This window comes from Dermacentor silvarum, chromosome 3 (assembly GCF_013339745.2).
Source record: "Dermacentor silvarum isolate Dsil-2018 chromosome 3, BIME_Dsil_1.4, whole genome shotgun sequence".
NCBI classification, from domain to species: Eukaryota; Metazoa; Arthropoda; class Arachnida; order Ixodida; family Ixodidae; genus Dermacentor; species Dermacentor silvarum.
Window position 1 is genome coordinate 156,092,962 of NC_051156.1, and position 144,179 is coordinate 156,237,140.

General features: G+C 47.4%; 2 protein-coding genes and 1 pseudogene across 2 annotated transcripts; 2 read left to right on the forward strand and 1 right to left on the reverse strand.

Annotated features, from left to right (window-relative positions):
- Positions 1–6,867: 6,867 nt before the first annotated feature.
- LOC125944023 (neprilysin-1-like) lies at positions 6,868–78,832 on the forward strand. The gene is made up of 6 exons (XM_049663749.1): positions 6,868–7,267; positions 36,191–36,475; positions 48,554–48,751; positions 60,907–61,139; positions 61,914–62,057; positions 78,266–78,832. The coding sequence occupies exons 1-6, from the start codon at positions 7,183–7,185 to the stop codon at positions 78,623–78,625; spliced, it is 1,305 nt and encodes a 434-aa protein (XP_049519706.1). The 5' UTR covers positions 6,868–7,182; the 3' UTR covers positions 78,626–78,832.
- Positions 75,254–75,326, forward strand: LOC119446954 (U4 spliceosomal RNA; annotated as a pseudogene).
- A 13,839-nt stretch (positions 78,833–92,671) lies between the features above and the next one.
- Positions 92,672–113,205, reverse strand: LOC125944024 (evasin P546-like). Its single transcript, XM_049663750.1, has 5 exons — positions 113,025–113,205; positions 106,896–106,931; positions 104,588–104,631; positions 100,597–100,668; positions 92,672–92,873 (listed from the first exon to the last, which is right to left on the reverse strand). The coding sequence occupies exons 1-5, from the start codon at positions 113,068–113,070 to the stop codon at positions 92,727–92,729; spliced, it is 345 nt and encodes a 114-aa protein (XP_049519707.1). The 5' UTR covers positions 113,071–113,205; the 3' UTR covers positions 92,672–92,726.
- Positions 113,206–144,179: the final 30,974 nt, after the last annotated feature.

The following is a 144,179-nucleotide window of genomic DNA, read 5'->3' on the forward strand; positions in this document are numbered from 1 at the left end:
TTAAGTGGCACTAGCAAGCTCGTGTGGATGGCAGTTTTATGCCCCCACAGTTTTTAAGTTCACAAAAGTGTAAACGGAAACCATTGTGAACAATGTAATGACCTAAAATTAAGCATTATATTCTTCATAGCTTGCACAAGAGTGTATGCCACAACAATTAATTTGTTCTGCGTACGTGCTTTGTGTCATGTTGGTCGCTCATGCACCTGTTACAGCGCGTGATATTTTGCAGCCACAGCCAGCAGAAGACGCACCTGAAAAGGTCTTTCTGAGGCATGAATTATGGCGTTACACAATTACAAACTGCGACCAAGAAGAAGATGAAGACTCTACGGCAATCCTATCAACAGCTTTTTCAAAAGGTTGCTCATCTCGAAAATGTCACAGAAGATTTATCTGACAATCGCATTCTAGGAAATGAGGATGTCGCCATATTGCAGAGTCTTGGTGGGGCAAAAAAAGACTTGCTCATGCGTCAACTGCCACATAAGTCTGGTGCCAGCAATGTCACCCGCTTACTCGCCAGAGCACAGGCCATTTGCACTGACTTTGCATTTTTATTCCCCTAGAGCATACAGATATGTACGAGCTGTTTTCAACACATGCCTCCCGCATCCAAAGACGCTGTGTAAATTATATCAATCCATTGATAGGGCTGCTGACTTTTCAAAAGAGGCAATGACTGCATTGGCTATCAAGGTAAAGCACGGCTCTCCACATTATGCAATCTGGTTGTGGATGAGATGGCCATTCAAAGAAGCAGTGTGGGATGGGAAAAGCTTCCATGGATATGTTGACATGGGCATTGATGTCAATGATGACAGCTTTCCAGTTGCCTAAGATGCATTTGTTTTAATGCTTGTTGCAATCAATGGCAGATGGAAGCTGCCGATTGGCTACTTTCTAGTGCATGGCCTTGGTGGTGAGCAAAGGTGCAATTTGGTGCTGCAAGCTGCTAGCTTCACTCACAAAAAAGGTGCCCACATTGTGAGTTTGACCTGCGATGGCGCTGCAGCGAATTTGTCATTGCTGCACAGCCTTGGCTGCAAGATGGACCTGACTGAGCTGGATGCTGCTTTTCCACATCCAGTGACAAAAAAAGCTTTTCTTTGCCATGTTGTATCCCTGTCACATGTTGAAGCTACTGCGGCACACCCTGTTTGATAAAAAGGCTATTGTGATATGAACAAACAGTTCATATTGTTGAAACACATTGATGAGCTGCATGAAATCCAGTACACAGAGGGCCTACATTTGGCAAACAAACTTAGACAAGCACATATTACCTGGAAAAGCCAGCCCATGAAAGTCTCATTGTTGGCTCAAACGTTTAGTCAATCGGTAGCCGATGCTCTTGGTGACTGCAGAGCTCAAAAAAATTCAAAATTTTCAAATTCCTTGCCAACAGAAGAGTTTATCAGACATGTCAACAGTGCATTTGACATTTTAAATTCAAGACATCCAAGGCAAGAAGAATAGAAAGGACCGCTGTGTCCTGAAAATGTGGCTCCTATTACTGCGTTTTTTAAAGAACTTATGGCCTACTTTTGCTCGCTTAGGGAGTCTGCAGCTGGTAAACTAATGACAGGAACCAACCAAAAGACAGGCTTCATTTGCTTTGTGGTGTGCTTAGACAACCGTCCATACAACCACTTGGTTACATAAATGGCCTATTGGCATATCTTCCGACTTCCAAGCTCAGTCAGGACCACCTTGAGTTACTTTTTTGCTGCAATAAAATCATTTGGGGGCTCCAATGACAACCCAACAGCAAAGCAGTTTGCAGCAGCATTGAAGCGTCTGATAGTTCGTAATGAGGTCAAGGACATTGATGGCGGAAATTTCTTTCTATTGGAACACATAGAAATTCTCTTTGTACGCTCCTCTGAAAAAACCATACTCCATCGATGTAATTAACCTCACTGCCCCTCAGAGAAGCCCTGCAGCCAGTGAACCACTCACAGAAGCAATTTTACAGGATCATGGTTACTCTGCTGACCCAGGCAGTGTGTCTGAGCTTGGGTGCCTGCGGCTCGCAGTACTGGAAGAATTGCTACACAAGTTTTCTCGTGGGTGAATTATGTTCATGATGGCCCACACAATTAATTCCTTTATCCATCAACTTCAGCTGTCCCACCAGGTTTTATGTTAAGGCATTTATTTGTTTTTTGAGTGACTTTGTAAAGTGCATATATTGTTCAAGAGCGTTGTATGCAGATGTCAAACTTTTATAGAGGGAAAATGTGATACCTTATTGTAAATTCTGCAAGTACATGTTTGTTGTCTTGCTGAATGCTGTAGCTTGAATCGCCTGCATGCAAATTATGCTTAAACAATTGTTCTGTTCAGCCCAAGCTAAACAGTGTGGACAGTGACGGTTACGTTAGCTGGCCTACCTTTCACTAAAGCAAACTGTGTGATGACATGGACATGCTGTGAATGCTCTCAATGTATTATGTGTGAGCTAGGTATACGCTTGAGGATGACAATGTTTTTTTTTAATGTTTATCCTGTATGTCTTTTACCTGACTTTTGTGGAAATTTGCCACTGCCACCTGGAATACCGTTGGTGTTACTATTTAAATAATTTAATGTGCTCACTCTGTTCACTTGCTTTACAATAGCCTTTTATGATGCCACATTCACTGTAACCACAAACATTTGGTGTATACCACTCAATGAGTGTTTTAAATACTTTGAAATATTCATTCATTTGAGGTTCACAACGTAATAGAGCCATCGCGTCCTAATTGCGGTGTGTTGGCTCAGCTTCGACGGTGCTAATTTTTTTGCAGGTGATACAACATAAGCTTTGTTGTACATTTTACTTGCAGCAAAATGCATTGTATTTTAATGTTGACATACTTACTTTGTGGGTCTGACCTCACATCAATTGTTTCAACTTTGACTTTTTGAACTACCACTCTTTTTTCAATTTCTGCATATGTATTGCTTACTTTTCTGACAACCACAATCACCGAAGCCTTTCGATATTTGTGAGGACAGCGCAGATATAAATATTATACAATTATAGCCCTGTATTGAAGGCGTTGCATACAAGGCATTGTAAGCAAAACTGCAGCTACATTCGACAGCTGATCCCATTGACCAGTTTTATTAAAGGTATCAATACTACGTGTGATATAGTTTACTTTGTATAACATTATTATACAAATGCCCTGTGGCATAATATTGATACCGAAGAGCAGTGGCACAATAAGTTTTCCTACTTGCTGTTTATAATTTTCCTTTGTGTATTATCTTTGCAATGTACTTCATTTAAATTATAAATGTGGCTTCCTTCTGTATTTGTATGAAATCTTCTGGCTTCTATAGGTGCAATAAACACTGAATAAAGAATGAAACAATTACTGTTGTCATAAAAATGTGCTTTCCATAGTACAAGTACACCAGCAACACAATGAATCGACAAGTGCAAATGAATGCTGCCATTTTTCCCTTGCCGCTATGTATTCAGTTTTCATGCCGTTTCACACTAGCAGAGGAAGAAGGGTCCCCCTGGCAGTGTTTGATTCTAGGACATAATTATGCTGTGGGGCTATACTCGCATTCGGAAACAGCTGAATAAACTCTAGATAATGCACAAATCCCGTCCATTTGCTTTATTATATAACGAAATTTGATCCCCGAGACGCGTCTCAACAGCGTCGTCGCACCACAGGATCTTGCAAAATAGTAGACGTACATCTGAATAAACGGCGATTACTTCGGCGTTTAGAATGCAGGCTAATGCTATTTATTTCTCTCAAAATGAAACACGCCCACCAGAGCCTTTTATTAAGCGAAAATGCGACAAAAAAGTGTCCTTCAAAACATCTCGTTTCTTCCTAGGTGCAAGACAGCGTGACAAAAATCATTTCTCTCAAAATAAAACACACACACCAGCCTTTTATTAAGCGAAAATGCGAAAAAAAAAGTGTCCCTCAAGACATCTCGTTTCTTTCTAGGTGCAAGACAGCGGGACGAAAAATTAGCAAGATAATACGCACCACAGCTTAAGGTGCACAACGGCTGATTTGACGAAACTTGAGTACGTAGGAAAAATAGACCACACTCGGGCGTCTGGACGGGTTTCGAGCCGCGAGCGCTGGCAACTCCACTAACCGCGGTGGTAAGCGCAAGTGACGCTTTGAAAATTTTCTGTCTTCATGAGTCAGACGCCCCTGTCTTGCTCCACGTTTCAAGGCATCGCATTTGAAGCGAAGAACGACGCGCGCAGTAGCAGAAAACCACCACCCGCATACGGGCCTCCAAGCCAGTGACGACAGGCGCCACTAAATGTTACCACGTACCAAACAATCACGAATGTTCCGGCAACAACCTTGTGGGCCTTTTCCGCCCCATAAGGCACCGCGCACGGGGCCCCTGAGAGAGGGAGGGGTGGCTTCAGAGGAGGTTGGCTTGCCGAGGCTAGCGGAATCACGTGACGCTCCCTCCTAGTATTTTTTACCTCCATGCATAGGCCCATGCGGCCGATTATGGTTCGCAGCGCACCTCGCGGGTGTGTGGAATCTACGAAGACTCAGAGATTGGGACCGCAGGAAAACTAATCTCGAAGGCTATTTTCTGGCGATTAGACAATGTACACGGCCTCCAAGATTGCTCCAGTGCGAGTGCTCGTCCCGGAGGCTATATTATGGCTATATTTTGATTTTTTTTACGCGTTGCTTGCATGCATCGAGAAGCTTCGTGTAAGCTGTACCGCCTGAGAAGCAAGCACACGATGCCACTGTGTGTTTATGCAGGCACTTTAAATAAACATGACAAGTGTTGGGAGAGACGAAACTTTATTTTTCAGTCATTCTCAGTAAGCACATGTACACTTTCTTTTCTTTTCGCAACGTTCGATGAACGCAAGCAGAAAAAGATGCGTACACTGAACAGTGAGAGACATGCCAATACAGCTGCCACATGTTGAGAATAAATTTCAAAAAAGGAATAAACAGGCGATATTATGAAAAACCCAACAGAAAAGTAAAACTGCAGAAGATGGCATTAGCATTAAAGAGGAAAACAACGCTCGTGCTTTGAAGCCTAACCTTTCTTATTAAGTGGTAGTTTCGGGCTGCATAGCAAACAAGCAATGAAGGCTGCTCACTGCAGTTGGCAGCCAACCACGCTCTCTCCCTGTCCTGCCGTTGTTACTGCACCTCGCAACAGAGCAGTAATTCCCGTAGTACTTGACTATGGTCGGCATGACCTGAAAAAAAAAAGTATTGGTTATGTCTTCTCTCCCGCTTTCGCACAAATTTTCACCTACGCACTTCAGATCACCCTTTCGCGAAAAGCGTCACGTGCAATTGTCGCAGCTAAAAAAAAAAAGCAACCTTCGGTGCCATGCATGCGCTACTGAGGCAGGAGTGTTTATTCAGAATACGTCGTAGCCACAGCTTACAAACATTCTTCTCAATTCGCAAGTTCTCTCTAATTCCGCTCGTAACAAAGGCTTCAAGCAATCTGCGCACGCCACGAATAACGATCCTAAGCATAACTGCATTCTTTCACAGAAGTGCAACACAAGTGCATTAAATTCAGACTACGTATACCGGCGTGTGCCGACTCACTTTCTCGCGCCCAGAAACGATTTTCTCGCAAACGTGCTGCGCAGCATTCCAAATTGCTGTTTCTTACATAATGTGAAGCAATCCACAAACATCATGCGCGAAGTGAAGAACACAAAAAGCTCTGTGCGCCGAACAGCACAATGCGACAAATGTTAACTTACGGCTGAAGTGACAAATACATAAGCAATTTGCAAAGTAATGAAGGGAAAAAAGAACGTACTGAAGGCCTTCTTACCAAGCAGCAGCCAAGCAGACAGACAGACGTTCTGGCCGGCGAACCCAGCAAAGACCACGCAGACGTTATCGCGCATCTTTTGTAGCGTCGCCTTGCCTGATCACACCATGGCCGATATTTTGTAGCGATGCGTTATTCTTTATACTAGTCTTATCATCCACCGCTCACGGCCGGCTGATCCCGTTGATAACGTCTACGTCTACAGCCACATAGACAAGTAGACGTATAGTGCACTATAGAAAAGTCACTACAATAGATAAGTAGTACGCGCGTTCCCTTGGAGACAGGGAGTGTTGTATTGCCCTCTAGCGGGCGCCATGAAGCTGCGTAGCTCGGCCGCTTTTAGGCTCGAGTGGCCACTCTTGTAATCCGTATGTTACTCTATGCCACGGGTCCGGAGCAACGGCGGCTCGGCGCGGCAGTTCACAGAAAAAGGCCCTCGCCGGAGCCGGCGCTTTGAATACTCCCCTATATTCTAGGTCACTAGCGCGTACTGCGCACGCGCGTCCTTTTTTATTTTTTTTATTTACCTGCCAGCCTGTTCGTTCGGTCGCTTCAACCGGACACGCATCAGAACGCGGGCGAGAGCGCAAGGTGCCACTTCTAAGGTCCCTGCCACTTCTGCAGTCGCCGTGGAATCGCGCGACTGATGATATCGTCATATAGTGACAAAAACACTTCATTTGTATACTGACAGCACTGGGAGCGCGCCACCCTCTGCGCCTTGCTTCTATAAGTTCCGTGGCGTGGAACACATGCTTTGCGTCACTTTTTCTGAAATCGAATTATGTGGTGAGGTCAGGAAGCAGCGATGTCTTTTGCGTTCTACGATTTCACGGCCACTGCAGAAGTGGCACCTTGCGCTCTCTCCCACGTCCCAGTGCGCGCGCGGTTGAAGCAACCGAACGAGCAGGCTGGCAGATAAAAAAGGACGCGCATGCGCAGTACGAGCTCTCGAACTCAGGCGCGCAGCCGTCAGAAGGCACAGCGATGCAGTTTAGTTGCCGCTTCCGCAGTCTCTAAAATTTTGCACTCGACTGTACATACAAAGCCGTGCGGCACAATCGTGTATGTGCGCATTCCACCAACAGTGCACGTTCCAAGTGTTCGCTGCGTGCGACTTATGGACTTGCGGCACGTCCGGCTCGATTGAGTTATCAACCTATCATTTGTTCGATTGATTGACCGTTGTGACGTCTTAATTTTCATTTGGATGCAACGCACGAAAATGCGCTGTTTAACGAACGCAAGCCAAGTTCCACGTCCCGTGCTTTGCTGTATTCTTAAAAACAATATAACGGAGCAGCTTTCGCCATGGTTGTGTAACGAACTCTTTTTACAGTTCTTTCAATAGGGGAATCCATGCAAAGTATTCCAGCAGTAGCGACTATAGTGACTGGACCCATTCAAGATTTAGGCAAAGTGACACAACCAACCATCACTGGAGGTACGTATTTCTGTTTTTCCACTTTCGTTGTAATGAGGTCCGCTGCAAGGGTCTGTGCGTAATTAAGACAATATGAGCCCCCCAGAAAAAATGGCGCATCCGCACAGTTCTAGTGTCAAGATTGTCAGGGAGTGGACACGTGAAGTTTTAGGTAAAATACGAACCTCGGTGGTTCAACCGTTCAACTGTTCATCTGTTGAGCGTCAAGTCGCGAGTTTGATTTACGGCTATGGCTTTGGAATAGTTTCGACCCCCTGTGGTTCGTTAATTTGCACCAATTAAGGTCTAAATTACGCGAGCGCTTTCGCATTCCGATGGGATCAGAATGCGAAACCGCTCGCGTAACTTGAATTGAGGTGCACGTCGCGCATAGAAATTATTCCGCAGCCCCCACCGTCATCATTATGGTGTCCCCTCACAGCTCGCATGCTTCTACAGAATGTTTCCTTTCATAATTATATATTGTAAGACGACGACCTCTGCGATGCCTTTCAGAGCAGCTGCCCGAGAAAGAGCCGAAGCATCACACCTCAATGCAGGATGTAGAGGACTAGTCCGGTTCTTATATGCGCGTTGCCAGCTTCGTTTCGTGACTTCAGAGCCAGTACCACAGCGAAGAGCTGGTGTCTCAGTTTAGTGCGTCAGATGGCCCACTGCGGTAACGATCCAGCGGTGACCAGTGAGCGTGAGTGGGAGGGTTCCGTATAAGTCTATGCCCAGAAATTCGAAGGGGGTGGAAGGGCATGGTAGATGCCGCAGAGGACTGACTGGAAGGAATGTCGAGCGTTTTCTGTGTTGGCATGACGCGAAGGAGCCAACGTACTTGGCGACAGAGGTGGAAAGGCCCGGCCAGAAACAGCGCATTTTGATGTGGTCGTAGCTCTTCTGAAAGCCCAAGTGGTCAGCCATTGTGTCGTCGTCAAATGCTTCTATAACTTGGAGTCGAAGTGAGTGAGGTATGACTGAGACCCATCGGTTACCGGAAGGATGGTACATTAATCGAAACGACGTTCCACCTTGAAGTACAAAACATGACACTTGTCGTCTTAAGCGTGCGATTGTTGGGGGTGGTGCTAAGCCAGTGAGTCTATCGATCAGCGTACGGCAGTGTGGATCAGTACGTTGGAAGCGAGACGAGGTCAGAAGACGGAAGAAATCCAAATGAGGCAACCGACTGTACCGCGATACTGGGCGTGTGCTTGGACATTTCGCTAGATGGTCACGTACAAAGCGAAGGCGAAGCATGTGCTTTGGCGACAGCGAGCAGCGCGACGAAGCATTATCATCTTTATGTTGTTTGCCGGACCTATACGTGACAGTGAAGTCATATTCCTGCAAGCGCAGTACCCAACGGTCGAGGCGTTCAGATACGTTTTTCCGTAGAAGCATGGTGGTCGGGCACAATGGTGAAATGGCGGCCATAGAGGTATGGTAGAAATTTTTCTACTGACCACGCGATGGCCAGGCATCCCTATTGCAAAAACCAGCGACTTCCAGTGCCTTCCAGTGTGAAACCAGCACGTTCTTGACACTGCATCGCACTGGGGACGCTGGCGCTCGCTGGGAGTCACTGGGACACCGGTGACATTAAAGTCCCTATATAAGAAAAGTACCGCCATCTACTCTTTCCTACGCCGCCTCCTCTCCTAAAACGCTTGATTTTTTCTTTACTTTTTGCTTGCGAAAGCCAAGTCGACGGTGGCGCACCTAGAAAGTCCACGTTGAAGCTTTCAGGCCGGGTGCGCGCCGCCGCCGCCGCCGGCGACTGCGGCTGCGCAGAGGACTTTCAACATGGCTCTGAGGCGGAAAAAAAGAAAATATAAAGAAGTGAAACGCGCGTGCTATCATCGTCCAATATGAGATACAGGATAACACAGGAGAGATTGAAGCGGCATTTGTTAAAGGATGGCGGTACTTTTCTTATATAGGGACTTTAGGGGACATTGCTGGATAACAGTTCGGTCACACTGTACTAGGCGCTGGTTTCACTGCTATAACACAGCGGCGCACTGGTGGGTGCTGTACACGCGCTGGTTGTCACTGGAGTTCGGTGGCTCATAGTGGAAACTGCACTTGTTGCGTTTGTGCCGTACTGTTTCCAGTACGCAAGGAGTATAGGCGCTGTTGAAAAATTACCTGACTGATATAATTTTATCGGCAGATACTAATCCCCTGTCCTAAATAATGCCATATTTTGGGGTCATAAATGTTTCGTGCAGCAGCTTGTAACAAAGATGCGTGCGGTGCCATGCATATGCGACACCAAAGATCACTGTCGTTTCTTGCATTTTACTTTTGTCTGTGCGGATAGCTATATCCTTGATCGAGATTACGCAGGCGCAGATAACGCCTCAATTTCTAGTAGTTTCTACACAGCCGATTTCAGCTATCCCAGCGCTGTTTTTATTTAGACCATATTTTCGTGTCTAAAGTGTAAGCACTACACGCGTTCAAGCATCGATGTGACGTGTTATAAACATACGTACTGTCGTCCTTTATGAAAGGGAACACGGAAGCGCGTGGCTTGCGCTCTACGGCGGCTGCCTACAGCGCCATCAACCGACAGCTAAGGAAAACACTTCCGCTTTTGGCGTCATCTATTGACAAACAAAATAACGAGTCATCGCCGCTCATGATGGCCGGTGGACAAGTGCTGCTAGATTACGCTCCCTTTCCGCTCGCGCAACGAGCGATGCTTGCAGCGCGTCGTCTGCTGCCAATAAATGAGCGTGGTGCACGAGCACGGTCGAAACGTAGCTCTGTCTCTTGCTTACGCAATTTCTTTCTCTATGCTTACGCAATGATAGCGCTTGTCCACCGGCCATGAATCGTTATTTTCTTTGCCAGTAGATGACGCCAAAAACAGACGTGCTGTCATGTGATGGCACGGTAGGCAGCCGCAGCAGAGCGCAGGCCACGCGCTCGCGTGTCCCCTGTCATAACGGACGACGGTGTGCATGCGCTGTCGCCGAAGGATGCCAGTCGCACTAGGCGACGCTTGTCTGACGTGTGTATATATATATATATATATATATATATATATATATATATATATATATATATATATATATACACCGGCTAGTGGAATGGCGACTGCGGTCCTGCTGCGGAGCTGTCGGGGTGGCTTGGACGCCGTCCGTGGACGGCGTGGCGGCAAGTCCGATAGTGTACGCCCACTTCGGATTCGCATGGACACGGGGACGTCGGGGTCTTCGACGGGGTCGCGGTTTGACCACTGCGCCATTGTAAGAGACGAGAGCAGACACACCACCCGTTCCTTAACCACGCTGTTCTATTCTGCTTCGTCCTACACTTCTACCATCCCGCCTCTGAGCCACGGACCCACTCTCCATTACAATATGTATAATCACATAATATATATATGTCCGTCACTACTACGTGACAATATATATATAGTCACGTAGTAGTGCGGGTGCAGAGGACAGTCGCAAAACTGTGAATGACGAAACGGATTTTTATTGGGCGATCCTGTGCGCACAAAAGCAAGTTGCACTCGTGGCACAACGATAGCGGCGAACACAGTGGGCGATCGTCGTAACATAAAGAAATTCAACAAGAGGGGACACTTCCATAGAGCCCAGCGGCCGAATTGACAGCAGCGCGCCAAGCGGTCAGCATAGATCACTTCCGGTTTCGGTTTTGGGCGCGCGCATTTTGAACGCTAGCTAGCACGTCAGCTGCGCTTTCTTTTTTTTTTCTTGCCCGACCGCGCACGGTCTTCGTACGGAATCGGTTTATTATTTGGTAAAAATGATTGCGAACGATCTTGTCAAGTCCCATCAAATCTGCGCCACGTGCGATATCATAAAGTAGGCGCAAGACTCCTTGTGAAATGAGGAAATATTTATTTTGCTCTGTATAAAAGCTCGTTTCGCGCTTTTTGTGCGTACATTCATCGTTGTGACCCCAGCTAAGCAGTAGTTGCTATATGAAGTTCCACCGGACTTCATCAGCTGAAAAAAATTAAATTACAAGCATGAAACCGCATGTTACAAGCATGTGTCATTTGGTATTTAGATATAGGAATACTGCGTGTAGAGGCGAAACTTACGAACGCGGTCAATGGGCAGCATTACAAACAAAAGCAATTCGCTTTTACATACATGGCGTAGAAAATACACGACTCATCCCAAACAATACCATAAAATAAGAAAACATCTGATTTCCAAGCATTCCTTCATTTCCGGGCATTTTTTCCTGCACTTTAGCAGCACAAGAACACGGGCGAATTCGCGTTTCCAAAACTTGGCCTCGGGCGACGCGACGGTACGCTACAGACACAGAGACGGACGCAACAGGCATTCAAGACAAATGCGTAGTGCAAAGCCTGTTTTCAGTCCTTTAGAAGACGGAATTTTCGAATTACAAGTTCCTGATATGTTCCTCGGCGTTATCTTTCGTGCGTTCTGCCGGCGCCAGCAACACACTCCCATGTTATCACTCTTGGCAATCGCCCATCGCGTTTTCGACAGGCGTGAGTACCGAAAGAAGGTGTATGCTGTTGCGGGCCCACAAAAAACGTCACAAACTTGTCCCTCTAGGATTCATGACACGCCAAACTAGCTTTGTCACCACGGCCGTGCTGCTTATCGCTAACTGCGTCACCGTGCGGCCAGCATGTCTCAAAAGCTAGTACTCCAAAAGTAACGAAATTACTTTTCAGTAATGTCTGGCGTCAGAGAAAGCGGCACGAATTTCTCCTAGCAAGATGCACTAGACTACGCACCATGGCCGAGCTGGTTCTCGCTAACTGCGTCACAGCGTCCTGTGCGGCCACTATGACCCAACAGAACCGAAATAAGTTACAATAATCCTCTAGGAAGCGTCGGAAACATGTCCCAGCACGATTAATTAACTCAAATTAACTGCGCCTGGAGGGGCGAGCTGTTTTTCGCTAACTGCGTCTTAAGTCTTGGTCCCGTGCTGTAAGCCTCATTGCGTTGTAGACTGTGAAGCAAAATTTCTCGCCTTGCCGTAGTCCAATAGTGCAGTGGTGCCTTGTCCCAGTGCAGAAGGAACGCAAGAATACGCCCAGAGTCCAATAAACCAGGTTACATAAAAAAAAAAAAAAAAAAAAAAAAAACAGACAGGCGGGTCGCCGCGCACGAGCGCTCAAACGCGCGCGCAGCCGTCCTCGCTGGCTTCGGGGGAGTGTCTGGCGGATGCCGCATGCATCTGGCGCGTCATTGACCTGACGCTAGGTAAGGCAAGAAAAATGAGTCGCAAAGTTTCTGTTCATTTATACGCAAAACTTTTTAGTTTTCGCGGCAAAGAGTTTTATAAATAAATCAATGTCTGTTAACTTAATTTCACTTTCTTTTTTTTTTCGATGCTCGCGGCAGCAAACGTTCGGCATAAATACTATAGCGTGACGTATGGTGCCGTGTCCCCTCTTGTTGAATTTTTCTCTATGGTTGTAATCTGATCAGTGGCGAAACGCGTCGGCTTTTATACATGTGTCATCGAAGTTTCCAGATTATTCCGTGGTGCGCGCGTGTCTTCCAGAAAGTTCTCGACAATTAGCGTCGGTCATACAATCAGATTACGTAAGCGTCAGTGACAACAGACAATGGATAGAAGCATCGATAGCGTTTGAGAAACTTCCGATACATGCAGGTGCGTCCTGTGCCTAGCGATAACGTTTAACATTTGTTAGCCGGTGAAAAGCGGTCACCGGTCAAAGATAAACATGTGCTCGTTTCAAAACCCTCCCCTTAAAAAAAAAAAACATCGTCCCAATGCCTCAAACAAACATGTGAGCAACAAAACCACGCGTAATAAAGAAGAAAGAAAGAAAAACAATAACAAAGCAACAAAGCATCTAAGTACGTCAGCGGATGAAAAAAGGCTTAAGATGCACCACATGGATAAATTCAGGTCGCGCGCGGCGCCGCTGTGATTGCGAAATTCCGTCTGGCACGACCTCACAGTACAGTGCGCCAACACGTCGGATGATCTTATAGGATCCGAAATAGCGACGTAACAGTTTCCCACTAAGTCCTCGTCGGCGTATCGGTGTCCAGACCCAAACACGGTCGCCGGGCTGGCACTTGACGTAGCGTCGTCGAAAATTGTAGTTTCGGCTATCGGTCCTCTGCTGGTTCTTGATACGGAGGCGGGCAAGCTGTCGACCTTCTTCGGCGCGCTGCAAGTAGGTGGCAACGTCGAGACTGTCGTCGTCGGGGACGTCCGGTAGCATGACGTCAAGCGTCGTGGCCGGGTTCCTTCCGTAGACCAGGTTGAGCGGCGCCATGTGCGTCGTTTCTTGTACGGCCGTGTTGTATGCAAAGGTCACGTACGGAAGGATGGCATCCTACGTCTTGTGTTCGACGTCGACGTACATTGCCAGCATATCGGCGATGGTCTTATTTAGGCGCTCAGTGAGACCATTCATCTGCTGGTGGTAGGTGGTGGTCCGGCGATGGCTTGTCTGGCTGTATCGCAAGAACGCTTGAGTTAATCTGCTGTAAAGGCCATACCTCTGTCGGTGATGAGGACTTCTGGGGCACCCTGACGCATCAGGAGGTTTTCAACGAAGAATCCGGCTACCTCAGCGGCACTGCCTTTTGGCAAGGCTTTTGTTTCGGCGTAGCGGGTGAGGAAGTCCGTAGCTACGATGATCCATTTATTCCCGGATGTCGACGTCGGTAAAGGCCCCAGTAAGTTTATCCCGATCGGCTGGAACGGTCGACGAGGTGGTTAGATCGGCTGTAGAAGTCCGGCTGCCCTTGTCGGCGGTGTTTTGCGTCGCTGACAGTCTCGGCATGTCTTTACGTAATGGGCAACGTCGGCAGTGAGGCGAGGTCAGAAGTATTTTTCTTGTATCCTCACGAGCGTGCGGCAAATACCTAGGCGTTCGGACGTTGGATCAGCGCAGAGAGCTTGCAGAACCTCTGGACGCAATACTGAGGGTACCACGAGGAGGTAGTTGGCTCGGAGTGGCGAGAAATTCCTGTTTAGTAGAATGTTGGTTTGCAAGCAAACTGACGCCAGTCCTCGCCTGAACACCTTCTGCACAACGACGGTCTTGCCTTCCAGGTAGTCTACAAGGCTCCTTAGTTCTGGGTCGGCTCGTTGTTATTCGGTGAATTCGTGGGCAATGATGGGTCCTAAGAAAGTGTCGTCATCCTGGTCGTCCTCTGGCGGGGGTTCGACAAGGACGCGAGACAAGCAGTCGGAGTCAGAGTGCTTCGCCGGACTTGTAAACGACGGTGATGTCGAATGCCTGAAGTCTCATACTCCATCGTCCGAGGAGACCTGAAGGATCCTTCAAGTTAGCTAGCCAACACAAGGCATGGTGGTCGCTCACAACTTCGAAGGGCCTGCCATAGGCGTAGGTGGGAAATTTGACGTAGCCCAGAGGATGGCGAGGCACTTCTTTTTTGTTGTGGAATAATTTGCTTCCGCGTTGGACAGCAACCGGCTAGCGTAAAGTACAACTCTTTCTGGTCCGTCAGTCCTCTGCACAAGCACGGCGCCGAGTCCTACGCGGCTTGCGTCGGTGCGGACTTCAGTATCGGCGTTTTCGTCGAAATGCGCAAGTATTGGCGGCGATTGCAGACGTCGCTTCAGTTCTTCAAATGCTTCGACTTGCGGCTTCTCCCACTCTAATTCGACGTCGGCCTTCGTGAAGAATGTCAGTGGCTCCGCGATCCGTGAAAAGTCCCTGCCGAAGCGTCCTGTAATAGGCGCGCAGTCCAAGAAATCTACGCACTACCTTTCTTTCGGCAGGCGGAGCAAAGTCGGCGACGGCCGCAGTTTTCTGTGTTTCAGGCCGCATTTGTTCATTACGTGGCCCCAAAACAAAAGCTCCTCATATGCGAAACGGCACTTTTCTGGCTTTAACGTTAGTCCGGACTCCTTGATTGCTTGAAGAACTGTTTCAAGGCGCCGGAGGTGTTCTTCGAACCTTGAGGCAAACACAACGACGTCGTCCAAGTAGTCGAGGCAATTCTGCCACTTCAAGACTGCCAGAATGGTGTCCTTGACGCTTTGGAAAGTCGCAGGTGCCGAGCAAAGACCAAACGGCATGACCTTGAACTCGAACAGTCTGTCTTGTGTTATAAAGGCAGTCTTCTCCCGGTCCCTCTCGTCAACTTCAATTTGCCAGTAGCCGGTTTTGAGGTCCATAGACGAAAAGTAATTTGCCTTGTAGAGTCGATCCAAGGCATCGCCTATCTGTAGGAAAGAGTATACGTCCTTCTTCGTGATTTTGTTGAGGCGACGATAATCGACGCAGAAACGTAGGGTTCCATCGCGGACATATTCGTCAGTTATGATGCGTTCTTTGGCGACAGGGTTGTGTCGAATGTTTGACGACGACGAGAAGCAGTCCTTGTATTGCAGGAGCAGAGCTTTTAGCTGTTCTTTCTTATACCTGGAAAGGTTCTGATTGACGTCGAAAGCTGGTTCAGGTACTACTAGTCGTCGTTGCAGCTGCTCTAGAATCCGTCAAGGCGAAAGCACTGCTGGCTTGTACTATTTCGTCAATGTAGGTGACCGTAGTGCCTTTGTTAATATGCTTGTATTTGTAGCTGAAGTTCGTGAGCATCATTCTTGCTTTCCCTTCATTTAGCTCAGCTATGCCTCTAGCGACGCAAATTTCACGGCCGAGCAATAAGTGATGATCGCCGTCGACGACACCCTCCATGCCAGCAGGCACTTGGGTAACGACGGAAATCATTACACTGGAGCAAGGCGCAACGGTGACTTGTTCTTCAAGCACATTTAAGACATGGTAACTGATGTTTGTATCCGGTGGTATCGCTTTGTGCGTTGAAAGCGTTATCGATTTAGACCTTAAGTCGATGACTGTACCGTGTTACTGTACCGTGTTGGTTTTAAAAGTCCATGCCTAGGATGACATCCCTGGAGCAGTGCTGCAGGACTACGAAGGCTCGCCTAGTAAGTGCGGTTGTTAACCGTGACTCGTGCTGTGCAGTTCTCAGCCGGCGTTATTAGGTGGCCTCCCGATGTCCAGGTATCGGGTCCTTGCCAGGCCGTCTTTACCTTCTTCAGCTTGGCAGGCGGACGCGTCACTGAAGACGGAATAGTCGGCTCCAGCGTCGAATAGAGCGGTGACGTTATGGCCATCGATTAGCACGTCTAGGTCGGTAGACCGTCGTTTGGCGTTGCGGTTAAATCGTGGCGTCGGATCACGGCTGCATCGGCTTACTCTGTTGCTGTTACGTCCCGTCGGAAGGTCTTCTTTCAGTGGCGAAGTGTTGTCAAGGCCGTTGCCAGGCGGCGTGCTGATATGTCGTCGTGATGATTCGCGAACCTTCTTCGTCGGCGGGGGAGAATCTTCGGCATTGCGTCGTACAGCAACCGCACCTCCATCAGCAACCGCACCTTCATGCTTTTAGTCTTCCGGATATGGGCTCACGGACCGGCCCCGGGCTTGGCCAGTGTATGGTCGGCGCTGCGGCGACAGGTAGCGTCCTGGTGATGGTGAACGCGAAGGACGTCGGGGTCTCCACTGCCTTCCGGTGATGTAGTCGGCGATATCACGTAGCCGCTCGCCAAGCTGTGGACGTGGCGCGTTGACGGCGAACCCTCGTAGGCCCATCTCGCAGGTATGGGCATCGGCGGTAGACCTGGCCGGCTTCACAGCAGTGATAGCAGAGCGGGCGGTGGTCGAGCGCGCCAAATATGTCTTCTCGGGTAGCTTCGCTGGGCGGCGGGCGGGCGTGCTGGTGGCGTCGGTGGCGGTGGACGACGAAACTGCGGCATTACAGGGCCCTGGCAGGAGCGTGGAGGGGGACCTTGACAGCGAGCGACGGTGGCATAGGTCATTGCTTCCAGCTGTGATTGCGAGGCTTCTTCACGCATGGCCGACGTTACGGTGCGGGCTCAAAGTTCAGGTTGAAAGCTTTGAGGGCGCAGCACGCTCCACCAATAGTAAAGGGCTTATTAGAACTCAGAGCAGCGCAGCGGCGACAGTCGAACGATGACACAGCTTTCAATTGAAAGCACGAGCACCGTTGTCGAGCAAAAGCACTGTACCCACTCGCTTCTGGGCCCGCTATAGAGGCGGCCCTACTAGCGGCTCTCTTCGCTACAACATATATATATATATATATATATATATATATTGTAGTGGGGATGAAGCAACGGACTCACCAGTGGGACTCTGTCTTGGCTGTAGGTGCGAGCGTAGATCGCGAGCTGCTGACGCCAGCCGAGACTGTCTTTGTGCCCGTCGTGCAATACTTCCGCCTGCCGTCCGGTGTTAATAAACCCGCTTCCAATATATATATATATATATATATATATATATATATATATAGATGAGTAGAACTTGTTGCCGGGTGAGTTGGTTGATATCTGAGGAAAGCATGGTTGCGCGAACAAATATATATATATATATATATATATATATATATATATATATATCAGTGAAGTAAAGAATAACAGGAGCCGGCACAGAAGTAGTTCAAAAAATAGAAGTACGTAGCAAAAACACAACAGGACTTTCCTGACGTTTCGGCCGGGGTCCGGCCTTTGTCAAGAGTACGTTTGCAAGGATACACAGCTCAATTTATACATTTTTGCCTTAAGGGTGAAAAGACAGAAGAAAAAAGTACAAAGTAAAAAAAGAATACAACGAACACGTGAATGGAAACATGCGCGTGCACACAGTGGATTTACTGAAAAAAGAAACTGTGAATTCAACAAGGCTGTGGAAAATAGCTCGTAAATCGTGAGTAGCCTATGAGTATTTTTCTTCTTGTCTCTTGTCACCCTTATGGCAACAATGTATGAATTGAGCTCTGTCTCCTTGCAAACACACGCTTGATGAAGGCCGGACCCCGGCCGAAACGTCAGTAAAGTCCTGCTATGTTTTTCCTACGTGTTTCTATTTTTTGAACTATATATATATATATATATATATATATATATATATATATATATATATTCTAATATGAATACAGGACAAGAGAACAGCAGGCAGCATGTCTCAACCAGAGCAGCTCAGGCAATCACGAGCTCGCGCCTCCCGGACGACTGGCGATGTGGCTGCAGCGCCGGTCATTCCTCTTCACTACAATCGCCCCCTATCGGAAAAGGAGCCATCCTGGCAACTCATGGTGAACATAGAATCATTGGGTCGTAGTACGGCTTCAGGCGTTGTACGTGGACGGTTTCACGCCCACGACAGCGTTGGTCCGTAGGTGGCGTGACAGGCTCGACAATATAGTTCACAGGAGATGCCTGCGCTACAACACGGTAGGGTCCTTGATATTTAGAAACAAGCTTGGATGAGAGTCCAGCAGGAACGGCAGGAACCAAAAGCCACACAAGGAGTCCGGAAGGAAGTGACAATGCGGGTGATCATCGTCACGTCGAGATTTTTGTTGCCACTGGTCGACGGCTGTAAAGGAACGGGCGAGCTGACGGCATTCCTCGGCACGGCGGGCAGCTTCAGAGATGGGCGTACATTTGGATGAGTCGGGTCTGTACGGAAGAATGCTGTCGAGGGTAGTCGAAGGTTCGCGGCCATACAAGAGGAAGAATGGGGAGAAGTTCGTGGTCGCCTGAGGTGCAGTGTTGTAGGCGAACGTGATGAATGGCAAAATGAGATCCCAATCAGTGTGATCAGAGGCGACGTATTTGGAGAGCATGTCGCCAAGTGTGCGGTTACATGTTTCCGTCAGACCATTAGTTTGAGGATTGTAGGCGGTGGTGGTGCGATGAGTGATGCGACATTCAGCAAGGAGCGCGTTTACGACTTCTGAGAGGAAGACACGTGCTCTATCACTCAAAAGTTCGCGAGGTGCACCGTGACGGAGAATAAAGGTTTTCAGGAGGAAAGATGCTATATCACAAGCGGTGGTAGCAGGCAGAGCGGCTGTTTCTGCGTATCGCCTCAAATGGTCGATGGCGACGACTATCCAGCGGTTTCCGGAAGCCGTGCTCGGCAGGGGTCCATACAAGTCAATGCCAATGCGATCGAAGGGCCTGGCGGACACGGAATTGGCTGGAGTGCACCAGATACATGCTGAGCAGGAATCTTGCGGCGTTGGCACTGAGGGCACGACCGAATGTACTTGCACACAAAGGTGTACATGCCACGCCAATAAAACCTGGAGCGAAGCCGGGTGTACGTCTTGAAGACACCCGCATGTGCACACTGCGGGTCAGTATGGAAGGCAGAACATATTTCTCCACGAAGATGTCGAGGTATGACCAGCAACCACTTGCGGACGTCAGAGACGTAATTCCGGCGATAGAGAAGTCCATCCCGAATTTCGAAGTGAGATGCTTGACGGCACAAAGCTCGAGAAGGTGGAGGAACAGTTGAACTGTTTGAAAGGAAGCGGATAAGAGCACTAGTCCAGGCATCCTTGCGTTGCTCCGAAGCCATGTCGCAGCCTGCTGGGAACAAAAGCACTTCGTCAACGGCAGAGAGGCAGGCATCGCTTTCTGTTGACACGAGCGAACAGGGAAAGCGCGTCGGCATGAGTGTGGCGGCGGTCCAGACCTGTAGACAACGCGCACGTCGAAATCTTGCAACCGCAAAGCCCAGCGAGCTAATGACCTGAGGGGTCCTTCAACGTGGCACAGCCAACAAAGTGCATGGTGATCTGTAATCCCGTCGAAGGGGCGGCCATAGAGGTAGGGTCGAAATTTACCAAGTGCCCAGATTATGGCCAAACATTCCTTCTTCCGTAACGGAATAATTCTTCTCAGCTTTGGTGAGGGTGCGGCTTGCGTATGCAACGACGTACTCGTCGAATCCTGATTTGCGCTGTGCGAGCACGGCGCCGAGTCTAACACCGTGTACTTCCGACACTGTGTACTTCGGTCGGAGCTGTCGGGTCGAAGTGACGCAGTATAGGCGGCGAGGTCAGTAGACGACGCAACTCTTGGAAAGCATCGTCACAAGCGGACGACCAGGCGTAATCGTTCAAGTCGCTCCGTAGAAGCTGATTCAAGGGAGCGGTGACGGACGCAAAATTCCGAATGAAGCGGCGAAAGTAAGAACACAGGCCAAGGAAGCTGCGAAGTTCTCTTACGGAGGAAGGTTTTGGAAAAACAGCAACTGCACGAAGCTTGGCGGCGTCAGGAAGAATACCGTGTTTAGATACTACATGGCCAAGGATGGTGAGCTGACTTGCGCCAAAGTGGCATTTCTTCAGGTTCAGCTGAAGGCCGGCGGAAGTAAGGCACTGTAACACTTCCTCCAGCCTACAGAGATGGGTGGGAAAATCGGGTGAAAAAATAATCACATCATCGAAGTAGAACAGGCACGTTTTCCACTTGAGACCACGCAAAAGGTTGTCCATCATGCGTTCAACTGTTGCGGGGGCGTTGCAAAGCCTGAAAGGCTTAACACGAAATTCATATAGGCCATCTGGTGTTACAAAGGTCGTTTTAGGTTGGTCTTCGGGTGCCATGAGAACTTGGCAATAGCCGCTGCGTAAGTCGATAGAAGAGAAGAAATCCGCGCCTTGGAGACAGTCAAGGGCGTCGTCAATTCTCGGAAGAGGGTAAACATCTTTACGAGTTATTTTGTTAAGACGACGGTAACCGACACAGAATCGAATCGATCCATCCTTCTTCTTAAAGGCCATCCTTGCCCTATGTGACATGGGAGTGCCAATCACGACCCCTAAATTCAAATTCACCTCGTTTAGCACAAAATTCCTTTAGGGAGCCTTGGGCAGCCATCCTCGCCCAGGACTGACCTGGAGACTCAATTGAGCCTCCTCGACCAGGCACGGCGCGTGGCGGTGGCCACTGGAGTCCTGGACTAAGGACCCACCCTCCGGCCCCCTTAACCCTATTTTTCCTAAATAAAGTTATTTCTCTCTCTCTCTCTCTCTCAACAATGAACAACGGGAGATGCCCAGGGGCTATCCGAAGGCTGAATGACGCCGCGCTTGAGCATGTCAGCTATTTGATCATCGATAAGGCGGCGCTCTGTCGCGGATACACGATATGGTCTTTGTCGTAGTGGCGCACTGTTACCCGTATCGATGCGATGACAAACAGTTGACGTGCGGCCCAAGGGAAGCATGCTGGCAGTCGAAAGACGAACGGAACTTGTCGAGAAGGCGTTGAAGCTGGGCGCGTTGGGATACAGTCAACGTGCCGGCGATGGAGCCATGTAACACATCGGGCGAAGTCGGCTCCTGCGCGGGGTTACAGGTCACTCCGGCGACCTCATGAGTGGTGATGGAAACAGTTGGCATGTCAATCACGGCAGCAGGGTCGACACACTGGACGCGGCCAACGCACTCCCCACGGAGCAAAGTGAGAGGACAGGACAATCGGTTGGCGACGAGCAGTCTGCTGACACCGGCATGAACGTTCAAAAGAGCGAAACGCAGCGGGGAACATTTGCGACGAGCGTAAAATTGCAGATGGCGTAAAAAAGGCGCTCGCACCATCAACAATGTTGCATGACAGCGTGGCAAGGGCAGATGAGTGCGGTGAAATTGTAACATCTTCGGCAACAAATACTTTATCTTCAGGTTCACGAGCGTCAAGAGGTGGGGCACGACAGCGTTTGCAATTCCACTGCACCACGAGAACAGTCGATGATGGCCTTATTAGCGGAAAGGAAGTCCCAGCCCAAAATAAGGTTCGTGCGAACAAGAACACAGCACCAAAAATTCGACGATGTAGATGAGGCCGTTGATCACAACGCAAGCAGTACATGCAGCTGCAGGTGTGATGCGGTCGGCGCTTGCAGTACGAAGTGATACGTTTGACAGGGGCGTCGTAACTTTTCTGAGCGAACGGCAAAGGTGGGCACTAATAACTGAAACTGCGGCGCCAGTGTCCACGAGAGCGAGTGCAGCGACGCCGTCCACATGTACATCAATAACATTAGTCGGAGAAGGGAGAGGCCTTGGTCTGTTCGTGGGTGATGCAGTTCTTGCCTCTGGAACTGCGGCGATTAGTTTTCCCGTTCAGGCGTAGAAGGACGACGACGCATCGGCGAAAGCGAGCGGCGTAGAGGCGATGGCGAACGGCGGTCAATAAGAGGGCGGTGCAAACTTGCTCGTGGAAGAGCTGCGCAAACTTGCTCAAGGAAGAGCTGCGCAAACTTGCTCGTGGATGACCTGGCGAAGGTTGGCCGACAAAGACGAGGGTGGTGGCGTGGCTGAGGACAGCAGCGAAAGCTGACGAGCGACCTCAGGATGGACGAACTCCTTTATCTGGCCAAGCAGGAAGTCCATCTCAGGAGCCGCGGTCATGCTCGCGAGGGTTTCGTCTGACACAGGTGGGCGCCGCGTGAGAAGACGCTGTCTGCAGAGCTCGTCGAAGCTCTGGCAAAGCTCAATGACCTGAGAAACAGTGCGTGGGTTTTTGGACAGCAGCATATGAAAGGCATCGTTGGAAATGCCCTTCATGATGTGACCTACCTTGTCCGCCTTCACCATCGTCGGGTTGACACGCCGGCAGAGGTCGACGATGTCCTCTACTGTAGCTGGTGAACGTTTCCCCAGTTTGCTGGGATCGGCTTCGTAGGCGTTGTTCAGCGCGAAGTTTGCGCACGCCAGGGCGGCCGAAAACAACTGCGATGCTGGTTTTGAAGCTAGCCCACGTGCGGAGATCGGCTTCGTGGTTTTTTAACTAGAGCTTGGCGACGCCCAATAAATAGAATATCGCGTTGCCGAGCTTTGAGGGATCGTCCCATTTGTTAGTGTTGCTGCCGCGTTCATACCATTCCAGCCAAACTTCAACGTCTTTCTCATCGGTGCCGCTGAAGATGTCAGGATCCCGCTGACGCTGGGCACCCGCACATACGATGGCTGGAGTAACCGGTGGGGATGTCGGGCTGGGGTCGTCAGGCATGACGGACGGCAAAGTTCGGGTGCGTAATTCCAGGTTAGGGGAAAAACCGCAGCACCTCCACCAGAATATAATATGAATACCGGACAAGAGAACAGCAGGCAGCGTGTCTCAAACAGAGCAGCTCAGGCAATCTCGAGCTCGCGCCTCCCGGACGAATGGCTGCAGCGCTGGTCATTCCTCTTCACTACAACATATATATATATATATATATATATATATATATATATATATATATATATATTGTCATATTGTGACACACTTACTTGCGTTCTAGGTTTACGCCTTAACAGAATGTGGGGCATCCAAGACGGGTGAAGAGAAAGACGACGTGCGGCTGGCTAGCTGAATCTCGACAGGCACTCAGCTGATCAAGGCTGTCGCGACGAACTCTGCCTGGCTGGCTGTTCAATAAACGCCTTTCGTGGGCGTAACAAAGTGGTGGAGCGTACAGGGTACGACACAACGTACCACGGAAGTCGGAACACCTAGAACTTCGCCGGAGCCGCCATCTTGCCGGTCTCTTCCCAGCGACCTTCCCAATGGCTCAGGCCGGAAGTGGACAAACGCCAGCTCTAGTTGCCCTTGCTCCAGGGTCGACTCCGTTTGGACCCTTGCCGCACTACAGGGAACCACGCTCGTTCGCGGGAAAAAGCGGGCGAAGATGTCACGAGTGGATGACGCACTATGCAAGGGTGAGCCGATAGAACCGTTGGGAACCTTACTCAGCTTGCATACGTCGTACTGTTTCTGAGTGAGACAGCGCTGATGTGGTACGAAAACCACGAATACTGCCTAAAAACGTGGAAGTGCTTCGTTGAGGAAGTCAAGTGTTTTGGCGACTACTATTCCAAAAAGAAGCGCGCGGAGCGAACACAGCTAGCTCAAAGAGGTCAAGCTCCCGGAGAAACTTGCACTACATACGTAGAAGAGATCCCGAAGCTGTGCAAAACAGTGAATTCACAGATGTCTGAGGAAATTCTAGTCGGACACATCTTCAACGGAATTGCAGATGATGTCTATAATTGCCTTATAGGCCGGGAACACGTCGATTCCGTCTCAGATGTCGTACGTCACTGCCGTACATTTGAGACGTTGAAGACACGTCGCATTGCGCCTAAATTTGGACCACTGGCAAATGTGACAACCGTTGCCAGCGTTGATGAGAGCCCGTCCACCAATCTTTGCTCTACTATACGGCAGATCGTGCGTGAAGAACTGCATGCTGCGACACGAGATGCTTGCGTGTGCATCGTTGCAACGTCATGCAACAACCTGTTGCCTATTCCCCGCAGCATATGGTGCCTGCAGCACCGTGCGCTTCGTGGCCGCCGTCGGTATGTGTCACGGGCATCAACCACAGAAGAGCTCAATGGCCACGTGAGGGCGCATTTACGCCCGATCAACGACATGAAGAACATCTTTTCCCCGGCAGGTTTGCACACAGGCCGACCGTTCATCCTGTGTAGCAGGCTCAGCCACTTCACTCCGCTACAGGATCCCCCACGGCTGAGCGCTTCGAGGCGCAGTTCATCGATTGTCGTTTACCTGTGGGCTATAGCTGCGGCGATTTGGGCCATATTGCTAGGTACTGCAATCGCCGCCAACCACCGATGTTCGACCGATCGACGATGTCTAGGCGGTACCGCGCTCCACTTCAAACGTACTCATCCCCGCACACATATCCAGGAAGCATCCCTCACAAGCGCCCGGAGGTGCTGCAGAACCGTTCTCCAGCATCCGACTGCAGCTTGACACCACCACCTCGCGTAAGCCGGTCACCGTATCCGCGGCGTCGCTAACTGTCGCCAGCTCCGGAAAACTAGTCAGCGCGGCCGTTGGAGGTGAGGTCGCTGGACAATCTTAGATGTCGCCAGAGATACCTCCACCCATTTGTATGTTTAAGAATAAGGTGTCTGTCCCTGATTGACGGAGTTTCAACAATGGCCTTAGTGGACACGGGAGCAGTGTTGCCATGGTCGGACGAGATGGCATAGCCCAAAGTTAGAGAAACTGTAGCCCAAATATAGCCAAACACAAAACGAGAGCAAAATATGTCGTAGCCAAATATAGCCATTTTTATTTGAACTTTTATTATTACGTAAGTTTTCACATTCAACTACGGCAATCCTTTTTTGCACAACCAGGTGCAACCGAATATTCTTGCCGCCGTGACAGTCGACATCACGCTTGCACACAGAACCTTTTGCATGGAGGAAGGAACTTTTTGGTTGGTCCCGGAAGTAGAGCACTGCACGGGCCGATTTTTGCAGGCCGGGCCCGGCCCGGGCCCGTTTTTACATTGGGCGGCCCACCCGAGCCCGATCAAAACTTTTATGGCGAGACCCGAGCCCGGCCTGGGCCCAGAAATAATCTACGTTACCCGCCCGGCCCGGCCCGCCACCCCTTTACCTTAAGCCCGGCCCGAGCCCGGCTCGAAACCGACCCGAACCCGGCCCGAGACCGAAAAATACATGTTTTTCAGAGTTGAGAAGCCCGACAATAACTCGCAGAAAGCCCGAGCCAAGCCCGGGTCCGCGTCAAAAAACCCGAGCCCAGCCCGGGCCCGGGTCAAAAAGCACCCGCCGTGCCCGAGCCCGACCCGAGCCCGTGAAAAAACTGCTCTACCCGGCCCGGCCCGGCCCGTGGGCCGGGCCGGGCCCGGGCTTTCGGGTAAGCCCGAGCCCGTGCAGTGCTCTACCCGGAAGCTCTCAAGTTCCAGCGAATTGCTACAGAGGGCGAAATCGTGGTGATTTTATTTTAAAACAGATAGTAATAAGCTACTATTTTTAGTTACGTACAGTAATAATAGCTAAGAACTCTGCTTTTTAGCTCACGTGAACACAAAATGATTTTCAGCATCATTGAGCTCTCACCGGACCACCTGCCTACGACGTAGAAAAATTTTAGCTGCCCAGCGGTCTGCGACGGTGACGAACCCACGGCTTCTTCTTTATGAGCGCAAACCAGTGTTTCGCGCTATGATATCTCGCGTTATTGGGCTCATCGTTCTATCTTGCTTTCTCGTTAATTAGCATGGCCCAGGTTACCTGGCACACGCTTTATATAGTTTCCATTCACGTCAAACTGGCCGCCATCTTAGGACTCTACACGCCAAGAACATGCATTAAGAGGAAGTGACCGACAGCGGATGCCACTCGCTGTCTCAGTCGGTGTAAGCGAAGCTTTTAAGGGTTCCTGCGCAAGACGAAAGTCCAGTGTAAGTAGCGCGCCGTCGTTTGCGGCGACCGACGAGCAAGTCCCGAACGTAACTCGCTCGAAATGTCGAAAGCTGCGACGGCTCACAAAGAGCAAAGGTAAACGAGAAATTGATAACAGTGGTAATCCTGTGAAAACCGGTTAATCCTGCGAAAACCAGTTATAACGGTAATATCGTATTCGTGGAGTCTGAGGCTCCACCTCGCAAGTCGTCCGGATGGGTCTTTCAAGCTTGCTAGCCAGCACAGTGAATGGTGGTCGCTGACTGCATGAAACGGCCTGCTGTAGAGATATGCTCCAACCTTGCTGATGGCCCATATGACTGCCAAGCACTGCTTCTCCGCCGCAGAATAGTTTCTTTCAGCTTTTGAGAGAGTGCGGCTAGCCTACCCTATTACCTTCTCTTCTCCATTCTGCCACTGAACTAAAACTGCGCCAAAACCCACATTGCTGGCAACTGTGTAGGACTTCTTTGTCTGCGGTCTCGTCGAAGCCGGCAAGAATTGGCGGGGATTGCAAACGCTTCTTTAATTCTTTGAAAGCAGTGTCTTGTTCGGTATGCCACACGAAGGGTATGTCTTCTTTCGTGTTAGAAGTTCAGGAAAATTTTGAGAACTTTTCTACAAATCGCCTGTAGTAAGCGCATAAGTCCCAAAATTCGACGCACCTCTTTCTTATCTCGTGGCTTGGGAAATCCTGCGATGGCTGCAGTCGTCTCGGGGTCTGGCCCAATACCTTGAGCGCTGATGACGTGACCCAAGAAACGAAGCTCTTCAAATCCAAACTGGCCCTTTTCCGGTTTGATTGTCAAGCCGGCCGACTGGATAGCCTGGAGCACTGAACGTAACCTCTCCACATGCTGCCTCAAACGCGGAAGAGAATACCACAACGTCATCCAAGTAGACTAGGCATGATTGCCATTTGAGACACGAAAGGACACTGTCCATCATGCGGTGTAAGGCCGCTGGCGCGCAACAGAGGCCGAATGGGAGTGCTTTAAACACATAAAGTCCGTGCGGAGTAACGAAAGCTGTTTTTTTACGATCTCTTTCGTCCACTTCAATTTGCCAATATCCGCTTTTTAAATCCAATGAAGAAAAATACTTTGCATCACACAGCCGGTCCAAGGTGTCATCGATACGTCGCAAGGCGGTAGACATCACGCTTGGTGAGGCTGTTCAGTTTCCGGTAATCAACACAGACTCTCATTGTGCTGTCCTTTTTCCTGGCAAGAACTACCCGGCGACGCCCATGGGCTTTTTCACGGCTGAATGGCATCGTCCTGAAGCATCTCTTGCACCTGATCCTTTATGATCTCCTGTTGTTTCGGCGATACTCGGTATGGGTGTTGGTATACAGGTCTGGTTGCTTCGTCTGTTATTATACGGTGTTTAACAATCTGCGTTCGCCGTACTCTTGAGGAAGTAGAGAAACACTCTGCAAAAGCACCTATGAGGTCTTGTATGGCTTTCGCCTCGGCTGGCGATAGGTGTGGGCTGATTGCAACTGCTGCTGCGGCCTTATTCGTAGTTTCCGCAGGAGGTGGCTCCGACTCCAAGGTACATAAGCTTGTCACTGCAGTAAAGCTGTGCAGAAAGGCGATGGCAGTGTTCTTCGCGACATGCTGAAGTTCATTTCCGAAGTTTGTCAGCAATAGATCGGCAAGTCCATCGCGTAAGCGGATAATGCCCCTAGCAATGCAAATACCTTTCTTCAGCTATAGCTCGACATTGCCGTCCGCTATACCCTCGGAGTCAACGAATGCTTGATTTCTGACGCAAACCAGTACACTGATTCGTAGTGGCACAGTTACGTCTGCGTCGAGAACTCGCAAGGCAGTGTAGTCCGGTTCCTCAGGCTCCTCCATGTCAATGGCCAGCTTCGTCGAGAAGGAAACGCTAGGATTCTGCTGGGCAATTATAGCACCGTTTGCGTGCAGAAAATCCATATCGAGTATAACGTCTCTCGAACAGTCCGGAAGTACTATGAATTCGGTAACGTAAGTTACACCTGGAATCAGAATTCTTGCGGTGCATATTCTAGAGGATTAATGAGGTGACCCCCACCCGGTCCGTTCCACGGCGTCAAAACTTTCATCAGCTGCTTTGCGGGTGCGTAGCTTACGATTGAATAATCAGCACCCGTGTCTACTAAAGCATTCGATTCACGTCCATCCACGGCAATAAGTAAGTCTGAAGAAATTTTCTGCGTACTTATCGTAGTCGTCGCTTTCTGCTTGTCGCTACTGCACTGTGACATTGACGGAGGATGTTCGCTTTGTCGAACGTCAGCGGCCTTGCCTCCCCAGGTCGCTGGCTTTAGTTTTCCGGGCTCGGGCTTTCTGAACGACGTCTTGAGGACTTGAAAAGGGTCGTGGGCTTGGTGATCGCTAGCGGGCGGGCGCTGGTCACTGTGGCTGGTGTTGGTAACTAGCAGCTGCAAGCTGACTTCGCGACAAGTAATCTTTATTATCTATGGGTCTTTTCCCATTGCGGGGGCAAGGTGCATTGACAGTAAATCGACGAAGGCCGACTAGCCGATATGGGCACTATCTGTACATGTGTACAGCCTCTCCGCAATGGAAGCAGAGCGGCGTCCTGTTGGGTGTGCGCCAAACGTCGCTTTTCCGTGGTCTGCACTCTCCCTGGAAAGATCCACTGCGCGGAGCCGGTGGGCGGGCGCTGAGGGCTGCGAATGATGCAGTCTGCACGGGAGGCTGACGCACAGCGTCAGCGTATGTTGGTACGCGGCGTTCCTGCAGTGGTTGCCCGAGTGAAACAGGCTGCACCTCCGGTTGGGGATTCTAACATCGCATGCCTAACTTCATCCCGAATGAGGGCGGCGAGCGAAGAAACAGTCGATGCGACTTGCGGTTGCAGATGCTTCCGAAGCTCTTCTTTCACGATAGATCGCACCAGTTCTCTCAGCGCGTCGGTGTTACTGCCCATGCCTACCGAAAGAACGTCCACAGGGGCGCTGCTGACATCACGGTTGTAGTGGCGGGCGCGCTGCTGCAGGGCCTTCTCTCTCGTCGTCGCCTCGGTGCGAAACTCCGCAACAGTACGTGGCGGGTTATGAACCAACCCGGCAAATAGCTCCTCCTTCACGCCACGCATTAGATGGCGCACTTTCTTCTCCTTGGACATGTTTGCACCGGCACATTTCAACAGACGGGACATGTCCTCGATGTACATGCCGACACTCTCGTTGGTGCGTTGGTTCCTGGCTTGCAGAGCATTCTCAGCCTTCTCTCGGAGATCGGCGCATTGAAAACGCAGGAAGCAGATGTCACCGAAACTCTTCCCATGACGTTAATACCGCTTCGTGATTCTCATACCACGTCTTTGCTGAATCCCCCAAGGTGAAGTACACGTGGCGACGTTTCCGTGCCGGGTCCCAGCCGTTGACATCTGCGACCCTCTCGAAGTGCTAGAATCCAATCCTCGACGTCTTCGTATGGGTAGCCATGGAACTGCTCGGGCATGCGCGGCGGGTACACGACGACCTCAGGTGATGTCACCTGGCTATAGTCATCGTTGTGGCGTCAGCGGAAGACACCGTCCGTGTGGCCGTAGCAGCGGGAAGCGGTTCGAATTCAGGAGGGTCTCCCCGAAGTCGGCGGCTTGCGAGCTGGTGCACCGGAGTCAGCTCTCCCGATTTCAATCGCTGAGGATCGGGACTCCGGTCTCTGGCACCCAGGGGACTTCCAAACATACCCAGCACCTTCACCAGAATGTAACGTTATTTCGAGGGGTAAAATACAATAACTGTTTTATTAAGGGCGAACATGTGCCCTGAAACTATGTACACGAAGAGTTTACAAGAACGTTCCACACGATTGTCTCTGCGCCGAACGCACTTCTTCCACTTCTCCAGTGATGGTCCGCGCCACTGTCTCGTGCACGTGCACGAGCAGCATATGTTGCGCCACCCCACGAAACCAAGCAGGCACGCGAGACGTAGCAGACGCCCTTCTGAGAGAGTGGCTCGCTGGCTACCGTCGTAGAAGACATGCTTAGGAGCAGACTTACGACAATATTAATATCGTCAAGATATAGCAGCAAGACGACAGAATTTTAGAGCTAATGCTCAATACAGCAAGGAAATCAGCACGATCCGCTCGTTCCTGCGTTCGTGACAGAGTACTGTACAAAAAGAACTATTGTACTACAGGCCCATGATATCTCCTGGTGGTCCCGGAAAGTCCCCGTGCTTCCATCTTGCGCACTATGCATGACTTATGATCAGATTCCAAATGACCAGAAGTTTGATTTTCGAAATGATCCAACTTCTGGTCATTTGGGATCTGTGCAAATGCTGTACCGCATGCAGGAAATGTCCTACTGGCCTAAAATACCTCAGACGATCGACCAGTACGTGTCCAGCTGCAGCGAGTATCAATGTAACAAGCGTCCGACGAACGCTCCGCCTGGTCGACTACATCCATGCCACCCCCAAGCACTCCTTTCGAGCAAGCCCGCATCGACCTTGTCGATCTATTCCCGTGGTCATCTGATGGGAATCGCTGGATTGTCGTGTGTGCCGTTCACTTGACACGCTACTGTGAGACAACCGCTATACCATCGGCTACTGTCAGCAAAGTGTGTATCTTTCTGCAGCGTTTCGTCATTCTCCGACATGTATCTCCCAGAGGCATCATCAGCGATCGTGGGCGCCAGTTCACTGCAGGCGTGGTCGAAGTGATGCTCCATCTATGTGTTTCAAGTTTTCGACATTCCACCCCGTATCATGCACAAACAAATGGCCTTACGGGACGCACCAAAAGAACATTCACTATCATGCTGTCCGTGTACGTCACGTCCGATTGTAAGCACTGGGACAGAGAGTTACCTTTCATTAAGTACGCATTCAATACCTCACAGCACGAAATACAGGCTACAGTTCCTTCTTTCTTCTTTATGTTCGTCCATCGCGTTATAAATTGGACACTATCTTCCCGTTTTCAAGCCACAATGATCTTTGTACATCCGAGACTATCTCTATTGCTGAAGAGGCCCGACGAATTGCTTCTTTGCGCACGCCAGTTTCACAAGACAGCTCGAAGGCACGCTACGACCGATGACCCTGGTGAATTCGTGTGGCTGTGGAAACCAACAAGAAAACGTGGGTTATGTGAAAAACCACTGGCCACTATGAGGGGCCGTATGTTATCATGGATCGTATAAGCGACTTGACCTACCGTATAGCACGCCTCACATCAAATGGCTGACGGTCAGCAAAGACTGAAATTACGCATGTCGCCCGTTTAAAGCCTTTCGTTTCTCGACAGCATGTTGACTTACCCGGTGGGCTTCATCTGCGCGGAGGGGATTGTGACCCTCTTACGTGCGTTCTCGGTTTACGTCTTAACAGAATGTGGGGCATACAACACGAGTGAAGAGAAAGACGACGTGTGGCTGGCTAGCCGAATCTTACAGGCACGCAGCTATCAGGGCCGTCGCGACTAACTCTATATATATATATATATATATATATATATATATATATAATGTTGGTACAGCGTCCCGGTTTGGCGGTGCATTCGAATTTTTTGGAAGTTACAATATCTATTGCAAAAGAAAATCAATGTTGCGGATCTTCCCGGCATACTACTGAACACAGGCCACTTTTTCTTTCTCATAGAGGCGCAAGTTTAGTTAAGGGGCCATAGCACATCTACCATGTCTGTGCCAAGCTGAAACTGATCCGCGCGTTTACATTAAGCGAAGCTTTATAGGCTCGCAAGTGTACGCCGTGGTGGTGGTGGTGTTGTTGGCAGTGTCACGTTGAAAAGTGGGCTGATCCTGGCTATAATGCAGAAAGGGACCAAGCTCACTGGCACATGCCAGAGGCAAAAAGAAAGAGAGAAACAAAGAGAGGGAGAAAGAGAGAGAAAGAACGCAGGAGAGAGACAGAGAGAAATAGAGAGGGAAAGAAGGGGAGAGAAAGTTAGATAGAGAGAGAGAAAGAGAAAAGAGAAAGAGAGAGAAAGAAAGAGCGAACGAGAAAGAGAGATAAACAAACAAACAAACAAACAAAATCCCCACGAAGGTCAAATACGCACATGACAAGCTTTTAAGCGAAGCTTTATAGGCTCACAAGTGTCAGTGGTGATGGTGTCACGCTGAAAAGTGGGTCGATCCTGGCAATAGTGCAGAAAAGGTCCAAGCTCAATGGCACATACCAGGGACAAAAAAGAAAGAGAGAAACAGACGGAGACAGAAAGAGAGAGATAGAAAGAAATAAGAGAGAGAGAGAGAGAGAAAAAGAAGCAAGGATAGATAGAAAAAGAGAATTATATATACGGTAGCCAGGCACCACGTTTGTTTCGCACTCTAGAGCTGCATTTCACACCAGTACCCGGCACTCGTCCAGCGCCTGTCCGTATGCCAGTGTCAGTATGCCGCGCCTGTCCAGCGCCCCAGCATCCAGCGCGCGACACAGGGCCCATAATCCGGCATTGCACTGGGCACTGGATACTGGGCTTTGCATTAGGCACTCCTAGTTCGTGACGTTTTAGTGGCGCTCGGCAGGAGAAAGAGCACGACTTGCATAAACCACGTCTTGCTCTTGACTTTTGATTCCACTGCAGCAGGGGCTCCAGCTTCAATTCCATGCCAACTTGCATCAGTGTGTATAATAGTAGGGGCGGTTGCATTGAAATCACGGAGCCGTGGTCCTGACATGAGACATCGCTTGAGGGTCTGTAATGCGGCTTCACAGTCATCCAACCACAGAAAACGCGCGCTCCAAGTCGGAAGTTTGTGAAGAGGAGCGGCGATAGTCGCGAAGTCATGGACAAAGCGGCAGAAATAGGACGCTAGTCGTAGGAAGCCGCGAAAGTCTTTAATGGTGGTTCGTGGCGGAAATCGTAACAATGCAGCGATCTCATCGCGATCAGGCAGAATGCCATGCTTACTCACGACGTCGCCCAATACATATTGTTTCGGCTTGCAAATCAACACTCTCTAGTATACAGTTGGAGACCAGCACTTGCTGGACACGTGAGAACTTCGTGTAGACGTTGTACGTGCTAGGAGAAACTCGACGAAAAAGTTACAATGTCGTGCAAGTAACAAAGGCAGGTCTAATGTGGCAACATTATACTAATCCATAAGAAAGGGAGACGTTATAGAATTCAAAAATTGTGGGGCCATTAGCTTGCTTTCAGTATTGTATAAATATTCATCAAGATAATTTGCAATAGAATAGGCTGGCTTCAGGAAGGGATATTCTACAATGGATCACATTCATGTCATCAATCGTGTAATCGAGAGATCTGCGGAGTACAATAAACCGCACAATATGGTTTTCATAGATTATAAAAAGGCATTTGATTCAGTAGAGATACCAGCAGTGATAAATGCATTGCATAATCGAGGAGTACAGGAGGCATATGTGAATATCTTGGGAAATATCTAGTACAAAGACTCCACAGCTACAACTGGTTCTCCACACGAAAAGTAGAAAATTACCTATCAGGAAAGGGGTCCGGCAAGGAGACACAATCTCTCCAATGCTATCGCGACATGCTTAGAAGAATTATTCAAGCTCTTAGACTGGGAAGGCTTAGGAGCGAGGATCAACGACGAATGTCAGCAACCTTCGGCTTGCAGAACACATTGCCCTGTTCAGCAACAATGGAGACGAATCGGAACAAATGATTGAGCATCTTAACCGAGAAAGTGTAAGAGTCGGGTTGAAGATAAATACGCAGAAGACAAAGATATTTTTCAATAGCCTGGCAAGAGAACAAGAATTCAGGATCGCCAGTCAGCTGAGTACGTTTATCTACGTCAATTACTCACAGGGGACCCTGACCACGAGGACAAAATTTACAGAATAATAAACTTGGGTTTCAGTGCATACGGCAGGCATTGCCGAATCGTTCCTGGGAGCTTACCACTGTCGTTGAAAAGAAAAGTGTACAATCATTGCATTCTACCGGTGCTAACATATGGGGCAGAAACTTAGAGGTTAACAAAAAAGCTCGAGAACAAGTTAAGGACCGCACAACGAATGATGGAACGAAAAATGTTAGGCCTAACGTTAAGAAACAGGAAGGGATCGATGTGTAACAGAGAAAAAACGGAGATAACCGAGATTCTAGTTGACATGAGGTGGAAAAAATAAAGCTAGGCAGGCCATGTAATGCGTAGGATGGGTACTTGGAGGACCATTAGAGTTAAAAAAATAGGTACCATGAGAATGGATGCGCAGTCGAGGATGGCATGCGGAAAACTGGGTGTCACGATGAAGTTAAGAAATTTGCAGGCACAAGTTGGAATCAGCTAGCTCAAGACAGGGGCAATTAGAGGTCGCAGGGAGCGGCCTTGGTCTTGCGGTGGACATAAAAATAGGCTGATGACGATGATAAGTTTCGCTAAGGAACGAAAGGCCAAACTAAAGCTGACGGAACCCGTGCATTTAGCGCTGATAACATGAACCAAGAGCCTCATTGGAGTGCACTTATGTCAGTATCCGAGCTTGTTGGTAAGAAAGCATCTTTGAACGAAACAGCGCAAAAGCCCGGACACACCGATCACTGTGTGTCCGTTTTCTACACGTCGTGTCGTATCTTTTTCACTGTTTCTCTAAAGAGGTTGCCTAATTGCGGGTCTCTGGCAGATATCTTGTTCCTATGACGTGGCTAAAAATCCTGTTGATAATGATGTGAGACGCGTTCGGACTTTTAAAGCGGTGTTCACGATCAAAATCTAATTTGTATAAACGGTGTGTCCAAAAAGTAACTGTGCAGTGGAAAGAGTGGTCTTAATATTTCCTGTTTTACTCACGGCATTGTAATTGTGTCAACATATCGCACTTGAAACAGCGATGTGATTCAAACTTATCATTATATATTTATTTGCTCAGTGCACAGTTGCCTTTCGGACACCCTAGTATAAGCGTGGAAAGCGTGGTTTACTCCTCATCTACGGCAAGGTGAGTGCTCCGACTAAGGCGAGAGTTGAGTAGCCTGTGCCCTCATACCCCTCACTTTCGCATTCTCCAGTGTGTGTGATATCTGCGGTCATAAGCGAGGTGCATATTTAGAGATAATATCTTGCCAAGCTTTTAACAATCAGCGAAGCAAACAAAAAGAGAACAACCTCACTAAGATTTGCAGCGAAGGTAGATCAGGAAGAACAACAATTTAGATATGTAGGACAATCATGTCGTTTTGTGATATTAGCATAGCAGAATATCTGGTGACGTGTTCGACAGTCGCTAAGAGCCCTGATGGAAAATCTTGTGACACAGTCATCAATGAACTAGAGCTGACTAGGTACGGTCGTGTTTTTTTCTTTAACTAGTCCCCTGTTAAACCTTGATTGAATTAAGTCGATTGAGCCCTAGAATTATTCCATCATATCGAGAACACCTGTAAATCGTAAACAGTTATTACACCCATGCGAATAAGTAAAAATCTATCCAAGAAGAAAATGTTATATTTTTCCTGCATATGCACTTATCGTAGACAGCGAACGCGCTCACCAACCTCTTGCGTTCTTGAATAGAAGCGGCATACTTTCTTTACAGGTAGAAAGTGCCCTTCAGCTGAGCGAAAACTGGGAATGCCTATATTGCTCCCATATTTTAGCCGTATTTCCCAATAAAAGTTTGTTAAACCGGGCGTGACATTATGTTCACTTCCTTGCTGGAAGTTTTTTGTTTTTTTTACTTCGGCATGCATCAATTAATTTTGAGGAATACAAATCTATTCCTATAGTGAAAATTGCGCGGTACTTCATTCCGGTAAACCGAACTTTGTATGTTAGCATCCTCGTGACGACACTGTAACCTGACAGATGTCAGGTTATCACTTCGTGTAGTCTTTGCGGCTGTGGAGCATAACATGGCGCCCCTCATTTGCAGAAATGTGGGCCGCATTAATTGCCAAGTACACGAAAAACACCTACCAAGGCAGTGATGTAATCATCTACCAAGTGTTCAGCCCGCTGTTTCTGGCAAAGGCGCTCGAGTCTGCAGAAGTTGGCTCGCACGGCATGCGGTGCTACATAGCCTGGAGCCTGTTCCGCCAGCTTGTAAAGTACACGGATCCCGATTTATTGGTGAAGGACGAAAAGCCCGAAGACGTCTGCTACGAGCGCGCCAACAGGCTAATGGGGTACGCTATCACCAGCCGGTACTTCCATTCGGGTGAGTTGACGAGATCGCTTTAATTCTTGATAAGTGGTCAGCATTGTTTGCGCCAAATGCGGCCCTTAATGGTTGATGGGAATGGTTACTGCAGGCTCGGCGTGTATATATATATATATATATATATATATATATATGCATGCTGAGTCGTCGAACGATGCAATGTTTTTGGTGCAGAGAAGCCGCCCTAGACAGCGCTGAAGCACCCCACGAGCCAAAAGATCGGTCGTATGTACACATTACGATGACGATAGCACAACTAGCGCTCACACTAACTATATATATATATATATATATATATATATATATACACGAGAAGAAAGGGAACCGAGGGGCCCTATTTTTATTAATCCTGTCATAAGCAGCCAACAAACATTGACACCCAGAACAACATAGGGGAAATTACTTGCACGCACTAATTGAATTAAAGAAATTATCAATAAATGGAAATGAAAACGGATGAAAAAACAACTGTCCGCAGGTGGGGAACGAACCCACGTCTTCGCATTACGCGTGCGATGCTCTCACCATTGAGCTACCGCGGAGCCGTTTTCCCATCCGCTTTCTGGGGTATTTATGTTTTACAACTGGAACTAACTCTGGGAGTGTTGTTTGTTGGCTTCTTATGATATGATTATATATATATATATATATATATATATATATATATATATATATATATATATATATATATATACAGTTAGTGTGAGCGCTAGTTGTGCCTATCGTCATCGTAATTTGTACACGCGACCGATAGCGCCGCGGTCGTAGCTCTGACAGTACTGGACCACGTCTGTGACAGTTTGGGGATTTTTGGCAATAAGCATGTGGAAGGCGTCGTCCTCGATCCCCTTCATGATGTGTCTGATTTTATCGGCTTCGGACATAGCAGCGTTGATGAGATGGCAGAGTTCCACAATATCCTCGATGTAGGACGTGATGTTTTCGCCGCTACTATACCTCAATCTCCAGCGCATGAGCCCCTTACGGCGGCATGGCGTAGGTAAAAAAGCTCCGTCGCATGCCCCCGCGCGAGGGACACGTGTAAATGCAGAGCATAGTGGGGTTTCGTGGTGTTGGTGTGGTGGTGGGGGTGATAGTGTGGTGGTGGTGGTCTGGGTTGAGAGAGAAGAGAATCGTAAGTAGGTAACGTAAAGTTGTTATTATCTTATTGGCATCACTGCGATTCTTATTATTATATTACCGGACCGTGGTTAAGTTGTTGTCGAACCACAGCCGGTCGCACACGTCGCAGCTGTGCCCGAAGCTCGGTCCAGTAACTCGCGTTTGAAGCGCGCGTCGGTACCCCCGAAGTCCCGTTGACGTTGCCCGACGGCTTCCGCGCCAGCGCCCTCCGGGGCGTCGGGCTCCGCGGCGGCGGCGGCGGCCTCCAGACGACGACGCTTGCTCGCCGCCGCCTCTCGTTCCCGTACGCCGGGGTCCGCGGCCCGACGCTGACGTGTCGCAGCCGCGTGTCGTTCTCGACTCGAAGGGTCCGCGGCCCGACGCTGACGCCTGCCCGCGGCTTCTTGTGCACGCTGCTCGGGATCCGCTTGTCGACGTTGACGCCTGGCCGCGGTTTCTCGTTCACGAAGTTCGGCGTCGGCAGCGCGCCGCCTCGCCGCCTTGTCTTCTGCCGTCGTCGACGAAAACGATGGTACGATGTCTTGAACTGGTGCTTCGGCGCTGATGTTGGAGTTGAAGGTCTTGCTTCCATCGCTTATCAACTGCGACCGCCGACGAACGCAAGAGAAGCGAGCGCAGGAGTTGACGAGTGGAGCCCGCGCCAACCCGCTTTATATTCCTAGCGCGCGCGTTAGAGGGAGAGGGGGTGGAGAGAGGGCGCGCTATCACGCCAGCACCTGCTGTTGATACGGTGCTTGCAGCGCCGGAGCGCGACTCAACTACGACGCTTCGCGCGCTGCACATGTGCTGCAAGCGTGATGCGGGAGAGGAGGAGTGGGGGAGAGGGCGCACCTGTGCTCGAGCTGTTGTGGACGGACGGCGCACGCTACATGTGAGTTAAAGAAATGCTCTGCATTTAAAAGCTTTCTCCACCCTGAAAGCGGTGGCGCTGGCATCGAAGCACACTACTCGGTTCAACCGAGCAAGGTATCACAGAGCTAAAACGCTTCCGTTCGTGCGGGGCATCGCTGCCGTCTCCACTCGCCTGCTCCTTTGCCCGTAAAGCCGTTGAGCTGTTACTCTCTATTGTCGACTTCGCTGATGACGAATACGGTGCTTCTTGCGGTTCTCGACGCGCCCACGCACAAGCTGTTGGGGTGGCTCTCATACTTCCTCGCGGTTGTCTGTGCTCGGGCTTGTCGCTGTCCGATGTGAAAGGTCGGGTGCACGTTCCTGGTAATCGCTGAGATGTGCATAATTTCCTGTATTCTTGTGGGAATTTTTGTTGCAGCGGTGGGCTTCCGTAGGGAACACATACGACGTTTCAAGACATCCCGCTATCGTGCGTTGTAGCCTTTCTTTCCGGCTTACCTTGTGGGCCTCCATGATTTCCTCTGCCTTGTTGTACACCCCTATCACAACGAGGCATAAAGTTGGCTTTCTGTGTGAGAGCCGGAGTGCTTGCTTATGCGCCTTAAGTTTCAAACAACTGGTAGAGAGCATCCACTTCCGCATAGCCTGAATTTAGGTATGGTGCCGAGTCCGTAATTCGACTCATAATCAGGGCCTGCACTAGTTGGATCAGGTCCTGTACTTTGAGTCTCCTCTGCCTGCTCGTTACTAGTTGCACCATGCGCAAGATCTGCATAGTGGTGTGTTACAGTTTGTGTATGGCGTCTCTTTCGCCCCACCTTTTTGTAAGTGTAAGCTGAGTATGAGAAATCTGTCCACCTCGGGGGTTTCTCCATGACCTACTCGCAGATCGATGCTTGTGCCAGGGTTGCTGGTGTTCCTCGTGAGCGCTTCTCGATTATGAGGAACTCCGACTTCTACGGCGCGCATTGCAGTCTGCTTGTCTCCGCGTATCTTACTACGATGTCTGCTGCCCCCTGTAATGTCTCTGCCTATTCTGCTCTTGACTCTCCGTGCGTCCTTATCGTAATGTCTCCATACTGGGCCTGTCTGATAATTCGTATTTCGTCGAGTTACCTAAGGGGTTTCATCATGGCTATGTTGAAAAGTGTCGGTGATAGCACTGCTCTATGTGGCCTTTCTTTGTTCGGTGTGTCTACTGACTGCGACCTCCCATTTCCCAGTTTTATTTTGGCTGTACGATCCGTCAGGAAAGCCCTCACGTAGTTGTAAATTCGTTGGCCACAATTCGTGTTACTGAGATTCGCTAGTATGAATTCGTGCCCCACGTTGTCAGAGGCCCTCTTTAGACTTAGAGCTCGAATTTCTTTCGGGCAGTACGATGTTGCTGCATTCAGTGCTTCCTCTTTGAGCTGCAGAAGCACCTCTTGCGTTGACAGGTTGGGCCGAAAACCAAACATCGTGTTCGCATCAGTTCCGGCTCTTCGAGATGCGTCTGTAGCCTGTCTAGGATAATGCGTCCCACCAGTTTACCGAGGCGAGACATAAGCGAAATGCGTCTTAGGTTCTCGAAGCAGGGCGTTTTTCGCGGCTTTAGCATGAGAGTAATCTCTGCATGCTTGAATTCCATGGGTAAGGTCCCTCGGATGCAGTGTAAATTGAAGACTTCCAGTATTGCTTGCACGGTTCAGTCATCCATGTTACCTAGTAACTTGTTGGTCATTGCGTGTCCTTGCCCAGGGTGGTGTTTCGAGTGAATCTTGCGATCGGTCGCGTCAGCTCGGAAAGCGTTGTATGCTGGTCGAGCTAGCCGTTTTATAGTCACGCGTAGTCAGCGGTGGGCTGTGCCCCGAGTATTGGCTGGCGATTGTAGGGCACACAATAGCTCAGGAGGGACTGGTGGGCTAGCTGGTTATGTATGTCTATTTCATCACAGCGCACACTAAATGGATAGGGACCGATAGAGTAGACACGACAAAGTGTTGTGGAAACTGGTTTATTGCCTCGCAAAGCGCTTGTAAATATACAATTTGATGCACGGCACGCCCAGAAAAAACACTAAAACAAAGGCGATACGTGAAGCTCTTCCTCGATAGCGGTGAAAGCTCTCATGCGAATCAAAGCCACGTCACACACAAAATATAAACTACCAGGAAAACTGCACTCTGAATGTACTTTGCCGACTGAGTCCCCACGTAAACCTGCAGTCTTGAAACAACCGTTACCGAGCCCATAAGGTGCTCCTTATCACTTAACAACACCGAAGGCATGCTCGCACAAGCGCTTTGTGGTGTCTACGCTGTTGGTCTCTGTCAATTTAGTGTGTGTAGGCACAATAGCTGATCGCTTGTGTAGACGATTTACCAGCATGATTGCCGTAGCGGGACTGATCTCGCCTCAGAAACCAGGGCTAAACCTTTCTTGAAAGTTCTCGAGCAACAGAGCCCAAAACACTTCCGGAGGTCGCACGCCTCATTCGCTGCTTACGAGGTGTGTTGAAAAAGAAACCGAACTTTTGCTATAACACCTTTACTGCTTATGGTACAACATTTTAAGTGCTGTCCCCTTTAAAGTAGTCCACTCTACTGGCAATGCACTCTTCCCATCTTCCATTTTTGGAAAGCCTCCTAGAACGCACTTTCTGGAATGGCGCGCAGGCCTCTTCTCGCATTCTCCTGGATCTCCTCTACGGTTTGGAAACGACGTCCTTTCAAGGTGGTTTTCAGCTTGGGGAATATAAAAACGTCTGGTCAGGCTAGGTCCGGACAAAGGTTCGTGGGGCACAACAGGACTGTGGTGGTCGCTAAGTAGCTGCGGACAAGGAGCGACGCGTGGGCCGCGGCATTGTCAGGATGCAAAATCCAAGCCTGATTTTCCCACAATTCAGGCCTCTTACAGAGCACATAATCTGTCGAACGTGCTAGGATTCCCTGGTAAACTTCTTTGTGTACAGTCTGACCACGTGGCACAAATTCCTGATGGACAATGCCTTTGCAGTCAAAAAACACAACCAACACCACCTTCATTTTTGACCGACTCATGCGTGCTTCTTTTGGACGAGGAGAAGCTTTAGCCACCCACTGCGATGACTGCACTTTCGCTTCAAGATCATAGCCATAAACCCATGTCTCATCGCCTCTTATGATATTGTTACGTGAAGGACCAGTCAGTAAGACTACCAACTATTTACAGGTTGTATTTACAACAGCGGTTGCAGCGCTGACCGGTTAGACTCACAGCCCGAGCCCAGCTCCTTCTTCCTCTTCTTTTTCTCGAGTGATGGCGCCCGCGCGCATCGTTCAAACAACCAAATACCACACGCGTGTAGCATAATCCCCCGGCGGCAGAATCGACGTCCCGGAGCGTCTAAATGTCATCACTGGGAGGGTGATACTGCTTCAGTCGTATAACGTGCACGATATCACTGGACTGGGAAGCAGTTGGGGCGTCAGGGGCGATCTCGTAGGTGACGGGAGTCACGGCACGAAGCACTCGGTAGGGGCCTGTGTAACGAGACAACCGTTTTTCTGACAGGCCGACCTGACGCGACGGAGACCATAGAAGCACCAAAGAACCAGGCGGAAAGTGCACGTCTCGGTGTCGCTGGTCGTACAAACGTCTTTGACTCTCTTGGGAGTGCAGAAGGCGGTCACGGGCAATTTCCCTTGCGTGGGCAGAGCGGGCGACGGCATCAAGTGCATATTCACTGGTGGGCGCTGCGTGAACAGGGAGGGTTGTGTCGAGGGGCAGTGTTGGTTCTCGGCCGAACAGAAGGAAAAATGGCGAATAACCGGCTGTGTCGTGGCGCGAGGTATTATACGCAAAGGTGACAAACGGTAGAGCGAGGTCCCAGTCAGTGTGGTCGGAAGAGACATACTTCGCGAGCATGTCTGTGAGAGTGCGATTAAGACGCTCCGTGAGGCCATTTGTTTGCGGATGCTATGACGTAGATAGCTTGTGCCTCGTGGCACAGGACTGCAGGATGTCCGCGATAACGTTTGACAGGAAATACTGGCCATTACAGGTTGAGGACATAGGAATGGGTGCCGAATCAGGTCGGGAGACAGAGCAGGTGGTAGGGATGCCAAGGTTGGCAATTTCTTGCCGCACAACTGCTTGTATAACGGAAATAGTTGGGGCCGCTGGGTCAAAGGTACCGTCGAGGGGTCGAGGATGAAGGGGGGCCGGACTCGCCGCTTCAATCTCACGGCGAACGATACGCGTGACGTTCTCTTGAAATGGTCGTGTGGGAGGAACAGAGGAGGAAGAGGACGTGGCAGGGGTGTTTGGGAGCCGGGAAAACTGTGGGACGACGCGGCGGCTTTTGGCTACCTCGAAGCGGCGGCATTCTTTGACGATGGCTTCGACAGTTGAAACGTCGTTATAGACGAGCAAATTGAAGGCGTCGTCCGCGATGCCTTTTAGAATATGGCCCACCTTGTCAACCTCGGTCATGTGCTCGTCGACTTTCAGGCAAAGCGCGAGCACTTCCTGTATGTAGGAGACATACGATTCTGTCGACGACTGGACACGGAAAGCAAGCTCTTGTCGCGCAGCGTGTTGGCGACCTGACGGGTTGCCAAATAGGTCGCGAAGCCTCTCTTTGAAAGTATCCCAGCTGGATATTTCAAGCTCATGGGTGCGAAACCAGATACGCGGTGTCCCGTCCAGATAAAATAGCACATTGGCAAGCATGATGGTAGGGTACCAGTGGTGGCTTCGGCTAACACGCTCATACATGCTGAGCCAGTCGTCGACGTCAACGCCATTTTGGGCGAAGAATGTCCCAAGATCGCGGAGACTAGGAACCGTAACGTACGTGGTGGTGGGCGCCGCAGGTGTAGGTGGCGACGAGGTGTTTCCATCGGAAGCCATGGCTGAGAAGACGACGGTGCGGCCGCTTCGGAGCTCCGTGGCGAGGACGGGGAACGTTCCCCCTCCACCAGAATGTTACGCGAAGGACCAGTCAGTAAGACTACCAACTATTTACAGGTTGTATTTACAATATCGGTTGCAGCACTGACCGGTTAGACTCACAGCGAGAGCCCAGCTCCTTCTTCCTCTTCTTTTTCTCGAGTGATGGCGCCCGCGCGCATCGTTCAAACAACGAAATACCACACGCGTGTAGCAATATTATTAGGAAAGTTTTCATCGTCATTGGCAGCGACGAGCAGTTCCTGGCTGATTTCAACACGGGTCTGCTTCTGTTCGTCAAGTCAACAAACGTGGCACAAATTTGGCACTGGCACGACGCATCCCAAGTTTTCACTCAAAATTTCATGACAAAGTCCTACGCTGATACCCACTTTTTCTGCGACTTATCGAACAGTCAAACGACGATTTCCATTAATCACAGTTCGAACTCTCTCGACGTGGTCATCATCTGTGGATGTGGAAGGTCGTCCAGGCTTGGGATCATCACAAACCGACATTCTTCCGTCTTCAAAACGCTTGAACCAAACATAGCACTGCATGCGACTCACACAGTCCTCCCCGTATGCATGGCTAAGCAATTGAAATGTCTCGGTTAAGGTTTTCCCAAGCTTGCAGCAGAACCTCTAGCACACACACACACGCAGTTCTTCCAATTCCTTCATTGTCACTTAGGCACCAACCAGAAGAACAGCTTGTTCATGTGCCCACTTCAGCGGCTGTAGCTCGCCAACTAATAGTCAGAGCGAAACGTGGCAAATGTCAGTTTGATGTGCAAACCTGCCGCTATATGCGCTCAGTAGTCGCAGCGCGCTCCCTCTGCCGGTTGGCGCGCTATTTCAAAAGTTCGGTTTCTTTTGAAAGAAACGGGAAGGATGTGATAGCAACAGTAACAAAGCGGGAAGGATGTGATAGTAACAGTAACAAAGCGGGAAGCATGGCATAATAACATGCACACTACATATTCGTTGTCGCAATTGTCCATCCACGAACAGATATCCCCTTTTTCTTTCGTTTCTGACTTTCCGAAGGCAAAGTTTTTGCTAAGACCTAAGTATTTGTAAAAACAAGCTTCCTTTCTAAACTTTCCTGACCGTGGCTGCTTGGTGCTGCCTTGCTGTATTGCCGAACAGCGGACACTTCAACAGAGACATTAAATTCCGTACCCAATGGTGCTATTGAGCCTCGGTCCCCTATCTCATCAGTTCGATACTCTATTAGGCCGCAATAGTACGCATAATTTCATCGTGCCAACACCCTCTAGCTCTTTAAGATGATCGCCGCGGGTGTTACATTGCGTTAAGCACGGGTGGGCGAAAGTGCATGCGAAGTGGTGGCGCTTGCACACCGTGCAACGTGAATGATAGGGCTTGGGCGAGGGCTCTCGGTAAGACCTTGGTCTAACGGTGCAATACCATAGAAACTAACAAAGGTTTCTGCACACTTTGTGCATCTAGACAAAGTTTCCCTGTAGTTATATTACAAAAAGTGCGTTTAGTATGTATAAATATTACTTTTTTATTTGTCTTTACTTTATGCATTTTGTATAGCCCCTACTCACCTTTCACAGTTTCTTACCTACTGCTGTAATATATATAGAGATAAATCAACTTTATTTTTTGGACAGGCTTATCCGACTTGAGCCCAAATGTGGGTGGCCAACTCAGTCCAGGTACCCATTGCTAGCTGCCGCCGCCCGAGCCCTGTTTACCAACCGTAGCTGGTTTTCATGGCCTTGCATCATCAGCCGAGTCTCCCACTGTGAAATAATTTAGCTGGTATTCGGCTGGTATCAGCGTCTATATCCCGATAATATTGAGGGGGCTCCTCACTATGTTTTTAAATATGCACTTCATTATTATATATTTTTTTAAATCCGAAGCATTACTATGTGACTGCAGTCATTATTTTTTTTTGGCGGGCTAGGTGTCTGACCATTTTCGTGGACCGATCATGATGGTTGTGTATTCTAAAATTATGAGCCACAGTTGCAACCCGGTATGTGCAACGACATTTTGCTTTCAATTGTAATCTTTTCAGTTGTAATCTTTATTTAATCGTTCGCTGCATAACATTTACATTATTCTTACAACCCAAATCTACAAATTATAAGCTCTTCACATTACGTAAACAACCACAACATAGGGGTCGGCAAAATGTTAAGACGAAAGCCTTTAATGCTCATACTCGCGGCGTCCGACCGTCCGTCCGTCCGTGCCCTGGAATGGTGCCAGCTGTGGCCTCTCCGCCTCACACTCTCTCAGCAATCACGTGATGGCACAGCGGCGCGCGGCAACGCTGCTTCGTCAGACCTCTCGTTGCAGCAGTCGAGTTAGTCGGATGGCTCCCAAGCAGCCCGGTAATGATTCCACGGCAGGCTTTCGCCGAACACACTTTGGAATTTAGAAAGTGTCCTTCAATTTTCTATTACCTCCGCTTTTTTATTTAAATTTGCGTGTTCCGCTAGCATTATGTTTTCATTTAGTTGCGCACAGTATATATTTTATTATATATTACATAATATATTTCATGTCCGTGTTGGAGGCGTACATTTTTTTAGGTTTGTGCTTTCTATTGTTACGTCCTCATAGAAAGTCCTGAGTGGGTCCTTAAAACAAAAATATATACGTGATGGCATGAAAAGCCAACTTATCGGAACGTTCGCGCCAAACTAAAGCTTCCCACGTTTTCACACTGTTCATTGCTTCAAGACCCCAAAGTTACACTAATGTAGCACCCATCATTTCGTGAAATGCTTAAAGGAGCCTAAGTGCGCCCGCGTCGTCAGTAAATTGTAAGCCGTAGCCATGAACGAGAAGAAAGGGAACCAAGGGGCCCGATTTTTATTATCATATCAGAACCCAAGAAACAATGACACCAAGGACAACATAGGGGAAATTACTTGTACTTACTAATTGAATTAAAGAAATGATAAATTAATGGAAATGAAAACGGATGCAAAAACAACTGTCCGCAGGTGGGGAACGAACCCACGTCTTCGCATTACGCGTGCGATGCTCTCACCATTGAGCTACCGCGGAGCCGTTTTCCCATCCACTTTCTGGGGTATTTATGTTTTTACAACTACAACTAACCCTGGGAGTGTTAGCCAGCGCCACCACTCAGAAACCTAGGGGCGGACCTAGGGGAGGGAAAAGTAATTTCCCCTATGTTGTCCTTGGTATCATTGTTTGTTCCGTAGCCATGAAACAGGCGTTTTTAACAGGACCCTTTGCAATCATCTAGACAACTGTGTCAAGGGCTCGGCATTTATGAAGACATTTCTTCATCTGTGGGCCTCACGCTGGGCTCCCCGCACGGCTAGGCGTCCACGAGGCAATCGCTCATTAGTAGACACCTACCTACTCGCTTTCTGGTTCTAAACTAACATGCTCAAATTGCCATTTGTGTGTATACTAAACTGTGGAGGATGAAGCGCTGTGAGAATATGCAGTACCAAAGAGGAATTATGGGGAGCTCGAAGCGGCCACACCCATGCTTGAATTACATTGGCAAGGATTTAATCATCGACTCGGGCTATGGTTGAGAGTGTGTTCACCGGAATATATGTGAAAAGAAATATGCGGATCCCACGCACTGTGGGAATCGACGTAAGCGAAGCTTTCTATGCTGTTTCCTTTGACTGAGGATAATTAGCGGTGATGGCGACGGCGAATGTGTAATTGCTTCAGCGTTTAGTCCAATACAAGAGTGGTGAGTTGATGTTAAACATTAAATAGCGTGTAGCACTGCTGTTTGTCTGCATTTTACACAGAACACGCAGGGAAACGTTTGTTTGGACAATCGTGCGTCATTGTTCAAACATTTATTTTAATTATGGGGCTGTACTTGCAAAACCTACAATCGGATTATGGGGCACGCGTAATGGCAGGCTCCCGATTAATTTTTGCACCCTGGTGTTCTTTAAAGTGCACCTATATGTTAGGGCACTGGCATTTTTGCATTTCACTCCCGCCGAAATGCCGCTGCCACGGTCGGGATTGAACCTGCAACCTCGAGCAATGCCAGGGCCGTCAAGCTGTCGCGGCGGGCACAAAAGTGTTGATTTGACATGGGACCGCTTCCGTAGTGTCGCCTAAACCCTAAGGTGCTTTAATACGGCTTTACGTCTTCACGCCCGCGTCAGTTGTTCGCTTGACAAGTTTGCATGATCTCTAATTTTCAGAAATATCAGAAGCGTGCCGTACCGTACCTTCAGTTTGCCCGCAACCGCTGTTTCCTTGCCTTCTGACGTCACATTTTCCTTCACCTGCCCTCTCCCCCTGTATGGAAACTGCAAGAGTGGCATGGCTGTTTTTTATTCGTTCCACGATTGCATCGATTCTACCCATTCTCTGCCTCCTCTTCGCCCTCGTCGCTACAGTTATATCTACGTCCCTTCAGGACTTGCACGTTGGTAGAAATATAAAGGCTGCGGTTTCTGAAATGCACTTGTGGGGAGCCACGGATAATTGCAACTGTAAAGAGGCGAAAATTGTGACACCGAGGGAGCTCCAGGTGCCATTTCGCATATGCGACGCGATGGAAAAGGCCAAACAAGTTTCTCGCGTCGGCTTTCCTCTCTGCCACGCCAATGCTATGCATATACACGCTCTGAACCCCCCCCCCCCCCCCCCCCCCCTCCGTCGCAGCGTGAAAGACAACAGCAGCAACAGCGCAAAAGTCGAACGAAGAGGCAAAGCAAGCTTCGCTTTATGAGGTGATGGTCTCAACGCAACCTTGCAAAGTGGGAGAGCAGAAGTTCACTTCCAACAGAGTTGCAAGTGAGCGTGTCTCCTGTCTGGTCCCTTTTTTTCAGCACGACTTTTGCGCCCCATTTTTGCAAGATATGTAACCAACTAGCCCAACAACGAACTACTCTAAAGTTCATTAACATAGTATATTATAATCAGCCCGTAGGGAGAACGGGTAAGCTTAACATACCTTGCAAGATGTTTGGTGGATCTTGCACAAAATACGCTTAGCATTTGTAGAAGTTGCAATGGTTGAGCTCATCGAAAGAGATTTCAATTGCACAAGCAGGCCTAGATTTCTACCTGCTGTAGCAGGGAATGAGTCACAGGCTCAGAAGTAGTCAATGTAATCTCCCTTTTGTTTTTTCTTCTTGGTATTGTGCCCAACAACCAGTAATCAGCAAGAAGACAATCTTGAAGGTCAAGGAAATGGCTTCCAACATCCGTAAGGCTTTCCAAGGGGCATTCCAGTCGTCAAGCTGGATGACAGGATCAGTACGGGAAGCTGCCCTGCGAAAAATTACCAATATGCGGCATCACATAGGTGCCATTGGAGCGATGCTTGATGACGCCTACGTGGACAAATATTACGGTAAGTGCCTCGCCTTGAACTGATTAGATATACCCATCAAGTATGCCCATAGGTTCACACGTTTCTGGCCTGCTGCGTCACTTTGGTTGACATTCAATGACGCCAATTTCCTGATATTACCGCCATGTGGCGGTGCCCGAAAACTCAGACTCTGCGTCATAGGGAGATCGTACGTCATACCTAAAACCGGCAGACTAATGGACCGGCCTTCGAATCTTCTTGCTTTCTCTCGGCAATTAGTGAGGCACCGCGGGTCAAGTTGCCGTTCATTGCCTATGCTTCAGTAAAACACATGATTAGGATTCGAGCATTTATATGACCTGATATTTGAATTCAGCCCCTGGGTGAAGTCTAGAACTTTTTGTAACAGAGCTGTTCGTTCAGCGTGCGATTGGCTGCTTTTTTCTTCCATACATTAGACGTAATGCCAAAGTTTTAAGACACCGAATATTATTCGACGATTGTATAAGGAGCGAGTGACTTCCGCGTCTATATCAGCGCTTGAGACATCCGGGCTTGCACCTGCTAGATGCAAACCTACAGACCTCCATCTTATGTACGCCCTACATCGAGGTCCGTCTGTTACAGCCAGGAGACTCTACACGGAGACCGCGTTTTATGAAAAAAGAAGCGACCTTTACACGGACGTAAGCAATGCTTGTAATTACAGCTCCTTTTTAGCATCTCGACGCAGGACAAAGAGGCAGTGTGTCATACACGTTTCCTTTTTTTGTCCTCTGTTGGTGTGCCACACAAGTCATAATGACAAATGGGAACGTGTTGATTATTACCCTGCCTTGGGCTGTATGTTTTATTAGTCAAATCAGTGGCCATCTGCAACCCTCTGTCGCTTCGTTGTTGTCTTCGCTTGCTCGATTTTCGCAGGCATGTTCGTCTTCCTGTTCTATTCTGCAGTGCTGTGCGAAACATACGCCCCCTCAAAAGGCTGACAGAGACGGGGTCGGAAATCACAAAAACCTTAGCTTTAGGGCAGTGCTAAATGCAGGCGTCAATGTCATGCCATTGGTCATATTATGTGTAGTTGAGGTGTAGTTGTCTGTCATTACGATGACGAACTGCCTTAATGTGTACATCACAGTTCGTCGCGTTGGTCATGAGCCGCACACTGGTGATGGTGATTGACGCTTGAGCATTGTGCTAGAACTTGCATCGGTTGGTCAGTATACCCTGGCCTGCTCATTCTCCCGTTTAGTAGAGACAAATTTCGCAGACGCTTTCTCCATAGGTTATTTCACTTGATAGTTTGTCCTTCCGGAAATGGTGTTCCTAATGACGAGTTTTCGAAATTGTTCACCAGTACAAGGGGTTGTTTCAAACCCTTGTTCTCAGAAAGCTTGCGCACCTCGCTGTGTTTGGCTTTGTATTCATGTACCTCGTTGTTTTTGGTGGTCCACTCATACACCGCGTATGTCCACTCACATCGATGGCGTCTCATCGCGCTAGGTGGCGGAAAGACTGCGCATTTTTACACTGATGGAGACAAACGAGACACATAAACGCTGCCTCGCCGCTATCTTCGTTTCCGTGTGTGTACAAGATGCAACATTTTTTCCACCGTGTATCTGTACCCACTTGCGCAAATGTCATATATCGTCATCGTCACGGCAAAGCATGCAATTCATCTGCTTGCCTAGCAAGAACTCGACAGAGTGGTTTGCTTTCTTTGAAACGTCGATAATGCGCGCACAATCGCAGAGAGAAGCCATTATGGTGGAGGATGCAGCTTGATGAGCTTACTGTCAATGATAAGCCTTCTTTTGTCCGACAGTTGGACCGTACTGTGCCGTTTTTTCGGCCTTAGATGTGATCCTCGTGATATTGATAGTAGTGACCACCTTGTGTTCAGGCAGCCTTACACCCTTGTAGCCTCTCTGAGACGTGATGAGCTGTGGCCTTGCAGCCTGGGGTGCTATGCTGGATGCGCCGATTTTCTCGCTCGCACGAGTTATACCCGAATTTTCTCGAGGGCAGTCAGTGAACCGAGAGAGCAAGGAATGCGAACCAACCGCAGGCAAACAGAAATGTCGAAATAAAGCCGCGTATGACAGCATGAGCGCACCCTGCGCGGCACAGTGCTTCCGCGTTTTCAGCACAGAAGAGTGCGTACCGAAACGCGCTAGCGCCGCGTGTTGTTACGAACGCATTAGCGCAATTTAGCAATACCGTGAACTCTCCCGCTGTCTCTCGATCTGCACACTTACCGTGAGCTGCTTGCCACGCCTTTCTCGGGCGCGTCGAGGGCGTGCCTCCTCTTTCTGGCATGAACGTGCTATCCTCCGTCGAATGTGTACAAGGACACATGCGGTGCATTCTTGTACCTACACTTTCACTCAATCGAGTACGCTAAAATGCACCGAATAAAATAACAATCATTTTATTTCCTAAAGTACATGTTTTTCGTTTTGAATGCTATAAATTTCTGATGACAGCCTGAGATCGAGCGAATTATTAAATTTTGCAATTTTTGCTGCGAGGGGTGACAGTGAGGCGAAAGCTTACAAGCGGATACATTCTAGAGGGTCGACGCACAGGGGAATTTATACGCTGAGCAGTCGCCAGGGTCGCTGCAGTGCTATGTTTGATACAGTGAGTGATGTCATTTATCTGTCCATCATCATCATCATCAGCCTATATTTTATGTCCACTGCAGGACGAAGGCCTCTCCCTGCGATCTCCAATTACCCTTGTCTTGCGCTAGCGTATTCCAACTTGCGCCTGCAAATTTCCTAACTTCATCAATAGTGTTAGGATCATTTAAAAGGGTCAGGTGGTCAGTATCTGAAGTGATCTTACGGTATACAACACAGTCGTCTGCGAAAAGACGTAAACGGGATCAAATAGTATTCGGAAGGTCGTTAATATAAATTATAAAAAGTAAGGGTCCAAGCACGCTTCCCTGTGGTACACCAGAGATTACGTCAGATAGTAGAGATGAAAACCCGTTGACAACTGTGAATTGTTGACGGAATGAGAGAAAGTTACGAAGCCAAGATATTGTGAGAGAATCAAGACAAAGGGTAGATAATTTATTAAAAGGCCGGCCATTAGCAACTCTGGCAAATGCTTTTGAGAAATCTCAAAAAATACAATCTGTTTGCTGGTTTTCATCCATGTTAAAATGCAGGTCAGTAGTAAATTCAAATAACTGGGTATCAGACGGGCAGCCTTTTCGAAAGGCATGCTGATTTGAAAAGAAAAAAGTTATTTCGTTCCAGATGGTTGTAGATGTGAGAAGCGATAATATGTTCAAGTAATTTAGAGCATATACATGTTAAAGAAATGGGACGATAGTTATCAGCCGTTTTTGTTACCCGTTTTGCAGACAGGAAACAGGAATGACCTTTGCTATTTTCCACTCGGAAGGCAGCTCTCAAGGTGACAATGATTGCTCAAAAATATGACACAAAATCTGGCTGGAAAGTGAAATGGTGTTTTTAAGAATTTTCGAATTTCTGTTGTCCACTCCGGCAGATGAGGATAACTTAAGGTTGTTAATTAGAGACACAATACCCTCGGGAGTAATCATGATGGGCTCCCTGAATGGGTAGTCGCACTCACGAACAACTGGCATACTGGAATGATCTTCCTCTGTCAACACTGTCACATGTAAGAGGCCGCCTGTGGCGCGAAAAAGAGGAGCACGCGATGCCCGGTGTTCCGAACGGCGCGAGCGCGCGAGGCGCACGAACCGAGGCATAGTCGAGGGATGAACGGCGCTGTCCGTAGAGTTTCAACGTGGCACCGGGCCAGGAAGGTCGCATCTCCAGCTCCGCTCTGGCGACGGGAGACTTGGGGGTCTGGCCGAGTCCGTGACGTTGGCCGTCCAAGGTGTGGCCGTCGACCTCGGCAAGTTCGAGTGAGGCTCCTGGATGGGCTGCAGCTTCTCATGGCAGGACCAGGCACCCCAGAGAGGATCCCCCTTCTGCGACACACCGGCACGTTCGATTCTCCACGGGACGCCACGTCGGCACTCACGAAGAGATTGCGACGGATCCCGACGCTAGGCCTATCCAGGTGGGCCTAAGCAACGCCGAGCGTCATCGCTGACGAGCTGACGAGCTCATCACCGACGAGCCGACGAGCTCATCACCGACGAGCCGACGAGCTCACCGCCGACAAAAGAGACAACGCGAGGCGTCGGCACCTACGGCATCCTCAACGCTTCAGACGAGCACGACACGGACGCGACAAGAACTTCAAGACGACGATCTGTAAGAGACGATCCCGTTTCCGCTTTACGACGCAGTTAGGCCGGGTCCAAGGTGGCCAGACTTTGGCGAGCTAAGACTGACCGAGGGACTTTAAGGTGGAGCGAGGCTCCAGAAATGAGATAGTTGTTTGCTAGTAGTGTTGCATTAAGTTAGAGATTTGGATTTTCTATTAAGCAAGCGTTTTCGTTGAGTTATGTCTAGCTTCGCGTGCCTTTAGTTTTGACTTTCGGTTTTTGTGTTGCGTGACGCCTGCGTTCACCGTCCCTGTACATATTAAATCCTCGTTTGCTGTGCCGCCGGTCGTGTCTCTCCTCCATCGAGAGTAGCGCATGCACGCAACTCTCCACACTCCCAAGTAAAGGTGACAAACACTGATGCAAAAAAAGTTGTTAAACGCAGTTGGACATTCACTGTCAGTTAGTGGTAAGCCATCAGTATTGTGTAGTGACATGGGGTCTTGTTTATTTTCAGGAGATACAACTTGCCAAAACTTCCTTGGATTAGTTTGCAATAACGACGGAAGATTGCGAGTAAAATATTTGTTTTTGGCAGTGGTAATAGCAGAGCCGTATGTTTTGAGACACTGTTTATACTTAGCCAACAGAGGCAGAGAGGAAACCAATGTAGCTTTTCTGTACAGAGGCTTCTTTTTATTCCGCAATCGTTGCAGGGCCTTGTTGAACCATGGTTTAGTCTTATCATTAGATATTGTAATGAAAGGATTGTGCTTCTGTATCAGCGCAGCCAGTTTGTGTTTGAAAAGCAACAAGTTTTCTTCGGTAGATTGTTGGTTTCGTAGTGGGAAAAATACCGCATTGAAAAATGTGGTAATTTCATTGTTAATTTCACCACATTTTGCCTTGCTATAGTGTCTAATCTTTTTAGTTCATTTACCTGCAAACAAACAAGGAGCCAGAATATCAAACTGCAACAGCTTATGATCGCTAAATCCGCCAAGATACATAACTTGCCCTATGGTTTCGGGAGCAGTGGTTAGAACTAAATCTAGTATGTTAGAACCACGGGTATTTTAGCTAATCACTTGAGACAGGTAGAAATCTAGGGTTAGGTTGATGAATTTGGTTGCAGCATAACTAGGTGAAGACAAATTAGCCCAATCTATTTGCGGAAAATTGAAATCACCAAACAAGTATATGTCACTGGGCGAACTATAGTCAACAGCAGCAGAAATGCTAGATCGGAGATTAGGAATGACAGAAATCCCACAGTCAGGTGGGTGGTAAGACACCCCAATAAGTAAACTTGAAGAACTAGTTTTGCAGGTAGCCCATACCATTTCGAGATTAGAGTTGCAGGAGATAGCGATGAATGGTAGCATTCTTTTAATAGCAAGAAGCACGCCGCCCCCTTTTTTATCCGTCCGGTCATGTCTGTAGATATTGTGCGCATCGGCATCAGGAAAACTTTCACTGGCTTTGATACCGGCGTGCAACCAAGTTTCAGTCAAAGCTATTATATCAGCTTCACTAACTTGAAGGAAGGAACGAAGCTGATGGCGTTTAGGCATTACGCTTCGGATATTAGAACATGAAAGGGACAGTGTCGCAGCAGAGTTGTATAACGTGTGATGGGGACGTTCCGGTGATCTCGTTAGATTTCCTAGTTATGGTTTGATTAAAGTGACCGAATCAGAGGCGCGGTCATAAGCATACGTTTGTTTGTCAATTCGAAGTTTATCGAAGGATAATTTATAAAACTTGGACTGTGATTTTGCAAACTTGGTCAACTTGCTTCTCGCTTCACGAGTAGCAGCAGAAAAATCCTCGCGGATAGCAAGACTGGTATCTTTCAGCTTCTGACCATTAGAAAGGACGTTCTGTTTATCTTTAAAAAGCGTCTTCTTGGCTATGATCGGTCTGTGCCTGTCAGACTTGAATTTACCCAGTCTATGAACTCTTTCAAATTGGGAAGCAGACGTAGATAAACCTAGGTACTCAGAACAAAATGCAACAATTTTCACTTCAGAATCTGCCGAGCTTTCGTCATGTACGTCATCGATTCCAAAAAAAGCAAGTTGTTTCGACGCAATCTGTTTTCAGTAGCATCGCATCTTGAGTAAATGACAGAAATCTGGGAAGAAATGCCTCCCATAGTATTTATTGTCAGCTAAAAAGAAGCAGGCCTATCGAGTGAGGTAGTTGATTCCAGGGCTGCCGCTCTCGGCGTCAGCTGTTTGAATTCATTATCGGTAGCATCCTGCCTTTCTTTAACACCTATGATTTCGTTTAGAATTGTAGCTTGGCCAGATTTAATTCTTTGGAAAGTCTGCACGAGGGTTTCTAATGTTTCCCTTTCAGTTGCATTGATAGGTCCAGGATTGCCTTCTACGTCACCCGACAGTGAGAGTAGCATACCATAAAAATGAGTACATAACACGCTTCAGTGCATCGATACTCTCTTCAGGGCACGACACCGCAAATAGGCAATAATCACTGCTTTTCACACAGGCAGCACCTTATAAATAACTAACCGGCGAAATCCACAGCGGTAATATTTCCATGACAGTCACGGTGCCGTGCCTCAGGTGGGTGGTTCCAGGATCGCTTTTATATGCGTCGTCAATAAGGAAATGCGGCACTTACAGGTGGCTATTCTAGACATTATTGAAGCGAAACGGCAAAACTCAATGGTTATGTCTTGTCCGTAGCCGTGTAGGAATTAGTCAAGGGTTTAGAAAATCCATCTCACTGGTAACCTACTCATAGTCACTTGGTCAGTAACTACATCTTCATCACCATGCTATATGACTAAAATGAATTTTCGCTGAACCTTTGGCAAAATTTCCTACAGAACTTATGGACAAGACGTTATAACCAAGGCTCACTGATTTGTCGTGCTCGGGTCCTGATTCAAAATCTGTAAGTACAACCTTTCCTTCAACCAGACTTGCAAAGCAAAGAAGCTTCTCTCCAAAATCTGCACTTGAAGACATCGGTAGTGTCAATGAGGAGCCTCCAGATAATTCGACCCGGGAAGAAATTACTCGAAGCACGAGTTCAAGAATGCCGATACAAAGGCAAGGTCTTGAGAACTGATGCATTCTTTGCAAGGTGCCAACTAGAGCAAGCCATTGTTAGCGTCTTCCGGGTCGTACAGCTCCAGATCAACTTCATAGCGACGCTAAGGGACAACCTGTGCAGGCAGTCGCAAGAAAGCCTCACGAATTAAAACAAAAAGAGCCTGTTCAAACAAAGAAGTTACTTTCAGCTTGTCTTCCTGCAAGATCACTAAACCTCAATCTGCCATTTTCTGCGAAGGACTGAACTTCAACCCTGCAGGATACTTCGCCCGATCCTGGCGAGAGTGACCTGCATCGTAGAACATGCCTTCAGTCGGCTCCTTATGAAGCAAAAGAATCGACCCACGTGTTAATACTGCCATGGTGTCCCCGAAGAATCTATCTCTGCTCCTGCACTTGAGCTTTTTTTTTTTTTTGCCTTGACTTGGTGACAGCTTTCTTGCTGTATATTCTTTGTTTCTGTGTGGATCTGCACACTAGGCCATGCCGCGTGCAGTGCCGAATGTTTGGAATGTTATTAGTATTTTCTTCTTTAACAAGTTCGGGGCCGCGATTTTCTGTGCATGCGTTTTCTGATGCTGTTTCTAATCACGCTTCGTTAGTGGTCGTCATAGTGATGCTCCGCCCACCTTATGAGTATGGGATAAGCCAACCAAACACGGTGGATGTCAAAGCCACTATTCCCCTACAGTATTTAATTTGCTGGAAAAAGGGGAGTTTCTGAGTAATTTATTAGCTCGATGTGTCCGTGCTGCCTTTTATATGTGCATTTCATGCTTGAATTGCTTCTGTTGATTCAATAGTAATACATATTCTTAATCAAATAAATTATGCCTTTCTTTATAACACATGTTTCAGTGGCCTGCTAATTGTGACAATTTATTCAACCACAGTAATGCATGCTCCCTTGGAGTCACAGGCATATTGCATCAAACCACTTATCTTTTAATAAGATTTGTTCAGTATCTCCTATGTTCTGAATGCTTACTCGTTCTTGTCTGTGTGAACATAGGCATAACTGCTTTTGCCTATGTGTTAATTGCATAGGTAAAAATAATTTTTTGGCTTTTCTTCACTTTTACCCGTCGTGGTTACTTAGTGGTTATGGTGTTGGGCTGCTAAGCACGAGGTCGCTATATATATTCAATCCCGGCCACGGCAGCCGCATTTCGATGGGGGCGAAATGCAAAAGACGCCCGTGTACCTGAATTTATGTGCACGTTAAGGAACCCCAGGTGGTCCAAAGTAATTCGGAGGCGTGCCTCATAATCAGATGGTGGTTTTAGGACGTAAAACCCCATAATTTATTTCTTCCCTTTTTCAGGCGCCTCGTAAGCTCTCACCTAAGCAACACATTCCGATAGCCTATTGTCAGCAGACTGGGTGTAACGAAGTACCATTATAAGATACAATAAACAATGCTTGTCAAATGACATGTTCTTAAAATCGGAGGACCTTAATAATAATGAAAGTTTGAGAAGGTATACAGAAAAACATGTAAACTATACATATGTCTTTCATTTACAAGTGCAAGCCATTACTTTACCTTACATTTGTCCAGCCTTGAAGTTACCCTTTACTGTAGATTTGAGAAGAAACCATTACATCAACACAGCACTGCATTAACAGGAGTCCAAGTAATCAAGCATGCAGTACACCTACCAGAATTACATTTGCATACTTGTAGTAAATATAAAAATGAGGTAGCAATCTTTTTCAAGGTGCGTACTCTAGTAGGTCATACATTGTGAACGCACTCATAGGTCAGACAAAACTCGTTCTTCATGTATCACATCAGCATTGGTTGTGGTAATCAATTTATGCCGAAATTTGTGCTCATCTTTCTATCAAGCATTGAACCAAGCAAACCTATATGTCACAGCGGCATTCTTGGAGCAAGCGTAATGCAGATCTACTTGTCATCAAGGTTGATCACAAATTCATAGGTGCAACAAATAAGTTTAAGGAGTGAATTATATTAACTGACATTAGACCATTCCAAGTGAACCTGGTCGACATTGTGGAATATGTTCGAACAGGGGGAAATAGTACGGTACTAAACGGGATCAAACGGGACTGGACTAAACAGGGACAATCTGGAGTGTACTAAACGGGTTCAAACGAGGACAAACTCGACTGGACCAAACGAGTTCAAACGGGGTCCCGTTCCATAACCCTATTTAATAAGATCAATTTGAAAAAAAAAAGCATTTTCTAGTAGGGAGGTTTGCCCAATAAAGATTTAGCTACGTGTATGCGTTCGGCCACTCTAGTTGTTCACCTTCAATAAAACAGGACATCTAGTGCAGGGGATTCGTAACAATCTCAGTACTTCTCGACATCACCGCGGTTTACCAGTCCGAACGAGAACCCTTTGGCGGGAATTGTCTAGCGCCTCCTCTACTTACCGCTGCAAGGCGACGAAAACGAAGAAGCCTTCCGAGGAACAATACGCGCAGACGACTTCACTGAGCAGTGGCGAGTGATCTCGGATTTAAGAGACCTTGTTAAGTACTTGGAAGACAACACCGACTTTTTTCGAAGTGTATTTAGACTCAGATTATCATTGTTTTACTTGTGAAACCACGTCCTCGTGAAGAAATACTTGTGGCCAGGCCGCGCCAACTAGCTCCTCGTTGTGCTATCAGCAGTGCAGTCAGAAGTTCTGCCGTGCCTGCATGACCACTAGGCACCTTGATTTTCCTGCCCTCTCTCGAAGATACAGGAGAATAATTATTGACCACAGCACGCTGCCGATGTCGTTCACTACGTCGGGACCTGCCGCGACCACATCCCCCTCGCGTTACCTCTCGGTCCAACGCCAACTAAGCGGCGCGATCGAACAGCCTAGACACTACCCATCACAGATCATTTTCAAGACAGGGACCGCGCGGCCGCACCATACGTAGCCGCCGCCGCAGTAAAAAAAAAAAACAAAAAACAAAAACACCGCATATCCACGGGGTGAATGATGATGAGTGGGCGAAGCTCCGGAGGGAATCATCGGTAAACCGTGAATCTTCCGTGTAATTCGCTCAGTCTCGCCGCACTAAATCGAACGATTGACTTCCACCAATGACACGCGCCATATGTGACGTCATTCCTATTTTATAACAGCGCCCTTCATTTTAATTGCACCATCTCCCACTTAAGGGGACGCTAGCACAAACGCGTTAGAAACGTGCAGTACTCTCTAGTAAGGCGGAGAGGCCACAGCGTCTTACACCAGCTTCTTACACGGGCCGTAACGCGCTAGCACAAACACGTTAGAAACGCGCAGTCTTTCATTAATGTTGGATATTTATTGTCATCGTGGTGCGTGTGTCCATGTGCGCTTCGTGGCGTAGTGGTTAGCGCCGCGCGTTCGGAAGCGATAGGTCCCTGGTTCGATTCCGCGCTATGGACAAAACTTTCGGATTTTTTTTTTCATAAAAGTAGACGTGGCTGCCTACTACGACGACGACTACTACTACATACTACAGAGGAGGGACAGACCCACACCCTAAGGAGCTTCGCCCCTAAAAGCTTATTGCTGCTCTCAGATGGATGAGTGTAACCTTTCCTAACAACTTACAAACTATGCATATTTTAACTTATTTGTCACATAGTTCATTTTTTACCATTTTCACTATATTCTCGTGACGCATTTTAGTCAAATTTTGGTCCTTTTAACGCATCTGGGGCCTGGCTTCTATCTAAATACGTTAAAATGGTGGAATCATGTTTTTCGACAACCCATGCACAGATTATGATGTGATTTGCTGCTTTTAAAAACTGTGAAAACTTAGCAAATGTTTGTTTTAAAGATCTTCAAAATTTCAAAAAAATTGAGAAATTAGGTTTAGAACTCGTTTTGAGCAACGTGAAATTCTATCCATTTGGTAAAGTGCTACTCGTAATACATCTAAAGCGCACAAGCATATCTTATACACCGCTCTAAAGTACGCCAATCATTGGTGAGTAGGGTTTTTGCAAACGCGTCGTAAACATTGCAAAAATATTGTTTAAGCTGTAGTGCAATTTTATATATCCAATTTGCCCACCTTAGCTGCTCTAATTGATGCAATTGACGGAACTACAATACCTGTGTTTGGGGCATTTGATAATTTGTATACATCGCGTGCTTTATTTTTTTATGCTGTATTTCTTGGGGAACATTTCTAGAACATTCTGGGTCATAAATTAACAATTTGCTTGCGATAGTTTCTATAATTTACCCTTTTGACTCAAATGCAATAAATTTCACACATTGTGGTCCAGCGGGTGACTCATAAAAATAGTCTGTATTTTGCAAGTATCCGATTAGTTGGGACCGAATCAAAGCATCCTCTACCGTTCTTGCTAATCAATTTTATAAGTAACTACTTCAGGCACATATTGACATTTCCAAAAATAAGCCAGTCAGTTTTCAAGGCACATCTACCTGAAAAGAAATTTGAAACGGGCACCAGTTGTGAAAAAAACATACTGCGAAGTACGATGTTGTTCCACAGCTCTTACTAAATGGCTTTTTTTCATTGAGCCAATAAAATACATGGAACGCCAATGTATTTCGTGGGGAATTACGGGAACATATATCTCAAACATGTGTCAATTTCAGAATTCGTTCCAAATAGGTATGCCCTTCAAATCCACCAATGCTGATGCTGAGGCATTACAGCAGGTGCCATAAAAGTATTAGTTGAAAACATTTTTATCAAAATCGTAATTTGTCGAATATAAATTTCGATCGTGCAAGCAACATTCACCTTCTAAAAAAAGCGACGTCAAGTATTAGAAGTGTCCTACATTGCCAGAGTCAATAATTAAAGTTTTTGGTACCAAAAGAAAGATGTTATTCGTTTTCCCCATCTTTCTTACGGGTGATACATCTCTTGACACAGCGAGCTTTCCGGACTTGCCCACCGACCGGTTCTTCAAAGCTTGGCGGGAGGCTGCAGCAGCCGCCATTCACCAAACATGGGCCGACGCAACGATGATGCTGCATAAAGAGACCGAGGCGAACGCGTTTTACACTGGCCAGTTTAACACGATGCACATCCAGGCATCAGTTCTGCTTCCCAACTTACTTTTCACTGAAGGTCCTGCTGCCTTCAACTACGGCAGCTTCGGCAGGGTGAGCATGCGCGTTGTTACATGGGATACATGCTGCTTCGTGAGTCCTGTAAAGAAAGAGGTTGTTCTTGCATGAATTACCGAATGCCTAGTGCAATACTTCACGTTTGGAAAGGGAGAAGACTTCACACGTTTCTGCACTTTGCGTTTGACATTCATGGTGTTCAAGTATAATATTGTCAAGAGGTGAAATAAATGATGCCAAATCTCATCAAACACAAAACAAAAAGCAATAGGAATATGCATTTGGTTGTCACGGTGTTTTCATATTTTAATCTTATAATTATCTGCAGGTGTGCCTTTATCACTCCGAATGCCAGCGCACCCATATGAGAATATCTTGCACGAGAGAGCGGAGGCACTGTTGTTGATACTCCTCCGTAAGAGGTGTCAGCATGCTGGGCTGTTTCCGGCTGATTGAAAATTTTGAGCTATAGCGTGTGTGTTGGAACTGCTTTCGTGACAAGCTGATCATTCCAGAGTCTGAGTGGCAGTACCCCAAATGCTTCTTGACTTCAAGCACTGGAGAATCTTCATATTCAGTGTTTGCCTTCATACCGCATTTCCAGCACTGTCAACAGGCAAGCTGGTCAGCAGTCAATGCCGATGCGACATTTACCAACTCATTGGATAGCGAAAAGTCCGGCCGTACATCCACGTGGCTCATATTCTCAATACTGTCGTAATGAGTGTACGAAGGTGGTATAACCATTTGCTCACTGCTCAAGAGTGTTCACCATTGCCAACATACTCTTTCATGCTCTTTTTGTGCCAGATTATTGGTCACGAGATGATGCATGGCTATGACGTCAACGGATCACAGTATGACGAGAACGGCAAGCTGAGTCCTTGGTTGTCGCCTCAATCTACCATGCACTACGTGAACAGCACGCTCTGCTTGCGGCACATGCACAAGGATGTGAGTGATCTCTGTCGCAACGTTTGCAAGAGTAGCGCCGCTTACCGTGTTTGCAGGGACCGCACTCGTACGCAGGTTCTGTTTCAGAAGTGCAGTATTTTTCACAAATACCGTGCTGCGATGTAACCTCCGGTGTAATCTGACGAAGACCTTCACACTGCTGGAAACACTTGTTCTTGTTGAATGGCTCTTACGCCTTTCTTGAATCTCACAGAAGTTACATTGGGGTTCTTTTGTAACCTCAATTGCAATTATTTTCAACTTTTCACTTCGAGAGCCCTAAAGTCTCGACATAGATATACTACATAAAACTCTTCGTAAATTTTTCAACATGACTTGGTTCATTTTTGTAGGCACAGGTCTGTGCTGTGGAGGTAACATGGCGAGCTAAACAGCGCACAAATGACGCACACCAGTGTTTATTTATTTATTTATTTATTTGTTTGTTTGTTATTTTATTTATTTATTTATTTTGTGAGCGGGTCTATTTACAAAGCAGTTAGGGATACGCAATAGCCTTGGCTCAAGAGCGTCGGTCGCTGTCTCGCGCTCTCCCGACTGCTGGACCGTCATCCTCTCTCAGTGGCTGCGGACTGTCTTTCCCACTACATTGGCCCCGGCGGCGAATAGAAGCCATCCTGGCGACTCAAGGTGATGCAAGCACCAGAGGGTCGTAGTAAGGCTTTAAGCGACTCACGTGGACTGTTTCACGACCGCGGCTGCGTCTGTCGGTGGGAGGTGTCACAGGCTCGACGACGTAGTTTACCGGCGATCTGCATTCAACGATCCGGTAGGGACCATGATATTTCGCTGCAGACTTACGGGAGAGAACAGGGGCGGGGCATGGAATTGAAAGCCACATGAACGAGCCAACAGGGAAGGTAGGGGTAGGTTTAACCGGGTCAAGGCGCTCTTTTTGAAGACCTTGTGTCACGGATGTAAATGAGCGTGCGAGTTGGCGGCACTCTTCGGCACATTGAGCAAATTCTGAGGCTGGGCGGTATTCGGATGCATCCGGGCAGTATGGAAGTATAGTATCCAGTGTGGAAGATGGCTCAGGTCCGTATAGTAAAAAGACAGGGGAAATCCAGTGGTAGCTTGCGTGGCGGTGATGTAGGCATATGTCACAAAAGGAAGCACCAAGTCGCAATTAGAATGGTCGGAGGCTATGTACATAGAGAGCATATAACCGAGTGTTCGGTTAAAGCGCTCCGTCCAGCCATTAGTCTGCAGATGATAAGTTGTAGTGCGATGAATGATACTGCACTAACTGAGCTCTTGGACGACTTGAGAAAGAAACACGCGCCCTCGGTCGCTAAGCAGTTTGCGTGGCGCGCCATGGCGAAGAACGAAGCTGCGCAAGATGAACAAGGCACCATCACGAGCTGAAGCTGTTGGAAGAGTGACGGTTTCAGCATATCGAGTGAGATGGTCGACGGCCGTAATAATCCAACGATTGCCTGCAGGGGTGGAAGGAAGGGGCCCGTACAGGTCTATGCCGATTCTATCAAACGGGCGAGCGGGGCACGGCAAAGGTTGTAATGGGCCAGGCGTGTGACAAGTTGTTTTCTGGCGTTGACACTCAATGCAGAAACGAATGTACTTGCGGACGTATGTGTACATTCCACGCCAGTAGAATCACTGGCGAAGTCTATCATACGTTTTCAAAACGCCAGCATGCGCATTTTGTGGGTATGTGTGAAAGTGCGCGCACAGATCGGAGCACAAATGGCGAGGTATAACAAAAGCCACTTTCGACCATCGGCCTGGCAGTTGCGGCGGTACAACATGGCGTCCCGGAGCGCATAATGAGGTACTTGGCGATGAAGGGCACGAGAGAGCTGTGGGGCTGGCGTCATCGAAAGCATAGACAGAACGTAATCAGCGAGGCGATCCAGGGATCCTTGCGCTGTTCTGAAGGCATGTCAGTGATAGTGATGTTAGAGCAGGAAGTTGCGGAAAAGAAAACAGGCGCGACGTCAGAAGGCAGGGTTAGGGGGAAAGTGAGTCGGCGTGCTTGCGTCCTGAGCGGCAAATGACGCGAATATCGAATTCTTGTAAACGAAGCGCCCAGCGTCCAAGTCTACCCGACGGATCCTTCAGTGAAGCCAGACAACTGAGTGAATGATGATCGGTGCAACATCATACGAATCACCATACAAGTAAGGGCGAAATTTCTGCAACGCCCAAACAATTGCCAAACATTCCTTCTCGGTAACCGAGTACTTGCACTCTGCCTTGGTAAGGGCACGACTAGCACAGGCAACTACGTACTCAGAGAAGCCCGGCTTACCTTGGGCAAGGACAGCGCCAAGGCCGATCCCACTAGCATCCGTGTACACCTAGGTCGGAGCGGTAGGGTCGAAGTGACGTAGAATGGGCGGTGAAGTGAAGAGATGACGTAATGTTGCGAAAGCCTCATCACACGCCGGCGACCAGCCAGACAAATAGCTATCGCCGGTGAGCAGCTTCGTCAGTGGTGCTATTATAGAAGCGAGGTTCTTCACAAAGCGGCGAAAGTATGAGCATAGACCAAGGCAGCTGCGAAGCGCTTTCACGGTGGTAGGCTTCGGGAATTCAGCAACAGCACGAAGTTTCTGCGGATCGGGAAGGACGCCGTCCTTGGAGACTACATGGCCCACGATGGCGAGTTTGCGAGCTCCGAATCGTCACTTCTTGATGTTAAGCTGAAGGCCTGCGCGCGTCAAACAGCTCAGTACCTCGTAAAGCCGACGGAGGTGACTGTCGAAACCGGGGGAGAAAACGACGAAGTCATCCAAGTAGCACAGGCACGTCTTCCATTTCAACCCATGCAAGACACTGTCCATCACCTTTTCGAATGTGGCTGGGGCATTACATAGGCCGAAGGGCATAACATTGAATTCGTACAGCCCATCGGGAGTTACGAAGGCAGTTTTCGGGTGATCGAATGGTGCCATAGGGACCTGCCAATAGCCGGACCGTAAATATATTGATGAAAAGAATTCGGCTCCTTGCAAGCAGTCCAGGGCATCATCGATGCGTGGCAGGGGATACAAATCTTTACGCGTAACTTTGTTCAATCGGCGGTAATCGACGCAGAAGCGAATTGAGCCGTCTTTTTCTTTTGACAAGAACAACAGGCGACGACCAGGGACGGCAGGACGGCTGAATGATGCCGCGCTGAAGCATGTCGTCGACTTGTTCGGCGATCACATGACGCTCAGCAGGGGATACGAAGTAAGGGCGCTGGCGAAGAGGCGCTTGTGAGCCGGTGTCATTCGGATGGAGAACAGTAGGCGTGCTGCCTAATGACATCTTCCGGCAATCAAACGAGCCTCGAAAATGGTGGAGGAGTGCAAGAAGTTCCTCGCGGTGCGCCACTGCAAGTTCGTCGTCGATTGCAGAGCCGAACATACTTAAAGGTGGTCGATCAAGCGTACTAGTAGGAGGTCTCAGGGCACTAAAGTGCAAGTTGTCCACGTCGTCAAGGCAGAAGATGGAGGAAGGAGGTTCAATTCAGTGCTTGTTCTTGGGACGAAATATTCATTATAGCTATAAGTTAGTGCGACACGATGACAAGCGTACTTTGAAGAGGTGATCGGTTCTATCTGAAACGGTGCAAGGCGGTTGAAAAAGAGCGACTTTCAGTACATAATTATCGTGGTATATTTTATGAAAAAGATTCAGGCGGCAGCATTTGTGGCGGAGGGAAAGGTCCGGTAAGTTCAATGTTGTTTAAATGGATGTAACGCTAGAATGACGCGAGTCGTTAGGCAGGATGAAGCACGCGGCGTAATTCTGGACTTATTCGAGGGCAATGATGTTATATGTTTCACTGACGTCCCTAATGGCGCATACATACTATGATTTTGAGCGGACGAGACTTTAGTAAAGCATTAACTTAATGGGTGTTGGTACAGCGGAAGAATTTCGATGCAAATAACCAATCATGTGGTTCGCTTGCCTAGTCGAATATTAAATATGAATGTCCCAGGGCGGATTAGATGTGATGGGAATGCCGAGATGTTTGTAACAGTCAGCGGGGGCTAAAAAAATTGTTGAGGAAGTAATTCGGCATACTTTCAGATCAGCATGTTTTTAGATTTGGGTAAAGTGTCATAAGCCAATTAATTATAGCGCCAATCAAAAACAATCACGAGGTCGCATTCAAGTTTAAAAGAACCTGTGTTGCGAAGAGCCGGATAGTTGAAGTTGAAACGCAGGAAAAAAGTTCGTTAATGTAAATAAAAAAGAGCAAAGGACCGAGAACTGGCTCTTGTGGGACGCCATATGTTGCTGCAGTAGGGACAGAATAAAACTTATTAGCTCACCCATACCGGGTACACTTGGTTTAGACAGAAATATTTTGATCGATGCTAAGATGTTGGGATCTATATTGAGTTAAGTTTGAAGATGAGCAAATCATGCGAAACCGAATCAAAATCCTTCGCAAAATGAGTGAATGTACGAGGTGTTTGAAATCCCAGGTCTGGATTAAAGAGCAGGTCGTTAGCCAAAGATAGTAATTCTGTTTCACACGAAAACGTTTTTTTTGGTACCCCTGTTGGGAATTACTGAAAAAACTATTGGACTAAAGGAAATCTATAAGGTGCGAGTATATTATGTGCTCTAATATTTTTACAGGAATGCGTGTTAAAGAAATGGGACGGCAATTATCGAGAGAATGTACATCACCTGACTTATGCACAGAACCTAGAAGCATCTGAATTCAGTACTGGTAGGTTACGTAATAGCTAGAAGCATACACACGCCCGATATGGCGTGCGTTATGGCGTGCGACTTGAAACTACATCCTTGGTTGATGATTTAGGGAATATGTCACTTATTAGTTATAGTATGCCTTGGTTCGCTTAGCTAACGTGAACGCATTTCTTCTCGGACTCAGCCGTGGACCTCAAGAAAGACGCCCACACCACAACTGCCGAAGTTTCATCTGTTTACGGTGAACCCAGACCAGCTGACAGCTGACGTACCGAGTGCACCCACCACTGTAGCCCAGTTGTTATGGCGTGGCAGTGCTTAGCTAGAGGTACCAGCCGTGGCGGCTTCATGTAAATAGGAGTATCATGCAAAACTCTCGTGTAATATAATTAAAGGGCACAGTAATGAACCCCAGGTGGTCAAAATTATTACGCAGTCCCTCATTATGACGCGTCTCCTAACATATTGTGCTGTTGAGACACGTATAACCCAGAAATTTATTATGTTCTCCCCAGCGCATGTATCATAACTCTTACCGAGATGTGCCATCAGCAGCAGTTTCATTCTATTTCATTTGTTACCTTACAGTCCCCTAATAAAAAGAGATTTCTCGCTAGGAGGCCACGGTGTGCGGACGTGTTTTCGCATGGGGCTCCTCTTTCGGATCTGTGTTTTGGATTTTCATCGACTCCGGTGCCCGATTCATCTACACCATACGACTCACCTAGTGGACCGGAGCTACCCGATACCTCTGGGGTCACTGTGAGTCCATTTTCCATCATCTCACGAGCCTTGAAGACTTCGACGCGGGGAACGCCCCAATAAGCCTAACGGAACAGGCGTCTGCCCAACTTAGGCACGGCTGCATCGATGCATGTCGCTCACGGTGGGCACCGCTCCACCTCGCGCTCTTACTGACGACATTGCCAACCACGGCCCTGCAGCAAGGCAGCGTCTAACATCATTACCGCTATTATGCACTGTTTCGGAGTGCGCTAACGAGCAAACGGTGCCAACAATGCTTAGCAACGCCGAAGAGACGCTCACAACCGACGACAAGCCAGCAGCTATCGGAGCATTGAGCGACCGCGACGCTGCCAGCGTTCCCATCACAGAACAAACGAATGACTCGCCACCGGGGGAGGACATGGACGAGGATACCACACCTTTAGCCATCGACACGGACACCATAGAAGACGAAGCCTACAACGGAGCCTGTTGGAAGGTGGTCCGCAACAAGCGACGCGCCCGCAACGCTGCAGCCTACGAAACGGCGTCGCTCCGTCAGAACGCCTCTGAACACCCTTCCGCCGAGCCCAAGCAGAGCGGGCCAAAGCGCCTGCCTCCTCTTCCCCTCCGAGATGAAAAAGTTATCCTCCGGCCTCTCGGAGGCCTGAGATTGGATAAATGGCCCAGACCAACGTTGGCCACCGCGCTTTGGACAGCGGCCGGAGTGAGCCCAAATGACCGGAGAGACCTCATCCTAAGGACCCGGCCAGAACAAAACCTGGCAATAATAAGCACCCCATCATCGCACGTCGCAGACGCCCTGCTGAATATCCAGGAACTGTCGATCAGCCAACGCACCTACCCGGTGTCTGCATATCTAGCCGCCCCTGATGATTCGTGCAAGGGTATCGTTCCGGGACTGGAACCAGGCACCCCCTCACATATGCTGGTAGAAGAGATGCAAGCATCTGGAATCCAGATACTACAGGCTCGAATGATGGGTCAGACGAATATTGCACTGGTCACGTTCGAGGGCCTACGTGTGCCACGCTTCGTCCGATTTCTTGGGGCAGAGCTCCGCTGCTACCCACACCGTCCCCGCCAGCCAGTCTGCAAAACGTGCCTCAAATTGGGACACCGAGCCGACCACTGCCCCACACCAGACGTCACTATTTGCGAACAGTGCGGCATCGAGAATCCCATCCCATCACACCCATGCTCTCCCCGGTGCAAATCATGTGGAGGGGACCATCCTACAACTGAACCGAAGTGCCCGCAACGCCAGCGACAACCCTTCAACAGAGCCTGGGTGAAAAAAGCCATCGAAGATGAACAGCGACAACTGAAGGCCTCCACCAATGCGGATCCTCCATCAGCGACAACCCCTGCTTCTGGAACATCATTCAAGAAAGCTGGCCGGTCTCGTTCGAAGACGCCGTCCAGATCCCGCCCCAAGGCTCGGGTAAACTCCAAATCCCGTTCCCGATCACGCTCCCAGTCGTCCTCCGCCCGCAACCAGGTGAAGCGTCAGACTACCCCGGCGTCTCAGGCATCCCCGCAGCCCTACAAGAAGGCACTACTAAACAAGCTGACAACTTCAGCAGCTACCCCGGACCGTCAGCAAGCCCAGGCCCCGGAGAACACCAATGCCAAGGCGGCACCTCGGGAGGTAAGTTGCCCGCGGGATCCCCCACAGCTCGCTCCCCCCCAACCTTCACCCCACAACATGTCCCCCTCTACTCCCCTACCGAACACCCACAGTAATCCTTTCCCCGAAATCGCGCGGCTACGCCGTGACATGGAAGCGCGCCACGCTCACATGCATGCGCAGCTGGAATGGAAGCTGCAATAGAGCGCACAAACGCCAGAATACAGGCAGCTATAGAGAGCGCGCAGCAGGAGTCTCTAGCGCTCCGGCAGGAGATCATAAGCGTCATACACGCATCAGAAGAGCGGACACACGCCCTATTCGCAGAGTTAGTCTCCCGTTTGGATTCTATAAGCGCACCCCTGCCGGATTCCAAATCCGCGCGTCCCCAGCCACCCCTTACAGGTGCAAGAAGATCGCACCCATACTCACGCCCGGCGGCTTCCTCTCTCGAGGATGATGGCGACCCTTAGCAAGCAGCAGCTCGTGGTCTGGCAGTGGAACTGCAGAGGATACCGTCGGAAAAGGGCATCCCTGCAACAGTACGCTGCTATGTCCACACATCCTCCTGATATTATCCTCCTACAGGAACCAAACTGCTCCCCTTCCCTATCCGGCTTCACCACTTTTACGGGTACCTCTCCACTCGTGGGAGCCCTAGTATCAAAACACTTAACGTGCAACTCCCACACTATAAACATCGATATCCCACACCAAATTCTTGAAATCATTACACAGGGCAAGAACAGTTGCAGTCTCTTCATACTTAACGTGTACAGTTCTCCCCGCTCACGCACACACTCGTTTCATCGTCTTCTAATAGAATTCGGACGCCTTGGGCGCACCCTTCTCGTGTGCGGTGACTTCAACGCTCCGCATACAGTTTGGGGGTACCGCAAATCTGAAGCCAAAGGAACTCGACTCTGGGATGACATATGTAACTTGAGATACACCTTACATACAGACCCAGGGCACCCAACACGTTTGGGTAACAGCGTCACACGTGACACGTGCCCAGACCTTACTTTTTCCAAAAATACAGGACCAGTGATTGTGCATGGTCCTCTCGATGAACATCTAGGCAGTGACCATTATATCGTGGCCACTACCCTACCACTGCAGAGTGCACACTGTCCCGAGCGGAAAGTGAGCATCACGGATTGGACGCGGTTCAGGGAGCGCCGACAGAATCCTCCTGAAGGTCTAGGATACGAGCAATGGATCGAGTCTCTTTCTTCTGACCTAGATGCGTGTACGCGCACACTGGTTACCACAACTGCGACCCCGGACGTGGACCCGCACCTACTGCATCTGTGGGAGGCACGTAGGGGGCTCACGCGGCGTTGGAAACGCCAACGTCTCAATCGCAAGCTTCGCCGGCGTATCGCCCAAATTTCGCAGGAGGCACAAGAATATGCTGAGACACTCGTCCGAAACAACTGGCGAGGTTTTTGCGAGCGTCTTTCAGGCACCCTAGGCACCGCGAAAACATGGTCGATACTTCGCGCACTCATAGATCCCTCAAATACAAGGACGCAAACATTTCATCGCCTACTCAGCTTAATACATAAGTACCGAGACGATCCGGCTGCTCTTCTCAAAGAGCTAGAAAAACGATTCATCCCTACCGGCACACCTCCACAGTATCTGAATTACCCGCACGCAGAACAATCTAATGAGGAACTCGACGCGGACATTACAATCGATGAGGTTCGCGTGGTACTTCAAGATCTCCGTCGAAACACGGCCCCAGGCGCAGATCGTATCAGATTTTCCACCCTTCGTAACCTCAGTGATTCAGACCTCCATCATCTGACAAAGCTATTCAATGATCACTGGCGTCAGGGCACGCTCCCACAGGCATGGCGTCATGCTGACATTTCGCTAATACCCAAACCAGGAAAGCCCGTAGACATAGCAAATTTACGGCCAATATCCCTTACTTCATGCATCGGAAAGTTAATGGAGCACGTGCTTTTGCGGCGACTGCAACCTTTTCTCGAACGACAGTCATTCTTCTCCCACTCACAGTTCGGATTCCGGGCACATCTCTCCACGCAGGACGTGCTTCTACAGCTCAAGGAAGAGGTTATCGGCCCCCCGTCCCGTGCCCAGACGAGGGCCATCCTCGCCCTTGATCTAAAAGGAGCATTTGATAACGTGGCACACGATTTGATTCTTCGAAATCTCGCAGAATCACATTGCGGCAGCCGCATGTATAACTACATTCGCTCTTTTCTGCGGGACCGAACAGCCACCATTGGAATAGGACCACATCGGACAGATACGATTCGCCTCACAGGTCGCGGCACCCCTCAGGGATCAGTTCTGTCCCCCACTCTATTTAACATCGCCCTCGCAAGACTACCTCAGCAGCTCGACCAGATCCCCCATGTTGCACATGCGATTTACGCAGACGACATCACGATTTGGACGACGCGAGGGTCAGACGGGACCATTCAGGATCGACTGCAGCAGGCCGTCGACATCGTCACCGCTTACGCACGACAGGGCAGCTTGTCCTGTGCCCCACAAAAGTCCGAGCTTGTTCTCATCCGCGCACGTAGCATTACCCCTCCACCCGAAATCACGGTGCACGTGGATGGCGTTCCTGTCCCCCAGGTAGACCGTGCTCGCATTCTTGGACTACACGTTCAGGCGAATGGGAAGGCGAACTACACTATATCTCTCTTGTCCCGGCAGACCGAACAGACTTTGGCCATGATTCGGCGGGTCTCCAACAGGCGCTCAGGTCTACGGGAACGGGACCTACTGCGCCTGGTGGAGGCCTGTGTGATCAGTCGCATTACTTACCACCTTCCCTTCCACAGACTTACGCAGTCGGAGCAGACACGGGTCGACACAATGCTGCGAAAGGCGACCAAGCTCGCCCACGGCCTCCCACACTACACCGCCACGAAACGTCTGCTAGCCCTAGGGACGCATAACACTCTCAGTGAGTTATTGGAAGCTCAGTGGGCCAGTCAAAGACAACGTCTTTTGCTCACACCCACTGGGCGGCACTTGCTCTCGAGATTGGGACATCCAGTTTTGCACAATTATGATGAAGGCATCACCATCACTATTCCGACTTGGGTCCGTACAGCCTTAAAGGTGCACCCACTACCACGAAACATGCATCCTGAGCATGACGCGGGACGCCGGCGCGCCCGTGTACGGTACCTGGTGCGCATGCTCGGTGACATCCCTGAGACAAATACCCTATACACGGATGCTGCTCGGTGCCACAACGGGTATTCCGTGGTAGTGCTGGATGGCGCTGAAACGTTTATTACGGCCGCCTCCTTACGGAATTCTACACCTGGACACGGAGAAGTCCTTGGAGTAGCGCTTGCTGTGCGACACGCTCTCCAGATTCCTGGGGAGGTGTATATCCTAACCGATTCCCAGCAGGCATGCCGCGCGTTTTCGACGGGACGCGGCTTCTCCAAGGCAGCTCTCCACATCCTACACCAGTCCCCAAACACAGACACATCTGCCCCACAGCGCATCCACTTGCTCTGGACTCCTGGCCATGCCTCACTGCCGGGTAATGACCGCGCACACGCGGTCGCTCGAGAAATTACCCTCCGAGCTTCCCGGCATGACGAGGATCGGAGTCCAGATCAGGCGGGCTCCCCACTCACATACAGAGACGTATTAAAATACTATACACGAGCTAGACACACCATGGGTCCGCCGCCGCTGTCATTCTCGCGAGAGGAAGAGGTGGCGCTCCGCCAACTCCAAACAAACACGTTTCCCAATCTCCTCTCCCTACATAAATTTTACCCTGACCGCTACGCAGACTCTTGCCCGGGCTGTAGAAGCTCCCCCACGGCGTTCCATGTCACCGTGGAGTGCACCGCAAAATTATTCCCTCCCCTGCCAGTCATCTTGCACCCCTTCCGCATCAAAGAGCTGTGGGAGGATGCCCTCCGCGACGGGCCTCCCGAGGTCCGCCGGGCCCTAGTTCAACGGGCCCGTGCTGTCGCTGAGATCGTTCTAGGGACCCCGGACTAGGGGTCCCTCCCACACTCTTACTACCTTTTATTTTTGCAATAAAATGTTTACTCTCTCTCTCCCTAATAAAAAAATGTCGCAGTATCACACGAAAGGCGAAGCATCAATTGCGATGGCATATTAGTAGAGAGCTATAAAGAGTAAGAGTAGTAGTTTTATCACCTGTATAAACTTGTAGCAGTACATGTAGTACAGTACAGTACATGTAGCAGAACATGTAGCAGTACCAGCAACGCGCAGAACTGTTGTCGACGCCGTCGGCGTTTTGCCCTCGTTCGCACCGAACGCGCGGCGTTGGTGACTGTTGCTAGTGCCTGTTGCGACGGCTCGAAGGTTTTCGACGAGATGAGAACGGGACACTCGTCGAGCAGCGTCGGAAGTCTTTACCACCTTCTCGCCTCGCAACGTTTTTTGTAATAAATACGCATTTGGCTAAACGGCACCACCCCTCCCTCACTCCCATACCACCACGGCCTTTCGCGCGACGGAAGAAGTCGCGTTTGCGCTCGCTCCCTGTCAAAGTGCGTGTCCCTCGCGCACTTTTCACTCGCACATACAGTATACGGCGCGCAGCGACGATTTCATTGCCGTTGGACTTTACACGGAACCTCATGGCGACGGCGACGACGACGATGGCAGAAAGCTGCTTGGAGTCTCCATATAATTGCTATCGCCATAAAATGGTATTACATGAGTGGCCTTGAACTCCGTGACTTAAACCGTCACGGAGAGGTCACTAATGCTTCCAAGGTGCCAACGTCAAGTATTTCCGTGGGAACAGCTTCCACGTTTGGTTCCGAAAGTGCCACTCGTTGCCTGGTATACGGGGGCGATAGAGCAACATTGTAAGCTGAGTCCAACGGAACGGTGCCATATGATGGGTGGGATTTTGCGAACGGTCGACGAATGTGAATGGCCGAGAAGAACCACAGGGAAATCCCTCGACAAGTAAAAGGGGGTAATGAACTGATAAAATGGGGGCTTGAGTTTTGCGTAGACGCTCCGAGGTTTAAACGCTAGGACATGCAACGACGTTAACATGTAGACGGCTGCAAGAATCATGAAGCGCTTCGTCTAAAATACTATGTACAGTTGTATATAAAACAATTTTCTGATCTCTGTGGCCCTCTTCTTCTCCCGGCACCTGGCACGTCGCCAGGCATGGGAGCTTCGTGGCCGCTCGGACCTCAGACTTCGCAACACCACTTATGGTTGCCATACATAGGCGCCGCCCTGCTCTTAACTTCGTTGAGTCATCGTGGAGTGTTGAATGGAGGAACGTTCGAGAATACTGGAGTGAACGTTCAATCGCTAACCCAGTGTGTGTTGGGTGTCCGCTACCCTGCTGTCCATGCATGTCAGCGTTTTCTGCTGCAAACCCTGTTGCAAAGCGCCCTTTTCCTTTCCTGATTTATCTGTCAAAGATTGGAAGTCTGGCAGGAAATACAATAGTGTCACAGGCAATATATCGTCTTAAGAATAACATAAGTGACCGTGTGAATTTTAGTTAAATCTGCTATTACTTCCTGTCCACAGGAAAGCGGCTCCAAGCCACATCTTCTTGCCTTTCTATGCGCCACTTATACGTAAAATCTCCCTACATGTCTCTTTTATACTTTGTGTGACAGCGTGACACAACGAAGGTATGACACCTAATGGTGATATTAGGAGGAGTAATTGGCGTTCTGCTGTAACGGCGGGCAACGATCGCGAAGGAAATAGCTAAAGGACGCACCGACCTCGGGATCCTTTCCAAGGAAGTGCAAATCACAGGGTGCAAGGTGCCAGGGGTTAAAAGGCAGATGTGTGAAATATAAAAGGCAGTGGTTTCGCTAAACAGACAAATTCAGAATCTAGCTAAGGCAATGACTTTTACATACATTGACATCAACCGCGATGTGCACCGAACCAGCCGCAATGACGGTTTGATGCATGACGGGAATGCATTTTAGCGATTATCTATGTCGCAGTACCGTTTTGACGTCGATTCGTGGCTCAGTCACCAGCATTTTGGCGGGTCCTAAGCAATCGGGAAGGTAGGTAGGTAGTAAAATTTTTTGAGTCTGGAAGTATCTTCACCACATTTTTATTTAACTTTGCGCAGAGGCAGCGTCGTACCCAATGAAGTGATAACTGAGGGGCGACTATTGCTAGTTGAAAATCAGGAAGGTAGAATAACTATTTAATGCAGCGACAAACCTGCAAGGAGTCTATATAAAACAGCAGGAGTTGAGGAAAGACGCACAAAGGACACGTATACAGGGCTTAAAACGTTTTACCTAAATATGTAGGTGGTCGCAAGCAGAGTACACAGCTAGAAATTCAACCGCAGCTCAGTGGCGAAGTTATTAACACGTACGGCCTGAGATAGACACATCTACGAGATTTGAAGTAGCCGCTTGTTACTGCCAATATTGTGTGGGAAGGGCGCAACAAAATGAACTGGCCAAGAAACGGTGGATACATGACATGCTAATGAAGCCAGGTATGAATTGACACAGGGCAAAAGAGGAACATTTATCAATTAGCGGCCTATTGGAAAGAAAACAGGCAAAGCTGGAAGTGGTTTACCTACGGAGAAGTGGCGAGCAGATATCAAGTTAAGAATTTATTAACACGAATGAATGAAATAAACAGTTGTATTAGAAGCGATGATATTTGGTTCAGGAAATCGGGCCAAATGATATTAGTAGGGCATATGAAAGCGCACTTGGTGATTTAGATTAATATACTGATTACAACCTTTCTCTAGTTCTGTATCAGTGCCTTATACCTTACGGCAATTAACACGGATAATGAGCAATGTGCCCGCAGAAGTGTAGAATGTTTCAGTGGTCCGAGCTAGCACGATGAAAGTAGATAATCATGTGAGGGGGGCGGTGACGGCGCCAGCACTTGGTCGCCTTCGCCTTACTTAGTTTGCCGTGGCTGGTTAATATGGCGGCGGCCATCAACGAAATGGTAAAAATGGCGCTAAAACTGATCCTGAGCGAAGTAGAATAGGAGAGAAATCTTGTATGCGTGCAAAAAGGCTCTAAAACATTATACTTTTGCGCAAATATTAATATGCTCAGACGAACCCATTCTCCCCTGCATCAATTTGTTGCTGATTCTAGAGCGATCGGTGGGCATCCAAGCTTTATTGCCTTCGCAGCGACGCACTTTCCAGCTGTGCAAAAAAAAAAGTGCATGAGCCAATCCACTCTGTGCAGGTAAATGTTTAGGGAAGCTGTTTAGCGCAAGACGCAGAGGTGCTACCGAATTTTGAACAAAGTTACGAACATATTTAATGACCTGATCGGTGTTCATAGTGAAGATAGTACGCACACAAATTCGCGTATCACCTTTGTTAATTATTCTGTCCGTCACGTTCGACAATGAATGGTTCATATACCCCCGTAATCGCGGCCTCACCATTACGACGACAGATGAGACGTGAAATTCCACACTGGAATGATGAGCGGCAATGGAGCCAGGTGTGGAAGATGACGTCGAACGCGTGAGCAGTGACACGAGCGGGTTCGCGGGGTTGCACCGAAAGGCGCAACGAGCCAGCTGTGGAAGAAGACTACCACATTAGAGCAATTGCTGATGATATGTTTCCTAGCAGGCGCCATCGCCTAGCCATAGACAGTTTCGCTGTAATGAAAATAGTGTTGTTCGGCATATGAATACAACTTTATTGCGTACACGTCATTTTGGCGTACATGCGTACGTCATAGCAGATGGAGAATTTTCGCAGGTGTCATGATGTTGCTGGACAGACTGGCGGAGTCGGGTGCCCCAATAACTTTTGAGCAATCATGGGGGGCTAGTGGCAGAAATGAAACAGAAACAGGTGGCTAATTACATTATAGCGCCCACAATCACAATCTGATTCATATTTTGTGCACAGTTATCAAAAAACATTTCGGGCTCTTAACAATAGCCCAACAACCCTTCCATTTAAAGTGACAAGTCTCGGGTAAAATACTTATTGAATTCTCAGCGAAAGAAAATCCTGAGAATCCCACCGAAGACTACAGATACTGCGAAAGTCTGTTGAGCCTAAATTCCCTGGTGTTCCAATGTTTTCTCGTGATTTTCTCTGATATCTACAGAGTTCGACCAAAACATCTTCTCTTCTTATGCTGAACTAGATATTCTAAATACAGCTGCGATCTTTTATTGAGACTGGGAAGGAATGTGCGATGACGCGACTTCTGAACCTTAGGAGCGAAATTTGATTGCACAACAAGAACACACGCATGCCCTCACGTGAGTACAATTTAGCAGGTGCTTAATCAGGAGCCATGACTCTACCATTAAACAAAAACACGTTACTGTTAGTCACAATTTCCGGTTATGTCCTAATCTGGAACCTTACAACTTATTTTTCATTATTGTTTTTCTGACAGAATTTGAAAGCTACACAGTGCATGGATTTTGCTACAACAAGGCAGTTATACTGGCCGGCAATATTTTGTCGAAATGAAGGGAAAACTATGGGGGCTCAGCTTCTGCTCAGTGTTCCCGTGCCATGAAGTCTGACAGCGTTTGTCAGCGCTTTTGCCATTTTGCAGCAGGTACTGATGAGCGTAGCTTCCACACTCGATGCCGTCTCGCATTCGCACGGACGTGGAAAAGAAAAAGCCGAAAGACAAGTCAGGTTTACCCCTCAGTTGTGTGTTTTCCATTACTTTGCTATTTATATATTTTATTTATTTCTTTTACCCTCAAGCGCACAAAGCTGTTTTAAATGAGGTGTTTATGATTTCTCTTTTGCAGCTTAAACTATCACAGCTGAAAATGTGGAACTTCTTTCAGAAGCGCTCTAACTTGTGCGTGTTTGCCTCCGTAGCGTTTCCTTTATTGCCACAATAAGGTGTCACTGAACATTGAGCTAAAACACATACCACACAAAAGTATTAATTTCTAGAGCGCATTACACAGGAGCAAACAAGCAGTGATAAGAGATCATGAGGTGATTACCGTCAAAATCTTGATGGCTTGAGTTCATACTATCGGCACTACAGTTCCAGAACTAATGTCTTATCAATTTTGCAAATTAATATGGTTTAAAGAAGATGGCTGATGGCCACCGGGACGACTTTGCTTCTCGCAGGTCCTCGAGCGAAGGCAAGAAGTCCTAAACGAAACGATAGACTCGGAAAACATCGCCGACTTAGGAGGAACAACGATGGCATACTCCGCATTTACGTCGCTGCCCCCCTCAAAGAGGGACGCCACCTTGCCAGGCGTCGCCATGACAGCGAACCAGCTATTCTTTGTCGGCCATTGCACCCCATGGTGTGAGAAACAGACAACGGACTCACCGCTGTGGCTCTCTGGTCGCAGTAGCTACGCACCCGGTCGCTCTCGGTGCGTCGTGCCACTGATGAACATGCCCGAGTTCTCGGATGCATTCCACTGCAAGCAGGGGTCGTACATGAACCCGCCAAACAAGTGCACGTTCTGGTCATGAAAGTGGGAGAGCATACGCGTTCGGTGTGTCATTCTCTACCTGTCGTTCAATTAAAAATTCCAGGTTTTTGTCGCCAATCTGACAGATAAGCTTATGAGCACAGCGCTTGTGCGCGTCTGCTCATACGCTCGCCTGGCGTGTGTTTCGTGCTACGCAACAGCTCGACAAAAAGAATAATTTGGTGTTTGCTTGCTCTGTGGTAGCTATAGCGGTACTACACAAACGCAGTGAAAGTTGCCATGTATTGTTTTAGAAGCTCTCCTGCAACATTATGACAAATTATTTTCTGGCTCGTTAAAAAATGACCAAGTAAAAAGAAAGTCATCTTCCCGGTGTTTCGGATATCGAAAGGTTGCCCGCGATGAGAAGCTCAGAGATTCGGAATGTTTGCTCGTTCTCATATATCAAATGGAGATGCGGCAAACTAACGGACACAAATACGCAAAATTGACATGTGACAACCTAAAAGAAAACGGTAAACGTCGCTCATTCCAAGATAAAAGCCCAACCCTTACTACATGTGAAGTATGACTTAATCAGTTAACGCACATAATACAGGCTCCGTGAGCTGCCCAAGGTCAGACAACGCGACATACGCTACAAGGATCTCCTAATTGTTACGTCACTGAAGCGTTGCAGTTTTCTTCTATAAAGTGCAAAACGGCACCCAGAACAGCTTTTCGTTAAGGTCTGGGCAGAGACCTTAATGTGGTCTAATTCGCGGACTTCATCGGCCTGATAAGCAATTTGCTCGGTATCCGGAGCAGCTCTGTTCTCATTGCTGCGTGGAAGCACAGTGTTGAGAATGGGGTGCATCGCTCATTGCGCAGTCCGTAGTTTCTTCTCAAGCTTATTTATTCGGAGTTTCAGTCCCCTTAGGACAGTCCTGAGAGAGCACGCTGTCTATACTGTAGTTGCCTTTTAAAAACTATGGTTAGCAGGGGTTTGTGACTTGAAAATACCTGCAAGCTGCGCTTTAAACAATTCTTTATTCCCTTGTCGATTTTCTTGTCATAATCGGCTCCGTTTCCCGGCCAGCTCCTGGTACGCTCCGTAAGGTGGTCTACTGAAGAGATTACGCAGCATGAAGTTCCTATTTGTAACTGTCTAGCAGGATTTGCATGAGCAGCTTTTTGGGCCCACACCATGCTGCAATTCAGTCGAATTACGCTGTAAAACCGCCGCAAAACCGAGGAGCAATGAAGACCTGAGCAACAGATTGCTACGGCACTTGAAATGCAATGCCTCATATGACCAAGGGTTTAGTGCAATGATGGCGATGGACGATAGCATGGGACTATAAGTGCTTAGCAGCAAAACGTACTCTGCATAGCGAAGTGCTGCTTCATCCGTATCGAGCTTTTAGGCTTTCTCACCTGGTTCAGACGCACAGACCTACAGCGACTCAAGTTCAGACAATTTGCGCGCATCAGCAGTAACATCCCCGACTGAACGAGCCCATTCAACTAGTTTGTGTAGATCTGAAGAAGTGAAGCCATGCGGAAAGCCCAAGGTATAACTAGATGAAATAAATGTATTTTCTCTGCTAGAAAATGAGCAAACACCAACAGGCGAAAGAAATCCATACAGAGCAGCGACTGAAAGGTAAGTAAAACATTATTAGTGACATGAACGAATTCTGAAGTCCCATGCTAAGAAATACCTGTGCTGAAATCAAAAGTCAAGCACAGCACCTTATTTGAGCTCGTGCATTAATCATTTTGTATTTGTTACAAATGCAGTGCCGGGCACGGTTATTCAGCGATGATACAGGAACTACAAATATGCAGTCAACTCGATTACACGTTATTACCACCAGTATGCTTTATTTAAATATTGCGTCCTATTCAATAGATTTCATTTCTGATATACAACGTACTTTGTTGAGTTGAAGCCAAACAATATCTGCTGGTGTGATCACTGGATATACGTTTATGTGTAGCTGAAGCTACAAGAGGCTATAATCACCCAAGCCTAGATGCCAGTTGGTGTCTTCTCAATTCCGCCAGCTTTGCATGAGCTGTCTCAGATTCAGGCGCTGCTGCCTGCGCAGTTTCCTGGAGACCTAGTTTGAAGAGTGTAGTGCACGGTGTTACGGTCCTTCACCCAGGACCGTGGACGGAAGCGGAGGCCTGGCGGTCTGGAGCTTGACCACCATGGAGGGGCCCAAGCAGAGACGAAAGGCGATCCACGTAACGAGTAACAAAGGACGTTACGGAGCGGTCAGCTCTACAAGCCTCCTCGCAAAAGCGACACACAGTCAAGCTTGCTCAAAAGCTGAAGACTGATGTCTGCCGGCGGGGGCGTGTTTTAGAGAGTCTGGAACGCCCTAGCTCAGGAGAAGGAGACTGCGAACGCTCTCCACGCTTGCGGCCGCCGCTCGGTACATGAAAACCCCTCAACGCATTCTCTAATAACCACTGGCCCAGCAGAGGTAAAGGCACTGAGGCGCACACATGCACACACAGACACTCAGCGGAGGGGAAAAGTAACAAATGCACGCGCGACACCTAAGACCGAACGAATGCAGGTTTTCGTGGGCGGCTGTGGAAAATCCTGCATCGCGGCCACCTTCATGACGGAGGGACGGCGACGGCCCTATCCTATGACATGTCCCAGCTAGATTACATCTGCCCGCGCCAGTTGAAATTTCGGAGCCTTGACTGTTAAGCCTGCGTCGCGTAGGCACGTCGGTACGGCCTGCAGATGCTGCGTGTGCTCAGGCCCAAACGCAGAAAATATCGCTACGTCATCAAGATAAAATAATGCGAACACTTCCCGTCCACGAAAAACTCTTTCCGCAGTGCTCAAAAAACAGTAGTGTGCGTTCTTTAAGCCACATCGCAATAGTTTGGGGCGAAAAGCACCCAATGGCGAAATGAATGGAGCGTATCTGCTAGCCGGCTCCATGAGGGGAACCTGCCAGTAACCACTGACTAGGTGTAGGGTGGAATTGAATGCTGCTAGCTCTTCTGATGCTCTCTTTAATGTTGTAAACCAGATAGATTTGATTCCTTGTGAGCAAATTTAGCTTTAGGTAATGGACACAAGGACGCGGATTTTTCTCCGGTACTTAACCAAGATAAAAGGCGAGGTGCAGTCGCTCTCGCAAGCCTCTATTGCTCCCAGTTCCAACATTTTCTTCACTTCGGCCTCCATAATGTCGCGCTGACGCGGTGATAGGGAGTACGCTTTCGACCACACTGACTCTGAAGGCGTTAATTCGATGTCTTGCGTAAGTAGAGACGTCCTGCTTGATTTGTCCTCATTTATAATTATCCCGAAACTCATGCAGGAGATTTTCCAACTCGTTTCTCTGGTGAGTCGCAAGCTGTGCTTGCGAAACCAGATTGTTAATTACATCATAACTGGCATCTCCGTTTGTCGCTGACACTAGCTCTGGAAACTCCACGCAGAGTCTATTCGGTTACGTTTAGCAACACGCAAGTTCTTGCCGTTGTCTATATGGCTTAAGCAGATTGCAGTGGTACATTTGCTGTACCTTCCGCTACCCAGGTAGACACACTACGTAGTTGGTGTCTGATAGTTTTTGAACACCCTACGCTTGGCTTTCCGATTTTACCTCAGCTTTGTTTTTCTGTAATGTCCGTAGAATCACCATTTTATCACCCACCGCAAACTGACGGGTCCTGGCTGTGCGATCATAATAGACCTTCGCTCTTTGCTGTGCCTTAGACATTGCGTCGCGTGATAATTTCTGAGCTCATTTCATACCTTCAAGTAGCTGAAGGACGTATTCCATTATGAGTGGGTCGTCGCCTTGGCCTTCCCACGATTTTCTAGAGCGGAGACCACAGCGAGTGACCGTACACTAGCTCCGCAGGCCTGTTGCCTTATGCGGTGCGGTTCTTAGCGCAAACATTGCTGTTGTAGACAAAGCTCCCAATCAGTCTTCCATTCGAAACAAAGCGCCTTTAAAACACGCTTCATCAGTGAGTGCCGCTTTTCGACGGAATGGATTTAGGGCGCCACACTGAGCTTTCGACGAGCTTAATCCTACACTTCTCCAAAAACATCGTATAGCACGAGAAAAAACAGTACTCTGATCTGACTGTATTTCATCGAGAAATCCGACTCGCGGGAAGATCGAAAGAAGCGCGTTCAATATTTTCACGCAGCTGAGCTCTTTAAGTAGGGCTGCTTCTGGGAACTTTGTCACGGGACAAATCGCGCCTAAAATATGATGCGATCCTGAAGTCATTGCTGGTAGTGGTCCCACTTTGTTGACTACGAGCAGACGAAAGGGCTCTGTTATGATGGGTACGAGCTTCATTGAAACTCTCGATTTGTGCCCTAGTTTGTCTATACGCTGACATGTGTCGCATGTCTGCACCAATTGTTCTGCATCAAAGAAATAACCAGGCCAATAGTTGTCATGCAATAGGCGGTATTTAGTCTTCTTAACACCTAAGTGTCCTGACCACAAGTTTCCATCTGCCAAACGTAACAAAACCTTGCGATAAACCTGAGGCACAATCAGCTGATCAAGCTCGATTCCCCTATGGTCAAGGTACTTTCGGTACATAACACCATCTCTTTCGAAAAACTATGCATTTTTCCTTGCAATGCCTTCACTTACAGTGCATCGGATGGTTTGAAGGCTAGGATCATCTTTTTTGCGGGGCTATATATCAGAGTGTTTCTGTTGACCTGTAACAGCCTCTAAGTTTTCTGACGGTGGCGCAAGAAACAACTAGGTCGACTATTCCAATTTTTCTGTGTCGGGTGTTTTCTATGGAGGAAGAAAAAAAAACGCTTAACCTTGCACTCGGCCGCGCAATGCTTGAAACGGCGAAGCTGGGCGATCGTAGCCCAGCATTTTCCGGAAGTGCGCCCGAACGTTTCATGTTATTACTCATGACGATGATAATTTCTTTTCGCACGTCTAGGACTTACAGCCGTCACTGTGCGTTGCATAGCGCAGGTTGCAACACCGACACCGCGAAACAATGTAAACAAAGCGCAGACTGCACCACGGCGCGACCGCGCTGCTTGACAACCGAGTTCCGGGAGATCCGCTCCGTGAATGCGTCTCTCTCTCGCTCTCATTGCGCGCAAAACTCTTCACCTCGCAGAGCACGAGCGCACGAACGCGCCAACTGTGGACGAAGACGACGACACTCGAACACAATCCTATGGTTCCCATAAATGCATGCTCGGCAGGCGTGGCTGCATAGCCTAGTGGGTACGACGAATCCCACCTCGGCAAGAAAGTTTATTTTCTTTTCTTTCTTGCTAGTGTCTTGCTACGCACAACAAATTACAGCTGGCTTAAGGAGCTTCGCTGTTAAAAAAAAACTAGGAGGGACCGTCGCGTGATAATCTTGAAGCGTAGCCATAAAGAAATTAGAGCAGTGGGATGATGGGATGATGGGAAATAGGCCCTCACGTGATAGGCAAGCGGTATTTTTGCCGGCTCGCTTTGGCTGCGTGTGCTGCGGGATTTCGGAATATGCGCACATAGTAGTATGTGGCAAACGGGGGCCACGCCGAGGTTGAGTGAAGGAATTCAAGTGTGTGAATCAGTCCAGTATATGTTATGTCAGCGAGGTAACGCACCCGAACCACCACGCGTCTCACTGCTTAAGCAGCAGACAGTCTCCAAGGCTGTAACGAACGAAGGCGTGGGGGAATTAACCGGCATTGTGCCCAACAACCCGCGAGAGCCGCCTCGAGTACGACTGGTTGCGTTTCAGGGTGGCTTTAGGGAAACGTGTGAAGGTAACCAAGCCGCCCTTCCGATGGCGATCCGTCGGATAGAATGCTGAGCGTAGAGTCATCCAACCATAAGTGGACAAAATGCTCCGCAAAGGGGTCATCGAGCCATCAGCCAGTCCTTGGGTTTCGCCTCTCGTCCTTGTGAAGACAAAAAGTCACAGGCCTGCGCGGCACACGCAGCAAAGTCACAGCGTAAGCTGTAGGAGCGGCTCAAGAGTATAGCTTCAATTTCGGCACCACGCACAACAGGGTCTTCGCGGCGCCGCCACTGCGATCCTACGCTCGCCGTTGATGTTTCTACAGGTCCTGTGGCGGATTTTCCTGGGCCGGCCGTGGTCCGTTTCTTCGATGTGAGCGGTCCCGACGAAACCCATGCGTGAATGGCGCAACGGTACAAGCTTCCCCTGGCTCGGCGCATTTTCGTCAACGGACTTCGGCCTGTCAGATACCGTTTTTGGCCACTTCGCCTCTCCTGGATGCTCCGCCACTTCTGGACGCCGTAGTTTTTTCCATCTGGCAACGTGGGACTGAGTCAGCTGAGTGGGCAGTACAAACGTGCGCGCATTTAGACGCCGGCCTGGGCCACGGCACCACCAGTGCGATCCTACGCTCACCGTTGATGTTTCTACAGGTTAGCTGCTGTGACGCTTATTATTATCGTGACAATGGTTTCTGTCGTTTAGTGGTGTCGTGGCCACCTCATATTTTGAAAAGTGTTCATGCTTGTGTATCATATCTGATTTGCCTGCTTGTTCTGGGAGGTGATGTCGAGCTTAACCCGGGACACATGACCAAGGCTCAAGAGAAAGAGCTAGAACTTGTGGCTTGCTCTATCTTGCGTGTTGGAGCTAGCAATGCTGTACTTCAAGAATCTGTTAACGAGGTGCTTGAAATACACGTAGAGATAAAGAATCATTTAGAAAAACTGACAAAGTGTGTCCTTGATCTAGAACAGAAATTTTCATCGGTCCCATGTGCTCAGTCCTTCTCGAGCAGTGACAACGGTCTCATAGGTGCACAAGAAAAAATTGACGACCTGGAAAATCCGCTCTCGGCGGTCTAACGTTCTCTTTTATGGCATAACAGATTCGGCGAAGTCTGAAACTTTGGAAGAGTCAGAACGACTCGTCAATAATTGTTGTACCGAAAAACTTGGGCTTACCGTGACGTCAATCTTAAGAACACATAGTGTGGGCCGCTTTTCATCTGAGAAGCAGTCTATCATAGCCGAATTCTTCAATGAGAAGGAAGTGAACTCGTTTTGAGCCGCGGCTATAGGTTGAAAATACTAATTTGAGCATCTCGCGAGATTACTCGGAAGCAGTTTGCGAAAAGCGACGGAAGCTTCTCCACTTCTCGCGAACTATGAAGAAAGACGGCGATCGAGTAGGCCTTGTTTTCAACAAACTGTATTTGAACAATGACGGTTACGAGTGGAACACCAATGAGGGCCAGGCTGTTCTTGTTTCCCGGCGCAGCGATTAATGTTATTCCTCCTTCGTTTCCTTAAGCTCAGGTTCATCTAGCAGCTCGGCCGCAAAAATGCATTGTAGCACTAATAATAAATTCCCCTTTTATACGGCAACGCTAGAAGTGTCGCTAATGGTATTGCACTCTCATCGCTCATCGATTCATTCCAGGTTCCTTTAGTGTTACTTACCGAGACATAGCTTAACGAAACCATTCACGATAACCTGTTTTCGAGTGAAATCATTTGCAATATAAGGAAGGTCGTATGATATTCCGACGAAGCATGTCCGATACATTTTCCTCGACGATTTCGCGCTCGTTGTGAGACGCGCGATATGGCCGTGGGTGAACAATGCGGGAACCGTCAGTGTGTATGCGATGAGTCGTGGCAGTCGTCATACCGAGCGCTGGCGAATTGATGTCGAACAAGGAACGGTGTTTTTCTAATAGTGCGATCATAGTGCGACTCTGGACAGCGGTCAGATGAGCGACTTTACAATTGCTAGTATGTACAGTGGGGGCGTGGCACTGCGGGTCAAGTGACTTCCGCTTAACACGTGTTGTCATGGCAATTGTGGAGCTCCTAGGTGCCTAGGAACATAATCGCTTAGGGACTTTTGAGGCAGTGTTCTGCGCGGCCGCGCGTCGGCTGCTAGTTACTGAGCGTTGCTCTCTTATCTCCGGGACCGGGCGCACCGATCTTACCGAGCGCAGCTCCTACGTGCGTAGGGAGCGAATCGTTTAGGGCGCGTTGAATGTCTGGCGGTGTCTGGCCCGCGCCGACCGCGCTTTATTGTTGTAGCGTTTGTTCTAGTGGCGGGAATCCTTGCAGTAGTGGTGGTGTGGCATAACGGATTTTGATTTCGCTGAACTGTGGTGGTGTAAACAAACGGATACTGCTCGCGTTTGTGCCATGGTGCCGCGGAGGAAGCCGCGATGCCGGGCGCCAACGCGAAGCGGTGGTCGTTGGGGTGTTGCTGAGTGCAGCGTAGCAGACACCCAAATAACGAAATGCTGCTCCAGTCATGTAGACTGCTCGCTCCCTGATAGTAAGATTATATTTCGATCATCAAAACACTGATGCGTTTATTTAGGAATACTATCGTCTCTCTCTCGCAGGCGCGAGGAAAAGCGGGTGCGTGCAAGAAACGATGGTATTCCTAAATAAACGCATCACTGCTTTGATGATCCAAATATAATCTCACTATCAGGGAGGGAGCAGTCTACCTGACTGGAGCAGTATCTTTTTATTTGGGGTCTTGCTCCGCAACACCCCAACGACCGCCGCTTCGCGTCGGCGCCTGGCACCACGTTTTCCGCCGCGGCGCGCAGTACAAACGCGAGCAGTATCCGCTTGCGCTAGAGCGGACGCAATCTTCTCTCTGCACCCGCTTGTCCTCGCGCCTGCGGACAAACGACTGGCGGTCCCTCCAAAGAGCCGTCTCGTGCCAGACCAGTGCCTCAAAAGTCCCTAAGCTGATTATGTCCCTAGACACCTAGGAGCTCCACGATTGCCATGACAACACGTGTTAAGCGGAAGTCACGTGACCCGCAGTGCCACGCCACCGCTGTGCCTACTAGCAATTGTAAAGTTGCGTCAGGTCAGGGCTCATGGCTGCCGACTGCGGTGTGGAAGAGGCAGTGAGTGGCACGACGTTGACTCTGGTCGCACAGGCGAAAGGGCAACAGCTGCATTAGGCGGTGTATCAACAACGCAAGTGACACTTCATCCGCGGGGTAGCAGTCGAGGTCCATTAGTTTGGTTTAACACGGTGAGCAATGCAGAGCCATGAGAGAACCGAACAAGGCCAGGAGTAATAAGAATTCCTCTAGATAGCGTATGACCATAGGGAAGAATGAGAACGTCGCCATCCCGAATGTCACTGGAATGAACATTTATAATTTCTTCTCAAGAAGGCCAAAGAACATAATTGGAGGAGGTGACCAGGTGCATGCGTTCTTCATAATCAGGAAGAGAGTGACCGGTGGCATTCAGGTGTACGAGTCGCTTACGACAAGAGATAGCAGCGGACTAGAATTTCCATCCCAAAATAACTTTGTGGGAACACTCGGGAAACAAAACAAAAACAATGTGATGACGTATTCCGTCAACGAATACTCGAACTGTACATTTACCGATGGGTTGAAGGTCGGCGTTGATCGCTGCACGAAGAGACGGGCCGCAATAAGGCATCATGATTTTCCGGAGGCGGGAACAAAAGTATAAGCGAATAATGAAAATGGCTGCACCGGTGTCAATGAGCGCTTCGCCGGGCACACCTACCGCAAACACTGACAACAAGTTCGACAGTCGCTCTGGAGGAATTGTAGGCGGTCCGGTGGATGCAGTTTCCCCTCCTAACACTGCATCGGAGAGTTTTGTAGCGTTAGCTACACTGGCCTAGCCAAGCCCGTTTCGCGCGGCACAACAAGAGCCGTGCTGCGCATGCGCAAGGATCAGTGATGTCACACGGCTTGCGCACCGGAGCCACCGGAGCCGGCACCTCTCGCGCACTCCGCCGCCGCCGCGCGCGACTCACCGCCGCCGGTCTGCGCATTCCAGAGGAGTGACGTCGTAGCCGTGGTAGACGCACTGGCGCCGGCGCGCGCTCGCTGTGCAGTCGCCGTCTGACACTGCGCTGGAGCCGCTGCGCTTCTGACTGGCGTTTGTGTGTGTCATTGGAGCAGCAGCAGGCATGACAATCAAGCTAATCCTTGACAATCTAGACAACCAGGAAAGCTAAGAATAATCAGCTGAACTTTTGCTAACGCTACGTATATTCTGGCATAGCCGAGCTAAGCCATTGCAACATTTTTTTCAAGTGGGCGTTGGAGGCATAAGAAGCAGGTCAGAGAGGTGGTACGAAACGACGACGGGGAGAAGGCGACCTGCGGCGAGACTCTCGAGAATTGCGAGGCGTGTTCGTAGGGTACGGAGGAGAGGGTGATCGGTGAAATGAAGCGCAGTAGGAGCTTCTCTGGTTGCCCGTTGCTGGATGAACGCCTGTTCGCTTTTCGGGTGTATAACCACGTTGCTCATCCTGTTGACGCCATCGACAGAACCGGGAGATATGCCCGCGGTAGCCACAGTAGTAGCAAATGGGTCGAGCAGGAAGCGGAGCGGAGGGGTAAGGCTGTACGCGCACTGGTGGCGATAACGAAGCCACGGCAAGTTTTTCGATGTGATGGACAACAGCGTAGAGGGGGCTGTGCACTCATCGCGATAAAGGAAGAATTCATTGCCGCACCCATCATTATCAATTTTTTTTTCTAGCATGTACTTGTCTTTCCTTGAAAGGTGCTGCATTTGGTGTGATCATTGGCGTTTTTTACCGTCCACCCGACATGTCTGGCGCGTTTTCTGATCAGTATCATCGGGTGCTGAGCTTGGTGTACGCGCTTTTTTCGATGTCGGGAATTATCATATTTGGCGATTTTCCAAATATTGATTGGTAAACGCTCTCTGTATCAGCCACGGATGCAACCGCGCATTATTTTCTCAGCACTTGTCTTGAGTTTTCAGTAACACAACTTATTAGTCAACCAACACGATCCACCGAAACTTCTGCCAATATACTAGGCTTAGTTTTAACAAGCAATCCTGATATTTTCTGACGCAACTCACGAAGAAAGCATCGCTGACCATGATGCTATAACTGGATGCATTAACTTTTACTTGAGCAAAAGAAAAATTGCCAAAAAGAAAATAAGATGTTATGGTAAAGCCAATTTCGACATAATTAATAAAGGATTACAGCTTTTCAGATCAATTCTGCATGATTTTCATTCACGCTCCACTGTACAGAATAGGGTCCTCTTTAAAGCCACCCTCAGTTTTCCAGTTGATACCTTGATTCCCATGTTATCCCTTTCCTGCAAAAGTGGTTCTCCTTAGTTCACCAACAAACTTGGGCGGCTTAATCACAAAAAGTAGAGACTGTACAGGCAGGTAAAACTGACTGATCTCGCGAGTACCCATGATAAACACAAAGCGTGTGAAAAGTCTTATAATTTATAAGGCATTGCTAAAATCTACTCGCCATAACTTTTTTCTCATTTACCATCCATGCTAAAAAATAATACTCGTCGCTTTTGGCGTGTTGTGAGCCCTGGAATTCGCGCTGACATCAGTCTTACAGATTCTAATGGTGTTCCTATCCCTGATTCAGATTGCGCTCAACTTCTTAATGATACGTTCATAACAATTTTCACTCATGACAACATTAACTCATTGCCAACTTTAAAGGCATTAGTGGGAGTCACTATGCACGAGGCAGTCGTCCTGTGAGTCTGGTGTTCTATCTCTACTAACCAATCTTAAAACGTCATCTAGGGGCGACCATGTAGGCTTTAATAATATTTTTTAAAGTATACATCGCATACTACTTTGTTCTACGTTAACCGCTCTATTTTCCCAGTCACTATCAACTGGCTGCATTCCTAATGACTGGTACATTGCTAAAATAATACTCATTTTCAAATCAGGTGATCGTGCTTCTCCGCTTAATTATCGTCCCATCTCCTTAACCAGCACTATTTGTAAATTACTCGAAAATATCATACACAGTCAAGTCATCAACTTCCTTGAAGACCATAACATTATTTTCAAGCATCAGCACGGTTTTCGCAAGGGCTACTCATGCGACACCCCACTTACCGGATTTATTAATGACATACACGCACTCATAGACGCTGGGTTTCAAGTTGACGCATTATATTTAGATATTTTAAGGTATTTGATCGTGTTCCACACCATAGGTTGTTACTTAAACTTTCACAGCTTGACAATCACCCTACTATAATTGCATGGATCACCGATTTTCTCTCATCTATAGGATTCACTTTACATCAGCCAACAATTCTAACTCATGTTATGCTGATGTTACGTCTGGAGTTCCACAAGGCAACGTATTTGGAGTTTTACTCTTTCTAATCTATATAATGGTATACCCACTTGCGTGTCATCCAAAATCGGACTTTTGGCAGATGATTGTGTACTTTAGCGATGTGTAACAAGTAAAACTGATAGTGACTTACTACAAACTGACCTGGAAACAATAAGTGCATAGTGTTCTAATTGGTTAATGCCATTAAAAATTCCAAAACTAAAATCTTGTGTTTCACCATTATGCCACGAATTCCAACCACCTATTACATTGCTAACAACGCTGTGGAACTCGCCACAGCTCACAAGTACCTTGGTATCAATCTTCAGTTAAACTTGTCATGGAATAATCTTACCATCGTCTGTTCAAACCGTACTCTCGGACTTCTTAAAGACAACTCAAAAGAAGCCCCAATGCATGGTTAAAAACTAGCGTACACAACGTCACTCCGTCCTAAACTAGAATACGCGTCTGCCATTTGGGATACCGAAGCATCTTATATAAGTATAAATATAAGTTTATTTTCCAGGTTCAGCTGGAGGGTTTTCTGGCAGTAACATCGTAACATCATCAGTAACATCAGTAAAAACTGTGCTGCGCGATTTTTTTTCAAGTTATTCACGTTACACCAGCGTCACCTCGTTAAAGAATAAAGCTGAGTTGGACAACTTAGCACTTCGCCGTAAAATATCTGGCCTATCACGTTTCCATAATACTTATTACCATCCATCACTTCATGATGATTTCTTTCAGTCACCACCAGTTATCTTTCCACGTCGTGACCATCCATATAAAGTCAAACGCATTAAGTGCCAGTCATCCCATTATGCATATTCGTTGTTATCACGCACAATACTTTCTACTTTTATCTGTCGCTTCTTTGCTTCTCTTTCTTCTTTGGCCATTTCTGCCGCTAGCTTCTCTCTCTCTTTCTACAGCTTCTTTTTCGTTATGGCAAACCCACTTCCGTAGTTCAGCTCCGGAAAGACCCATCTTCTCACCGAGGGCAACTAACTTCGCGTATCCATGATGCCGTTCAGAAATCTAGCCGCGTGCAAAAAATGACTGCCTTGATTTCAATTATCGCCGCACACAAGTTAGCGAAACGTGCTGCAACACCCAAATCGTTTATGACGGTATTATAAACGACCCTGAGATCTTTCTCCCTACTGTGAACACCAAATTTGCCCCAGAAAGCTCATGTCGCGGACGCCAGAAATATTGCCACACACCACGTGAACGAAGCGCCCCCGCCGGGCCAAATTCCAAAGCCTACTTATCAGCTGCCGAGAATAACCCCACGAAAGCAAGGACAGTTGTTTAGGGGCCATCTGGTGCGCCAGCGAACGTCGGTTGTGGTCCAAAGACCAAGTCAGAGCTCAGAGTAGTCAAAACACAACAAAATATATTCGTCAAACAAGGCAGTTACATACACACGTGCACAGTTCGGCTAGACACATCACAATACAATGCAGATGCGTATTGGCAAAACACTGGAAAATAATTAAGGACAAGATGTAAGGGTGCAACAGGTACAGTATACAGAATGAATAGGAAAACAAAGTGGCCACTCCTATTCACCCGTGCTGGTCTTAAGCCGGACGACCACGGCGTAGGTCGAGGCAAATCTCAAAGAACGAACTTCTTCCGGAAATGAATACGCTCGAGGAACTCGTCGGATAGCTTTGGATAGGATTTGAGAAGGTGCCCTCCCTCTCTCCTCTTCACCCTCGTGTATCTTGTCAAAGCTTCCCATTGATCACGTCGGCTGTCTGTGGCGTATACTAATGGGAGGTCCCTTCTATATAGTAGGTTGACTCTAAGACCTCCCTCGTTATGTATGTAACGGTGGTAACACTATTATGTGTAACAAACATAACCTAACCGTCTGCAAACCACTGACTAGTCTGCGTTCAAATTCAGCATGGAATACGCATGGAGCTCATCCATATCAGGAGTAATTAAGTAAACGTTTACTGTAAAGCCATTGGGGGTGGGGGGGTCAGTTATTTCGGAGCAGCCATGGTATGGACCGGGTGCTTGTAACACCACGTAGAGTTGCAGTTTACGCAAATGCCTGCATCGCACAAGCCTAGTGGGCAGGAGTAGTTGGTATACGGTGTCATGTTTCGCAGTTCTTCCCTTGTCATACTCTGAAATGAGAAAAAAAAACAAAGAACATTGCGCGTGTAACCATGTTAGCAGCCTTTAATCCTCTAATATGTCATCATGGCCTTATCCTTGAAAAACACTCATATGCCAGACTACACTTTCTTTTTCTGAACTACTTGCAGTGCAGTTGGATTAAAGTAAATGCTTAAAAATTCTGCCCCTCAACCGGTCTATTTCAGCTCAGTGGCAAGGTCCGTGACATGTGTTTATTAATCAACACAGTTTTTTTTAACATTTGGCGCCGCATTCAAAAATCTTCCCCTTTAGTACACTTTTTTAGTTGCGAGTTAGTCTTACCAAGAAGACCGTACGAAAGCAACAGTGCACACTTCATTTAAGAGCTAGGTTTAGCTCGGGCCCAACTCAGATGCTGCCTATTCAAATACATTTTAACACAAATACAAATACTTTTCGGATATTATCCTAGAACGATTTTAATTAGGTTTGATTAATTTGAGAGAGCAAGTTAAATTTTTGGGACTGTAGGAAGCAGACTTTTGATTGAGGGCCTTAATGTGTTTTTTAGGAGAATTGCCAAAATGCGTTATGTTGAAAAATCAAGCAGCACATATTTTGCTACTCCCGAACTATCCACCGAAAAGAGATATCGCTTGTCTGTAAGCTTTAACCGTTCGAACATCTAAAGCGAACAAATTTCCTACAATAATGCACAACATAAGTGAATTTCTTACAATTAATGTTTACAAGTGTTATGCAAAAGTTGTATTACAAATTATTCAGATGATTAACATGGATATACATTGTACCCATTTTAACCACATTAGATTCATTGTTAAATGCAGTTTGCAGAATTGTGGTATCCATAATAATTGCCGCGTAAACCTAATAGTTTCATTTTTAGAAATGTTGCGATTACCAACAATTTTTCAAAAAATCAACAGCCTAAATAAAAATGTGGTTGATCCCTCTTATATAGGAATCGGTATAGAACACGAAAGTGAAACGTGTCTTCACAGAAGTAGTGTAATGTTTATTGCACATTGATATATAATGTCTATTGGTGTTTTGTGGCTAAAGCGCCCTTAGGCGTTGATGCACCCACGCTGACGCCTGGTGGCACGTCTCCTCCATCACGACTACCAACGTCGATGACCATGAGCAACCGTCGTGCATATGGAAGCTGCACTACGCTGCACACGCTAGCACAACGCGAAAGACGAAGCACGTAACTGACACACTAATACAACGCGCAAGACAAAGCACGTAACTGAATCGTCACCGAGTCAAATCAGCGCGTACAGCGCGTCGTAATTGCAGCCTCCGCGATCAACTTCAGAAACATTTTCAGAGCTAATTGCGGAGGCCACGCTCCGCTGTGCTGAGTACGGTGAACGCCACCTAGGTGGCGTTGGTAGTGCTTCTTGATGCCAGCGTCCCTTCGAATGCTGGCATCGAGGCGTCGTAGTGCTGAGACCACCGAAGCGTTCACTGTCGGTGCGCGTTAAGGCCGGAATACATGAAGCGAATAACCGGCGTCCGAGCGAAGAACTTCGTCGGGCGGCGAACGTCCGACGGCCGGCGTCAAGAAATTTGCCGTCCGCAGCCGATCTGCCTGTCCAAACATTTTCGTCGGGTGAACGCCGCCGCCGGAAGCGTCTAGCGCGCAGCGGTGGACGACAGCCAATCAGGAGGCACTAGTTCCGGTCGCAATGCATGCTGGTGTTTCGCGCGCGCGCGCCTTTTCGCGTCGTCTGCAATCGCGTTGGTGTTGCCGTGTCTGCATGTCTCTGCACCGATTGAGTAGTTCCTAGTATGATCTCTCAGGAATCGCGTTGTATTTGTACATCCCATATCCGCTGATCTGCGAGGAAACAGACAAGCAGTGCAAGCTCTCTACAACAACCTTCAACAGAAATCTTCTGATCTCAGAGGCGACATGCTGTCGTCATGCCTATCTCCCGACTTCCCCGATAGATGGCGCTGGCATCGGATATTTCTTTCGCTAGGCTTAGACGCGTTCGAAACGAGAAGCGATCTCGAAAACTACTCAAGGTTATCCATAATACTCTGTCGTCGAAGCGGCCTGAGACTAAGCGAAAGCCGTTTACGCAGTCATTTGCTTCCAACTAAGTGAATTCTACAAGGACAACGCCAAATTCAGTTCGAAGCGGGCGGCCGGGACCGCCGCCAACACGGCGGCCAACGCGCGGCGGCGTTCACCGCATGTATTGCAACACAGCAAACATCCTGCGTCGTGTCGCCGCGTCGTTACTTGACGCGTGAAGTTCGTCGAGAAAGTTCGCTCCATGTATCCCGGGCTTTAGTGTCATAATGCAGTACTTCTCTTTTCTGCTCGTAGGCGGCGGCACCGCCCCGAGCAAGAGCGCGGGTACACGGAGGAGTGTTAGATATATAAGGCGCGTCTGTGTAGCTCTCTGCAAATGCGTTTGTGGCGCAATGGGTTAAACGCTCGGCGATCTATCGTCGCGGACCGAGAGGTCGTGGGTTCGATTCCTAAATTTTGCATGTTTGTGGAACTTTTTCTTCTGGTTTCTTTCTTTGTATTATGTTCTATGACGTATTTCCGTGACGGAAATACGTCAGTGAAGTCTTGGTGGACCCCGGAATAAAACACTTTCGTGTTAAAAATCACCGCCCCTTCCTCTCTGTGAAAATGATCGAACAGCGAGGCTGTCTAGTTACAGCGAGTGTTACGAGTGTTAGATGTGCATGTGTTGCACGTGATGCAAGTGCATAAACACAAGTAAACACAGATCTACAACAGGAAGTTATATTATATTCAAGCGTTGCGAGGCGAAAAGAGGCAGCGACATCCGACGCTACTCGACGAGTGTACAGTTCTGTGGTCGAAACCTGCCTGAGCTGCCGCCAGAGGCATCTGCTGCAGTCACGGACACCGCACGCGTCCGGCGGGAACGCGCGGAAGTGTGGACGGCGTCAGCAGCAGCGCTGTGCGTTGCGCGTTAACCGAAAGGGTGTGCCGCACAGAAACACCTAAACACCTTCTCTTATACCAATTGCCTCTCCTCCTCGCGCCCAGCGCGGCCTCTCATTGGTCACCGCCTCCTCTGAGCGCGCGCCCTCTCATTAGTCGCCTCCTCCCCTAGCGCCATTCCTCCTCTGCTGGTCACGTGACCTGCCCTCTCCCAGCGAGGCTCTCATCCTCTCTTGGGCACGTGATCTGCGTGACGACGACCAGACGGCGAAGGGTCGACTAAGAACAGCTGAGCTGTTAAAAATACGGACTGCCTGTAGTGGACTAAAGATTAACTTGTTCTTCTAAATGCAATAAATCTCGCCAAATGTGGTGCAGTGGTTGGTGGAAAAAAAAACGATTTCTTCATTCCCATGTATTTAGATTTGAGCATCCGAGGTAAACTCGCCCATAAGGAAACCCTGACTGTTCCTATACCCTTACCAAGGACAGACGCTGCGAGGGGTCTTCGTTTACTCGCTCAAACCGAGACAGAAACTTCATGGAGCAGCCCGATTTTTACGAACTGTCGTCTCCACCGGCTGGATCTACACTGAGGCTGCAGATTCCATCGAAATTCCCCCGCCGTGATGCAACATTACTTTGCGGCCTCTGGTTAAGGGTGGCTTTTACGAAAGCGTACTCATTCCTTCTGGGCATGTCCGACACACCAATCTGTGACTCTTGCAACTGTGAGGAGACGGTGAACACGTGTTGTGTTTTTGTCATCTTTATGAGATCGAACGCGACATTCTCCGGAGTGTGTTAAACCGATTAGACAGCAGACCGTTTTCAGAGACAAAGATTCTTGGACCGTGGCCCCACGCGTCGCAGGCTTACAAAGTGACGCGCGGGCATTGTTACAGTTCATGAAGTCGACTGGCCTCAGTGACCGATTGTGAAGTCTTGGCTGCTTTATAGAAGAATACAGGGGAAATTTCGCTTGCGGAGGCTACCTGCGCGCGAGCGCAGTGTGTGTCTTGGTTGGTGGAGAATCTCACCTCCTGAAGTCATGGGTGGCGGCACTTCAAATATTTCTGTCTCTGCTGTTAAGGACGCAATTTGAATATTTCTTCCGGCAGAAGGCTCCTTAGAGGCACGTAACAACTTGCATTGCGTAACCAATATTTGCTATGTGGCCTGGTAAAGGTCCCTTTAATGTGAACTGGAATATCAGCTATACCCGTTTTCTCTCTGATTCACACTGCTCTCTTGCTCTCTCTTAAAGTTAGGCCTAACATTTTTCGTTCCACCAATCTTTGCGCAGTCTTAACTTATTTTCGAGCTTCTTTGTTAGCGTCCAAGTTTCAGCCCATTATGTTAGCACTGGTAGAATGCAATGATTGTGCTCTTTTCTTTTGAACGAGAGTAGTTTCCCAGTCAGGATTTGGATAGGCGTACCTTATGCACTCCAACCCATTTTATTCTGCTGTAAATTTCCTTCTCGTGGTCATGGTGCCCTTGTGGGTAACTGTCTTTGACTGCTGTCTTTATACGGTCATAATTAACGCAAATCTAGTCTCTCAGTTTCCATTTCTCCCTCGTTAATAGCGAGGGTCTTAGAATATGGCAGCCTTTATTCCATTATTTAGCATACGATCGGTTTCTTCGGCATGCGCCTGCGCTCGTAAGTTCATGTGACGCTATCGTGCAAGAAAGCACGTTCCCCATCCCCTCGACATCTTTCAGAGTGGCGGGGGCTAATACAAATAGGGTTAGATCTAGTTAACATAAATATGCAAAATATTTGCCTCATCATAGCCGTCGCCGTAGCACAGTACACTACAACGCGCCCGTAATGTGGAGAATATGGGTTCGCCTTCTAGTGGCGGCAACTTATCTTTTTGTCATCTTTTATTTCACTTTTCATTATTATTTTCTACATTTCAATTTACACCCCATCTAATTTCATTGGCTGCATGTTTTGTTGCCTTTATATGGTCATGATTGTCACGTAAGTAAGAGTATTTAGAAAGCTCATTGTACGTTAAATGGAAACTTGTTCAAAATTACTCACTGTATTCGAAGTCATTTTATACCTCCAATTTTCCGAAGTAATGTTGCAGATGGATCATAATTTTAACCTAACGGCTGTGATTGTCTGCCACCGTATCGAGTTTCCCACAGATAATGGTTTGCTATATTCTTTTTTTTCCCTAAATACTTATTTAGATTATCAGGCCTCTTTAAAGTACCATAATAGTATATTTAATCAAATCTGTTATTAAAATGACACTTGAAATTTATCGTGAAATGACCTTTTATGCTACGCCATGCAACAAAAAGTGTAACGACTATAGCCAACTCCATGGCTTCCGATATTTTCTATACCGTGCTGTTGGTTACATGGACGCCAACTTCAAATCTTCAGCGTGCCTAAAGTGAACCCTAAATCCGCGGTTGTTACAATTCCTCCTATATCTTTCGTTGTTGAGTTCTAAAAAAGTGGACGATGATACATGTGCGACAGAAAGCACGTTTGAACACAGTTTGAAACCATCGAGTGCTATGACAATGGGCTATCTTCTGGCAGTGCCTTGTCATTGGAAGAATTGTTCTTAACTCATGCATGTGATTTCTTCATTTCATTCATTTCAATATCCTAAAGGCTCAGAGAGCATTACATAGGAGGGGGCGGGGGGAAGGGTTATACAGTCATGATGTGCGAGGGAAGTCAAAACATAAAGGGACGTTTGAGAAAAAGGTACATTTATTCTAATAATAGAAAACTGAAGCATACATTAGTTTCCTATATAACCTCCCCACACTTCAACGCACTTTGCCCAACGTTTCACAAGTTTCCTGATTCCGTCGGAAAACAAGTTTTTGGGTTGCACCTGTAACCAATTTTGCACCGCAGTAATGGCCTCTGCATCGATTGCAAGTCTTCTTCCCTTGAGCGCTTTCTTTAATGGTCCAAACATACAAAAATCGCTTGTAGCCAGGTCTGGACTGTATGGCGGGTGTCCCATCAATTCTAATCCCAACTCCTTTATGTTTGGGCCGTCCGTTTGGGAGAATGTGGTCGAGCGTTATCTTGCTGCATGATGACACCTTTTCGCAGTTTTGCACGACGTTTGGATCTGATCCATGAAATATCGATTTCAAGCACATTGATGAGGCTAGGGTTGCTGAGTGCCAGTTCGATCAAGATACATCAGCAATTCTGTCTTAAAGGGCGATATATCATTAAGGGTAACTCTTTGTTCCGGCAGATCATTTCACTCCTTTACTGGCAATACAAACGGGGAGTTCTGATATTTCAACGTTCTTGCGAGAATAGGTTCTACTTTCAGGCGATGATCTCTGCGTGAAGAGATATGATGCGCCAGAAGAATATTCGTTGTTGCAAAAAATGTATTGATGCAATACATCGAGTGAAAAAATGACAAATGAGACATCCTGCGTCGTGTGTCAAGATTATGGAGCTGAAATCTTCGCTTCAACACCGTTGCACTTTGGCAATATGAATGTTTAGATAAAACGAACCTGGCTGCCTTGTTCTGCACAGATTCAAGCTGCCTGGAAAGGTCAACGCTATTTGGATGCCATATTATAGAAGCATATTCTAATGTTGACGTCATCAGCGTTGTGTAGGCATGCAGCTTTTTTTCGGCATTGGCAGCTGACAAACAGTGGTTTAAGAAACCTAATTTTTTAAAATCTTTATTTGTTATGTGCTCTATATGAACGTTCCAAGTTAGATTAGGCGAGAAACGCACACACAGATACTTAAAAGACTGTGTTTTTGCGATTATGCTGTTGGTAATCGATTAGGTATTCGCAGAAGTATTAGTGAGTGCAGAAAACGTCATCAGCTTTGTTTGGTCGATGTTGATCTCCATTTGCCACAATACGCACCACTCATGTAAGCAGGTTATATCAGCCTGTAGGAGTACTACGTCAAGCGGGTGAGTTATACGTCTGTATATCACACAGTCGTCGGCCAGAAGGCGTATGCTAGAAGTTATGTTGTTAGCTATGTCATTTATGTAAATTAAAACGAGAAGCGGCCCTAATACTGACCCCTGTGGCACGTCCGATATTACCACATGCAGCACAGCTAGAAATGTGCTCTCTAATCTTGCCTTGTTGAATTCGACTGCACATGAATTCTCCGATCCAAAACGGGGCATCATCGTCGAGTTGCAGTTTACGAAACTTCTTATTTAATCTTCTGTGGGGCACCCGATCAAAAGCTTTTGATAAATCTACAAATATATAGCAGCAACGAAGTGCAAAGCATGCAAGGAGTCGGAAGAACCATTAAATATAGCTTGGCGCCGACAAGCCGAACCGCTAAATTGGTACATTTTCTGGGGCGCAAAGAGACAACAGTTGCTGAGCAGTGAACTGTGGCGTTCAAGCAAAATAACTCTGGAGCATTTCTTGCGATAATTCGTTCTTTTCTATGACTGGGGTTGCCAGGTAGTTCTTGCGTAGTTATCAATTACATGGAATAAGGCTAGCTTTATTCACAATAAAATCTGAAAGCCGGGGCCGTATCGGCAAAAATGATAGCTTTAGTTTCTTGGAATGTTTTCAGCAGCGTAATAGGATCGATTAGGCGAAAGGAGCATTCATAAGAAATTGCGTCAAAATAAAATTTGTTTCGTGGCACAGACCAGAGGATCTCATTACTGTTGACAGTTGCAAATTGTATTCACTTTCTGCCTAACGAAGTGCGCAAGAGTCAAAGTATTATTCCTGCATTGAAGAAATTTATGAAGAAGTCTCAGCTTACTTACAATGCATAAGGTGCCATTTTTCAAAAGTTTCGGTCCTTCCTCCATGCAGGATGCGTTGCAGCCAACAGGGATCTGAGGGAACAACACCGTTCATTTATGGCAGAAAAAGTTTGCTACTGCGTATGACAGAACATGTACGGGAAAAAAAATACAGGTTCGAATAGGCTATCCAGACAGCGAGTACTGTGACAGAGGGTTAAATGCGCTTAATTCTTCTGGCAGTTTCCTTAGGAGCACTTTCTAAATTTGTACTCTCGCGTAGCGTTTCGCCTTAAGAGCGGGCAAGTGCTTTCTAATATAAATACATTACTAGTGCTAATAAATATCAAAGTAGCGTAACGAAAATTCAAGGGAAAAGATGTATAAGATCAGAGTTGAAAGGTGTGCCAGTCATCTCGACAGAGCTCAGCGTGTTCGAACTAGTACGCGAACACGGAGGAAGAACAGAGTACACACAGCACCTACTTAGAAAAGCTACCGCTTTCACAGTGTCCAATTCTTCGTCTGTGTTATGTATACTGAATCATATACTGCTTTATAAAACCAAATTTCTGTTTTTCAATAAGCACCAAATAACCTGGAAGTAGAAGGCATATGTACGCAATATTTCCCTCGCGTCTTAGCCCAACGTTTGTCGCCTTTGCAACAAAGAACTGAAATGCATGAGTCGCATACTTTCTTGATGCACACTGCATATATTGCATTCACCACGTGGCTCTGTATCTGTGTACATATTGCATCAGTCTACAAAAACATTTAATTATGAGTCAGCGCCCATTTTTTCTGAGTCTATTATCCTCCGTTCCGTTCGAACCGTTTAATTTCGACGATGTATGTCTACACACGTACCGAGAGCCGTGCAGATGGCGGATACGAAATAGATTCGTGGTTGCGATCACACAGGATGTGGGCTACGGCCTAAGTGCCAAGCTTTCATGTTCTCCTGGACAAGCCTTAATTACTTTGGTCGTTCTAAAGCTTCCTTGAAACAACACATTGGCGTCGAAACGACATCTATTCTCTGCTATTGAGAATAATCTCCGTGTGACTGCTGGTGCCCAAACCATTCGCGTCATTTAAGTTGCCATTGGCTTTGAATGCGATACGTACTCTAGCGCCAGAGGACGTGTCACAGTTTGTACTGCAGTCTCATATCCCTCTAAAACACAGTATGCGGTAGCACGCAGTGTAAGACAAATAGAAAATTTTCATCACTTCAATTATTGCATGACCTCCAGAAATGCCTCAACTTGTCTGCACATTTTATGTTCATGTCGAAAGGGCCTATCCAAACAGCTTCTTAATAGTTGCCAAACGGTCGTCCGGTAATATTGACTGTATACTTCACCTTGCATAAACTATCACATTGGCTCTTAGCTTGTCGTAATTCATCTATAACAATGTTTCAAGTACCAGCAAGTCGTCATGGACTTTTGAAGGGGCCCTGAACCACTTTTTGTAGAAGTGGGGAAATTGACTTGAAGTTAAAATGGGCTATTTCAGAAGTACTTTGCTTAAACAAGTACTTCAATGGCTTCAGCAGTAGCTGAGTTATCGGCAATCATACACACCCTTTGCGGTGCTTCAGCTCTTTCTTCAATGCCTTTCACTGCGAAGGCTGCGAAGGCGTGGGGCGTGCTCACAACGATCCGCCTACTGAATGTTGCCTTGGCCTGCAGTTCAAGTTTGGTTTTGGATGTTAACGTAGACGTCAGTACTTGTGATTTTGGCGCCTACGACGTGCTAAGCCTAAGCCAAGCGCGGTTGTCCTCGGCGATCCGCAGTGCGCTTCGCCAGTGAACTCGTCGCGGCATCCCGCTCCGGTCACGTTATCTAAGATACGTAGCAGACCGCCGCTACATGCAACTGTAGTACGTATGCCTAGCGCTCACTCCTGGCCACTGCAGGAATGGCCAGGAGTGAGCGCGCGCTGTCAGATGTGAGTGTGGTCTGACCTTAAGTTTCCCGTGGCTCGAGTCTAGCTGGGCGTTCAGAACTAGACGAAATTAACGGGACCCGACGGCTTCGACACCGATAAGCCGCATGGCCAAAGTTTAATTCTTACACGGGCGGCCGCGGCCGAGCGGGAGCAGACGATAGTCGACTTCATCCAGAAGCACATAGTTATTATCTAAATTCGAAAGCAGATTTTCGCTTACTTCAGGCTGTTCATAAATCTGCATCAATAAATATACATAGTAACCGCAGGAATTTCTTACACGGGCGGCCGCGGCCGAGCGGGAGCAGACGATAGTCGACTTTATCCAGAAGTACATAGTTATTATCGAAATTCGAAAGCATATTTTCGCTTACTTCAGAGTTTTTATTAAACTGCATCAATAAATATATATATTAACCGTAGGACGAAGCTCACTGATCCAAACACCCTTCTTTATTGATGTCAGCTTTTGGCCATTAACAGCCGCGTTGTCTAGACGCTTTATTACGAAATGAAGAGTCCAAAAATACTGAGGAGCAGGCTTCTGTTGAAAAGAGAGTGTTACAGCGAAAGTTGACTTCGCGCTCCGCTTTTGAGTTCCACGCGTTGGGCACGACTGCAAAATGTAGCTGAGCTGTTCACAACAGCGTATGCTATCCGCGTACCTTGTGTTTTCACCAGCTTGAGGGGTGGTTCAGGGCCCCTTTAGGAGACAGGAGCTAAAGAGCGATGGAGAAAGAAGTCATCGAGTGGCACTGAAGATTGTCCATCACTGAAAAGCTAGAGATCATGTTATACCTCTTAGTAGATGGTATTTCCACGCAGTTGGTGAGACTAATCATTTTATCTCATGCTCTGCCCCTCCCCATGAACACAAAACGTCGTGCTTAAGCGCTCACGAATGACGCCCAATTGAAACAACACGTCTAATACCGACAGGGTTCTCGTCACACCAGAATATTTTGTCAATAATAGGACGTGAATAATGCCTCCTCTCCTTGAAGGGTGACGTACTACGTAATGCTCGCGGCTGAAAGAATAGTTGACAACCATCACCTTTGCTCTGAGTGGCGCTGGCGAACACCCCTAGGCCTAATTTTTCGCAGTTGCGCAAATATTCAAGATTGTTGATGAGCGGATGGTGCAGTAGTAGCTTATTTGGTTAAGTACAGTGCGCGTATTGGAGATCCAGTGGGCTCATTGTCAACCTGTTTACACACTTTCGATTCCCTAAGGGTGTAAATCGGTTCAAGCCTCACACCTTAAAGGCTGTAAGGGTGTGAGATATAGACAGAAAACACCGTCAAAGGTGCCAATCGGTTTACAGTCTTTGGTTGCCACTTGCGGCAAGCTGTTGTTTCTTCAAATTTTATTTCCTTAGACCTTATTATTTGTACATTTCAATTAAGCATAAGAATTAATGTCCAATTATGCCTTCTCTGGTAAGATTACCTGTCTTTTTATATTGTTTGCTCGGCGAGTGACACAATACACCAAGTCTCGGGTATAGGTAAAGAAATAAACCTTTGAAACAAAATACGTTGCTACATCGTACATGTGCGCTATCTGGGGTCTAGTTGATGGAACCACCGTAATGCTAATTAAACCCCAAACACACTATCACTGCGTTTCTCCCCACATTGTGGCTCGTATTCCGGAACGGTTTGTGCTCTTTGTGCCTAAAAAACAATAAGGAGCTGTCATCGAAAATCACTTGCTTTGCAAAAGCTAGGCAGTTTAAATGGCAATCACCCCGCCTCTTCTTTGCTTTCTTGGGTAGAAGGAGCAGGGAGGGAGTGCGGAGACAAATATTTGAAGGAAAACCTGCTTTTATGATGACTCTGATGACTGCAACGGGCGAATTTTTCTATTGAACGGAAATGCCGAGAACGAATCTTACCACACTTCGTGGGAAATTATCTGTTTCTGACACAATTTCGAAGTAAACAAGTTGCGAATCTTTTCGTTCCAGGTAATTTTCAGTATTTTACGTTATTGGCTTTCCCAATTTTAAGGAAAGACTTCTCAGAAAAAAAGTCAGTATGTACGTACCTTGCCCCAAGCAGTGGTCACGGCGTCAACCAAGCAAAGGTCCTCTAAACATGAAAAGAAAGTAGACCATATGAGAAATCTACCCACATAACAAAGAAACTATCTATGTGGTTCCATTCTCTAAATTCACTTTGGGAGCGCCAGCCCCACAATGCCCCAATTATTCGCAGAAATGATACACGCGTTACTATTTGCTATTTCACTAGAAACACAAACGAGCACATTTACACTTTTCTTAACCTGGACACACCACAGTGACATGGTTTGTAAAGCGTGTGAACAATGTAGCCATCAAAATCAGATAAAAATCAGCATAATAAAGTGCAAGCATAAAAGTGATATCGTAAAAAAATTGCCGCTATAATTTACAACACAGAACAAACCTTCTGCGTTAGGAGCGGTAAACACAATGGCGCTATGGGGCGAATAATTCCCCCCCCCCCCAAAAAAAAAAACGCTTAACCGTGCACTCGGCCGCGCAACGCTAGAAACAGCGAAGGTGGGCGATCGTAGCCCAGCATTTTCTGGAAGTGCGCGCTTATCTTATTACTCATGATGATGATAATTTCTTTTCGCGCATCTGCTTTTGGTTATCTGCGTGCTTCAGGAGCAGCTCATAAGAAACATTGTCGTGGTTGAGTGCACAGTGTGGAAACACAGTGAGTGCTATAGCATATTTTGGCCGCAATGATTTTGGCCGTCGCTTGCGACGGATGACCATCGCAAGCGAAAGACATAACCCTTCCAATGTGCAGAAGCATCAGCCACAATCGACATGCTACGTAGGGCGTTTATGGAAGCCCGCAAAAATTATTTACGAGGTATAAAAAAACAGTCCTCTGAATTATACAAAACAACAGACGTCTGATTCGCCCATCTATTATTTTTGTTTATTGCGATAGGAATTATGTAGACACTCAAGGCGAATTTCCGTCATCGTCGCCACCGTTGGCGTCAGCGTTGCCTTGATGTCCTCGATAAAGTCGAAGCGCGATAACACCGCGGCCGCGCGCTGTACGTAGGCTCGAGCGAAAGCGTGCGAGGGTGAGCGGAGAAGACAGGCGGCTCGATCTCGCGCGCGCAGGGAAGGAAGGCGGGGAGGAAGCGCGCCGTATTCCATTGCGCGCAAGGCAGCAGGAGAAGGGGGGCCTCTAAGCCGGCTTCGGCTGGGCCTGGCGCAGCTGAGTGCGGCTGCGCAGGCCCTAACTTAAAAGCCATTTTGATTGGTTACCCAGTCTAGTAGGGCCCGTATTCACAAGCGGAACTTAAGTAGGGCGTCAATAAGTGCGCGAGAAGTACAAGTGTTAGGAAAGATTTAAAAAAGAGCACGATTTAAAAAAAGAGGAACGGCGTTACGCGAAGCAAGCCTAGTGCGTATTGTTTCCAGTGCAGTGGAGTAGCCGCCAGTAATCTTTTAGTTTGTGAGATTTAACTAGCTAATTGTAATTAATTATCCAACTCGAGAAGCACTGCCCAAATTGTCAAAGTGTCAATGAGAAAGTTGTAGAGCAACATGAAGAACTCCCGATACAGCTTTCTGTTGCTCAATACGTGCTACATAAATAAAAGTGTTTTCCCAAGAGTGAAAGAAGCCCGCGAATACACGCAAAGCGCCTCGAGCGACCAGTCGCGCGGCAATTCTGCGTGTATTCGCGGGCTCCTTTCACACTCGGAAAAACACATTTATCTAGCACTATTGAGCCGTTCATCGTTTTTAAATCGTGCTGCGTGATAGCTGGGACACCCTGTATAGTGTAACTAAAAGGCCTTCCAATAAAGTTGTTAGTAGCGTCTGTGACGTGTTCTTTAGGTCTATTCCCTTTGGTTGTGCCCTTGCACTACATCATGTCAATAAGTAAGCACCAACTAGCGCAACAACATGTCTTTCTGCGTGTTCTGCATATCATTAAGTCAAAGCATGTCAAGCTCAGGCATAATCACAAAAAAAAAAACACTCTCAAAACATTCCCTGTAGGGGTACCTGCCTTATGGCAGTCATGACCGAGAGATGACCTCAATCGTTGCTGTCCAGAATGTTTTGTATGTGTAATTGTGTATTTATTGCGGTAGTATGTGTTTTACAGTGTTTCACTTACATTATATTGCCAAAGTGATTAATGTTCAGGCAGCAAGGACATCGCATAGCCAAGCTGATGACGACGGCGGGTGATGCACAGGTTACTTGAGAAAAAGTATATTTGCGTCTTATTGGTTTTTTTTATAGCGCGTTCCTATGATTAAAACAAAGATCTGTTTCCGCATTTGTACACACCTCATATTTCTTCTAATTATTAAGGAAATTACTCACCGTACACATATGTATCCTCACTTCCAGCTGTCATTACTGCAATAAGAGTAAGTAATAAATTAGGTAATTAAAATTAGCTGCGGTGGAGTGAAGAAGCAACAAGAACAGCAAGAAAAAATAAATGATATCTAATAAATCCTGTAGAGGTTTGCCTGGCGTCTAGCCAGATAATCGTTCTGTTTTTTTCCTGCACCTGCGATTACGTCAGCGCTATCCATTAAGCATCTTAAGAAGCTGTAGATTAGAAAAAAAATACTAATGAACATAATGTAGAGGCGGCCAAATATTTTAGTTACCTTTGAGGGTAATTCATACCCATCTGTAGTAGATAAAAACAGCAAATACTTTCCCGGTGTGATTCAGTAATCATCTCTAGAAATAAATGTTGCTGAGTTGAAAAGTAGTAATAGTGCATTTTCTATGTATCCGGCTGTCATGATTCGGTTCGTGGAGCAGGCTTATTGGCTAGAGTGAGGCACGCCTTTGTGGATGCCAAGGAAGAAAGGGTGACAAGCATGGCCCAAAGCATAAAGGTCAAATACAAGGGCACAAAGTTTTGGGCATACGAGGACAATAGCGTTCGTGGCTTGTGTGCCGTACTTGTCGCCGTTTCGTCCTTGCTATCCTCAAAGGCGTTCCTGACTCCAACCAATAAGCCTGCTCCCCGAACTGAATAGCAATGGCGCCAGCGACAGAGATTTTCTATCTCGTTTATTAAAAATGCCGGAGCAATGCAATAAGACATGGTAGCTGAGGGCTGCGCCGAGGACAGAAATGGAAATCGGGACACTCATCATGGCCGGCGAAAAACTTTGTTTGAAAGGCGCAGATCTTAAAGAACGGGTAGATGTAAAACTCACCGATGGTTATGATACTCTCTAATGCGAAATTTGAGCGCATCTCGATACGTGTTTTCATTACACGATATATTGGCTGACGTAGACGAACCGTCTCGTGCGTGGCGTTGCAAAGGGAGCAAAGTGTGGCGCGACTGCCTCGCTAATGGGCAGATCGCGAGAGGCAGCGCGGGGTTGACGCGTGGGCGCAATTCACAGCAGACGCCGCAGAGGAACTTCCGCTGATGCAATGCTTTGTTTCCATACGCACGACACACGCTACTCTTGCGCCATCTCGCAGCCACAGTGACTGCAAAGCCTGTTTTAAGCAGTACTGCGCTCTTCTCACATTTTCGCCATACCCTCCCGCCTCATGGTTCCGCTGCACACTCCTCCTCAACCTTCCTCCTCGCGCTCCCTTAGTTACCGCCGTCTTTTATCTGCCACTGCGCTCCGTGTTCGCTTTCATCCTCCGATGCTCTCGTTCACTCGGTTACTAGTGACAACGCCGACGCTCGCCGCAGAACGGGCGCCTAAGAGCTGCGCTCTAAGAGTAAACAAATCGCGTCAAGACGGAGCGCAAGCACGTAGCAGGGAATCAGCGAAGAATGTGTGGATCAAGCATACTACAGAAGAAGGGATAACGTTCGACGGCAGACGGAGCTGAGAAGCGGAGCAAGGAAGACGCGTTCGCTTTGGTGGGACGTCAATCTTCGGGAGGGCAACAGTTGTCAGAGGGACCCCGTCGAGCGCCAAGGCCCGAGGGGACCTCTAAACGACATGTCTTCCGCTGCTGTCGGCCAGCAGACGCACAGGAGTCTCCGAGAGCCCGCCTGACTCCTCCTCGAGTCCAGGCCTCGAGTGACGCTGCCACGTGGGCTTCGTAGAACGGCAAACCATAGAGAAAGAAATTCAGCAAGAACGGACACTCCACGAAAACTGGCAACAGGAAATACGTCACCATAGTAGTGACACCAGTCGTTAGGTGACGCGAGCATCGCAAAAAAAAGTGAAATGAAGGTATTAGAAAATGTTTTATTTGTATTCTTTCCCGCTAAATCTAAAAAAAAATGTTTTGCACGTAAGTGAAGTTATTCTTTGCGACGTATTTTTCTGGCGTTACCTAGCCACAAGCCAATGACACGCCAGACACGCCAGAAGCATGCGCCATGCGCCAGACACGCCACCGAATCAAACGAGAACGGCTGCGTATGTGAGCGTTCGCCTGTTCGTCGTCCCGTTTGTTTTCTTTTATTGCGATAGCAATTATATGGACACTCAAAAGCAGATTTCTGCCGTCGCCGTCGCCGTGAGGTTCCGTATGACGTCAATGGAGATGAAATCGTCGCCGCGCGCCGAACGCTGTATGTACGAGTGAAAGGGCGCGAGGGACGCGCGCTTTCACGGGGAGTGAACGCACGGCGGAGAACAAACGCGCGTTCTGCTCTGTGCTCCCTTAAGGGCTGCAGAAGTAGGCGTCTCTTTCCTCCTCTACAATCACCATATATGTAGAGCAAACGTGCCTTCTTCCGACGCACGAAAGGCCGTGGGGGGGGAAGGGGAGGGAAGGGAGGCGACGTTTAGCTGCGGCACCAAGTGCCTATTTATATCAGAGGCTCTGGCAACAGTCACCAACGCCGCACGCATTTTGAGCGAACGCGGGCAAAACGCCGATGGCGTCGACAACAGTTCTGCGTGTTGCCGGTGCTGCTGCATGTCCAAGTTTATACAGCTGATAAAGCTGCTATCATTACTCCGTATAGCTCTCTTCAAATTTGCTATCGCAATTGATGCTTCACCTTTCAGGTGAAACTGCGACAACTTTCTATGTTTATCTGCTTTCTCGGGTTCTCGGCGTATTTTTGTGTTCCTGCTGCACCTCGACATAGCAATCGTGTGCTATTGGACCCCGGCAAGGTTAGAATCTTTTTGACAGTCAGCGCTGCATTTCAAGCAATATATAGACTCAGGGCACGGCACCGGGCTTTCTGATACAGTGAAAAACAGCTCAGCCATTGTGGCGACTTAGTTTGACGTGTACTGAATCTAACTTGGAAATGTTTGCGACGCTTTCTATGGAGCCCTCAGATTATTGTAACTTAATTCGGTATTATTAGGGTGTTTTGGGGCAAACTGTCGCACAGGGCGTTGTGACAGAATTGGCGAGACAGCTGGGCCCTTGTGGTTCCGTGAGTTTGGCGTGGGCTGAATCTTACTTGGACATCTTTGTGCCGTTTCCTATGGGCCCCAACATTATTGTGCCTGATTACGGTTCCTTGTGGAGTATGTTTGGGGAAATTTTTGGGCACGCTTGCAGCACAGGGCATTGTAACGCAGTTAGCGAAAGACAGGTCGGGCGTTGTGGCGCAGTTAGTTTAACGTTGCTTAGTTTCGCGTTGACTGCATCTTACGGGGCCAAGTTTGTGATGCTTCCTATGACCCCCTCCCCCCGAAAAAAGTAACATATACCTTCTTTCGGTACTCACGCTTAACGAAAACGCGACGAGCGATTGCCAAGAGGTTTAAAACGGGAATGTGCTGCTTGAGCTGGCAAAAGGCGCAAAAGATGAGGTCGAGGAGTTCAAAAACAAGGAACTTGTAACTCGAAATTTCGGTTTCTGAACGACTGAAACGCAGTTTGCACACACGCATTTGTCGTTAATGGGAGTAGAAGGCATTCTGCGTGCGTCTAGCATGGTTTGGCTGAGAGCCTGTGTTGTGGCCACCTATGTGTACGAGGTGTACCATCATATCAGCTGAGCCAAGTTGTGTCCAAAATACACAGTCGTCCGTGTATCTGTGTTCTTAAAGTGCTGGAAATAAGGTCCGAGAGTGGGGAATAGCTTGGTAATTAGAGGTTTTCGTCATATTTTATGTATGGCAATATTTGGAATGTGTCGGGTGTTTTCTACGGGATCTCTGTAAAAGAGATTTACCTTTGTTCGTTATGACACCCTTTCACCACTTTCACGCGTTTCGCATCTACACGCACTTTTCCTGTAATATCTAAATATCAAAAAGACTGGTACAGCTCCTATCTGGTCCTAGGTACGGGTACCGCTGCTCATCTAGCTCCACAGCATTCGATGAATGCATCAAATGTCCGGAACGAGACTTTTTAGAGCAAAATAAACATTTCTTCATTGCAGAAGGAGTCTTGCGTCTACTATATGAAATCGCACGTTGCATGTTCGATGGAGGCTTGTAAAGACTGCCCGCAATCATATTTCTTTTACAAATATAAAAAAAAAGATTCCGTGGCTAGACTGTGCGTGGTTGAAAAGTAGAAGCAAAAACAAATGTCACGCTGATCTGTGCAGCAGGCGTAACACGTATTACCCAGCATTCAAACTCTGCGCGCCCAAAACCTAAACCGGAAGTACGGTTCAGGTGTTCACATCAGCCGCTTGGTGCGCTATAGTCAATTCGGTCGCAGAGTTCTATGGGCGTGTCCGCTCTTGACAAATATGTTCCTCTATGGTCAAACTGTGAGCTCGCAGCACGAGCGCTTTGTAGAGACGCTTATCTACTGTCTTCTTATACGCAGTGTTTGTGTGCTTTTAACTGTCATTTCTGTATTTCGATGTTTGTTTATGTACCGTGATTGTTGCTATTCCCTTCTTGCTGCCCTCCCAGAGGCATCTCTCACTCTGACAATTAAACCTGCGCCCCGAACCAAATCGTAACACCGGCATTTATTCTTGCTGACCGTAACGGATGCCAAATGATAGGCATTAGTATTTTTGCGATATTCCTTAGAAGAAAAGTGTCCATTGAAAGAGAAGATAAATAGAAGAAGGCCAGCAGAAATTGTCCTGGAGACGGCATCCTCATCTCCGCCTTCTTGCGTCTGGCGTAGGGCTACCGACAAAGTCGTTTCATCTTCGCCGGGATCTTCAGAGGTGATATGTCGGTTGAGTAAACGATTATGTTTAGCTGCTCAACATCGGCTTCCTCATGACCAAAAATTTTGTCAGGCTCAGATGCATCCGGAGATTGTACGGCGACCTCCTTGAAGAGGCTGAAGGAGTTATGACACAAAACATCGGTTTGTCGGATGGAAATAGCTTCTTCTGGCATATGCTTCATTACCAAAGCGACATCCAAAGCTTTCACACTCCAGAATGTTCCGCTTATAGGTAATCTTGTTTTGTATGTTCAGATAATAAGCGCAAAATGCTCACTTGGAGCTGTACCACTCATTCATCGATCTCAGGGGAGTACAAGATGCATACGTACCAGCGCATAGGTTGCTCAGTAGAGCACTTCTGGGTAATCTACGAGGAACGGGTGTGAAAGCCGCTATCTGCTGTGACTTCTACCTTTCTGAAGTATACAGTGCTATTTTTTTTGTATACTTCCTTTCCTAGAGCGGCGACAAGCGCGGTGGGGCTGCGCCTCGTCTTCACCTCGTCTGCATAATCAGATTGCGGCCATGCCATGCGTAGCGATCCTGTATGGGAACCACTCCGGTCTCCTCCTTTTATGTGGCGAACTTAGGTTCGCACACGCGCACGGTCTTGAAAGTGAGCCCTGCGAAGCGTGCAACAGAGCATCTAAGTGTGCTGCGTAGCTGGGGCCCATGTTATAGTATTTTTGCGTAAGCATTTTTTGGCGAGTATCCCAGCAAAATCTGTCCGTCCCGTGACGCCTTATACCTGAGAAATAAATGCATAATTGGGCAAAGTAGCAGATGCAATCGTTAAAATAGCGCAATAATAGATGATTGGTAGTGTTAGAAAGAAAAAAAGTGCTTCTGACAGGGAATATTGCAGGGTCCATCTTATGCAATTTTTTTTCAATGATTCCACTAAAGGAGTGAAGGAGCTTGTAAAAAAGGTCCAAGCTTGCCTGGCTGTCGCTGATGTATGTATATGTTTCTCCGTCACCAAAGCAAGTAGAAAAGACAAAACTTGTCTGTATTCATCGGACAACAAATTCTGCATACTCTAAATACGGAGGAGTGGCCAATATGGGGACATATAGAAAGAAGGGGCTGCAATCACTGACTGAATATAGACACACAGGGTTCTGTTTTTGGCATCCTAGGATGCCGAGGAAAATAAACCGGCAGTACGGGTGATCGCAGGTACGTTTCTATTGCTGACTACTTAGCAACTGGAGCGATGTTGGCTTAGAGTAAGTCAAAATCTCGGGATAAGATAGTGTTGGCGACTATAATTACTGGTAAGTGTTTTGTAAGCTAACCAAATTCAGTCTCCTCAAAAATCACTGCAGGAAAGAAAATTTTCGCCTGGATGCTGAGAAAAAATATGGTTCCAAATACACTCACCAAGCACGACACAAATGCAAAAGGCAGTCAGCGTTGATGGTCTCATATTGCTTCTACCTGTGATGCTTCACAGCAAGGAATAGGAATGTGCACAAATTTCAGAGTTTATAAACGCTGTAGTATCTCTTCAACCAAAAGTTTAAAGGCAGTGTTTCCTTTTTTAATATTCGCTGACTTCAACGTTCCTGTTTCATTGACGTATCCGTCTTACTTATCATAATAGGAGTAGGCAAAGAATTCACAGGCCTATTCCGTCATTATATTAAATACCATGGCAAATAACAGCAACGAACGTCATAAGGAATATTTTTCTTAAAACTCTCGCCATTCCCGAAAGGGAAGCTGATGCATGCTAAGAAGGCCCCAAGCACGTAATACGATGATAAATATTTTATTTTTCTGCTGTTAACCATAAGCCAAGAGTTCGCAGACAAACGTCGGAAAGCGGTTTTGTATGTCGGATTCCATGGAGTCATTATATATATGAACCTTTATTGGCTATTTTGTCTATTAGTTGGCATCTCCTGTCCAAACCATTGCATTATTCAGGCTCGATGTCACTACTGAATTTTTTTTAAAATGTCGCACTTTGTCGCACGAATTATTTGCCAAGTGGTGAGTTAAATCCTGTAAAAACATTGCAGTGCGTAGAATTGTGTTTACTTTAGGCTTATGCTTTAAACGTCATACAACGATTGTTTATGAAGTGCCTAAAGCTACGTCGGACGCACTCAGGTAGAATCCAATTTGTCGCCTTAGCAATGCGGCCGAATCGCCGATCAATCAAGACAACGCTCTTCCACAACCGCTGTCCACAAAGCTTTGCTCTGCCTTCAGAATACAGCCGCTAAAATCTATACAGGGCTGCTCATCATACACGCATTTCTTCCCGTTATCACAAGTGCGAACTAGGAACCTGCACAAAGAAGAGAGAGAACACAGTGCCATAGCGCATTTCGACATTAAAACATGCTGGCGTGGTGCCGGCTCGCTATACTAAAGTGACAGGCGTTTAAAAGGGGCTCTAGGGGTTAAATATGGTCTACGAGAATATCTAAGAGCTTCGACTGGAATGTGCAGAAGATGTACAAGAATCGGCAGTTGAAATGCCAAAATCAACAAAAATAATGCAGCAAAGAAAATAACTTTAAGGCAACGGTCAATATAAAGCATGCGAAGTGCCAAGATTCAGCTGTGGCGTTGAATCAATGTGTCTGCCTTCCTCGCTGAGGTCCAAGGCTCGATTTCCCGTCGCAACGAATTTCTTTCTGTTCTTTTTTTATTTCTTTTTTAAGCAGTGTCTTTCGTGGGGCGAAATCAATTTCGTCACCTAGAAGTGAGAATGGAAGTGACAGCAACGCATCCTCATGGCCACTCGACAGCCATATCTAATGACTTTTCAAGAAAATAAACTGGCATTGGTACGAGGTCATTTGAACCGAAACGACGATCTCGGTGTTATGCGTGCGAGAAATGTGGACAGACCGCCAAAGAATGGAAGCAGGGTCCTGATGACGAAGGATGCAGCTCACAGATGGGAAGAAATTCCAGTGGACCAAAGAAGGCGCCCTGTACCAGAGGTCGGAGTTCCTCAAAATCACACATCGGCTACCTTGACAGGGGAGCAACTGATCACATAACGTCAAACATAGCCACATTCACCAACTTCTAGCCATGCTGCTCGTCTTTTGAAGCAGTAAACAAGGAAGTTATCGAGGTGGTTGGGAGAGGATAAGTGCAGATTGGACTCTCAAAAGACTGCTGTGGCGCTCTTATCGAGGTTAGAGATGTCCTCTGCGTATCAATCTTGGACGGCAAGCTCTAGTCAGTTGTGAAGATTGAGGAACATGGACTGCACGGGGCTCAGCAATGGAACAGCTAATGTGAGTGAAACAAATGGTTATCTAATCCTTACAGCGATACGTGATGGGTAAATGGTTACCCAAACTTACAGTCGTTTGCAACGTTGAAGTTATCAAAGGCAGCAGCCGTTGTCCTATGGCGTCTACGACTAGGTCATCTCCACCATGAAGCCATAGAAACACTTAGCCAAGTTGGGAGAAGCAGACGAGACGTGAAGTGCTTAACGTGTGCATTCGGCAAACTGAAGAAAATGAGCTTTCGGAAGGTGGTTAGAACGAAGGCTAAGGCCCTACTGGAACTGCTTCACTTGTTGTTGGAACGATCGCACCTGTCTTGAAGAGAGGATGAAAGTACTTTGTCAGGTGTATGGATGACTACTCCTGAATCAGTGTTCTGTACGCTGTGAAGACTAAATATGAAGTACTGGACAGATGCAGAACCAGTACAGGTGAATAATCAAGAAACTTGAAAAGAGTAAAGTGAGTATTTTACGCAGTAACAACGTAGGTGAACACATGAGCCGGAAATTAACCCAATAACTTGCTAAGAATGATATATGACAACAGTTGATTGCACCCAGAACGTCTCAGCAAAATGGGGTTACTGAAAGGGCCAAGCGAAAATTTTAGGACACCACAAGGGGCCTACTGTCTGAGTCAGGCATCACAAAAGAACTGTTAGCTGACATGGTCATCCCTGCATGCAACAAATGTGCATGAAAAGCACTTGATTGAATAGCTCCCGAAGTGCTGTGGCCTGGTAGAGAAGCCAGGTCGAGTTACCTAAGAGTACATGGATGCAATGTATGGGTGGTTGACAACAAGCGCAGGAAGGCAAAGCTGGACCCAAGGCCAGTGGAGTCTGTTCTGGCAGGTTACCCAATTAGAGTATAAGGGCATAAATTGTGGAACAGGCACAACGTTAAGTTATTTGTCAGGCGTGACATCACCTTCCTCTACAACATATTTTCATGAAAGACTGAGGCAGAAGGTCAAATCTTAGAAGAAGGCAGGGATGGTGCTGTAAACTTACTCCCAAGTCACTGTCGACCAAGAGATCCAAACTGAAGAGAGCAGTGATCATGCTACCATCTACATTGACGAAGATGATATCTCAGAAGAGGAAAATGTTTTTACTCTTGAAGTAGTGGAGACCACCAATGTGCTAGGAAGTTAGGAGATGCTGGTCGCGAAGAGGGAGCTTCCGAAACCCTCCCGCTCCGGTTTTCAGAGGAAACAAAGCAGGCCAGATGATCCTCAAGCACCAGAAGAAGCAGTCTCAGCGCTTAATGCGCAGGAATAAAGAAAATCTATGCAAGAGAAGCTAGGCAACCTGAAGAATGATGAATGGGTCATAGTTCCAAGACCAAATCGCCAACACGTGACCAAATGCAAACCGGTATTCAAGAAGTTCGATCAAAATGGTGATCTGGAGCGTTACAAGCCTTGACTTGTTGCCTATGGTTATTCTCAGGTACAAGGAATTGAATTCAATGTGACCTTCTCGCCGATGGTGAAGCTCAAGTCTATTTGAACGCGGTTGGTAGTAGCAAGGTTGAGATCTCTGCTGCGTATTTGAATGAGACCTTCGAGGAGACGTATACCTGGAACCACCTGTAAAGTACGAGGACCTCAAAGGTACGTGACGTTTGTCTCTTGACGAAGAGCCTGTATGGGCTACGTCATTCTAGGCCGGAATAGAGTCTGATGATAAGTGGTTCTTGAGGGAAAGGGAAAGGTTGGCGCTATCTTCTGCAGCCCTTGAGGGAGCACGGCTCAGCGCCAGATTGAACTGGATAAGTTTCTGAAGAGGGAAAGGATTTGCGATCCCAGGTAGATTCATGCGTGTACATTAAGCAGGGGGAAAATCATCATGGGTGTCTACACGGATGACCTCCTGATTCTGGCGAATGACGGATAGGCGATCAAGAGCTTCAAGAGAACCATTGGAGATATATTCGACACCAATGACCTCGGAAAGTTAGCCAGGTATTGTCAATTGGAGTTGTGCGACATGATGGTGGAGCACTCGCAGTGACCAAGCAACGTACGCCGAAGAAATCTTTGGGTCTCCTAGGACGACATGGGCTAAAGAAGCAGCATCGCCTCTTGTTCCGGGAATGAAGTTTCAGAGACCCGCTACTGCTAATGAAGACAGGGATTTGAAGTCCAAGCACCGACAAGTGGTTGGAGGGTTTCTTTACTTATCGGAGCAGCACAAGGTCAGACTTGGCATTTGCAACCACTTGTATGAGCCATATCAATGTGCATCCCACTTTGGAGACATGGAGCGACGTAAACGGCGTTTTGAGATATACGCAACACACAAAAAACTTTGCTGGCGCATACACGAAGATAGGAGGCTGTGTGCAAGACGTTTTAGTGGCAAAGCTCCTTAGGGTTTAGCCTTGTCCCTCGTCGTGCCGTCGTAGCCACGCTAGTACTCGCCGCTCCCGCTAGAGGCGCAGCTGTGCTCTCTTTCTCGTTCCCGACGCGCGCTCTCTCTCTCGTCCGTAGCTAGGGGCGCTGGGGTGCACAAGGGCGTTCGTTCCCGACGCGCACTCTGTCTCTCTCTCTTATCCGTAGCTAGGGGCGCTGTTGTGCACAAGGGCGTTCATTCCCGACGCGCTCTCTCTCTCTCTCGTCCGTCGCTAGGGGTGCTGCGGTGCTCAAGAGCGTTCGTTCCCGACCAGCGCTCTCTTTCTCTCTCGTCCATAGCTCTGGTTTACCCGAATGCGTTCGTTTCTCTTTCTCTCTCGGTCCCGACGCGCTCTCTCTCTCTCTCTCGTCCGTAGCTAGGGGCGCTGTGGTGCACAAGGGCGTTCGTTCCCGACGCGTGCTCTCTCTCTCATCCGTAGTTCTGGTTTACCCGAATGATACCCCGGTGCTTCCGCCACTCATCATCATTCACGTCATGGATATGCGGTGATTTTTTTTGAAACAGATTGGGCATTTGATACAAATGACAGCAAAATAAAACAATAATATTACCATGGCAGTGTCTTTGTTACACTTATAAAATTAAATATGGCATCACATACGTTCCTATTGCAGTCTTCTAGTGCCGACGCCAGCAGAGACAGCATCACAGGAAGCGAAATGACCAATCGAAGTTGGCGAAGGTGACCTTCTAGGAGTCTTTTTCTGTGCACGTCCAACCTACGACATTCCTAAAGAAATGTTCCATAGTTTCAGGTTTATTGCAATAAGAACATTGAGGGGAAAGTGCCAAACCAGACCTGTGGGAATAAAGATTAGGCATTGCTATTCGGCAACGCATTCTCCTAAACAAATTTGATTTTTTTGTGTGTACACCGTCGGCTGTGCCAAGTGAAACTAAGATGCTAAACATCGGTGTTATTATTTACACGATTTGGCATGTTTTACTTGGATTTAAATCTTTTTAAATCTTGCAGCAGTGATGTATACCGAAGCTTTTGGGGTCATCAGTACCATGCCTTTAAGAGATATCGCCGCTGGTGCTTCAGCTGACTCGCTTAAAGTGAGTCCCATGTGCCCTGGTACCTATCCAAATGGGTGAGGCGTAAATATGGGTGGATAGATGAATAAAATTCTCGAAAAATTGTACATGAATTTGGCTATGATGGAGCAGAACAAACAGACATTGAGTCGGGTATGATTACTGTTGAATAAATAGGTGTGGGAAGTTTTAGTAGAGCTAGAATGATCGCCAACAACTCTGCATGAAATATTGCTGTAGAGTTCGGCAGTCCAATAGTGAAAGACCAATGTAATGATGGCGAAAAAAAAACCACTCCTGCCTTCTCTTCAGTGACAGAAGCACCTTTGGCTATTTTTGTATTTATTTGGAGGTTCTCAAGTCGGTCATCTAATAAACCTTTTCGGCATCTAAGAGACGCTTAGAGTTATTAAGAAATCTAATGTCCAACTCAGCGCTTACTGTCAGAGTCGGTAGATTTGGGATAACGACATTAACACCTGTGATGGTTACAACAAATTGTGCACATCATTCACGTTGGGAAAATGGCGTCGAAACATTTCATTTTTAAATAATACAGTCGGCTTTCAACTGAAGGAGCGACTCTGGGGAAAAACACAAGATGTTCAGCAATGTTTGGAGTGCCTGCATCCGAAATAGAGTTTGAAGCGAATGGAGGTGATTTTCATCATAAAGCATATTTTTCGCTAGAAATTTTGTAGGCCAACACGTGGACATAATGATGCGTGTTCTAAAAGAATGGGAGGGCGTAACTTATTATGTAGGACCTCCAGAATATAACTCGTAAACAAACTCTAAATGGGATGAACAAACAATGATTCACCAGCAGAAGTCTCCCTGCGCATTCCAAAAGGAGTGCTTCGGACTCTTCACAATTAACAAACAGCACATGTTGCTTTAGATGCTATGTATTCTATGTGTGTCCTACAATTAAGTTTTTCTGTATAAATTATTCGCACACATTTTGATAGTTGTACCTGTGACATTATTCCCTTACCATTCACCAGTGCATTCGGATATGAGTGAAGTTAAGTGAAGTGATATAAGGTTAAGTGAAAAAAAAATTGATTGCACTTTTGTTGACCTTTAGCGACATTTGCATTCCTTTTAGCTACATTTCAATATGATTAGAATGCGACTGTAAAGTTTTATATGGGTTTTGTATATCATTTGACACCGACAAAAGCGCGATATTATGAGCGTATACGTTTACCTGCTCATCATTGTGTGTCGGATATCACTTAGTTTAATATTAAATAATACCGGGGAGGTTACTGCACCTTGAGGAACACACCTTGTCTGTTTGTAACTTTAAGAAGAAACAGCGTTCTGATAGCAATAACATGTATCTGCGCTTAGGAAATTAGAAAATGATGCAATTATATACTGCAGGAGCCTCATATTTTTAAGCCTGCTTATCAAGAGGGTGTGCTCGACACTGTCATGCGCCTTTGCAATATCTAATGTCACTAAGGCTGGTTGTTGGGGCGAGCGAATTGAATTCTACTTTACAAGTCAACATGAGCACACCAAATTGAGCACCCAGGCATGAATCCTATTTGAAAGTCACTTAATAGTTTGTTCTCACCTATACACCTTTTGATATGGCCATACAAAACTATCTCGATTACCTTAGCGAGATTTGAAGTCACAGAAATAGGTATGTAGTGGGGATGAAGCAACGGACTCACCAGTGGGAGTCTGTCTTGGCTGTAGGTGCGAGCGTAGATCGCGAGCTGCTGACGCCGGCTGAGACTGTCTTTGTGCCCGTCGTGCAATACTTCCGCCTGCCGTCCGGTGTTAATAAACCCCCTTCCAAAGTGGTGGAGGTGCCGAGGTCTGCAAACCTGGAACTCCGAAGTCGGACGCTACCACCTGCCCCGACAATGCCTGACTAAGTCGCCCAACAAGCCACCGCCCAATCTCCCCAGGTCGTCGTAACCGGCGCGCTGCGCCTGCGCGACCCTCCCTTCTTTGGTGGAACAGATGACCACGATGTGGAAGATTGGCTGGCCACATTCGAAAAGGTGCGCGGCAGCAATAAGTGGGACGACCCGTCGAAACTGCAGAATGTGTCGTTCTACCTCAAAGACGTCGCAAGCCTGTGGTACCACAACCATGAGTCCGACATCGCTACATGGAGTGAGTTCAAGAAACGCTTCGCAGACGTGTTCGACCGCCCCGCCGTGCGCAAGCTCCGCGCCGAACAGCGCCTCCGTGGACGTGCGCAGCAGCAAGGTGAAAAGTTCACCAGTTACATAGAAGACGTCATCGACTTGTGCAAGCGCCTGAATCCATCTATGCCCGAGCAGGAGAAGATAAAGCACGTCTTGAAAGGCATTGACGACGACGCCTTTCAATTGCTGCTGGCAAAGGACCCTCGCACGGTAGCTGAGATTACAACCCTGTGCCAGAGCTTTGACGAGCTCCGTAGGCAACGCGTCTTAGTGCGGCGGCCGACAACACCAGACGATTCCCTCGCCGCTTTAACCATTGGAGGTGATCACGAGACGCTACTGTCGCAAATCAAAGAGTATGTGCGTGAGGAAGTGGCACGGCAGATCTCGTGTTTATCGTATCTGCCGACCCCAGAAGTGCCTACGCACAATCTCGCGCCGTCTCTCAGACACGTCATTCAGGAGCAGGTCTCCGAGGTGCTGCCGTCCGCCTCTCAGCCGCCATCTGTTGCCGCACCACTCACTTATGCGGCTGCCGCTGCAATGCCTCCGCGTCGACCGCCAGCGTTGGCCTCTCAACCTATCCGACAGCCACCGGCGCCATTCCCTGGCGCACAGCAGCACATCGTCAACCCGTGGCGCACTACCGACAATCGACCGATATGCTACGTTTGCGGAATTCCCGGTCATGTCGCACGCTTCTGTCGTAGGCGCTTCGCGGCTGCCTCGGGGGCGCTAAGATACCGCGACTATTCATTCCGCCCCCGGTACTACACTCCACAAGACGCGCCACCTGAGGTATAGGCACGAGACCCCCAGACTGACTCGAACTTTCAACCCTTTGCGTCCCATCGCTCACCCTCGCCACGCCGCCGTTCTTTGTCACCGATGCGTTGCCGACCCACCGCTGAGACGGAAAACTGACTGCCGCAGCTCCGGAGGCACGAGCTGCGTCGTCGTCGACCTGTGTAAGTCCTCGCTTGTCCCCAGCCAACGTTGTCGAAGTTTTTGTTGAAGGTGTACGAACTCTTGCGCTCGTCGATACCGGTGCCACTATATCTGTCATTAGTCAGAAACTTTGCCGCACACTTCGTAAAGTCGCAACGCCACCTACAGCGTTTTCCCTCAGTACTGCAAGCGCACAGCGAATCCATCCGATTGCGGCATGCACGGCTAAGGTCGTCATTGGCGACGTACTGTACAACATTGAGTTTATTGTGTTGACTTCGTGTTCTCATGATGTGATCCTTGGGTGAGATTTCTTGTCGTGCCATCACGCCGTTATAGACTGCGCTCACGCTCAGGTTGAACTGTCTATATTTGGCGATGTACCTTCGGTCCATATGCCCGTGTCTGGTGTGGACAAGCTTGTCGTGGCTGCTGACACTGACCTGCCGCCTCTCAGTGCCGTCATTGTTCCTGTTTACTGTGCTGCCCTTACTGAAACTACAGTTCTCTTCACGCCGTCTGACGTATTCAGTCGCCGCCACCATGCGTCGCTGCCATTTGCCGTCCTAGCACTTCACCAGGATGCCTCCGGAATACTTATTTCCAACGCTACCTCATGCCCTGTCACGTTGCGCCGTAATGAGACGCTTGGCCACGTTCAGTCAGTCGACGATGATGTTATCGTGCCTATATATTCCTACGAGCCCCCTCCGAACACTGAGCTGAACGCGCTGACACCTCCCCTTGCATCCGATGACGTGCCCTCGGATGTATTTTCCCCTGCCATCGACAGTAACCTCGCTCCGGATCAACGTGCGCAGCTTATTTCCCTTCTCAACGAGTTCAGAAGCTCTTTTGACTTCCCTCAAGCATCATTAGGCCGAACGAACACCGTTGTTCACAGAATTGACACCGGAACCAACACCCCTTTGCGCCAGCGCCCTTACCGCGTATCACCAGCGGAGCGTCGTATAATTACGGAACAAGTTAACGACATGCTTCAGCGTGGAGTCATCAAGCCTTCCTGCAGTCCTTGGTCATGCCCCGTTGTGCTGGTTAAGAATAAAGACGGTTCCATTAGGTTTTGTGTGGACTAACGGCGTCTCAACAAAATTACTAGAAAAGATGTTTACCCTCTTCCTCGCATAGACGACGCCCTCGATTGTCTACAAGGCGCCGAGTTCTTCTCATCGCTCGACTTGCGTTCGGGTTATTGGCAAGTCCCGGTGGCCGACTGTGACCGTCCAAAGACCGCGTTCGTCACACCAGATGGCCTGTACGAATTCACAGTCATGCCATTTGGACTTTGCAATGCGCCGCAACGTTCGAGCGAATGATGGACAGCATTTTACGCGGTCTAAAATGGCAGATCTGTCTCTGCTATCTAGATGACGTCGTCGTGTTCGCCCCCGATTTCGCTACACATCTCGCCCGTCTGCGCACCCTTCTCCAATGCCTTACCAACGCAAGCCTTCAACTCCACCTGAAGAAGTGTCACTTCGGGGCTCGCCAGCTCACCATACTGGGTCATGTAGTGTCAAAACACGGTATTCTTCCTGATCCTGACAAACTTCGCACCGTCGCGGAGTTTCCTAAGCCGACTACACTAAAAGAACTGCGCAGCTTTGTGGGCTTATGCTCGTATTTTTGTCGCTTTGTCCTGAACTTTGCCTCCATCATGGCACCGCTTACGAAGCTACTTGCTCGCCCTGGTGACCTATCAAATTGGACTCAAGCCTGCGACGACGCCTTCACTACATTCCGGCATCTGCTTACCTCACCACCCATTCTACGCCACTACGACCCGACTGCGCCAACCGAAGTACACATGGACGCCAGCGGTGTGGGTCTTGGTGCTGTACTCGCGCAACGCAAACCAGGATTTTCCGAGTATGTTGTAGCTTATGCTAGCCGTGCCCTCACCAAGACGGAATCCAACTACTCAGTAACCGAAAAAGAGTGTCTGGCGATTGTGTGGGCAATAAGCAAGTTTCGTCCATACTTATACGGCCATACTTTCGACGTGGTGACTGACCATCACGCTCTGTGTTGGTTGGCTTCCCTGAAGGATCCTTCTGGTCGCCTTGGACGTTGGGCTCTTCGCCTGCAAGAATTTGACATTCGCGTGGTGTACCGATCGGGGCGAAAGCACTCTGACGCTGATGCTCTCTCCCGATCTCCCGTGAAATCGGCTGAAGAGCCGCATTCAACCGGTGCCTTTCCCTTGGCTGCTCTGACCGCCACAGACATGCCATCTGAGCAGCGCAAAGACCCCTGGATCACCTCTCTCCTGAATGTTCTTTCCGCACCGCCAACTTCTGCACACCCCCGTGCACTTCGCCGCCAAGCCACGCATTTCGCGATACGGGACGAACTGTTATAACGTCGCAACTATAGACCGGATGGCCGTAAATGGCTGCTTGTCATCCCTAGCCACATGCGCTCCGATGTCTGCACATACTTTCATGCTGACCCCCAACATGCTCACGCTGGTGCGCTGAAAACGTATGAGCGGCTCCGCCAACGTTATTACTGGCGTGGACTATATACCTACGTCCGAAAATACATTCGGTCTTGCCAATTGTGTCAACAACGGAAACCATTTTCCCATTCGCCCGGACTCCTGCAGCCTTTACCGTGTCCTGCACGACCCTTCAACCGTGTCGGAATCGATCTTTATGGCCCACTTCCGTGCTCTGCCGCTGGTAACAGATGGGCCATTGTGGCAGTGGACCACCTAACGAGGTATGCGGAAACAGCCGCGCTTCCTTCGGCTGGTGCTCGTGATGTTGCGAACTTCGTCTTACGTCATTTCGTCCTCCGCCATGGCGCACCACGCGAGCTACTGAGCGACCGAGGGCGTGTGTTTTTATCCGATGTCCTTCAGGAGCTCCTTCGTTCATGCCGTACAGTTCACCGCACGTCTACAGCCTACCACCCACAGACCAACGGACTCACAGAGCGCTTCAACCGAACGCTGGGAGACATGCTGTCCATGTACATTGCTTCTGACCACGCTAACTGGGATGTCGTTCTTCCGTTCGTCACTTACGCCTATAATACCGCGACACAGTCAACCACCGGCTTTTCCCCATTCTTTCTTTTATATGGCCGCGAACCATGCACCCCTCTCGACACCATTTTGCCGTATCGTCCGGACGTCTCCGAATTCAGCCCAGTTTCTGAAATGGCTCAATATGCTGAAGAGTGTCGTCAGCTGGCCCGTTCATTTACTTCAGACAACCACGCCCTCCAGAAAGACCGTCATGACGGCAATCTCACTCAACAAGCTTTCGCCGTCGGCTCCCTCGTATGGCTCCGCATACCGTTCCATTCCCCTGGCCTGAGTCCTAAGTTTGCCCCCAAGTACCAAGGCCCTTATCGCGTCATCGAGTGCCCATCTTCCGTCGCCTATGTCATTGAGCCGCTCAACCCAACCTCCGACAAGCGTCGTCTTGGCCGCCAAGTGGTCCACGTGAGCCGCCTAAAGCCATATCATGACCCCCTTGTTCTCACGTCGCCTTGAGTCGCCAGGATGGCTTCCCTTCGCCGCCGGGGTATTGTAGTGGGGATGAAGCAACGGACTCACCAGTGGGAGTCTGTCTTGGCTGAAGGTGCGAGCGTAGATCGTGAGCTGCTGACGCCGGCTGAGACTGTCTTTGTGCCCGTCGTGCAATACTTCCGCCTGCCGTCCGGTGTTAATAAACCCCCTTCCAGGTATAATGTTATGTATTGCATATCCATCGCCACGATTTTAAGTAGCGGAATTACTTTGGCGACTTTTCAATCTGGGTGAATCCATGCATAATTCATGCACAAAATTATTAGGGTAAGCAAATCCTGGGGAAACAATGCGAACATTATTTTTACCATTGCTGTAGTTAAGCATTCAAGACCTGCAGCTGAAGCTGTCAGTAACTTTACCAATTTTGTTAATAATTCCACTGTGACAGCTATGAATTCATTAGCTTCTTCAGGTGCCGGCCTATAATAGAGTAGAATTGCCGTTAATCAGCCCTCTAAGCCTTTTGCAATCTTCTACAGTCACTGTTCACAGTGTGCTGTTGACTGTACTGTACACTGTACAGCACAGTCTACATTTATTGGTAATGAAACCGTCATTTTATACATTAGAAACCTAAATAAACTTTTTTATGACTATACTGCGATTGATAACTGCTATTTTTTATCTTAAAATTTTCTACCGCTTTGTCAGTTGTCTGGCTGAATGTAGCTGCAACAAATTCATAGTCAGTCCGGTTAAGTGGATAATGGCAATACAGTACCTTTTTCCAGTCTGATTTTCTTCTTCTCTACTCGCGTTCACACTAAATATTCCAACAGATTCAAGACGTACCACATTCACAAATGCGGCGAACGACTGCCAACATCCGTCTCTTTTCGCTTCATGTCGCGCAAGTCAGCCAACATTGCGCGTAGGGCCGCCACGTCTCCATCCGCCACGCGTTCTACGTATTGAAAGTTCGCTCCATGACGGCCAAGTTTAACGAGAAAAACTGCATAGGAAAAAATTAGAAACGACTGTAATCCTTGACCTAGATGTTTGCTATAGTGGCACTCGCACCTCGGCGTTGGTGCACCCTGGTGTATTGTTGTAACGATGTAAACTACACTACATTGCACAAGGCCCAGCGCCGTCGTCGTAAGGAACTCGATGGTACACAACACTTGGCCCAGCGTCCTCATCGCCTACCTCCATGGCTAACGGAACGGGTGGCAAACCGAACTCGGAGGATGGTTTACGGCAATCAGTGATTTCAAATTATTTTCTAATAAATCCTGTCGCTTAACTAACTCAATTTGTAGCTGAACTCATGCTCTGACGTCATTTCTACCATCAACATTCAGTAAAGGCATCGATTTTTAAAGTTTTTATTTTCAATGATTTATTTTGAATTTAGAAACATTTTTTTTTAATTTCGCATTGACCGGTAGTCGGTGGTCGACCGGAAGTCGCTGTTTAAGAAATAAGAGTGTCACTCGGTGCTCGTGCCACTAAAAAACGCAGCAACACACTCGGATCATATCAACCGGAAGTAAACACTTGCTCTACCGCTTGTAGGAGGCGGGATATTGCGACGGCCGCATGGTGTAAATGTTGAGAAGCAACACCGCGCCTTCAGAGGTGGGTAATGTTTAACCACTCGTAGCGGTTTCGTTTAGTACGCAGGCAAGACATTCTTGTGAGAAATCACTCCTTGAGAGATACCCTCTTTGTTCACGTGTACGAGAAAAAGCGTTTCAGGAACCCATTAGGGGGAATTTTGCAGAACGAATCTGTGGCATATGTACAATAGGTTTATGCAATTAGGTCTTGTAGGTCGGGTGCTCACTTCGATGATGTAGTCTTTCCAGAAATACAGACATAAAATTGGTGTATTTTTCATTATTTGTCACAAATAAAAATTCCTGCCCCCTAATTCCTTAAACCCTCAGAAAAAGCACTCGCTAACGTCAGAGCACCATACACTATGCACTATAACATTTGTTTCAGCGAACTACCTTCGGTTTTGGTAAACACTACCTGCATAGGTAATGACGTCACGATGCATTGACTGCTCCGTTTCTGTGACCGTAGCGGCTGCCACGCACTAGCGCAGCCTGAAAAAAAAAATGAATCCAATTCTTTGGTTTATTTTTTAACGAGAAATCATTGCAGCCAGACCGCTACACGACACCAGCCAAGTTTGCTCTGCGTGTGGACGTCACAATAATGCCGTTTACGCCACATCCGACATTTCAAGACGGACTTTAAGGTCGATTTAAAATTTCTAAGAAATGTTTTCGAACTTTACACTTGCTAAGTGTCATCTTTTACGTGAGGAAAGCATGCGCTACGGTTTTAATGACTTCGAAAATATGTCTCGGTAATTTTTGCCACGAGAACAAAAAATCTATAGGTGTGACTGATAGTAAAAGCTACCAAAATAAAGTTAGTGAAGGTGGTTCAGAAAAAAAAAACACTACTGAGTTCATTATATCCTGTATAAAAACCAAGGTATTGCTATATCTGCCTTGCTTATATTCTCTGTGCACTTTTGCATGAACCACTTATGCAAGCTTCTGTGTTGTGCATAAAAGTTTCCGCAAGTAAAGTAACAGTACATTTACTTTAGAAATATTGAAGGCTTACAATACGGCAAGGGTTTTTTATGGCATCATATACCAGTGGATTCCAAGTCACGACGAGATTACAGTAAACGTCAATCCCTGCTGATTCCAAGGCGCGCAAGGATAACGGACAACCGATAGTACCCTTAGCGGCGAGTCATTACCAGTGGCGCAAAGCTTAAGGCGCTTGAAACGAAACGGCGACTCACTTAAAATAGCCTAATTTAACGTCGCTAAGTAGAAACTTCGGCTTAAAATTAATTCATCAAAAGACTTGTACTTCAGCGTTACATTACAAGATCTAACGAAAACTAACCCTAGGAAACTTTGGGCTTCAATTCTACGCAGTAACTTTATCTTTCAGTAAGCGCACTTCTATTACTTTGTTTAATTATTCGTTTAATGGCTCTTCCCTTGCATGGGTGTCTGAATACAAGTACCTGGGCGTCATCTTCACACCTAACATGTCGTGGTCAAGGCATAATAATACACATGAAATAAAGTATTAAAGAAATTACTCTATCTAAATCGCACATTGCGAAAAGCTCCACGTGAAACAAAACTGCTAACATATAAACCGCTCATCCGACCAATTCTTGAATGTGGCTGCCCCATCTGGAACCCTTATAAGATATCTTAAAATAAGACTCTCGAATAAGTTCGAAATAAAGCAATCCGTTTCCTATACCGCCGTTATGACTGGAACTTCTCACCCTCTTCTCACCTTGTTGCACTACGTCTACAGCCTCTTTCCGAGCGGCACGATCGTGAATGCAGTTTCCATGGAAGCCATAGACCACACGAGCCTTCGCTCGCTGGGGTGGCCGCGCCTGCTCACGCCAGCGTTTTCACAGGGGTTATTTTCGGTCTACGAGTGTGGTCTATTCATGTTTGTTTGTGCGCACTGACACCAGGCTTGTTAGTAAGCAAATGTGTTCATGTTTATGCAGCCGATGAAACTACTATGCCTGCTCCGTATAGTTCTCTACTAATTTGCTATCGCAATTGATGCATTTTTTTGCCCAGTTTCGCTGTTCTTGACCCCTAAGATACAGCGTATTTGCATGCATATGCGAAGTTGTTCTTGCTTTATATATTTCAAGTAATAATAACTCTTATAGAGAGAATCACAGAATTCCCCTCACAGGCTCTTAAAGGCTGTCCCACCTCAAAAAAGCAAATACTTTTTTTATTGCGATAGAAATTATATGGACACTCCAAGCGCATTTCTGCCGTCAACTTCGCCGTCCTCGTCGCCGTGAGGTTCCGTATAAAGTCCAAGGGTGATAAAATCGTCGCCGCGCGCTGTACGCTGTGTGTGCGAGTGAAAGCATTGGAGGGTGAGCCAGCAATCGCGGCTCATTGCAGCGCACGCGAGGGATCAAGGGAGGTCGGATACTAGCGGTTTTCTTTCGCGCGCGAGGCACGGGGTCGAGGCGAAGGAGAGAGGGGGAGGGGGCGTTCCGCTTCGTTGGCTTCTGCTCACAGCGCGGCCGCGCGGGCTCCTTATCTTGAAAGCGATCTGTGATGTGGCAAAGCGTGCCCACGCAGGCCTCATCTTCAAAGTGTTCTGCGATGGGGACAAATCGCATGCTCCGAGGGCCGGTAGCTTCGTATGCGCTGTGCTTCGAAGTTTATTTCGCGTTGGCACAGCCTGCCAAAACATCGGGTTGCTGTCCTTCAGGAACCCGTGTGACGTGGGTTCGATTCGGCCCAGCATTGGGGAATTTCGAAGTATCTTTTTTGTCATTTTAGAATGGCCCATTCCCAGTGGCACATACCCTGTTACCCAAGTTGGCGTCAAAGACGTTCATTGAAGAGTACGCACTTACTCGGACATACCAAGTAACCAAAGTTGGCATCAAATTCATTGAAGACTTGTATAGACAGAGTGGCACATACACAGTAATCTAAGTCAGCGAGAAAGCATTTCCACGAACAGCGATGCCTAGCCAGTCCCGCATCTGCAGAGACCCATGTCGGCTTGATACAAGTTCATTCATGAGCGGTGTTTATGTACAAATTGGCACATTCTCCGTGACCCAGATTGGTCCGATGGTAGGTTTCAAACCGAGTTTTTCAGCACAGTAGCCTGATGCGCTACCCACTCGATCACTGACTTGCCTGTGATCAAGGTAGGCAGGAAAACGATCAGCTACAAACACACTGTGACTTCTCTGTTGGAATGACGTTTATTTGGCCCGAGTACTCGGCATCGAAGCAGCCAAGGTACACACCCGATGATAATAATCACACGGAACTGAATATGAGGATCGATCAACGTAGGATGATGATGGCTATATACAGATGAAGAACCCGTGCGTAATAAACGGCCACAATAAAAACATAACTAGATAGATAGATAGACAGTCCCCCAGAAGGTGCGTGAAGTTCGCAAAGAATGCTAATGCGTTAAAAAGATGCTTTGAATTTCTCCGATGCTCGGCGGAATCGTTTCACCTGACAAGGGCTCGTCAAGAATAGCAACTCGACGCTTTATACGGCTGCACAATATGCACTAGGTATATTCCGCTTATCAATGAAGCTCTCCATAACTTGGGTCACTAAATGTGTTTCACTGAGCGTTCGGCAAGCGAGGGAACAATTCTCAGCGCCTGGAGGCACCAGCGCGCCACGCTTCTTGTCTCGGAGGCCAAGGACGCAGTTCTCGTGAGCGCCACAAAATTGTGCGGCGTGTTCTGCGATACTCGCGAGAGAGGAGCCCAGTTCCCGTATGACGCGTTTCCAAGCGTTCCCACGTTCCGGCGCGCCATCCATTTCCGCAGCCATGCTAAGTCTTTGCGGCGGCGATACTAGATGTCCGTTGCTTCGTTTATATGCAAAATACACTGCCTCTGGTATCGGTCCACTTTTCTTTAGCACTCGCTTCTCAAGGTCGGCTGTGGTCATGATGGCATGACGACGACTCCATAACGACGACGCAGTGTCCCCGATAAAATGACGAAGAAGGAATGACGTACATGGAACGACAAAAGTGGCATGATAACAATGGAATGAGATACATGAAGCGTTGATGATGGTAAAACGACAGCGTGACGACCACGGCGTTACAGCATTGATATGACGGCGACTATGGGTCGACGATAGCTTGACGCGCCGTGATGAGAGTTGGTTGACGAAGTTAGAATGGCGTCGAAGGATCGACCTCGACGGGATCACGACGATGGTATGGAAACGGTACGAGGACAATGTGATGACAGCAATGGATTGACGACGACGGCAAGACGAGCATCTGACGACGAAGCTGAAGTGACAATGATCGAACGACCACAATGGCATCACGACGGTGTGACAACGAATGCCTGACTACTGTATAACGAGGATGGCCTGACGGTGAAGGCATGATGAGAGACGAATGGTGAAGCTAGAATGACAACCATGCAGTGACCACAGTGGCATCAAGAAATGCGAGTTGCCCAGCCTGTTAAATATCGTGCGACACCGGGTTAGAGTGAAAGGCTTGACGAAGACAGCATGAAAAGAGTCGGATGACGAAGCTGGAATGAGGACAATAGAACGACCATTACAGCATTATCACGACAAGCACTTGCCTAGTGGCTCAAGGTAGTAGAAAACATGGGTCAGTGGGCATGCACGAGAGGCTAAATAGGGAGATAACACACTCGAAGTACCAGATATGCAAAGAATAATAATAGCATCAAAAAACTACCCTTAAAATGCTGCTTATTTTCGCAAGCATGTTCTGCTGAGATATGTCTGGTCTCTTGTGGGTTGTATGAACCACAGACACCGAGATTAAGAAAAAGTTGCAGTTTCGCCCGAAAGGCGAAGCATCGATTGCGATAGAAAATTAGTAGAGAGCTATACCAAGCAAGGGTAGTAGTTTAATGGGCTTTTTAAAGTTGTAAACATTCGCTTACTATTTAAATAGACAAGCACGGTGTCACGCGCGCACAGGTGAAAATGAACACATCTCGCTCGATGACCGCGGAAGCTGGCTGTGAAAACGCCGGAGTGAGAAAGCGGCAGCAGCAGCGGGCAAATTGACCTTCGCGTTGTGTCTCGTCTGGCTTCAATGCGAACAAAACGTCGACAGCACAGCGCATACGAAGCTACTGCCACTCGGCGCATGAACTTTGTCCCCATCGCAGATCGCTTTCAAGATACGGCACCCGCGCGGCCGCGTTGTGAGCCGCAGCCGATGGAGCGGAACGCACCCCCTCCTTCCCTCTCCCTCTCCATCGCCTCGACCCCATCCCTCGCGCGCGAAAGAACACCGCGCGCTTCCGGCCTGCCTTCCTCCCTCGCGTGTGCTACATTGAGCCGCGATTGCCGGCTCACCCTCGTATGCTTTCACTCGCACACACAGCGTACGGCGTGCGGCAATGATTTTATCGCCGTTGGACTTTATACGGAACCTCACGACGACGACGATGGCGAAGCCGACGGCAGAAATACGCTTGTAGTCTCCATACAATTCCCATCGCAATAAAAATAAGTATTTGCGTTTTTGAAGTGGGACAGCCTTTAAGAGCCTGTGAAGTGAATTAGGTGATTCTCTCTATAAGAGTTATTATTACTTCAAATATATAAAGCAAAAATAATTTTGCAGATGCATGCAAATACGCAGCATCTGAGAGGTCAAGAACAGCGAAGCTGTGCAAAAAAGCTCTCAAACCCCTGTAAGTCCGACGAGTGCTTTGCTGGTGCTAGAAATCCACCCAAGAGCTTGCGAACGCTTCAGTTTATTTGACGACATTTATTCGCTATACGTGAGCCTATTGAGAAGATTCTCTATATTGTTCCCTTATGCTGCAGCGCTATTACCGACGCCGGCGTCGGCTATGCGTTAGTACCGAATGTTCATACGACCGCTTCTGTACCGCTCGCGTGCGGCTGCACGTTGTCATTGATGCAATGGCAATAAGGCCACTAAATCGTCATGGATACTCTAGCTCAGTTCTCATTCCTCCACAACTGAGGCTTTGTTTTCTGCTGCGTAAACACGTTACATTTCTTGCTGTAAATTTATTCACTGTCCTTAGTTTTCAAGCGTATCATGTATGCGTATTTTATCTTATATCACTGGAATGCAATTTAATCCCAAATAAAGAGCATGCTGGCAAACACACGCAAAGTACGAACACGTTCACAAATCTGAGTCAGGTGAAAGCTTGAATGCGAAGCGGCCAGAGCAAAACAAGCAACACGAGTGAGGAGCGTGTCCACCGAAATTCAAGATGATTGTATTGTGTGTCAAAAGCAAACTAAACAGCTGAGGAATAATTTCGTCAGTTTTGTTTTGAAGATGTACGCAGTCTGAATATAATAGCTCTTGTCGTTTATCTCGTTATGTGTTGAAAATGAACGACCCCTCAGATAGTCCCCACTGGGTACAGTTTTGTCACGGGGGCCCAAAATGCCGAACCTGGTGCTGCTCGGTATGTTTCTCAGTTTTTAATCGTTGTCTGTGTTTGAGAAGATGCCTGCGTCAGTAGACGCGCAGGCGCTTACTCACCTCTTAACAGACGTTCAACGCAGGATGCATATGTTTCAAAAATATAGTCGTTACTGTTTGAAGTTCAAGTACCCAGAGAGCAATCAGTACGCACGCAGCTAAGATTTAATAAAATGCTAATGTTCTTCTGAATGTCAAATGACGTGAATCGTCAGCGTGCTGTTCCAAATGCAGCACTCACGGATATGCTCACAAGAGCGAGGGAGACACCGTAACGTAAAGAACATGGACGCAGAAATACGAGGAAATGCATTTAACAAATTCGTGCACATATACAACATTCACAAAAAATAATAAAAAAAACTAAAACAAACGCTAATAGGTCGAGTTTTTCGTATGAGAAGAAATAAATAATTCTCCAAGAATCTGTACAAGTTTGCGGCCTGCAATTTACGGTAATTTGTACTTTTTTTTGTACACCATGCACAATTAATTTTGGATATTAACATCGGCGTCCTATTGAGCTACTATCCGGAGTTCCTATATCCGCTGAAACGCCCTTAAAAAGCGCGACACAATTTTAGCAATTTAAGACAAGTAACCAACGTGTTTTTAATCCTTTTCACATGTACACACGGTGCTATCAGTTTACTATGAGTTTTACAAGGCGGATTTATTATAGACTGTGCAAATACAAGCCTGAAAATTGTTTCAGTTGAGCGACTGATGTTCATCAGCACATTTAATTACATACTGATGTCTTTCTAATATATTTGCGAACTTTACTATTTGTCAACCAAGTTCCCTTATTTTATATATTTATTTATTTATAGCCACTGCAGCCCAATTGGGCAATCGCAGGAGTGGGTGCGTCCATTGGATATGACATCAATACATTTTTCTGAACTACTCAACTTCAACACCGTGAAAATCATGATTGTTTCAAAATCAAAGACACAACAAATAATAATAAACATAGCATGAATCAATTTAACTGATATGAAAATTCCTCTAAAGGCAACGACCTTGTTTCACCTGGTAGTAAGTTCAATTTTTCAATTCGACGAAGAAATAACCTGTATTTAAATAAGTTAGTACGCGGGTGAAATGCGGCAAAGTTAAGTTTGTGGCTATTCCTAGTAGCTTTCAATTGAGCAGGAGACAGATACTTGTTCGTTAATCAGTAGCGGGGGGCGTTAATGAGATTATGTAAGAATTTCAGGCATTCACGATCGTGCCACTCGGAAAGAGGCTGTAGTCCTAGTTGCAACAAGGTGAGATGAGGGTTAGAAGTTCCAGTCTTAACGGCGGTTTATGAAACGGATTGCTTTATTTCGAACTGATTCGAGAGTGTTAATGTCAGATACCTTATAAAGGTTCCAGATGGGGCAGCCATATTCGAGAACGGGTCGGATGCGATTTATATGTTAGTAGTTTTGTTTCACGTGGAGCATTTGGCAATGTGCCATTTAGATAGCCTATTTTCTTTAATGCTTTACTGCATGTGTATTCAATATGCTTAGACCACGACTTGTTAGATGTGAAGATGAGGCCAAGGTACTTGTATTCGGACACCCATGCAAGGGAAGAGCCATTAAACGAACAACTAAACAAAGTAATAGAAGTGTGCTTACTGAAAGAAAACGTGACTATTTTTACAAACTTTATATTCATTTGCCATTTGTCGCACCACCTGCAAAATTGTGCAAAAGGATCGTTAAGTGAAATGCTGTCAACATACGTGTTATTCACATTATAAAACGCGCAGTCGTCAGCATAAAGGTGGATTTTTGTAGACACACTGTTTGACAAATCATTTATATACAGTAAGAACAAAAGTGGCCCCAGGACTGAACCCTGGGGAACTCCGGACGACACATGTACTATAGACGAGTTTGAGGAATTCAACGAAACATACTGGGAACGGTTGTGTAAAAAGCTAGCGATCCAGTCAACTAAGGATGAGTTATTAAGTATAGCGCGAAGTCTATGGAGAAGTGCTGGTTGTGCAACAGAGTCGAATGCTTTTGAAAAATCCAAGAAAATGGCATCAGTTTGAAAAAATTTATGAAAATAGCATCAATTTGATTTCCAGTGTCCGGATCGTTTAAATGTCATGCGATAATTCTACGAGCGGAGTTACTGTACTAAATCCGCAATGAAAACCATGTTGGTCATCACTAAAAAGTTTATTATTTTGAAGAAACTCCATGATATACTTAAAGAGTATATGTTAAAGAAGTTTACATGATTGAGACGTTAATGAGGTTGGAATATATTTTAATGCTGGTTGTTTGTTGCTGGATTTATGGAGGGGAAGAATTTTTGACAATTTCCAAATAAAGCAATTGTCGAGGTAGATAAAGACTGTTGAAAATTTACACTCAAATACCGGCTAGGCCAAGCACAATATCTAACAAGAAAACCGTTGGCAATGCCATCAGGGCCACAAGATTTTTTTTATTTTTTTAGTGAAAAAGTGGATTCAAAACACCTTCGAGATGCACTGTAATATCTTCAGTTGAATAATGTGAGTCATGAATGAAGGCAGGTATGCCGAGGCTATCAGTTGTGAATACCGTTTGAAAATATTCGTTGAATAGATTATTTTCTTGAGGTACATTATTTATAACAACTGTTTGTGTGGAGGCTGAGCTGGGTAGAATTGAAGCCCAAAATTTTCTAGTGTTATACCCCTGTCACATTGGGCATTCTAATGTCATTAGATTCGAATGACATTCGGTGCCGCAAATGCCATTTGAACCGCGGTGGTGCTACACAGAAAAAAAATAATGTCATTTGGTCATGATATCAGTAGCGATATTTCCAATACAATTGGCAACTACAGTACAACAAGGTATTGGTGAGTGTTTGAAAAGTGAATCTATTTATTTTAAAATAAATATGAAGCGTTGCTTCAATGAAATAACACGCATTTAAACTTCTATTTCAGAATGTCTGGCCACGATAAGCCAAGACAAGGCTTAGCCAGCTTAGTAGCCATAGCCGATAAATTGAACACAAACGATACTACTGACATGGTGGTGCTGGACGACGACGCTCATTTTTAGTAGGTTAAGCGGATAGTTGCTATGTACCTTGCTTTGTACGTGCACACAGGCGCCCGTTTGTTTGCAGTATGGCCGACTCGTAAAAGGACTGCCGCCAGGCGTCACTGAGGTGGAGAGTAAAAACACTTTGTGATAGCTTGCCCTGCAGCTTTTCTCGCGTTAAAATTACAGATGCCTTAAAACACGCAAAAAAATTGCCTTCTTTACATGAACGCTTCTCAAATTACGAACGCTCAATGTCATATTTTACCTTGTCTCTGGGGCAAAGAGTACACATTCACTTCGAGTGCGAAGCCGAATGAGTTTCTCGAACTCATTCGATTGCGGAAGTCATTCGACTCGAATGACGTTAAATATCGCTGTGTAGCAGCTGAATATTGTCATTCGATGCTAATGCCGTTCAGTTCGAATGACATTAAATCGTCCAGTGGGACAGGGGTATTACTTTTCATTCGATCTTGTAATGTAACGCAGAAGTACAAAACTTTTGATGAATTAATTTTAAGGCGAAGTTTCTACTTGGCGACGTTAAATTCGGCTGTTTTAAGGGAGTCGCTTTTTTGTTTCAAGCGCCTTAAGCTTTCTGCCACTGATTTTGTTTAAAGAACAATGGTAATAACTCGCCGCTGAGGGTGCTACCGGTCGTCCATCAACCTTGCGCGCCTTGGAATTGACGTTGACAGTAATGTTGTCGTGACTTAGAAACCACTGGAATCTTCATCATCATCATCATCAGCTTATAATTAGGCCCACTGCAGGACGAAGGTCTCTCCCCATGATCTCCAATTACCCCGGTCTGGCGCTAGCTGATCCCAACTTGCGTCTGCAAATTTCATAAGTTCATCACCCCACCTAGTTTTCTGCCGTCCTCGACTGCGCTTCCATTCTCTTGAGAGCTATTCTGTAACTCTGTGGTACACCGGTTATTCATCCTACGCATTACATCGCCTGCCCAGCTGCATTTCTTCCGTTTAATGTCAACTAGAATGTCGGCTATCCCCGTTTGTTCTCTGATCCACACCGCTCTCTTCCTGTCTCTTAACGTTAGTCCTAAGATTTTTGGTTCCATCGCTCTTTGTGCGGCCCTTAACTTGTTCTCGAGCTTCTTTGTTAACCTCCAAGTTTCTGCCCCATGTGTTAGCACTGGTAGAATGCAATAATTGCACACGTTTCTTTTCAATGACAGTGGTAAGCGCCTAGTCAGGATTTCGCAATGTCTGCCGTATGCACTTGAACCCAATTATATTCTGCTGTAAATTTCTTTCTCATCATCAGTGTCCCCTGCGAGTAAATGACCTAGATAAACGTAGTCCTTTACAGACTCTAGAGGCTGTCTGGCGACCCTGAATTCTGTGTTCCCTTGCTAGGCTATTTGACGTTATCTTTGTCTTCTGTATATTAATCTTCAACCCGAGAGTGGCGTTGAAGAATCCACTGGAATATGATGTCATAAAGAAGAAACCCTGCCGTATTGTAAGCCTTCAGTATTTCTTAAATAAATGTACTGTTACTTTACTTGGGAAAATTGTATGCACAAACAGAAGCTCGCGTAAGTGGTTCCTGCAAAAGACTATAGAGCAAATAAGTAAGGAAGATAAAGCCACGGCCGCTTGATAAAAAAAAGGTACCTTTTTTTATCCAGCGGCCGTGAGATAGCAATACCTTGGTCTTTATACAGGATATAATGAACTCAGTAATGTTTTCTTTTTTGTGGGCCACTTTCACTAACCTTATTTTTGGTAGCTTTTACTATCAGTCACACCTATAAATTTTTTGTTGTCGTGGTAAACAATTACCGAGACATATTTTCGAAGTCATTAAAACCGTACTGCATGCTTTCCGCACGTAAAAAGATGACACTTAGCAAGTGTAAAGGTACGAAAACATTTCTTAGAAATTTTAACTCGTTTCAAGCGCCTTAAGCTTTGCGCCACTGGTAATGACTCGCCGCTAAGGGTACTATCGGTTGTCCGTTAACCTTGCGCGCCTTGGAATCAGCAGGGATTGACGTTTACTGTAATCTCGTCGTGACTTGGAATCCACTGGTATATGATGCCATAAAAAACCCTTGCCGTATTGTGAGCCTTCAACATTTCTAAAGTAAATGTACTCTTAGTTTACTTGCGGAAACTTTTATGCACAACACAGAAGCTTGCATAAATGGTTCATGCAAAAGTGCACAGAGAATATAAGCAAGGCAGATATAGCAATACCTTGGTTTTTTTACAGGATATAATGAACTCAGTAGTGTTTTTTTTTTCTGAACCACCTTCACTAACTTTATTTTGGTAGCTTTTACTATCAGTCACACCTATAAATTTTTTGTTGTCGCGGTAAACAATTACCGAGACATATTTTCGAAGTCATTAAAACCGTAGCGCATGCTTTCCTCACGTAAAAGATGACACTTAGCAAGTGTAAAGTTCGAAAACATTTCTTAGAAATTTTAAATCGACCTTAAAGTCCGTCTTGAAATGTCGGATGTGGCGTAAACGGCATTATTGTGACGTCCACACGCAGAGCAAACTTGGCTGGTGTCGTGTAGCGGTCTGGCTGCAATGATTTCTCGTTAAAAAATAAACCAAAGAATTGGATTCATTTTTTTTTCAGGCTGCGCTAGCGCTTGGCAGCCGCTACGGTCACAGAAACGGAGCAGTCAATGCATCGTGACGTCATTACCTATGCGGGTAGTGTTTACCAAAACCGAAGGTAGTTCGCTGAAACAAATGTTATAGTGCATAGTGTATGGTGCTCTGACGTTTGCGAGTATTTTGTCTTAGGGTTTAAGGAATTAGGGGGCAGGAATTTTTATTTGTGACAAATAATGAAAAATACACCAATTTTATGTCTGTATTTCTGGAAAAACTACATCATCGAAGTGAGCACCCGACCTACAAGACCTAATTGCATAAACCTATTGTACATATGCCACAGATTCGTTGTGCAAAATTCCCCCTAATGTGTTCCTGAAACGCTTTTTCTCGTACACGTGAACAAAGAGGGTATCTCTCAAGGAGTGATTTCTCACAAGAATGTCTTGCCTGCGTACTAAACGAAACCGCTACGAGTGGTTAAAGATTACCCACCTCTGAAGGCGCGGTGTTGCTTCTCAACATTTACACCATGCGGCCGTCGCAATATCCCGCCTCCTACAAGCGGTAGAGCAAGTGTTTACTTCCGGTTGATATGATTCGAGTGTGTTGCTGCGTTTTTTAGTGGCACGAGCACCGAGTGACACTCTTATTTCTTAAACAGCGACTTCCGGTCGACCACCGACTACCGGTCAATGCGAAATTCAAAAAATGTTTCTAAATTCAAAATAAATCATTGAAAATAAAAACTTTAAAAATCGATGCCTTTACTCAATGTTGATGGTAGAAATGACATCAGAGCATGAGTTCAGCTACAAATTGAGTTAGTTAAGCGACAAGTTTTATTAGAAAATAATTAGAAATCACTGATTGCCGTAAATCATTGTGCGTGGCGGTTTGTAGCGATTTCCGTTCGTTCGCTCCTCCGAGTTCGGTTTGCCACCCGTTCCGTTAGCCATGGAGGTAGGCAATGAGGACGCTGGGCCAAGTGTTGTGTACCATCGAGTTCCTTAGGACGACGGCGCTGGGCCTGGTGCAATGTAGTGTAGTTTACATCGTTACAACAATACACCAGGGTGCACCAACGCCGTGGTGCGAGTGCCACTATAGCAAACATCTAGGTCAAGGATTAGAGTCGTTTCTAATTTTTTCCTATGCAGTTTTTCTCGTTAAACTTGGCCGTCATGGAGCGAACTTTCAATACGTAGAACGCGTGGCGGATGGAGACGTGGCGGCCCTACGCGCAATGTTGGCTGACTTGCGCGACATGAAGCGAAAAGAGGCGGATGTTGGCGGTCGTTCGCCGCATTTGTGAATGTGGTACGTCTTGAATCTGGTGGAATATTTAGTGTGAACGCGAGTAGAGAAGAAGAAAAGCAGACTGGAAAAAGGTACTGTATTGCCATTATCCACTTAACCGGACTGACTATAAATTTGTTGCAGCTACATTCAGCCAGACAATCGACAATGTGAGAGAAAATTTTCACACCAAAAATTACAGTTATCAATCGCAGTCTAGTTATAAAAAAGCTCTATTTAGATTTGAACTCTCTAAAACGACGGTTTCAGTACCAATAAATGCAGAACCTCTCTCGATTAACATTGGGAGATTTGAAGTCACCAAAATACGTCTAATGTTAAGTATTGCACATTCGTCGGCCCGCATTTTCAGAAGCGGAATCACTTTGGCAACTTGGTAATCTGGATGGAACCATGCATTTCTAATGGAAAAATTTATCAAGATTAGCAAATCCTCGGGAGACAATTGAAATATTTTTTTATCATTGCTATAATCATGCCATCAGGACCTGGATCTGAAGCTAGCAGCGACTTCACCACTTTTATTAATCCTTCCAATGTGACCACTGTGAATTCGTTAGCTTAACACAGGCGCCGGCATAAGATAGAGTAGAATTGCCGTAAATCGACCATCTAAGCCTTTTTCAATCTCCTGCAGTGACTTCATCGATTCGGTAGAAGTTTATGTTTTCTCGTATATTCAAATTGCAATCCGACGCAATCATATCTGGCGGTTAAGGTTATGTAGTACTTTACCATTTTTTTGACGAATTTTACTTTGAGAAATTCTTTTTTTTTTTTCACTAACGCCTTGCGCCACGCGGAAGGCCTGCGCGGTCGGGGTGGTTCGGGATGATTATTTCCGCCAGCGACGTTGGCACGCCCGCGCCCATGCCGACGCCAGATTTTCTGCGACACAGAGCCCTTAACGCTGTTGAATTAAAAAGGTGCCTTGCTGTGTCTCAGCAGAGCAACTCAATGGTGCGTACCAATTGTGGGGACAATCGAAGTAACAATAAACGGCTCAGAGCCGGTAGCGTCACTCTACACTTACAAAAGCTTTGGCTTTGTCTAGTGACAGAAATGTGCCCAATACTCATTTCTCCTTAGCATAAATGTACAAATCTATAGGTATGACAGTCGTCAATGTAGAACGTCCCGGCAGTCCTCACGATTGTAAGGTGAGGTGAATTTGTTCAGGAATCGTCTGACTCACAATGCTAATATGGCCGCAAATATAAGGTCCCAAGTCGCAGAAAATCCGGTGTCGGTGTCGGCGTGGGCGCGGCGGCGTCGGTGGCGGAGAAAATCGTCCCGAACTACCCCGACTGCTCAGGACCTCCGCGTGGCGCAAGGTGTTAGTGAACAAAATTGAAATTCCCAAAGTAAAATCCTACAGAAAAATCGTAAAGTACGACTTAACCACAACCTACCGACACGATAGCGTCGGGTTGTTAATTGAGTGTACGAGAAAACATAATTCTGCTACGAGGAAAATCAAACACACACCCCTTAATTATCCCGCATTTCTACCATACCAATTACGGCGTGCCGGGTAAATTACTTGAAAAAACACCATCCAGATGGCGCTCACCTCCTCAGCAGCGTCGGCAACCTACATACAAAACGGCGTTGCATGTAGGCTCCCTACGGCAGCGTAAAATGGCAGCGGCGCGCTGAGGCGCAGGTGAAAAAAAAAAAAAGAAAGCTGCAGTTGCCGGAAAGCCTGACAAGCATTCAGGGATCTTTGAATGCTATCGCGTTCTATTCTCAAAGGCGAAGCTTAAGCGTCCTCCAAATTCGTATAGTCCATGTTTAGTAATGCTACAGTACATCAAGATTGAGGAAAATTTGTATCTATGCCTTCAGTTAACACTAAAAATATTTCTTTCAGTAAGAAAGGGAGTAATCAGTCATCATGAATACACAATTTCACCGCCTCTTTTAACGCATCATGCACCAACGATACTGATGTAGTGGATCCAGAATTTTCAAAGGTGGAGTCACCTTACTCTCAGACGCTCTTTTTGCAGCAGAAGCCTTCTCTTCACTCTTGTAGGGCTGCCTTATTTTGCGATGCGCGGCTGCTATTGGCCAATAGCTGACGTCAATCAAGAAGGGTGTTATGATCAGTTTGCTTACTCGTACTGTTACTATGTATGTCTATTGACGCAGCTTAATAAACAGGCTGGCGTAAGCGAAAATCTTCTTTCGAATTTCGATAATAGCTACGTACTTGCGTAAGAAGCCGACCATCGTCTGCTCACGCTCGGCCACGGACTCCCATGTAGGAATTAAACTTGCAGCAGATTGCTTATTCTTGTCGTAGCCGTCGGGTCTCTGTAATTAGGCGTCGAACTAGGCGAAACCTAATGTCAGACCACAAGCACGCTTCCCAGCATGCGCTCACTCCTGACCACTCCTTGTTAGACGCCTTGGTAGATTTCACTTCGTATTAAGCTATTGATAGCGCTTAAAAATGCGCAAGTTGGACATAGCTTGTATCCGTAGGTAAAGTTGGTGCAGGACAAAGCCGGTCTGCACCCCGTAGAGCGGCCGGACTGGACCATCTGAGCGCGAGAGCACATTCAAGCCCTGTCGTGCACAAAGCAAACGCTACGCATACGCACTACAGTTGCATGTAGATGCGGTCTCCTATGTAGCGGATATACCACGGCCGCCGTGGCGTGCTCCGACGATTCCGCTGGCTGAGCGCACTGCGGCTCGTCCAGGACAATCACTTTTGGCGCATCGTAGGCCCGAAAATCGGAATTGGTATGGTATGGTATGGTATGCCTTATCTGATGGCGCATACCCACTGCGGGGGATTGGCCAAGAGTTGGGTGGGATTAGGCAATCTTTTTTAATACTAAAATCGGTAAAGCTAAATGGAGAAAATGAACAAAAATAAAATAGTTAAGAATTCAAGAAAATCTATTCGAAGCATTTATAAATTCCTCCACGGCTGAGCAAATATCCCTGTGGCACTTTCCAAGAGAGGAGGCTCCTAAAGAAAGGATGTTTAGAATAGAAAAGCTTAAACCAAGCTGTGTAAATTTTGATTCTAGAATATTTTTCCTTAAAGAAGAAAAACGTCGGCAGAATATGAAAAAATGATCTATTGTTTCATCTTCTCCACAGAATGGGCACAGAGGGGAGGGCACCAGACCAGCCCTGTGACGATAGAAGTTTAATATTGGTACCCGACAACCTAATCGGGTAAAGATGACTTCAGTTTTTCTGGTGTGAAAGGAATTTTAGGGCCAAGGGAATAGGAGGTGTCGATATTCTGAGAAATTAGCTACAGCCGGGTTCAAGAAGTCTTGAATAATTGAATATCTCCTGAATCTAGTAGTCGTTAGGTAAGCTATTGTAGAAAGTAATCGTAATACAGGGCCACTGAGGGCCGCTCTCGCGAGACTGTCAGCCATTTCGTTCATGACTAATCCTTTATGTCCAGGCACCCAAAGCAATCTAATTAAATTTATGTGGGCAGGCACTAGAAAATGAAATGTACGTAAAAGGTTAGTGACACTATTTGCTGTGAGCGAGGAACATAAAGATAAAGAATCTGTTATTATTACTACCGCTGATATTGATGAATTTAGTTTGCGTAGGGCTAGAACTACAGCTAGAAATTCAGCCAGAAATACGGAAAAGAAGTCCGTAATCCTGATTGCGAATGACCAATTTAGAGCAGGAGAGAAAATGCCAATTCCAGATTTTTCTTCACACTGTGAGGCGTCTGTCGCAATGACCGTACTTATTGATAAACTTAATAAATGGTCTTGTAATAGGCCGTTTAATATATTATAAGAAAGGAGTTTTGCGTTGTTTGGGTAGATGTCATCATATATGATTTGTAGGTTTTCTCGCACATCACAAATAGGCGGCACCTCCCAGATACGTACATTTAAGGGATTGATTAATGTTTGTACGAAGACCACCTGGGGTGTATGAAAACGAGGCCAGTGTATTCCGAAGAATAGTGCAGGCTGGGAAATGAATATGTATTCTAATCTTGTAATAGGGGATTCATACAATTTTAAGATTGTTTGCACCGTCAGTAAACGAAATCTACACAATATTGAGGGCAACCTGACTTCTTGGTGTAGTATGTTATTGGCAACACATTTGGGTAATCCACAACACAG

Coding starts and splice junctions, on each gene's coding strand:
- LOC125944024 (XM_049663750.1), bottom strand. CDS start 113,070: ATGAGACCATCAACGCTGACTGCCTTTTGCATTTGTGTCGTGCTTG. Junction 104,632..106,895: donor TGAGGATACATATGTGTACG/GTGAGTAATTTC, acceptor TTTCATGTTTAG/AGGACCTTTGCTTGGTTGAC. Junction 92,874..100,596: donor AAAATGGCACCTTATGCATT/GTAAGTAAGCTG, acceptor TTCTCATTTCAG/AGTATGACAAGGGAAGAACT.
- LOC125944023 (XM_049663749.1), top strand. CDS start 7,183: ATGCAAAGTATTCCAGCAGTAGCGACTATAGTGACTGGACCCATTCAA. Junction 7,268..36,190: donor ACAACCAACCATCACTGGAG/GTACGTATTTCT, acceptor CCTCATTTGCAG/AAATGTGGGCCGCATTAATT. Junction 62,058..78,265: donor TGCGGCACATGCACAAGGAT/GTGAGTGATCTC, acceptor TGCTTCTCGCAG/GTCCTCGAGCGAAGGCAAGA.